The sequence below is a fragment of the Mesoplodon bidens genome (assembly GCF_964165515.1).
Source record: "Mesoplodon bidens genome assembly, chromosome: 17".
NCBI lineage: Eukaryota > Metazoa > Chordata > Mammalia > Artiodactyla > Ziphiidae > Mesoplodon > Mesoplodon bidens.
Genome location: NC_138174.1, coordinates 8,984,707 through 9,128,885, shown reverse-complemented (window position 1 = coordinate 9,128,885; position 144,179 = coordinate 8,984,707). Strand labels below are relative to the sequence as shown.

Sequence of the window (144,179 nt, the reverse complement as noted above, 5' to 3'; positions counted from 1 at the left end):
CTGCAGAGCAACTAAGCCCATATGCCACAACTACTGAGTCTGCACTCTAGAGCCTTCGAGCCACAGCTACTGAAGCCCATGTGCCTAGAGCCTGTGCTCCACAACAAGAGAAGCCACTGCAATGAGAAGTCTGTGCACTGCAACGAAAAGTAGCCCCCGCTCGCCGCAACTAGAGAAAGCCTGCGCACAGCAACGAAGACCCAAAGCAGCCAAAAATAAATAAGTTTATACAAGGAAAAAAAAAGTCAAATACCACATATTCGGGTTATAATATACCTCATTTACCTTCCATCAGCAAAAATATTTAAGGATTTACCCGAAGTATGTTAGGTTTGAACACACTTACATTCTAAATTAATTATTTTTATTTATTTGTTTTTAGCTGCATTGGGTCTTCGTTGCTGTGCCCAGGCTTTCTCTGATTGCTGTGAGTGGGGGCTACGTTGCAGTGTGCAAGCTTCTCATTGCGGTGGCTTCTCTTGTTGCAGAGCAGGGGCTCTAGGTGCACAGGTTTCAGTACTTGTGGCATGTGGGCTAAGTAGTTGTGGCTCGCGGGTTCTAGAGCACAGGCTCAGTAGTGTGGCACACGGGCTTAGCTGCTCCGCGGCATGTGGGATCTTCCCGGACCAGGGCTCGAACCCGTGTCCCCTGCATTGGCAGGCGGATTCTTAACCACTGCATCACCAGGGAAGCCCTGCACTTACCTTCTACAGAAGCCAGCACAAATTTTAAAATCTGTCTCTTACTAAATTATATTTACATTAAGTCAACAAAATAACCTTGTTCAATTTCAAGAGAACAATTAAAAATCAACACACCTTAAAATATGTACTTAGGGCTTCCCTGGTGGCGCACTGGTTGGGAGTCCGCCTGCCAATGCAGGGGACACGGATTCGTGCCCCGGTCCGGGAAGATCCCACATGCCGCGGAGCGGCTGGGCCCGTGAGCCATGGCCGCTAAGCCTGTGCGTCCAGAGCCTATGCTCCGCAACGGGAGAGGCCACAACAGTGAGAGGCCCAAGTACCGCAAAAAAAAAAAAAAAGAGAGAGAGAAAAAAAGAGAAAAAAAAATATGTACTTAGACTATATTAATGTTAACCTTAGACTTACGCTAAACGCACAAAACAATCAATTTATTAGATGTATGTGCCATCTTTACAATCAACGCATCCAGTTCCCTCCTGGACACACTTTCTTTTTAAATATATTTTGCTTAAAAGTCAGAGCCATCGGGCTTCCCTGGTGGCGCAGTGGTTGAGAGTCTGCCTGCCGATGCAGGGGACACAGGTTCATGCCCCGGTCCGGGAGGATCCCACATGCCGCGGAGCGGCTGGGCCCGTGAGCCATGGCCGCTGAGCCTGCGTGTCCGGAGCCTGTGCTCCGCAATGGGAGAGGCCACAACAATGAGAGGCCCGCATACCGCAAAAAAAAAAAAAAAAGAGTAAAAAAGTCACAGCCATAAAGTCAAATTTTTCTAGAATGATTCTAAAAAGTTCTCCGGACCAGAGCTCATCCTACTAACCATTTAAACATAAACAGATGTCCAATAGTCCTATCATGAAAATGAATTTTGAGACAGAAGCAGCTGAGACAAACATTTACATTTTACTACTTTTTTCCATAGAGTAGAAATACCAAGAAAACTAAAAGTCAAAGACAGGTGAAAAACAACATTTTCTTCCAGTATTATCTGGTCGCATGTGTCTCACTACTATCTATCAGAGGCTGCCGCTAATAAAGGGGAAAAGAAACAGCAGTAGAAATATGGCTGTCCCTTTCACCAGTCTTTATAAGCTTTTTTTTTTTTTTTTTTGTGGTACGCGGGCCTCTCACTGTTGTGGCCTCTCCCGTTGCGGAGCACAGGCTCCGTACGTGCAGGCTCAGTGGCCATGGCTCATGGGCCCAGCTGCTCCGCGGCATGTGGGATCTTCCCGGACCAGGACACGAACCCGTGTCCCCTGCATCAGCAGGCAGACTCTCAACCACTGCGCCACTAGGGAAGCTCTATAAGCATTTTTTAACTCTAGGCTTTTCACTAAATAATTATCTACTTAAATAAAATACATGTAATTGAATTAACAGTGAGTTTCTGGGGCCCTGAACCAAGATGGCGGAGTAGAAGGATGTGCTCTCACTCCCTCTTGTGAGAACACCAGAATCACAACTAGCTGCTGGACAATCATCAACAGGAAGACACTGGAACTCATCAGAAAAGATACCCCACATCCAAAGACAAAGGAGAAGCCAGAATAAGATGGTAGGAGGGGTGCAATCACAGTAAAATAAAATCCCTTAACTGTTGGGTGGGTGACTCACAGACTGGAGAACACTTATACCACAGAAGTCCACCCACTGGACTAAAGGTTCTGAGCCCCACGTCAGGCTTCCCAACCTGGAGGTCCAGCAACGGGAGGATGAATTCCTAGAGAATCAGACTTTGAAGGCTAGAGGGATTTGACTGCAGGACTTCAACAGGACTGGGGTGAACACAGACTCCACTCCTGGAGGGCACACACAAAGTACTGTGCACATCAGGACCCAGGGGAAGGAACAGTGACCCCAGGGGAGACTGAACCAGACGTACCTGCTAGTGTTGGATGGTCTCCTGCAGAGACTGGGGTGGCTGTGGTTCACCGTGGGGACAAGGACACTGTCAGCAGAAGTTCTGGGAACTACCCCTTGGCGTGAGCCCTCCCACAGTCTACCATTAGCCCCACCAAAGAGCCCAGGTAGCCTCCAGTGTTGGGCTGCCTCAGGCAAAACAACCAATCTACAGGGAGGGAACCCAGCCCCACCCATCAGCAGTCAATCGGATTAAAGTTTACTGAGCTCTGCCCACCAGAGCAACACTCAGCCCTACCTACCATGAGTCCCTCCCATCAGGAAACTTGCACAAGCCTCTTAGATAGCCTCATCCACCAGAGGACACAGAGCAGAAGCAAGAAGAACTACAATCCTGCAGCCTGTGGAACAAAAACCACATTCACGAAAGACAGGATGAAAAGGCAGAAGACTATGTACCAGATGAAGGAACAAGATAAAAACCCAGGAAAACAACTAAATGAAGTGGAGATATGCAACCCTCCAGAAAAAGAATTCAGAATAATGATGGTGAAGATGATCCAGGACCTCGGAAAATGAAGAGAGACAAAGATCGAGAAGGTGCAAGAAATGTTTAACAAAAACCTAGAAGAATTAAAGAACAAACAAAGAGATGAACAATACAATAACTGAAAAGAAAATTACACTAGAAGGAATCAATAGCAGAACGACTGAGGCAGAAGAACAGATAAGTGACCTGGAAGACAGAATGGTGGAATTCACTGCTGCAGAACAGAATAAAGAAAAAAGAATGAAAAGAAAGGAAGACAGCTTAAGAGGCTTCTGGGACAACATCAAACACAACAACATTCGCATTATAGGGGTCCCGGAAGGAGAAGAGAGAGAGAAAGGACCAGAGAAACTATTTGAAGATTATAGTCGAAAACTATAAGGAAAGGAAATAGCCAGCCAAGTCCAGGAAGCACAGCGAGTCCCATACAGGATAAACCCAAGGAGAAACACGCCAAAACACATAGTAATCAAATTGGCAAAAATTAAAGACAAAGAAAATTTATTGAAAGCAGCAGGGGAAAAATGACAAATAACATACAAGGGAACTCCCATAAGTTTAACATCTGATTTCTCAGCAGAAACTCTGCAAGTCAGAAGGGAGTGGCATGATATAATTAAACTGATGAAAGGGAAGAACTTACAATCAAGATTACGCTACCCAGCAAGGATCTCATTCAGACTTGATGGAGAAATCAAAAGCTTTACAGGCAAGCAAAAGCTAAGAGAATTCACCACCACCAAACCAGGTCTACAACAAATGCTAAAGGAACTTCTCTAAGTGGGAAACACAAGAATAGAAAAGGACCTACAAAAACAAACGCAGAACATTTAAGAAAATGGTCATAGGAATATACATATCAGTAACAACCTTAAACGTGAATGGATTAAATGTTCCAACCAAAAGATACAGGCTTGTTGAATGGATACTAAAACAAGACGCATAGATACGCTGTCTACAAGAGACCCACTTCAGACCTAGGGACACATACAAACTGAAAGTGAGGGGATGGAAAAAGATATTCCATTCAAATGGAAATCAAAAGAAAGCTGGAGTAGCAATACTCACATCAGATAAAATAAACTTTAAAACAAAGAATGTTACAAGAGACAAGGAAGGACACTACAAAATAATCAAGGGATCAAACCAAGAAGTTATAACAATTATAAATATATATGCACCCAAAATAGGACCACCTCAATACATAAGGCACCTACTAACAGCTATAAGAGAGGAAATCAACAGTAACACAGTAATAGTAGGGGACTTTAACACCTCACTTACACCAATGGACAGATCATCCAAAATAAAAATAAATAAAGAAACAGAAGCTTTAAATGTCACAATACACCAAATAGATTTAACTGACATTCCACCCAAAAACAGCAGATTACACTTCCTTCTCAAGGACACACAGAACATTCTCCAGGACAGATCACATCTTAGGTCACAAATCAAGCCTCAGTAAATTTAAGAAAATTGAAATCATATCAAGCATATTTTCTGACCACAATGCTATGAGATTAGAAATGAATTACAGGGGAAAAAATGCAAAAAACACAACACATGGAGGCTAAACAATACGTTACTAAATAGCCAACAGATCACTAAAGAAATCAAAGAGGAAATCAAAAAATACCTAGAGACAAATGACAATGAAAATACGACAATCCAAAACCTATGGGATGCAGCAAAGCAGTTCTAAGAGGGAAATTTATAGCTATGCAAGCCTAACTCAAGAAACAAGAGGAGCTTCCCTGGTGGCACAGTGGTTGAGAGTCCGCCTGCCAATGCAGGGGACACGGGTTCATGCCCCGGTCCGGGAAGACCCCACATGCCGCGGAGCAGCTGGGCCCGTGAGCCATGGCTGCTGAGCCTGCGCGTCTGGAGCCTGTGCTCCACAACGGAAGTGGCCACATCAGTGAGAGGCCCGCGTACCGCAAAAAAAAAAAAAAAAAAGAAAAATCTCCAATAAATAATCTAACCTTACACCTAAAGGAACTAGAGAAAGAAGAACAAACAAAACCCAAAGTTAGCAGAAGAAAAGAAATCATAAAGACCAGGGCAGAAATAAATGAAATAGAAACAAAGAAAACAATAGCAAAGATCAATAAAACTAAAAGCTGGTTCTTTGAGAAGATAAACAAAATGGATAAATCATTAGACTCATCAAAAAAAAAACAGAGAGAGGACTCAAATCAATAAAATTTGAAATGAAAAAGGAGAAGTTACAACAGACACTGCAGAAATACAAAGCATCCTAAGAGACTACTACAAGCAACTCTATGCCAATAAAATGGACAACCTGGAAGAAATGGATTTCATAGAAAGGTATAACCTTCCAAGACTGAACCAGGAAGAAATAGAAAATATGAACAGACCAATCACAAGTAATGAAACTGGAACTGTGATTAAAAATCTTCCAACAAACAAAAGTCCAGGACGAGAAAGCATCAGAGGTGAATTCTATCAAACATTTAGAGAAGAGCTAACACCCATTCTTCTCAAACTCTTTCAAAAAACTGTGGAGGAAGGAACACTCCCATACGCATTCTATGAGGCCACTATCACCGTGATACCAAAACCAGACAAATATACTACAGAAAAAGAAAATTACAGACCAATATCACTGATAAATATAGATGCAAAAATCCTCAACAAAATACTAGCTAACAGAATCCAACAACACATTAAAAGGATCATACACCATGATCAAGTGGGATTTATCCCAGGGATGCAAGGATTCCTCAATATATGCAAATCAATGTGATATACCATATTAACAAACCAAAGAATAAAAACCATATGATCTCAACAGATGCAGAAAAAGCTTTTGACAAAATTCAACACGCATTTATGATAACAACTCTACAGAAAGTGGGCACAGAGGGAACCTACCTCAACATAATAAAGGCCATATACGACAAACTCACAGAAAACATCATTCTCAATGGTGAAAAACTGAAAGCATTTCCTCTAAGATCAGGAACAAAACAAGGATGTCCACTCTCACCATTATTCAACATAGTTTTGGAAGTCCTAGCCATGGTAATCAGAGAAGAAAAAGAAATAAAAGGAATACAAATTGGAAGAAGTGAAACTGTCACTGTTTGCAGATGACACGATACTACACATAGAGAATCCTAAAGAAGCCACCAGAAAACTACTAGAGTTAATCAATTTGGTAAAGTTGCAGGATACAAAACTAATGCACAGAAATCTCTTGCATTCCTATACACTAATGATGAAAACTCTGAAAGAGGAACTAAGGAAACACTCCCATTTACCACTGCAACAAAAAGAATAAAATACCTAGGAATAAACCTAACTAAGGAGACAAAAGACTTGTATGCAGAAAACTATAAGACATTGATGAAAGAAATTAAAGATGATACCAACAGATAGAGAGATATACCATGTTCTTGGATTGGAAAAATCAATACTGTGAAAATGACTATACTACCCAAAGCAATCTACAGATTCAATGCAATTCTCATCAAATTACCAATGGCATTTTTTACAGAACCAGAACAAAAAATCTCAAAATTTGTATGGAGGCACAGAAGACCCTGAATAGCCCAAGCAGTCTTGAGGGAAAAAAACGGAGCTGGAGGAATCAGACTCCCTGACTTCAGACTATACTACAAAGCTACAGTAATCAAGACAATATGGTACTGGCACAAAAACAGAAACATAGATCAATGGAACAAGATAGAAAGCCCAGATATAAACCCACGCACCTAAGGTCAACTAATCTATGACAAAGAAGGCAAGGATATACAATGAAGAAAAGACAGTCTCTTCAATAAGTGGTACTGGAAAAACTGGACAGCTACAGGTAAAAGAATGGAATTAGAACACTCCCTAACACCATACACAAAAAACAACTCAAAATGGATTTGAGACCTATATGTAAGACTGGACACTATAAAACTCTTACAGGAAAACATAGGAGGAACACTCTGACATACATCACAACAAGATCTTTTTTGATCCACTTCCTAGAGTAATGGAAATAAAAACAAAAATAAACAAATGGGACCTAATAAAACTTCAAAGCTTTTGCACAGCAAAGGAAACCATAATCAAGACGAAAAGACAACCCTCAGAATGGGGGAAAATATTTGCTAACAAATCAACCGACAAAGGATTAATCTCCAAAATATATAAAGACCTCATGCAGCTCAATATTAAAGAAACAAATAACGCAATCCAAAAATGGTTAGAAGACCTAAATAGACATTTCTCCAAAGAAGACATACAAATATCCAAGAAGCACATGAAAAGCTGCTCAACATCACTAATTATTAGAGAAATGCAAATCAAAACTACAATGAGGTATCACCGCACACCAGTTAGAATGGCCATCATCAGAAAATGTACAAACAACAAATGCTGGAGAGGGTGTGGAGAAAAGGGAACCCTCTTGCACTGTTGGTGGGAATGTAAACTGATACAGCCACTATGGAGAACAGTATGGTGATTCCTTAAAAAACTAAAAATAGAATTACCATATGATCCAGCAATCCTATTACTGGGCATATACCCAGAGAAAACCATAATTCAAAAAGACACATGCACCCCAATGTTCATTGCAGCACTATTTACAATAACCAGGTCATGGAAGCAACCTAAACGCCCATTGACAGATGAATGGATAAAAAAGTTGTGGTACATATATACAATGGAAAATTACTCAGCCATAAAGAGTAAAGAAATTGGGTCATTTGTTGAGACGTGGATGGATTTAGGGACTGTCATACAGAGTGAAGTCAGAAAGAGAAAAACAAATATCGTATGTTAACGCATATATGTGGAACCTAGAGAAATGGTACAGATGAACCAGTTTGCAGGGCAGAAATTGAGACACAGATGTAGAGAACAAACGTATGGACACCAAGGGGGGAAAGCCACGGGTGGTGGTGGTGGTGGTGGTGTGATGAATTGGGAGATTGGGATTGACCTGTATACACTGCTGTGTACAATATTGATGGCTAGGGCTTCCCTGGTGGCGCAGTGGTTGAGAGTCCGCCTGCTGATGCAGGGGACATGGGTTCGTGCCCCGGTCCGGGAAGATCCCACATGCCGCGGAGCGGCTGGGCCCGTGAGCCATGGCCACTGAGCCTGCGCATCCGGAGCCTGTGCTCCGCAATGGGAGAGGCCACAACAGTGAGAGGCCCGCATACCGCAAAACTGATGGCTAACAAGAAACTGCTGTAAAAGAAAATAAAATAAAATTCAAAAAATTTTAAAAAGAAAAAATAGTGAGTTCTGTCTTATTCTAAATATGCGTAAGCCTGACACAAGGTGTGCATTAAGTCAGCAACTGTACTTAAAGGGCCAGTTTGAAATGAATGAAAATCAGTCTGAAGAGTTCTAATAATGGTGGAGTAGTTTTTGTCAACTCATTAAATTAATGCTTCCACATATAGCAATTACAAAAAAACAAATAAAACCTGTGGATAAAACACTTTTAAGAATGACTTGAGGGCTTCCCTGGTGGCGCAGTGGTTGAGAGTCCGCCTGCCGATGCAGGGGACACGGGTTCGTGCCCCGGTCTGGGAGGATCCCACATGCCGCGGAGCGGCTGGGCCCGTGAGCCATGGCTGCTGAGCCTGCGCGTCCGGAGCCTGTGCTCTGCAAGGGGAGAGGCCACAGCAGTGAGAGGCCCGCCTACCGCAAAAAAAAAAAAAAAAAGAATGACTTGAAGGCAGAGCAAACCATCAAGAGCAGGAAGAAATTGGAAATTTGACCACTGAAAGAAGGGAAGTACAGTGGAAAAGGTTCAAATTTACACAGCTTTTCCCCTGAAGGCACTCCTAGTCTGCAATAGCACGGGGCTACTAGAACTCAAGCAGAAAGTTTCAGTTTTATTAAGTTCATGGCCACAAAGTGGCTAGAAATAGAGAACAAATTCAGGAAAGGAGTGAGTCAAAGCAGCAGAAGCCTCAAAAACTAATATAAACTCCTTCAAATTCTTCACTGAACCCTGAGGTGAGTATGCTCAGGGAAGATTTCAAGGAGCTCAATGGAAAACAAGAACTGGAAATCTACAAGAACTCATAAGCAATCTCAGCTGCTGCCCACTGCAGAGGAGACATGAGCCTGTCCAAGTTACAAGGGCTTAAAAAACACCTCGGGCTTTCTACAGACCCATCTTAAAGTATAAGACCAAGCCTCCACAAGTTCAAGGTGATCAACCAGTTATTTAACTATGCTCATCAAAAGAAGATAAAGAGAATTTAGAGATATATTGCCAACAATGTCCACTCTACAATTAAAATTTTCTAGACATGAAAAGCAGCAGGGAAGTGTGACCTACTGTCAAAGATGGAAAAAGACCAATAAATGGAAAAAAACAATGAAATAATTCAAAGGAAGAAATTAACAAGCAAAGACTTTAAAGAAGCTACTATAAATTTGTTCAAGGACTTAATGGGAAACATGGTCACAATGGGGAATCTCAGCAGATAAATGGAAATAGTTAAAAAATGAAATACTAGAACTGAAGAGTATGTTATTTCAAAGTGGGCTTAGAGATATCTGCAGCACCACCATGCTCACCGCAACATTACTCACAACAGCCAAGACATGGAAACAACCTAAATATCCATCAATGGATGAATGAATAAACAAGATATGATGTACATATTCAAGAGAATATTAGCCACGATATAGAAGGAGATACTGTCATTTGCAACATGGATGAACCTTGAGGACGTTATGCGAAGTGAAATAAATCAGAGAAAGATAAATGCTGTATGATCTCACTTATATGTGGAATCTAAAAAGTTGAACTCATATAAACAGAGAGTGGACAAGGGCTGAGGGGGGTGGGGGGGAATGGGGAGATTTTTGTTAAAGAGCATAAACTTTCAGTTATAAGATAAATTAAGTTCTGGGACTCTAGTGTACAGCATGGTAACTATAGTTAACAATACTGTATTGTGTACTTAAAAGCTGCTAAGAGAGTAAATCTTAAATATTCTCACCACACACACAAAGTAATGTTAACTGTGTGAGATGACAGATGTGTTAACGCACCTTATTGCAGTAATCATTTAACAGTACATACATGTATCAAATCATCACACTATACACCTTAAACTTATACAATGTTGCTTATCAATTATATCTCAATGAAACTGGAAACTAAGTAAATAAATAAATGGGGGGGTGGGGAATGGGCTTGACAGCATACTGGAAGCAAAATAAAAAAGAATCAGTGACCTTGAAGACAAATCAGTAGAAATTATTCAATCTGAAGAACTGAGGGCAAAAGATTGAGAAAAAAAATTAAAAATAACAAACTCACAGAGCTATATTACATTTTTAAGCAAAAGAACAAGAATCTCAGAAGGAGAAGAGAGAATGGAGCAGAAAAAGTATTTTTAAAAATGGCTAAAAATTGGTGAAAAAACCAATCTGCAAATCCAATGAGCTCAACTCTAAGCAGAATAACAAAAAAAAAGAAAAAAAGAACACATCAAATTGTTGAAAATTAAAGACACAAAGGAGACCAGAGACAATTAAGAAGAACCTTTAAGTCAACCAGAATCTGTCCAATAAAAATATTCTTGAAAAATAAGAGTAAGCATATATATATATATATATATATATATGTATACACTTACTCTTTATCTGGGTGTGTGTGTGTGTGTGTGTGTACACAGACACATGTAAGCTGAAGACTTTAATCACTAGACCTGGACATCACGCAATGTTAAAGGAAATTCAAGCTGAAGGGAAATGACATCAGGCGAAACTTAGATCTACACAAATAAAGAAAATCCAAAACAACTATGTAGTTATATACAAAACACTCTCTTGTTTCTCTCCTTAAATTCTTTAAAAGGCAACTGAATATTTAAAGCAAAAACAGCATTGTGTTGAAGCAAAAATTAACACACCAATAGCAAAAAGGTTAAATGTAATTATGCTTTTTAAGGTTCTTTCATTTTACATCAGGTGGCATAATGTTAATGCTAAATGAACTGTAAAAGTTAATCATGAATACTGTAATCCCTAGAGCAGCCACTTATACAAAGCAGTACAGTTTAAAAAGCCCATTAAAGATCTAAAATATTTTTCAAAATTTGACCGACATAAAAGAAGGCAATAAGAGAAGAGAGGAGACAAACTGACAAAACACAGAGCAAAATGGGAGAATTAAACTTATCCGTATAAATAACATTAAATGTAAAGTTAACAAATCCTCCACTCAGAGACAGAGTTTATTAGATATGTTTACTATTAAAAGAAGGGAGGGAGGAAGGAAGGGCAGGAGAGAAGGAAGCCCATTAAATACATGCTGTCTATAAGAGACACACTTTAAAAACAAAGACACAATCACATTAAACATATAATAAAAAATTATACACCATAAATATAAATAGTAAACATAAGGGAACTGGTATAAGTAAACTAAAGTCAGAAAAAATTTACTTCAGTAAGAGAATTATCAAAGGTAAAAAGGTCAACTCATCCAGAAGGCATAACAATCCTAAATGAGAATGCATCTAATATCAGAGCTTGAGGGGAAAACTACATGGAGGAAATACATGAAGCAAAAGCTGAAAAAGTTACAGGAAGAAACGAACAAATGCACAGGTGTATTTGGAAACTTTAATACCCCTCTCTCAGCAACTGAAATGGATAAAAAGCAATCCACAGGCATATAAAACAGGGGTCAGCAAACTGCAGGACCTCTGCCCATCTTTCTAAATGAAGTTTTATTATAATACTGCCATGCCCATTCATTTACATATTGCCACGGCTGCTTTTTGCACTACAAGGGCAAAGTAGTTAAAACAGAAACAGTATAATTCACAAAACCTGAACTACTGTCTATACAGCCCTTTGCAGGACATTTTCTGACCTCAGATATAGGTGATTTAAAGAACACTACTAACCAACTTAATTGTATGAGACTATATACTACACCATACAATATGTCTCACATTTCAAAAGACAGAAATCTTACAGAGTATATTCTGTGACTATAACAGAATTACATAAAAAATCAATTTCAATAAGCTATCCAGGAAAACCCAAAATATTTGAAAATTAAGCAACACACTTCTAAAAAAATCCATGAGTCAAAGAAGAAATCACAAAGGACATCAGAAAATACTTTGAACTGAAAATGAAAATACAACATATAAAAATGTGGGGGAAATTATAAATTTAAGTGCTTATATTTAAAAACAAAGTCTTAAATTTAAATATCTAAATTCCCTAATTAAATACCTAAATTTCCAGCTTAAGAAGCCAGGGAATAAAAAGAACAAATTAAACCAACTGAAAATAAGAGTGAAGGAAATTATCAAGATAAGCATAAAAGTCAATTAAATTACTGAAACCAAAAGCTGTGGAAAGAAAATTGCTAAACCTGTAGCAAGAATGACCAAGGAAAGAAGAGTGTAAAGAGGGGTCACTACAGATCCTACAGACATAAAAAGGATCACAAGGGAAAATTACAGTCTTTCTGCCAAAAGGCTTGATAACTTAAGTGAGACAGATATACTGCTTGGGGGGAAAAAGACAAAACAGAAAATCCATGTAACCATATATTTACCAAAGAAACAAAACCTGTTACCAAAAATCTTCCCACACGCACAAAAAAACCTCCATGCCTAGATGGTTACCAAACATTAAAGAAATTATATCAATCATATACAAACTATTTCTGAAAACAGAAGAGGAAACATTTCCTAGTTTCAGAAGGCTAGTCTAACCATGCTATTAGAAGGCATTACAAGAAATGGCAATCATAGACCAATATTCCCCTTGAACACAGACACTTAAATCCTCAACAAAATATTAGCTGACCAAATTCAGAAACAGATAAAAGGACAATACATCATGACCAAATGAGATTAACCCAAGAATGCAAAATTGGTTTAACTTTCAAAAATCAATAAATATAATACAGAATAAAGCATAAAAGCCATAGTCATCTCAATAAATACAAAAAGGGGGGGACACCTGACAAAATTCAACACCTATCCATAATTTAAAAATTAAAATCTCACTAAACTGGGAATAGAAGGGAACACACTCCATCTGATTTCTTTTAATCTACAAAACAATCACTGCTGACATTCTACTTAACGTTAAAAGACAATGTTTTCCCCTTAGGATGTGGAATAAAACAAGAATGTCCATTCCCACCATCTCTTCAACATTAAATTGAAAATGCTAGACAGTGCAATAAAGTAACACAAAGAAATAAAAAGCTTATAAAGATGGGAGAAAAAAGAATAAAACCATCATTCACAGATATGATTGTTTTTTGTAGAGAAAATCCTAAATCTACAAAAAAACTACTGGAACTAAATGAATTTCAGCAAGGTCAAAGAATACACACACAATTTTTAAGACAACTACTGTATCTGGATATATTATCAGAAAAAAATTAAAAAATAAAATTTAGTAAATAGCATCAAAAAGAAAAATCTTTAGGAATATATTTAACTGCAAGATCTCTACGAAGAACATTAAAATGTTACTTTACATTGTATGTACATATGTTAATATGTTAACAAAATCATATTACATAATTGACATAGTAACATAACATTAATATGGAAAAACCTATTTCATTGAGCTGACGTAAAGATCTTGCATAGATACGTAGATATGTAAATATAAATTTGTTTATAGTACATATCAAAAAAAAGATGACCTAAATAAAAGGAGAGGTAAACAACTGTACTAATAATCTACTGCTGTGTAATAAACTACTCCAAAACTTCAGCAGTTGAAAATAACATTTATTTTCTCACACAGTTTCTAAGGGTCAGGAATCCAGGAGCAGCTTAGCTGGTGGGTCTGGCTCAAGGGTCTCTCATGAGGTTGCAAATTGTAGTTAGGTCTACACTCAAGTGAAGGCCAGAGGATCTGCTTCCAAGTTCACTCAAGGCTACTAGCAGAAGGCCTCAATTCTTTGTCATGTGGATGTCAGGAGACAATATTCCATTGGTCTCTTGCATTTCTGCACATCTTGCAACTGAGGATCTCACTGCCCTTTGTTCCAGACTAACTTCCCAAAGGTGTTTATAAAGTGAACTGATGTGGATGTCTCCTCCAGAGCAAAGAACAGGTATGCTTACTGCCCATTAAAAAATATCCAGGTTCCCTATGTTCAGAATTCCTCTCTTGTAATGCAAGCACTGCATGTGCAGTTGTCATTTGACCCTCTTCACATCAAGTGTGATTTGGAGCTTGAGGAACTGGTGCAAAAATGCTGACAGTACCCCGGCTACTACTATAGCTGTGACAATAACCTGTCTTTTGACGCAGACCCAAGAGTCTCATGTCTTCTATCAACATCCATGAAACTGCAGTAGGCTAACTTGTTAGCTTGCAAGCAGGGTAAAATCTCAGCTCCTTCACAGGCTTGACAATGGGCCTCTCTACAACGTGGCAGCTGTTTTCTCCTAGAGTGACTGATGAGAGAGAGAAAGAGACTAATACACAAGCCACTGTGCCTTTTATAACCTAATTTCAGAAGTGACTTCAACCATATTATATTGGTTACACAGACCAACCCTAATATAATGTGCAAGGTGACTATAAAAGGATACAAATACAGCGAGGCAGAGATCAATGGGAACCATGTTAAAGGCTGACTACCAAATTCAATATTGTTATAGGTCAGTTCTCCCTAAATGTTTTATAGAGCAACACAATCCCAATCAAAATCCCAAAAGGTTCTTTTTTTTTAATAGAAATTGACAAACTGATTTTAAAACTTATATGGAAACACAAAGGAACTAGACTGGCCAAACAATATTAGAGGATTCACACTATTTGATTCCAACACTTAAGGTAATAGAGACAGTATGATACTAGCATAGGAGAAACAATTAGATCAAAGAAACAAGAGAGTCCAGAAACAGATCCATACATATGTGTTCAAACATTCCTGGACAGGGCTTCCCTGGTGGCGCAGTGGGTGAGAATCTGCCTGCCAATGCAGGGGACACGGGTTCGAGCCCTGTTCTGGGAAGAACCCACATGCCGCGGAGCAACTAAACCCGTGAGCCACAACTACTGAGCCTGCGCGTCTGGAGCTTGTGCTCCGCAACGAGAGGCCGCAACAGTGAGAGGCCCACGCACCGCGATGAAGAGTGGCCCCCACTCGCCGCAACTAGAGAAAGCCCACACATAGAAACGAAGACCCAACACAGCCATAAATAAATACATACATACATACATACATACATTAAAAAAAAAAAACCCATTCCTGGACAAAAACACAAAGGCAGTTCAGTGCAGGAAAGAAAACAAAATTTTTCAAACAATGGTGTTGGGATTGGATAAATGCATTTGTAAAAATGAACCTCAATACCTATGAAACTTGTAAAAGAAAACAAGAGAAATTATTTTCAAGACTTGGGAGTAGGCAAAAGCTTCTTAAAACTCAACTCTATTAAAGAAAACAATTGATTAATTAAACTTCGTCAAAATTAAAAACTTTAGCTTATCGAAATACACTGTTAAGGAAAACAAAAACTTACAAACTGGAAGAAAATACTCTCAATACACTGATGTGACAAAAAACATATCCAGACTATATTAAGAATTCTTACACATCACTAATAAAATGATAGCCAATTTTTTTATTGCGCAAAAAACAGGGATATTCCACAAAAGAAAATACACTAATTAGTGACAATTGTCAATAACCATATGAAACATCATTAGGTCGCAAGGAAATCCAAAATAACACAAGATACCATTTCACGTCCACTAAATAGCTAAAATTTAAAAAATGATTATCCAAATGCTGGCAAGGACATAGAGCAACTAGAACACAGAGTCACAGTGAGAGTATATAAGAGAAAACTGAAAAACTACACAGCCGTTTTTTATATAGTAAAACACACATCTGCCTGTGAAGCAGCAATTCCAATCCTAGGCATTTACTCAAGAGAAATGAAAACACATGTTTGCAAGAAGATCCCTTCAGGCCTTATTCTTAACAATAAGAAACTGGAAACAACTCAAGTATCCATCAACAGAAGAAAAGATAAACTCTGGTATATTCATCTAACAAAATACTACTCAGCAATAAAAAGAAGAGCTCTGACACATCCAACCTCATAGATGCATCTGGAAATATATGTTAAGCAAAAGAAGCTAGATGCAAAAAAGCACACACTGTATGAAGACCAAACAAAATAATCTACATTGTTAGAAATCACAGTGCTTAGGAGAGAGGAGAACGGAATGGAAAGGGCAACCACTAAACTTTCTGGGGTGATGAGACTGTTCTTTATCATCTTTTGGTTATCAGTTACACAGGTATAACTGTCACAACTAAAAGTGAACAGCTAAAATCTGTACATTTTATTGTATTTAATTTACATCTCAATATAAATAAATAAAAACAAATTTTAAAAATAAACGAGCTCATAGTATTAATTTTCCATTTTTTCTTTGTCCTGGGTTGTCCACATATATATTTAGTGTATATATATACACATTTATGGGTTATCGGTAATTGTTACTCGTCTACTATGTGCCAAACATGATGCTAGCTTCCAAAATAACTGTTAAGTCCATGCCTCAAGAGGATAACAATCTAAAGCAAGGAAATACACAATAACAATACACAATGTAAGGGTTTCCATTATAAAGATATACACAGGCGGGACTTCCCTGGTGGCGCAGTGGTTAAGAATCCGCCTGCAAATGCAGGGGACACAGGTTCGAGCCCTGGTCCGGGAAGATCCCACATGCTGTGGAGCAACTAAGCCCTCGAGCCACAACTACTGAACCTGTGCTCTAGAGCCCTCAAGCCACAATTACTGAGCCGGCGCGCCTAGAGCCCATGCTCCGCAACAAAGAGAAGCCACCACAGTGAGAAGCTCATGCACCCCAATGAAGACCCAACACAGCCAAAAATAAAAATTAATTAAAAAAAAAAAGATATACACAGGGACTTGTGAGAAGGAGAAAAGGGCACCATACACTGCCTGAAAGAAGAGTTAGGTAACAGAAAAGGCTTTTCGTTAGGTGAAGGATGAAAAGCAGGACTTCGGACATGCAGACAAGCAGGAATGGATCATTATAAGCAGAGAAATACCACGTGCAAAGACACAGAGGCAAAGGGTCTAACACAACAGGGAGCTAGGAGCAGTTCAGTGTTTTCGCAGTTTGGAGAACCTATGGATAAAAAGGAAATGCAAGGAAGGTAGGTAGGTACCATTCTGATGTTAAGGCATTTGCATTATAGAGGCAGTGAAAAGCCACTGAACAGCTTTAAGCAAGGGAACACACATACAAATCTGCAACTAGAAGTATCACTCTGCTAACACTGTGAGAGAAAGCCTAAAAGAAAGTGAAAAATGAAAGCAGAGCTACCTGTAAGAAGGTACCTGCAACAAGCAAGTCATGTTTCCTTTTAGTAAACCAACCACTGCACATGGACTGAAGAGAAATTCAAGAACCCTCAAAATGGACAGAAAAATGAGTAAAGATTAAGATCAGACTGTTTACAGAAAAAAAAAAAGAATGATCAAAATGGCCCAAACATATGAAAGGACACTCATCTTCACTCATAGAGAAACGTAATGACATAAATCACAGCAAGATCCTTTTTGACCCACCTCTTAGAGAAATGGAAATAAAAATAAACAAATGGGACCTAATGAAACTTAAAAGCTTTTGCACAGCCAAGGAAACAATAAACAAGACAAAAAGACAACCCTCAGAATGGGAGAAAATATTTGCAAATGAAGCAACTGACAAAGGACTAATCTCCAAAATTTACAAGCAGCTCATGCAGCTCAATGTCAAAAAACAAAAACACAATCCAAAAATGGGCAGAAGACCTAAAAAGACATTTCTCCAAAGAAGATTTACAAACAGGCAACAAACACATAAAAGAACGCTCAGCATCACTAATCATTAGAGAAATGCAAATCAAAACTACGAGGTATCACCTCACACCAGTCAGAATGACCATCATCAAAAAAATCTACAAACAATAAATGCTGGAGAGGGTGTGGAGAAATGGGAACCCTCTTGCACTGTTGGTGGGAATGTAAATTGATACAGCCACTATGGAGAGCAGTATGGAGGTTCCTTAAAAAACTAAAAATAGAACTACAATATGACCCAGCAATCCCACTTCTGGGCATGTACCCTAAGAAAACCATAATTCAAAAAGAGACATGTACCACAATGTTCATTGCAGCTCTATTTACAATACCCAGAACATGGAAGAAACCTAAGTGTCCATCAACAGATGAATGGATAAAGAAGATGTGGCACATATATACAATGGAATATTACTCAGCCATAAAAAGAAACGAAACTGAGTTATTTGTAGTGAAGTGGATGGACCTAGAGTCTGTCACACAGACTGAAGTAAGTCAGAAAGAGAAAAACAAATACCGTATGCTAAAATATATATATGGAATCTAAAAAAAAAAAAAGATTCTGAAGAACCTAGGGACAGGACAGGAATAATGACGCAGATGTAGAGAATGGACTTGAGGACACGGGGAGGGGGAAGGGTAAGCTGGGACGAAGTGAGAGAGTGGCACTGACATATATACACAACCAAATGTAAAACAGCTAGCTAGTGGGAAGCAGTCGCATAGCACAGGGAGATCAGCTCAGTGTTCTGTGACCACCTAGAGGGGTGGGATAGGGAGGGTGGGAGGGAGACGCAAGAGGGAGGGGATATGGGGATATATGTATACGTATAACTGATTCACTTTGCTAAACAGCAGAAACTAACACACCATTGTAAAGCAATTATACTCCAATAAAGATTTTTTTTAAAAAAAAAGAGAAATGTAAATTAAAACTACACTGAGGTACCATTTTTCACCTATCATATTGGGAAAAATCCAAAAAGTGTCATTGTATGCTGTGGTGGCAAGGCTATAGGAAAACAAGTACTCTCGTGTATACATTACTGTACCACCCTCATGAAGGACAACAGAACAATATCCATCAAAATTATATCCTACAACCCTCATGAAGGACAACTTAACAGTATCTATCAAAATTGTATCCACTTTAGTCTTTGACCCAACAATCCCACTTCTAGGAAGTTAATCTACAGACACACCTGCATGTGTACAAAATGATATATGTACAAGGTTGTTCATGCAGTATTTTTTAATAGATTTTTTTTTTTTTTTTTAGATGTTGGGGGTAGGAGTTTATTAATTTATTTATTTTTGCTGTGTTGGGTCTTCGTTTCTGTGCAAGGGCTTTCTCTAGCTGTGGCAAGCAGGGGCCACTCTTCATCGCAGTGCGCGGGCCTTTCACTATCGCGGCCTCTCGTTGCGGAGCACAGGCTCCGGACGCGCAGGCTCAGCAGTTGTGGCTCACGGGCCTAGTTGCTCCGCGGCATGTGGGATCCTCCCAGCCCAGGGCTCGAACCCGTGTCCCCTGCATTAGCAGGCAGATTCTCAACCACTGCGCCACCAGGGAAGCCCCATGCAGTATTTTTATAATAGCAAGAACTGGAAACAATTTAACTGTCCATCAGTGGGCTAGTTAAATTACGGTCCATAAATGAACACTCTGCAGCTGTTGAGAAAGAGAGCACACATACTAGCACTTTATATACTAATACAGAAAGATCTCCAGGGTATACTGTTAAGTGACATAAATACATAAATAAAAGGCAAAGCAGTTAAAGTTTCCAACATTAGTGTAAAACATGTGTTGGGGTGAGGGGAGGCATGGGGTGGGATACATATACTTGTACAGGGTTGTATTTTTTAAATCCCCAGAAGGATATATAAAAAACCCAGTAATACTAGTAAACTATTGTAGGAGTCTGGGAACTATACAGGTGAGGAAGGGTATGGAAAAGAGACTTTTTTTCTCTTTTTGTTTTTTTACTTTTGAAGTATTACTGTGCAGATAGTGTTAAAAAAAAAAAAAAAAAAAACTTTGAACTACTGTACCAGAATCAACAGGATTTGGTAACTCATTTGATTTGAGAAGTAAAGGAGACAGAGAGATCAAGATGACGCCCAAGTTGCTGACTTGATTCAACTTAAAAACATTCAACTTAAAAAAAAATGTGTATTAACCAATGCAGATGTTAAAGGATAAAGGAAGGCAGCTCAGTTCTGGACATGTACTGGAAGTGTCGTGTCTGACGGCATATGAGAAAAAGATGATAGGAAACTGAGAAGACACGTTAGGGACGTGGCTGTTAGCAGAAGCCCTGGAGAAAAATAAAGGAAAACATTTTATATGAGCCTAATTTACCTAGGAATTATTTATTCTGTAAACCCAATTAACCCAGAGAATAAAACTAAAAAGGCAACTAACTCAAAGTGACAGCATAAGGCCACATAATCACACCCTTTTCTCACAGACACCAGGCTCTCACTAAAAGCTTATTTATTTCTTACATTTAGATAACTTCCCAAGTTCTCAACAGATTAGAAACATCAAAAAAGGGTGCGGGTGAGAATTCCCCAGCTGTCCAGTGGTTAGGACTTGGTGCTTTCACTGCCAAGGTCCCGGGCTGGATCCCTGGTCCAGGAACTAAGGTCCCTCAAGCCTCGAGGTGTGCCAAAAAGTAAATAAATATTTTTTTTTTAAAAAAGGGTGCAGGTGTAGCTACCAGAGGCAACCATTTGGCAGCAGCATGAGGCAGCAAAAAAAAAAAAAAAAAAAAAGATGGGAATACCACCAATACCTCAAAAAAGCACAGCATTCTTCAAGTGCTCTTCACAGAGCCAGAGTACCATATTTTATCATCTAAGACTTGGCCAAAATGGTCCCTCCTTTAAAAAGTCTTTCATGGTTCCTGCACTCTTAACCTAAGTAATTAATCTCCCCTTAACAAATTTCCAATTTCAAATATATTGTTTACACCTTCCCGAAAGCACTTTATTCTGCCTCGTTTTATAATTATTTTACAATTATAACTGGTATAACTGGTATTTTGTGACACCAGTCTCCTTCTTCCCACTTGAATATAGATCTCTTAAATAAAGGTGTATCTTTCATCTTTGTATCTCTGAGCACAATTTCCTTACATAGTATAGCATGCAAATATCCATTCAACAAATATCCACCTTTGCCTTCTCTAAATGTTGTGAATGGACCTGCCACAAATAGAGTCTCCCTGCCCCAAGTTATAATAGTTTTCTATTAAGTACTTACATACTTGTCACCAAGGGAAGCATTTGGCCTGGCTTATATCAAAAACTAATTTAAGGGGTGACTGGAAGTGACCACTAATGGGTTTAGGGTTTCTTTTGTAAGACAAAAATATTCTAAGAGCAGATTGTGGTGATGGTTGCACACACCTGCGAATGTACTACAAGTTGATGAACTGCACAGTTTCAATAGGTGAACTGTATGGAATGTGAATTATATCTCAATAAAGCTGATTTTAAAAATGAGATCCCTGCTATTATTCCCCACTTCACAGATTTAAGAAACTGAGGCTTGGCAATCAGGTATTTATCCATGGTGACACAACTAGCTAGTGATGGAGGCAGGATAAAAACCCAAGCAGTCTTGACTCTATGTCTATATGCTTGGGCTTCCCTGGTGGCGCAGTGGTTGAGAGTCTGCCTGCCGATGCAGGGGACATGGGTTCGAGCCCTGGTCTGGGAAGATCCCACATGCTGCAGAGCAACTGGGCCCATGAGCCACAACTACTGAGCCTGCGCCTGGAGCTTGTGCTCTGCAACAAGAGAGGCCGCGACAGTGAGAGGCCCGCGCACCACGCTGAAGAGTGGCCCTCGCTTGCCACAACTGGAGAAAGCCCTCGCACAGAAACGAAGACCCAACACAGCAAAAATAAATCAATTAATGTCTATATGCTTAACTGCCACGCTCTTCTGCTTTCCTCAGCAAAGGACTTCACTTATCAAGCATCATATTAAATGCCTAAATATGTTGCTATTGCCATTCAAGTCTTTAATGCTAGTGACCTTCCAAACTCCAGGTAAGACTGCAAAGCCTTGACCTAATTATGTTACACCATGAAGGTAGAGGAGAAGGAAAGCAAAACGCTGAAAAGAAAGGGACCAAAGAGACAGAGGAAGGGGAAAAAAGTACTCAAGATCTATATTTCAAAGCTTTCCATTCTGAGCATAAGACTACATGAAACATTACTACTGCTTGACTGCTATCATCAAAGTTGGTGGGCAGGCCTAATTCACCTGAGCTGGGGGCTTCCTGGACTAGGTCTGCTGAATCCAGGGTTTCTTGGCAAAAGAGACATTTTAGGCCAGATAATTTGTTGTTGTGGAGGGCTGCCCTACACATTGTAGGATGTTTAGCAGCATCCCTGCCTCTACTCACTAGATACCAGTAGCACCACTCTTCCCGCCCCCTTCGCCCCGCCCCCAGTTGTGACAACCAAAATGTCTCCAGGCATTGCCAAAGGTCCTTGGGCGAGGAGCTGGGGAAGGAAGGGGTGTTCAAAATCACCCCCATTTGAGAGCCACTGGCCTAGACTAAAGGTAAAGTTGAAAAAGGGCCAGCCATTTGATATTAACTCGTGTATATAATAACTGGAGACAAACAAAAACTTTCTTTTAACCAGCTTTACTGAGACATCTTTGACACATAAAAATGTAGATATTTAAGGTATACAGCTTGTCTTTTGATATATGTATGCATTGTGAAAAGATCACCACAATCAAGCTAATTAACACGTCTCTACATACTTACCATTTGGGAGGGGTTGGGATAGGGAGTAACAGACAAGAGCCTTTTAAACCAATTGCCTCCCAAGCCTACTAAGAAAAAAAACTTATTTCATTAAAAAAAAAATGTGAAGCTGGGGTGGGGGCAGCATGTAGGGATTAAATAGGAACAAAGCTCATGTAGTCATGCCAACTTCTGCACAGGTCAGCATGTAAGGCCCTGACACTAGCAGAATATCAACTATAAAGAGGGACTACTAAAGATCAGAAAATAGATCTAAAGAATGTTAGAAATGAGAACTGCTCCCTTTGGTTTGAAGAAAAATCAGTTTCCCTTATAATAAAAACTAAGTGGCCCTCATCTCTGGAAGAACTGAAATATCAAAGTCAACGTTGCCACCCCACCAGGGAAGAGGAGCAAGTCAAATGACAGTAGAAATAAAAATGAAATGACAGCTGGGGCACAAGGGGGGAGTGGTGAGACAGGACAAGCAGACAGTAGGAGATAGAGCTTACCCTATATGAAACTACTTGCCCTCTCAAATCTCCCTTCCTGCCTTTACATAATCTTCCGTTAAGACCAAGTTAAGGGCTTTCAATACTTAACCTCTGGTTATTGTTCAAAGTCCAGCACTGCAGCCTCTCCATGCGGAGCACTGCTCCCCCTCAAGGTGCCACGGGCTCTGAAACCTTATTTCTCTCTAAAAGTTCCATCTCCCTCAAACCATTTTAGATGGGGGGAGGGGTGCACAGCTAACCTAACCTACTCAATCTAAAGTGTGTGCTGCAAGTAACCTCTGCCCAATAAGCATACAGAACTGTCTTCCCCTCCTCATAATCAACAAAATGCAAACCCAAAACAAGATACAAAACTTCACATATCAAATCAGCAAAAGGCATAAAGTTTTATAAAGCCCAATGCTGGCGAACATGTAACAGGCATATTCATATACTGTCGGTTTGTGTAAGTAGTTACAACCTACATACCACTCAAAAGGAGTCAGAATAAATTGTGGTGACACATGCATATAATACTCTAATCATTGTTTAAATGATGTTGATCTATATCTGCCATTATGAGAAGAGCTACATGACATCAACTACAGAAAAAAGTAAATTTCAGAAAAAAGTAAACAATATAGCTTTTAATAACAACAAAAAAAGCAGTAAGTATAATACTATTTGCATAAATTTTCTGAAAAGTAAATTTTCTGAAAACTGTTAACAGTGGATTACCTTTTAGGGGGAAGAGATAACGTAGCTTTTATTTTTATTTTCTGTACCACAAGAATTTCCTTATCATATACATGTATAACTTTTAACTTAAAATATACGATTCTTTAAAGTACTCTGTTCCCGCCAACCTTAACAACTACTCTCACTACCAACTCTCCATACACACCCCAACCCCCATCCCCAAATCTGAAGGCTAACTGAAATTGCCTGACGGAATTTCAACTATTTAGGGATGCATTTTGTAAATACACTTGGATATATATCTGGGACTTTTCTTTAAAAATCTCTTCCCTTACTTCTCTAAAACCACCTCTGAGATGAAAGGGAAAAAGAATCCCTACACTGCCCAGGGAACCACAAACTCTTGTTTCCTTTTGGGCCCCCTAACCATTCTCTCCAAGAGAAAGACAATGCTTGTGGTCATAATGTCCCCTCCTTCGCTCTCCCACATAAAGAGCAACCTCAACTGTCACTGAAGAGGGAGGAAGGCCTGGCCCTTGTAGAATCACTTAACAGCAGGGATCCTACTCTGGTTTTTCTCACCTCTCATCACCTTGGTGTAAGTGGCAAACCACCACTCGAAACTTCTATAGGGTAGAGTCTCAGTCCTGTTTATTACATCATCCATGGTACAGTATATATATGAAGCTTAGTATTTGTTCATTTTAACTGAATCAGGTCAGAGCAATCTCTGTCAAAGGGAAGCAAGTTAGTGGAGTACTTCTAGACCATGGTTCTTTAAAGATGCCTCAAATTAGCTTCCTGCTTATCAGTCTTTCCTCCACTCCCCTTAGCTGACTTGTAAGTTTTACACAGCTAAACCAAGTATTTCTAATTACTGCTTATTACTGATGTCTAATCATTAGAGCACAATAACTATCATGGATATTTTTAAACATCTCAGAGTAATGGCTTTAAGATTTACTTTAAACAACTAAATTTAACTAATGTGAGTTTAATCTTCACGATTTTCTCACTGAGCACGATCACCCCTATCAACTGAAACAATTACAGCAAACTTATCCTTAATTTTGAACTAATTAGTGAGAAAGAGTTATAAAACCTTTTTCAAGTATTGGGGAAAATGGTTATAATCAGGTGGTTCATGACAGTATAGTGTGAGGAAGAGCTGACCTCTACACTCCAGGGAAGCACAATTTTGAACCATTTGGCAACTTCTTAAATAAGCTTAAAAAGTAAATATGTTCTCAGAGAAATTACTGGGTTTATTGTTAGACTAAGTATTTTGGGAATTTTTAACATTTCCAAAAAGGAATACCCAAACCAAATACAATTTTCTCCAAACACCTACTGTAACTGGAAGCAAACGACTTGTGTAGCAAATTGAGTTTATAAGTAAAAAAAAAAAAAAAAAAAAAAAAAAGTAAAAAATAATAATAATAACACACTCATGCACACATGCATCTTATAACAAAATAAAGTTCAACACTAACTTCCAAATTACTCTGGCTTACAAGTTTAACAAAGAATAAATAAATGCCTTGTCAAGTATTATTACACAATGAAAGATCAAGCAACTCCAGGAGACAGAGACATGCAAGAGGGTTATCTTCTGAGACAATTTAAGTGGACCGAATCCTGGATAGAAATTATTAAAACCAGACTCTGAAACAGATGGTTAACCTCGAAACTTTATTTCTTGGTTGAATGAAAAAAAAAGGGGGGGGGAAGGAGAAAGAGAATAATGTGCTACCTGGCAATAATTTTAAATATTGCTTAAGTCCTGAATAAAACAGTACAGACCACGTGGATACTTCTAAGCCTCCAGGAGATCTAAGGGCTGCCTCAATTCCACCACAAGAATATGACTGTGACTTTGAATAAATCAATCAAGTTACAATCTGAACCTAATTTCTCATGCATATAATGAGTGAGTTGGAGATCATCTAAGTTTCCTTATAGCTCTCTAACACTAACAAAGGAAATACAAATTTATTCTTTTCTAACGTAGATTATATACAGTACTTGTCATCCGAGCGAAATCACAGTGAGCTCTCCTGTTAGTTCTAGGCACACATGATCAAAAAAAGTAGCACTGGAAGCCACAGGACAATCCTAATCTCCAAGAGGGAGAAGCAGAAAGAACACAATCTCCCAAAATATTCCCCTCTACACAAAGTTTTGGGTACCATTCAGTCTTCACCAGGGTAAGCCCTGTCTAATACAGCCTATCACTTTATTTTAGGCTTAACAAATTATTGACAGAGCCTGGTCCTCAAAACATGACTCTCTGTATCCGTTAAAGTTGCAAACCATTTTAAAATAAATTTAAAAATTAAAACTTTTATCCAACAGCCAACTCAGTGGAACTACTTGTCAAATATGCTTAGTACAAAACATTCCACGACAACAAGGATCACTATCTTCACCACATTATCTCCTCTAATTCTTGGGAAAAGTGAGGAAAAAGGCATAACCAGACAAGAATGAAAGTGACAGGAAGAGTGCAAAAGCTACTGTAAAAAAACAAAGTTAATACAAGGAGAATCAACCTCAACAAAAAAGGAGAAAATAAGAAAGGGCACAAAAGTTCTTTAAGTAAAAATAAAGGCCAATACAAACACTACCTTGTCATTTAAAATACTCACACATTCAAGTAAAACCCAGAGTATAATTTTTTAAACCATCAAAAAAGCACACACAAAAAATTACTATTTCAGTAATCAAAGAATATCTAACGTGCATCTTTTCTATATACATTCGTACATTTATTTTGAAAGAATAATGTTCTCATTTAAGGTTTTTTTTGAAAGAATAATGTTCTCACTTAATACTTTTTTTTACAGTTAAGGTTTTCAAAATAAATCTACCTTTCTATAAGAAGTTCCATGTTGAAACTGTCACCTATATATTCATCACTATAAATTTTAATTAGGTTTTCTGCTATCACCAGACGATAACAGATTAATCGTTCCACAAACTGACCTGCACACACCACAGGAATGCTCATCTTATTGTCTAAAACTGCTAACATCTCCGACATATGTATTGCATAAATAAGTGTCCTTTCTAGCCCATATTTTGCTTAATACCATTTTTGTGCTTTTAACTATTTTACTTGACTACTGCTTACGTAAGTATAAAAAATGCTCTATCTTGTAACTTCATCTACATGTGGTGAGAACAATGATTATACTGCCATTCAAGTTTTAAATAATTATGACTTACTTACAGCTTGCCTCATATATAAACACACTTGAATTTTTAGAAGTTATTAGGAAGACAGGAGAAGACCTCCAAAACTCACTCAAGACCGTAGACCAACCTTCGAAAGTAAAGGCTACATCCACAGTCTCCCAAACGGTTTAACAAACAGGGTTGGGTAGGGTCGTTCAGGACAGTACTGCCCATCCATCATTTCATAACAGAAGTGTGAGAAGAGCGTTCAAAGCACGTCCTTCAAAATCAAATAAAGGGTTCCCTTTCGGGGGTTGGTTAGGATGCCTAAACATGTGTCAAGTAGGCAGAGACCTGCTCTTTCAAACCCTACCCCGAGTTTACACGGGCCGCGAAGGAACGCAGGAACAGGCAACTCTGAAGCCGACGAGGTGCAGCGTTTCAGGGTTCCGACTCATTCCCTCGAATAACTGTACCGCGGCTTAGCGTAGCTTTAACGTATATACCAAAAGGCAACAGCAGCAAGAAACCACAAACAAGCGTTTCCTCTCGACCAGAAACTTTTCAGGTGTCACTAAGATAAGAGACTGCAAAAATGTCAACTGTACAGCTGCACACCGTTTGCATGGTCGCTCCGACTCCGAGGCTTCCGAAAGGAAAGCTAGAACTCAGTGGTGGCCCGGGAGAAGCCACTCCAGCCCGTGCTGGACTCTTCCTCAACTAGGTCCTCGGGTGCTTCCAAGCACCAGCTCCAAGAGGCGCGGTAGGCGCGCTTTATCTCCCGCGACTGGCAAGTAACAGGATAAAAATGTCACTCGGTCGGCCCGTTGTCGTCGCCCGGAGCGGAGGCTGCGCGGCGCGGGCGACCCAGCGGCGGGGGCGAGGGCGCCGAGGCCCGCACACCGCCCCGAGGTCAGCCCCGACCCGCGCTCCCCACCCCTCGCCCGGAAAGGGGAAAACCCGCCCGCGGGAGGATTCAACAGGAGCGCCGCGCCGCCCGCCTGCCGCCCGGGAAACAGCCGCCGGGCGGCCGGGCGCGGGGGGAGGGGCGGCGGGTCGCGGGCGGCGGGGCGGCGGGGCGGCGGGCAGCCGGCGCGGACCCCCGGCCGCGCGCAAGGTCACCGCCCGCCGCCCGCCGCCCTCGACGCCGCGGGCGCCCCAGCCCTGCCAGGGCGGCAAGTTTAATTTCCAGAGACTGCGGCTGAGCCCGCGGCGTGGAGGGAGCGCGCCGGCCGCGGGGCCCTCCCCACCCCCACCGCAGAACCCGACCCACGCCCCCGGCCCGCGCCCTACTCCTCCCGGCCCCGCCACCGCCAGGCAGCCAGCGGCTGCAGCCCCCGATGCCGGGAGGCGAGTCTCGGCTGGCAGGCGGGCGGCGCTTGAGCCCCGCCACAGACTCAGCCGCGGTGGCGGGCGCTGAAAAATGGAGCGCGGCGACCAGAGAGAAGAGACATTTTCTTCCCGTTAACTGAATTGCTTCCTACCTCCGGGTGGCCGACTCGCTACTCCTCTCACTCCGCTGCTCTCCGGGATCCGCCGCCGCCGCCGCATCCAATCGCCTCCTCCCCCCCTCCCCTTCCGCAGCCAGCCCGGCCGTTCCTCCTCCTCTCTGCTTCAAAATGGCGCCAAGCGCTATTCGGCGGCTGCTCCAATCGAACCGCCGCGGACAGCACCTGGGGGCAGGCAGAGCGCCGCGTGGGTGCGCAGCGCCCCCTGCCGACCGGACAGCTGCGCGCGCGCGCGCGCCCGCCGGCCCCTCCGCCCGACTCCCTTCCGCCCCGCCCCGTGCGCGCGCGCGTGCCCGCCTCCGCTCCGCCCCGCCCCGCCCGTCGCGCGCGCACGCAGCCACACGGGCACGCAGCCACACGGGCACGCCGCCGCGGTAGCCGCGGTGGCGGCGAGACCGGCAGCTGTCAATGCTTTTTCGCTTCCTTGACTTTTGCCGAAAACCACATAAATTGTTATATATCTCTAGCCTTACGGATAAAAGTTGGGAATTTTTTAAAACAGTGAAATTGAGTACTAATGTTGTGCGAAGTAAATAAAATTGGTGTTTACTTTGCTCCTTACTTGGGAACTCTGACCTAGTCACCTCAAAATGCCATAAAATAGCTTTTTTCTGCACTGTGCGTGTAATGTCTTTACTTAATCCCACAGCTTTCCCGTTTTCAGGTATTGTTTAGGTAGCGGGTTGGGGGACGTAGTAATTCCATCTGTAACAAAGCATTCCATTCATTCGTTTTATCACAGTTGTCCTTACCGGAGGAGAAACAATCTAAAGACCACAAGGACGCTTTCCAGAAGGTGGGTTTCTAACCCTCTTCACCTCCAGGAGGTGCCACTCCTCCCTGCTGCAGCTGTGAGGGAATATGTTAAAAGTTGATCTGGCGATTACTATTAGGATGGAGAGAGGCAAAAATCTTTAAGGCCTCAGTGAAGTATAGCTGCTAACAAAAGAAGCTATGCTTCATGCAACAGCAAATGGATTTACAGAAACTAGTAATCTAAACCTTCATTTAAAGCAACAGTTTAGGAAAACTGGAACCTGAAGTTGTTAATAAAAGAAAAATAAATTTCTGTGTTTAGGGCTTTAAAAAAACAACCAAATGTGGGGGCAGGGTGTACATGGGAAATCTCTGTACCTTCCTCTCAATTTTGCTGTAAATGTAAAGCTGATCTAATAAAAGTAAAGTGCAAAAAATAACCAAGTTGTAATTCATCAGGAGCAGTATGTGGCACCCATCAGCCCACACTTCTACTGGCTTTACACTAACAAAGGATTATTTTCCTTTCCGTAGAGAGAGGCAGATGAAAGAGACAGGAATGAGAAAGGCACTGGGATTTCCAAACAGGGAGAATAGCAAGAAGGGAAAGGATGCCACAAAGGGAAATTAGGGTAAGGGTTCTGAGATGACCTTTGCCTACAACACAGCTCAATGCCAGAGCCAGCAAATGTAAGCCAAGGCATTTTCCTGCTGACTTTCTTTCTTTTTAAACATTGTTTTAGAGGTCTCATCTTGTTAAGCATATTTAGTTCCTTAAAGAGTTCTTGGACCATCTTCTTACCTACCTAATAACTAATGGTACTCCCGATCTTCTATGCAGACACTAGATTGAAATTCTTAACTTTTTTTATTCTGAAGAACTCTCTGGGATCTTTGGGGATATGTGTGTATGTGTGTTATCGAAGATCATTTGGGTAAATATACAGACTTGTTAAAGTTTTCTTGGTTTCCTTGGAGTTATAACAAATAGCATAGGTCACCATTGTGATTGAGGTTCTGAACTGCTGGCTGAGAATTCCTGAATGCACTGGGCAGAACAGCCAAAGCAAAGACTGTTCACTCTTATCCATGGTCAGCACTCAGCAGTGTATGCAGTCCATGGGCCTGATCTTGGTTAACAGGAGGAAATTGCATTTAGTTACACTGTAAATCCACACTGTCCAAAAGAAATATGATGTGAAACAGGTATGCAACATAAAATCTTCCAAGTTTAAAAAGTGAAAAGAAACCAGTGAAATTAATTTTAATAACATGTTATTAAACAGTATATCCAAAATATTGTCATTTGCACATATCAATATAAAATTTTATTAATGGGATAATTTACATTCTTTTGTTCATCTTGTGAATTTTACACTTAAAGCACATTTCAATTCCCATTAGTTATGTTTCAAATGCTCAATAAGTACATGTGGCTAGGGGCTTCCTATGGTGAACAGCACAGCCAGTAGACTCTGGAATCAAAATGCTATTTTTTAACAACTTATAATAAATATCCAACATTGTTTCATAGTGTCTTCTTGGCAACTGTTGAAGTTTGTTAAGAATTATGCCAGTACCAGTTGAAGTGCATGTATTTAAATATATATGAAAAGAAATTAGGACAATTTGAGACCCCTGGGACAACATCAAGTGCACTAATACTCTCATTATATGGGTCCCAGAAGGAGAAGAGAAAGAGAAAGGGCCTGAGAATATATTTGAAGACATAATAGCTGAAAAATTCCCTAACCTGTGAAAGGAAACAGTCACCCAAGTCCAGGAAGCACAGAGTCCCATACAGAATTAACCCAAGGAGGAACACACCAAAACATATTATAATTAAAATGACAAAAATCAAATATATATGTATATACATATACTCATATAGTATTTTATATATATATAGTATAGTATATATATTGTTATTTTATGCTCATGTTTTTATTTTGATATAGAACAATGACTTATTCTAAATTTCATATTTATATCAAGTATATCATTGGCTCAGATATGTAAGAAAGCAAATGAGAACTGATTTAAAGAGCATTATGGGGACTTCCTTGGTGGTCCAGTGGTTGAGATCCCACACTCCCAATCTGTTCGATCCCTGGTCAGGGAACTAGATCCCACATGCGTGCCGCAACTAAGAGTTTGCACACCGCAACTTGAAGCCTGCATGTCGCAACTAAGGATCCCACATGCTGCAACTAAGGATCCTGCACGCCGCAGCTAGGACCTGGTGCAGCCAAATAAATAAATATTTTTAAATAAATAAATAAATAAAGAGCATTATGATTAGCCATTAGAATGAGCCATAATTCTCAGCAAGCAGTTTAACTTAATACCAGAAGCATACTTATAGTAATACATGAGCTCCTTTAAACACAGTTTCATCTAGAATAAAATTTCTTTATATGGTGTTAGAAGTCATGAGTAATAGAACAATCTGGCCAGATGACTGAATGGAATAAAAGTGAGGACTCTCTCCCTAACAGCCTATTTACATTTTGATTTTAATGAACTGTCTGGTATCCAGGGCAGATCCTGCTACTGTTGATTAGGTAGATCTGAGGCTATGCAGCGGCCTACCCCTACTTATTCAACAAGACTCGTTTATTTAACTTAACCACTTTAATTTACTTCTCATTACTCCATACTTCCCCACTTCCCACAACCATGCTGCTTTGGCCCATGACTTCCTATGCCTGTAGACTTAACCTTCATCCTAATTTTCTTTTCCTCTCCGTAGTCTTACTGCCTATTTACAACTGTAGAAAATGTTTGCCTCACTATTTTTAAAAAGGGCAAAAAAGGAAACACTCTATATTCTTTTTTTTTTTTTTTTTTTTGTACAGGCTCCGGACGCACAGGCTCAGCTGCCATGGCTCACAGGCCCAGCCGCTCTGCGGCATGTGGGATCTGCCCGGACCGGGGCATGAACCTGTGTCCCCTGCATCAGCAGGCGGACTCTCAACCACTGCGCCACCAGGGAAGCCCCACTCTACATTCTTTTCCAAAGATTTCAAACTTCTCCCCACGCAGGGTATGGATACTATATTAATTCCATATGTATATGCATATTTTAAAAGTCTGCTCTTTGTAAGTTCATATCACATCTATCCATTGAAGAGGGGAGATTTCCTTTATATAGGATCAAACTAGGTGTGATTTCTTATACAAAATATACCTAAGAGTCCTTTAATTACTTGATAGTTGCTTTTTAAATTTTATTATCTGTTTGCTTATATATATATTATTGCATTAGAGCTGGTTAGGAAAGGGTGTCAGAAAGCTGCCATGAAAAGATTTTGAGAATTTTAGGGTTCATAGAGCATAGAAATGATCACCTCTTTCAATTCATTTTACATTAAAAAACTGAGACAAATAGCTAAGTGATTTGTCCAGTGATCCATAGTCAGGGGAAATTTTTTAGTGAATCTCATCATCTTCCAATTAATTTAGAAAGTATGTAATTTTAAAATCGTATTTCATCTTACAATCATGTTTGAATCTCTTTTTAAATTAAGTCCCATGTAAATCACAAACAAATATGATAAATTTGTAGAAATACTAATTGACTTATGAGGAGACAAGAAAAATGGATCAGCTCGAGGCTATGTGATGACCTAGAGGAGTGGGATAGGGAGGGTGGGAGGGAAGCTCAAGAGGGAGGGGACATGGGGATATATGTATACATACAGCTGATTCACTTTGTTGTACAGCAGAAACTAACACAACATTGTAAAGCAATTATACTCCAATAAAGATATTTTTTAAAAAGTATAGTGCATGGTTGCTTCAATATGTTCTCTCAAACTTGTTATACATATAAATATATAAAATATATATATATAAATATCACAATATATATATATTTTTTAGACTTTACTTTTTTATGGTAAAAAAAATCATAAAATTTACCATTCTAACATTTTTAGGTGCCCAGTTCAGTAGTATTAAGCATATTTACATTGTTGTGAAACAGATCTCCAGAATTTCTTCATCTTGCAAAACTGAGACTCTATACCCATTAAGCAACAACTCCTTTTCTCCCCAACCCGTGGTAACTCCCATTCTACTTTCAGCTTCTATGAATCTGACTACTTTAGACACCTCATATAAGTGGGATCCTACAGTACTTGTCTTTTCATGAATGACTTATTTCACTCAGCATAATGACAGATTTTACTTTTTAAGAGTTCCAAAGCTAGATGACTGAGAGATTTTTAAACAAAATATAATACCTACTGTTACCATAAAAAGAGAAATTCATGTTTAGGAAAGCATTTATCATCAATTCAACTACAGGAAATAATAAAGCGATATGGAAACAAGAGCAGTTTCACTTCAAAATAATGAGAATGACATAGGAGAGTTTAGACTGCAGCTCTGAATATGAGTGCAAAAGTACATGAATTCCTACAATATGATATATTTCATACATATCAATATTCAACCACTAATCAATATTTTTATTTTACACAATCAACAAAATCAGCATGCCAATGTAAGATAGCCAAAAACACCAAACCGATTTTTCAATGTAATGTTTCTGTTCTAGGCAAACAGTCTATTTTTGTGTATGGGGTAATAGCCTACTCTGTATCCAACCAAATGTGTATCAGGTGAATTAATGTGACTGCAGATACTTCTCTTCATAGATATATAAGAAGCATCCTTTGTTTTAATAGAGGAATTCTATTTCTTGTCCTGGCTACAGTAAAAACAAATACAGTAATATTTGAAAATTAACTTTATTCAGCAGCCAGCAGATGGAGCTGTTGAAAAATATTGCCGTTACTAAAAAAAAAAAAATTAATTTACTGAAATAAAACCAGTTTAGGTATATTGTTTTTTTTAATGTGTAAATAATGTGTTTATTGTAGAGAAATCTGGAAATACAGTTAAGATTAAAAGGGAAAAGAAACCATTTATAATCATGCCACCAGAGAAAATTACCTTTAATGCTTTAGTATATATCAGTCCAGAATATATTCTATTCATATATTTACACTTCTATATTATAAAAATGTAATTTTATATGTATTTTAATATACATTAAATATATATTTATAATGTTTTATAATCTGCTTTCTCTCCTTGAAAACATCAGATGTATTTGCTTATATAGAAATCTCCACAAGCCTCTTAGATAGCCTCATCCACCAGAGGGCAGACAGCAGAAGCAAGAAGAACTACAATCCTGCAGCCTGTGGAACAAAAACCACATTCACAGAAAGACAGACAAGATGAACAGGCAGAGGGCTATGTACCAGATGAAGGAACAGGATAAAACCACAGAAAAACAACTAAATGAAGTGGAGATAGGCAACCTTCCAGAAAAAGAATTCAGAATAATGATAGTGAAGATGATCCAGGACCTTGGAAAAAGAATGGAGACAAAGATCGAGAAGATGCAAGAAATGTTTAACAAAGACCTAGAAGAATTAAAGAACAAACAAACAGAGATGACCAATACAATAACTGAAATGAAAACTACACAAAAGGAATCAATAGCAGAATAACTGAGGCAGAAGAACAGATAAGTGACCTGGAAGACAGAATGGTGGAATTCACTGCTGCAGAACAGAATAAAGAAAAAAGAATGAAAAGAAATGAAGACAGCCTAAGAGACCACTGGGACAACATTAAACACAACAACATTCGCATTATAGGGGTCCCAGAAGGAGAACAGAGAGAGAAAGGCCCAGAGAAAATATTTGAAGAGATTATAGTCAAAAACTTCCCTAACATGGGAAAGGAAATAGCCACCCAAGTCCAGGAAGCGCAGCGAGTCTCAAACAGGATAAACCCAATGAGAAACACGCCAAGACACATAGTAATCAAATTGGCAAAAATTAAAGACAAAGAAAAATTATTGAAAGCAGCAAGGGAAAAATGACAAATAACATAGAAGGGAACTCCCATATGGTTAACAGCTGATTTCTCAGCAGAAACTCTACAAGCCAGAAGGGAGTGGCATGATATACTTAAACTGATGAAAGGGAAGAACCAATAACCAAGATTACTCTACCCAGCAAGGATCTCATTCAGATTTGATGGAGAAATCAGAAGTTTACAGACAAGCAAAAGCTAAGAGAATTCAGCACCACCAAACCAGCTCTACAACAAATGCTAAAGGAACTTCTCTAAGTGGCAAACACAAGAAAAGAAAAGGACCTACAAAAACAAATGCAGAACATTTAAGAAAATGGTCATAGGAACACACATATTGATAATTACCTTAAACGTGAATGGATTAAATGTTCCAACCAAAAGACACAGGCTTGCTGAATGGATACAAAAACAAGACCCATAGATAAGCTGTCTACAAAAGACCCACTTCAGACCTAGGGACATATACAGACTGAAAGTGAGGGGATGGAAAAAGATATTCCATGCAAATGGAAATCAAAAGAAAGCTGGAGTAGCAATACTCATATCAGATAAAATAGATTTTAAAATAAAGAATGTTACAAGAGACAAGGAAGGACACTACATAATGATCAAGGGATCAATCCAAGAAGAAGATAAAACAATTATACATATATATGCACCCACCGTAGGAGCACCTCAATACATAAGGCAACTGCTAACAGCTATAAAAGAGGAAATCGACAGTAACACAGTAATAGTGGGGGACTTTAACACCTCACTTACACCAATGGACAGATCATCCAAAATGAAAATAAATAAGGAAACAGAAGCTTTAAATGACACAATACACCAAATAGATTTAACTGACATTCATAGGACATTCCACCCAAAAACAGCAGATTACACTTTCTTCTCAAGGGCACACGGAACATTCTCCAGGATAGATCACATCTTGGGTCACAAATCAAGTTTCAGTAAATTTAAGAAAATTGAAATCATATCAAGCATCTTTTCTGACCACAACACTATGAAATTAGAAATGAATTACAGGGAAAAAAACGTAAAAAACACAAACACATGGAGGCTAAACAATACGTTACCAAAAAACCAAGAGATCACTGAAGAAATCAAAGAGGAAATCAAAACATAGCTAGAGACAAATAACAATGAAAACACAATGATCCAAAACCTATGGGATGCAGCAAAAGCAGTTCTAAGAGGGAAGTTTATACCTATACAAGCCTACCTCAAGAAACAAGAAAATTCTCCAATAAACAATCTAAACTTACGCCTAAAGGAACTAGAGAAAGAAGAACAAACAAAACCCAAAGTTAGCAGAAGAAAATCATAAAGGTCAGAGCATAAATAATGAAATAGAAACAAAGAAAACAATAGCAAAGATCAATAAAACTAAAAGCTGGTTCTCTGAGAAGGTAAACAAAATTGATAAACCATTAGCCAGACTCATCAAGAAAAAGAGGGAGAGGACTCAAATCAATAAAATTTGAAATGAAAAAGGAGAAGTTACAACAGACATCGCAGAAATACAAAGCATCCTAAGAGACTACTACAAGCAACTCTATGCCAAAAAATTGGACAACCTGGAAGAAATGGACAAATTCCTAGAAAGGTACAACCTTCCAGGACTGAACCAGGAAGTAATAGAAAGCATGAACAGACCAATCACAAGTAATGAAATTGAAACTGTGATTAAAAATCTTCCAACAAACAAAGTCCAGGACCAGAGGGCTTCACAGATGAAGTCTATCAAACATTTAGAGAAGAGCTAACACCCATCCTTCTCAAACTCTTCCAAAAAACTGCAGAAGAAGAAACACTCCCAAACTCATTCTATGAGGCCACCATCACCCTGATACCAAAACCAGACAAAGATACTACAAAAAAAGAAAATTACAGACCAATATAACTGATGAATATAGATGCAAAAATCCTCAAGAAAAATACTAGCAAACAGAATCCAGCAACACATTAAAAGGATCATACACCATGATCAAGTGGGATTTATCCCAGGGATGCCAGGATTCTTCAATATATATGCAAGTCAATCAATGTGACACACCATATTAACAAATTGAAGAATAAAAAACATATGATCATCTCAGTAGATGCAGAAAAAGCTTTTGACAAAATTCAACACCCATTTATGATAAAAACTCTACAGAAAGTGGGCATAGAGGGAACCTACCTCAACATAATAAAGGCCATAATGACAAACCCACAGCAAGCATCAGTCTCAATGGTGAAAAACTGAAAGCATTTCCTCTAAGATCAGGAACAAGACAAGGATGTCCACTCTCACCACTATTATTCAACACAGTTTTGGAAGTCCTAGCCACGGCAATCAGAGAGAAAAAGAAAAGGAAGACAAATTGGAAAAGAAGAAGTAAAACTGTCACTGTTTGCAGATGACATGATACTATACATAGAGAATCCTAAAAATGCCACCAGAAAACTACTAGAGCTAATCAATGAATTTGGTAAAGTTGCAGGATACAAAATTAATGCACAGAAATCTCTTGCATTCCTATACACTAATGATGAAAAATCTGAAAGAGAAATTAAGGAAACACTCTCATTTACCATTGCAACAAAAAGAATAAAATACCTAGGAATAAACCTACCTACGGACACAAAAGACCTGTATGCAGAAAACTATAAGACACTGATGAAAGAAATTAAAGATGATACCAACTGATGGAGAGATATACCATGTTCTTGTATTAGAAGAATCAATATTGTGAAAATGACTATAGTACCCAAAGCAATCTACAGATTCAATGCAATCCCTATCAAATTACCAATGGCATTTTTTACGGAACTAGAACAAAAAATCTTAAAATTTGTGTGGAGACACAAAAGACCCCGAATAGCCAAAACAGTCTTGAGGGAAAAGAACGGAGCTGGAGGAATCAGCCTCCCTGACTTCACACTATACTACAAAGCCACAGTAATCAAGACAATATAGTACTGGCAGAAAAACTGAAACATAGATCAATGGAACAAGATAGAAAGCCCAGAGATAAACCCACACATCTATGGTCAACTAATCTATGACAAAGGAGGCTAGGATATACATTGGAGAAAAGACAGTCTCTTCAGTAAGTGGTGCTGGGAAAACTGGACAGCTACATGTAAAAGAATGAAATTAGAACACTCCCTAACACTATACACAAAAATAAACTCAAAATGGATTCGAGACCTAAATGTAAGACTGGACACTATAAAACTCTTAGAGGAAAACATAGGAAGAACACTCTTTGACATACATCACAGCAAGATCTTTTTTGATCCACCTCCTAGAGTAATGGAAATAAAAACAAAAATAAACAAATGAGACCAAATTAAACTTCAAAGCTTTTGCACAGCAAAGGAAACCATAAACAAGATGAAAAGACAACCCTCAGAATGGGGGAAAATATTTGCTAACAAATCAATGGACAAAGGATTGATCTCCAAAATATATAAACAGCTCATGCAGCTCAATATTAAAGAAACAAACAACGCAATCCAAAAATGGGCAGAAGACCTAAATAGACATTTCTCCAAAGAAGACATATAGATGGCCAAGAAGCACATGAAAAGCTGCTCAACATCACTAATTATTAGAGAAATGCAAATCAAAACTACAGTGACTTATCACCTCACACCAGTTAGAATGGGCATCATCAGAAAATGTACAAACAACAAATGCTGGAGAGGGTGTGGAGAAAAGGGAACCCTCTTGCACTGTTGGTGGGAACGTAAATTGATACAGCCACTATGGAGAACAGTATGGAGGTTCCTTAAAAAACTAAAATAGAATTACCATATGATCCAGCAATCCCACCCCTGGGCTATACCCAGAGAAAACCATAATTCAAAAAGACACATGCAAAAAAAAAAAAACACATGCACCCCAATGTTCACTGCAGCACTATTTTCAATAGCCAGGTCATGGAAGCAACCTAAATGCCCATCAACAGATGAATGGATAAAGAAATTGTGGTACATATATACAATGGAATATTACCCAGCCATAAAAGGGAACAAAATTGGGTCATTTGTTGAGATGTGGATGTATTTAGGGACTGTCATACAGAGTGAAGTAAGTCGGAAAGAGAAAAACAAATATCATATATTAACGCATGTATGTGGAACCTAGAAAAATGGTACAGATGAACCAGTTTGCAGGGCAGAAGTTGAGATACAGATGTAGAGAACAAACGTATGGACACCAAAGGGGGAAAGCCGCGGGGGTGTGGGGATGGTGGTGTGATGAATTGGGCGATTGGGATTGTCATGTATACACTGATTTGTATAAAATTGATGACTAATAAGAACCTGCTGTATAAAAAAATTAAATTAAATTAAAAATTAAAAAAATAGGGAGAGTGAGAATGAGAGAGAGATTACATTAATTATGCTTATTTGGTACATTAAAAAAAATAAAAAGGAAATCTCCGGGGTTAATATATAAAATATTTGCCACTGTACAGGACAGGCAAGGACCTATCAGAATGGCTACAGCCTGTAACTTAAGCAGGATGCTGTATTCTCCCTGCTGTGCCAGGCATTCACCCTTAAGTTGATGGATAGTGGGCAAGGTCTGCAGGGTGACAGGGAGGGGCCGGAGTGCCCAAGAAGGAAGAAGAGTCCTCAAGGGGTCAGGAAAGCAACCATGTAACAGCCTTATAGAAGTATTTTGTTATTTTAATAACTGATACAGCCACAGCAATGCACAGCAGCTGAACTATCAGCTCTAAAATATGTGGAAGAAAATACAGACACTCCCTGACTTAAGATGGTTCAACTTATGATTTTGAGTTTGCATCTTTTCCCAGGCTAGTGATATGAGGTACAACACTCTCTCTAGGGATGCTGAGCAGTGGAAGCAAGCCAGAGCCATACGATCATGTGGGTAAATAACGAGTATACTTACAGCCATTCTGGACCCATAGAACCATTCTGTTTTTCATTTTCAGTACAGTATTCAATAAATTACATGAGATAGTCAACATTTTGTTATCAAATAACCCTTGCGTTACATTATTTTGCTCAACTGTAGGCTAACATTAGGTGTTCTGAGCACATTTAAGGTAGACTAAGCTAAGCTGTGATGTTGGGTAGGTTAGGTGTATTAAATGCATTTTTGACTTACGATATTTTCAACTTATGATGGGTTTATCAGGATGTAACCCCACTGTAAGTCGAGGAAGATCTGTACAAGGATACACAAACTTAGTGGACCTCTAGGAGGGAATCTGAGTGGCTTGGGAACCATGGTGGAAGAGCAATATTTCACCGTGTTCCCTTTGGTACCATGATTATGTATTTAACACTAAAAATGACTTAAATAAAATATCATGAATAACTTTTAGGTGAATAAATACACATATATCATTATTTTTAGGACTATATACTACTATTTCCTGTGTAGCTATACCATAATTTTATTTATTTTATTTATTTATTTATTTATTTTTGACTGCATTGGGTCTTCATTGCTATGCACAGGCTTTCTCTAGTTGCGGTGAGCGGGGGCTACTCTTCCTTGCGGTGCGTGGGCTTCTCATTGCAGTGGCTTCTCTTGTTGCAGAGCACGGGCTGTAGAGCGCAGGCTCGGTAGTTGTGGTGCACGGGCTTAGTTGCTCTGCAGCATGTGGGATCTTCCCGGCCCAGGGCTCGAACCCGTGTCCCCTGCATTGGCAGGTGGATTCTTAACCACTGCACAACCAGGGAAGCCCCCATAATTTATTTAATGAACCTCTATTGTTGAACAGTTCAATAATGAATCCTAACATAAAATATGTTTAAATCCATGCGTTCATATATTTTTTTAAATTTATGTTTTAAATTAATTTTTATTGGAGTATAGTTGATTTACAGTGTTGTGTTAATTATATATATATATATATTTTTTTTTTTTTTTTTTTTTTTGCGGTACGCAGGCCTCTCACCACCGCAGCCTCTCCCATCGCGGAGCACAGGTCCAGACGCGCAGGCCCAGCGGCCTCGGCCCACGGGCCCAGCCACCCCGCGGCATGCGGGACCCCCCCAGACCGGGGCACGAACCCGCGTCCCCCGCATCGGCAGGCAGACTCTCAACCACTGCGCCACCAGGGAGGCCCAAAATAATATATTTTTAAAATAGAAACACTTAGTCACTGTTGGAGAGATCTATTTTGAGATCCGGCAAATAAAGAGAAAGAATCCATCCTTGTTCTACACAAACTGTAGCAGTAAATAATCAAATAGTTTTCTGTGAACAGAAGTAGCCCAGCTAATAAATGAAGAAGGAATGATGGAATTAGAATATCATCTTTTTTTTAAAACCTGAATGAAAATAATAGATCCAGACATTGAACATAAATACCTGCTAACATTACACAGAAAGACAACTGAACATTAGATGCTCCCTGATGGAAGAACAAAGCAGCACCAACGCAGTAATATTTCCGTAATAATCCAACCTGAATCTGATCAAGTCTCTAGATGCAAGTACCAATTTACAAGAAAAATGGAGGGACATGACATGGTTTCTTAAATAAATTCCAAGGGTCACACCAAAACCAAAGGAAACAAAAGCAAAAATAAACAAATGGGACTACAACAAACCAAAAAGTTTCTGCACAGCAAAGAAAACCATTGGGCTTCCCTGGTGGCGCAGTGGTTGAGAGTCCGCCTGCCGATGCAGGGGACATGGGTTCGTGCCCCGGTCCGGGAAGATCCCACATGCCGCAGAGCGGCTGGGCCTGTGAGCCATGGCCGCTGAGCCTGCGCGTCCAGAGCCTGTGCTCCACAACGGGAGAGGCCACAACAGTGAGAGGCCTGCGTACCGCAAAAAAAAAAAAAAGAAAACCATTAACAAAATGAAAAGGCAACCTACTGAATGGGAAAAAATATTTGCAAATCATATATCTGATAAGGGATTAATATCCAAAATATGTAAAGAACTCAGACATCTCAATAGTAAAAAATTTTTAAATCTGATTTTAAAATGGGCAGAAATTCTGAATAGACATTTTTCCAAAGAAGACATACAGATAGGCAACGGGTACATGAAAAGATGCCTAACATCCCAAATGATCAAGGAACTGCAAATCAAAAACACAATGAGAGGGCTTCCCTGGTGGTGCAGTGGTTGAGAATCTGCCTGCTAATGCAGGGGTCACGGGTTCGAGCCCTGGTCTGGGAAGATCCCACATGCCGCAGAGCAACTAGGCCTGTGAGCCACAACTACTGAGCCTGCGCATCTGAAGCTTGTGCTCCACAACAAGAGAGGCCGCGACAGTGAGAGGCCCACGCACCGCGATGAAGAGTGGCCCCCGCTCGCCACAACTAGAGAAAGCCCTCGCAAAGAAATGAAGACCCAACACAGCCAAAAATAAACAACAACAACAACAAAAAAAAACACAATGAGATATCACCTCACACTTGTTAGAATGGATATAAGAAATATTAAAAATAACATGTTGGCAGGGATGTGGAGAAAAGGGAATCCTTTTGCACTGTTGGTAGGAATGTAAATTGGTGCAGCTGCTATGGAAAAAAGTGTGGAGCTTCCTCAAAAAATTAAAAGCAGAACTACCATATGATCCACCAATTCCATTCCTGAGTATTTAGCCAAAGAAAACAAAACCACTAACTTGAAAGGATATCTGCACCCCAATGTTCACAGCAGCACTATTTACAACAGCCAAGATATGGAAGCAACCTCAGTGCCCATCGACAGAGGAATGGGTAAACAAAATGTGGTTCATATATATACAATGGAATATTATTCTGACATAAAAATAATGAAATCTTGCCACTTGCAACAACATAGATGGACCTTGAGAGCATTATGCTAAGTGAAATAAGTCAGAGAGAAAAAGACAAATACCACATGGTCTCACTTTTACATGGAATCTAAAAAAACAAAACAAAACAGACAAACAAAAAACCAAGCTCCTAAACACAAAGAACAGATTGGTGGCTGCCAGTGGTAGGGGTTGAGGGGGTGGGTGAAATGGTAAAGGGGGTAAGGGGTACAAACTCCCAGTTGTAAAATAAGTCACACATATGTAATGTATAGTTGGTAATACTGTATTGCATATTTGAAAGTTGCTGAGAGTAAATCTTAAAAGTTCTCATCACAAGAAAAAAAATTCTGTGACTATGCATGGTGACAGATGCTAACTAAATTTATCGTGGTGGTCATCTTGCAATATATACAAATATAGAATCATTATGTTGTTCACCTGAAACTAATATAATGATGTATGACAATTACACTTCAATAAAAATAAAAATAAAATAAATTCCGGACTTCCCTGGTGGTGCAGTGGTTAAGAATCCACCTGCCGTCTACTGTATTTCTGGCCCTATGTAGGGACTGAATAAACAGAAATGACTAAGACATGGTCCCTGTGCTCAAAGAAGATAACCTAATGGTGTACTTTCTTCTGAAATATGCTGATATTGTTACCATACCAGAATCATGATTATGGTTGGTTAAACACATTGGTTAAATGTAGTCATTCTTTTGGTTGAAGCAACAAAAGTTGAGCCTCTTTAGTCAGAGGATAATTTTTAAATGAGGTGGGACCTGAAGGAAGGATCTGAATACATCAAAGGGAGAAAGAGCATTTCACATGGATAGAAATATGGAAGTGAGAAAGAATCTAGTTTTTAGAAGACAGCATGGCATCTGCCTGACCTGACAAGGAGTCAACGTCATTCACTGAAATCAAGTGGGAGAAAAGAGGATATCTGCAATGCTTAAAGTGTAAATAAAGTCTTTGGAAAGAGATTTGGCCAGGAAGTCAGGAGACCTGGATTTAGTTTTGTAGTGTTGAGCCAATCAGCCTTAATCTAGCAAGTATTAACTCTCCTATTCATAGAATGAGGGCAAAAATACATATTTGTCTATCATGTAATGCATATCTTCGTCACAGAAGGGTTTCTAGACTGAATAAGAACATAAAGCAAATTGCTTTAAGCTCCTGGAAGAAAGATGCTCTTCAAATCTAGGGAATTATATTAAGATTTTATATTCATTCACTTTTATATGTGGTTTTGCTAAAAGAGAAAGATTAGTTTGAAGTTTAACCTGCTGTTTGGGTAAAATGGTAAAAATGTCTTCCTGATTATTTTCTGAGCATAAAGTAAAACTTATTGTCCTCGGCTAAGTAGATTACCAGCCATTTTCTTTGAACATCCAGAGCTCAAAAGTAGCATCTGTCTTATTCATATATAACCTAAAAAATAACATGTAAACTTTTTAAATTAAAGTTAAATGCATGAAACAGTTTTTAGTTCCAAATTTGTTTTTTCCTTTCTGTGTAATATAAACTAAATCTTTCTTAATGTTAATTTTAGCAGTTTCCAAAAAGGTTAATACAAACAAGTTTCTTTCAAGTATAAAAAAAAAAAAAAGAATCCATCTGCCAATGCAGGGGACACGGGTTTGAGCCCTGGTCCGGAAAGATCCCACATGGCGCGGAGCAACTAAGCCCGTACACCACAACTACTGAGCCTGTGCTGTAGAGCCCATGAGCCACAACTACTGAAGCCTGTGTGCCACAACTTCTGAAGCCTGCACGCCTAGAGCCCATGCTCCACAACAAGAAAGGCCACCGCAATGAGAAGCCCGCGCACTGCAACGAAGAGTAGCCCCTGCTCACTGCAACTAGAGAAAGCCCGCGCACAGCAACAAAGACCCAACACAGCCATAAATAAATAAATAAATAAATAAATAAATAAATAACTCCCTCCAAGGGGGAATAAATGAGAGATGGAAAGGGAACCTAAACACTAGAAGAGGTTAACCAATCAAACAATTGCAATATGTGGACCAACTTGCATTCTGATTCAAGAAAATAAACTATAAAAAAAATTATGACATTTATGAGACATTTGGAAATTAGAACACTGGATATTTAACATTATTGCTTAATTTTTCGGTATAATGGTTATGTTAAAATTTTTAACTGATATGAAGTATTCTGTTTCTTGATCTACGTATTAATTACCCAGTATGTTTAATTTGTGAAAATTTGGTGAGCAGCACCTGACTAAAAAATGGGCCAAAGAATTTAACAGACACCCCACCAGATAAGGTATACAGATGGCAAATAAGCATATGAAAAGATACTCCACATCATATGTCATTAAGGAAGTGCAAATTAAAACAATGAGATACCACTACACACTTATTACAAAAGCCAAAATCCAAAATGCTGACAATACCAAATGCTGACAAGGTTGCAGAGCAATGGGAACTCTCACTTATTGCTGGTAGGAATGCAAAAATGGTATGGCTACTTCGGAAGACAGTTTGGTAGTCCCTTACAAGACTAAACATATTCTTGCCATATGATCTAGCAATCACACTCCTTGGATTTACCCAAGGGAGCTGAAAACTTAGGACCACGTGAAAACCTGAACACAAACATTTATAGCAGTTTTATTCATAATTGCCAAAACTAGGAGGCAATCAAGATGTCTATCAGTAGCTAAATGGATAAATGAACTGTGGTACATCCAGATGATGGATTATTATCCAATGCTAAAAAGAAACCATCTATCAACTCATGAAAAGATATTGTGGAACCTTAAGTGCTTATTACTAAGTGAAAGAAGCCATTCTGAAAATGCTACATACTATATGATTCCAACTACATGACATTCTGGAAAAGGCAGAACTATGGTGACAGTGAAAAGATCAGTGGTTACCAGTGGTTGGGGTGAGTAGGGAGGAGGAACAGGTGGAGCATAGAGGATTTTTAGGGCAGTGAAAATACTCTTACAATACTGTAAGAATGGATATATGTCAACATTCATTTGTCCAAATCCAGAGTGTACAACACCATGAGTGAACCCTAATGTAAACTACAGACTTTGGGTGATTATCATGTGTCAATGTAAGCTCATCAATTGTAATCAATGCACCACTCTGGTGGGGGATGCTGATAACTGGGGAAGCTATGCATGTGTAAGGGCAAAGATCATATGGGAAATCTCTATAACTTCTCTCAATTTTGCTGTGAAGCTAAAACTTCTCTAAAAATGATCTTTATTAAAAAATTTGATGAGCAGCCATGTGTATGTATATTACACTTCAATATAAAAAATATAACTACAAATAAATAACAATGACATCAAATGATTTTCTTTAGAAAAAAGAAATAATATGATATCTAGGATTTGCTTCAACATAATACAGACACGGGGAAAGTGGATGGAGTATATATGTAACCAGATTGACCCCAAGTTGATAATTGTTGAAGTTGGATGATGAACACGATACTTCATTATGCTCTTCTGTCCACTTTTGTATATATTTAAAATAGTCTAGAAAAGTATGTTTTTAAATGTATAGATTTAAATTTTTTGATACATATTGCCAAACTGCCCTCCAGAAAGATTGTTCCAATTTTTACTTTACTAGTCATGTATATCAACACGCACACATAGCAGTATTAATGCAATTTTATAAAAACAAAATTAGAGATAATGACATCACTGGGTATCTTAATTCATACACCAGTTAGCTTGGGTTTTTGCTTAGTACAATGTTATAAAGTACCATAAGTATTTTAAATGATCATATTATTTCTTTTCATTAAAGAGTGGCTAGTGAATTAAGTCTAATGTCTAGAGATAGCCTGAAATAAATTAGAAAGAGGCCTAATTAAAAAGATGAGTTAGCACCTCAAAGTGAAAAGACCTACTTAAAGTACATGAGGACATACACATCTACATACAAAGGCATGATAGGGTTGTGTAGAGAGAGTGGATTTTGATATCCCATGAACCTAAGTTAGATCCCAACCCCACACTGTGAACTTTGGGCAAGTTACTTAACCTTTCAAATACTCAATTTAATCATCTGTAAAATCTAAATAATATTATCAGCCATCTTTCAGAGATGTTGTGATAATACAAAATATTACATGTGAAGCCCCAGATACTATTTTTGGGGTGTTGTAGTCACCTAATACATTGAAGATATTATTAAATTCTATCGGTAAGTAATTTTATGTGCTATAAGAAACCTCTTAAAATAAGCTAAGATTCACACATTGTTATCATTATTTACAATATTTTGTAAACATGGTAAAGAACAGGAGTTGGTAACCTTTCAAAGATGGTATGGAAAGTCTTCATTCATTCAACTCCTTGGCAAAGACGCTGCAGTTCTTTTTTATGACTTGACCAGGCTGCTGAAGGCACTGCTAGCATTTCAAAGGCATTTCCTTTGAAAATGCAGAGCTTGAAGTAGAGGGGATGCTGGGGATGCGGAGGCTAAGTTTAAGTTAGCAAACAGCTTATCAGTTGCTGAAAAAAGAGAGATAAACTGACTGCCAGTGGAAAGGAGACAAGAGTGAGTCAGAGGCTAGGCACCAGGGGGAGAGTCAAATACATAAATTATTTTACCCAAGATCCGCATTTCTATGTCTTTACCTCCTACCATCATCAATGCAACAGCCTCCCCTTTCCAGCCCCATCTCCTTTATAACCAAATCCTCACAAAGTTAAAAAAAGCAGTTCTAATCTTGCCCATTTCCCTGCTTCCTTCCCCTACCGGTCAAAGCCCAAACTCCTCTGTATGTTTTTTGTTCGTTTGTTTGTTTGTTTGTTTTTGAGGTATGCAGGCCTCTCACTGCTGTGGCCTCTCCCGTTGTGGAGCACAGGCTCCGGATGCACAGGCTCAGCGGCCATGGCTCACGGGCCTAGCCGTTCCGTGGCATGCGGGATCTTCCCGGACCGGGGCACGAACCCATGTCCCCTGCATCAGCAGGCGGACTCTCAACCACTGCGCCACCAGGGAAGCCTCCCCTCTGTATGTTTTATCGAGTTTTCTGTGATTCTTACCCTGGCTTACTGTTCTAATACAATACACGGTCTATGCTATGCGGCTCTGGCCATATAGAATTACATGCAAGGTCCTTTCTCTTGCCTTCACTACTTTGAATGTTTTGTGCTTTTCTCCTCTAGAAAAACTCCCAGACATCCTTTAAGACTCAACTCAACTGCCCCCTTCTCTGAGAAGCCCATCATAATGCCCAGGGAGAGTTAGGTGGTCCTTTAACTATGCTCTCCACAATCCCTGCCTAGTACAACTTTATTCTCACTCTAATTACCCTGCATTTTGTTATTTATTAATTATATATTTATATCCATTACTAGAACATGAGTTCCTTGAAGATAACCATAATTTATATTCGCATTCTCAACTGTTAACCCAAAGAGCACTTCATATATATTACACAAATGAATGAATGTGAATGACTATGGGATATTAAAGATGACTGTGGTAATATTTGTGTACTATATTTGTGAACAACAGACTAGACAAAGCTGGGTTAGAAACTGGACTCCAGGCTTAGTAGCTATATGATCTTGGGAAATATATTCAACCTTTTTGACTTTCATGTTTCCTCATTTGTGAAACGTTTTATAACTTTCACAACAGAACTTTATCATTTTTCTCTACATTGAGTAAATTCCAAAATGAAAATCTGACTGAATGACTTCCTGGCAATAGTAATATCTGACTGCCTTCAGGATAAAGTCCCACTTAGAATCATTACAAGATCCTTAATGATCCAGTGCCTGCTAACCAGATCAGCCTCATATTTTCCCCTAAGCCTTGATGTGGCTTGGAGTCCTTTGAAAGACCAGCGCACTAAACAGCCACTACCGACTAATTCCAGTAGTCCCTTGAGATGAAGTCTATTCAACAACCTCGATTGAGATATTGCCTTCTCCAACCACTCATATCTCAGTTAAGTGTCCCTTGTACAGGCTTCCATAACACCCTAAACTCCCTGCATCATAGTACATATGTATTTGTCAGGGTTCTCCAAAGAAACAAACTCAGTAGGGAATATATATATATATGTACATATAGTGTCATTAAATTTGAGTAGCAAAACTAGCAAGAGGAATGGGCCCTGTCATGGAGGATAGATCATGGTGAATTCAATTTTGTACATGGCGCATACGATTTGCCTGGAAGATCTCCAAATGGTAATGCTGAATAGATATATTTGGCTGCATTCACAAGAGGGGCAGAGATGAAGATACTGGAGGTTTTCAGTAAGGAAGAAAACTAGGGGAAGCATTAGACTTGGAGGAACTCGGTCAAAGAGAATATGTGGACTAACAGAAAAGTCAAAGGCTGAGGTCAAAATCTTCAAGATCACTGATAATGGACAAGCGGGAAGGAAGAGGAGTCTGCACAAAAGGAACAGAGAGAGGAGGGGAAAGTATCAAAAATAAGGTCGAGGTCAACGATGTCGAATGCCACAAGGAGAGAAAGACAAAACAGAATCCATGGAGCTGGGGATGAAGAGCTTACAGGAGGTATTAGAGAAGGTTTTCATGGCACAGTGGGAGGTGGAAGCCAGATCACAGCACTGTTCAATGTGAGTAAGAAGTGAGGATGTTTTCTTAAAGCACGGCTATGAGATTGTTATGATGCCTGTCATTTACTTTAAAATAGTTCACACAGACACTGTGATATAAATGTGTTCAAGTAACATTCTAGGTGCAGCTAGCAATCTGATCATTCATATGACAACGGGGAGGGAGTCAAATAGCCTTACACCAAAAAGGGTGGTTCCCACCACACTGCTGGCTCTTCATACCTCCATCAATACTACTTTGCTAACTAATGTGAGAAATGAGTTTTCATAGTTAGTGGCTTGTAAATATCATGAAGGATGTTAGAAATGGATTCTTACTGGTGGGATTAAAAATATTCAAACAAGTATCTTGGAAACACTCCCCACATTTATATGCACTAGCAATGAGAGTAAAGTGAGACCTGGAGTGTGCACCCTCTGGGATGGTATTCAGTCATAGGTCACGAGGATTTCTTGTTGTCTAGTGCCAACTACAAAGAGCAACAGAATTTTGCCTCTGAAACACTATTGTATCTGCTTCAAAGGAATCTTTCATGCAAGGTGGTGGTCAGAGTACTAAAAGAACAAAGAACAAAATTACAGAAAAAGCTCTATGAATTCTTCTGTGACCACTGTCTAAACAAAAATATTTGTTAGCAAATGTCTGTAAGTGAGACAGAAACGTGCTTTCAAAGTTATGGGGGAGCAGGTAACCCTTTATTGACTGACCATTGAAGACAACTGTTACCTATGAAAAAAGAAGCTAAGAGTTAGGTATTACTAAATTTGCTTAGGTCAGCTCGCAATAAAAATAAAAAGAGGGCTTCCCTGGTGGCGCAGTGGTTGAGAGTTCGCCTGCCAATGCAGGGGACACAGGTTCGTACCCCGGTCCGGGAAGATCCCACATGCCGCGGAGCAGCTGGGCCCATGAGCCATGGCCGCTGAGCCTGTGCTTCCGGAGCCTGTGCTCCACAACAGGAGAGGCCACAACAGTGAGAGGCCCGCGTACTGCAAAAAAAAAAAATAATAATTAATTAAAAACAAATAAATAAATAAATAAATGAAAAGAAAGATGGGGGGCCCAGTAGTAGGGATTTTAGGGCTTTGAGAAGGCTCCATCTCTATGGTACCAGCTGCTTTGCCTCACCTGACTGTCATGGCCTTACCATTCTCAAAGGCATAACCTGTTCCACATGAGACAGACGATTGATTTTATCATTGCCTGGATGGCAGACTTAATCAAAATTCTGTGACTTATTCCCTCAGGAAGAGATCCCAAGACTTAAAAAGTGATGGTTTAGCTAACTTGTACTTATACATGACAAAATGATCAGTATTACCATTTTATTTTACCACAATAAAAAAGTGATAGTGACCGGGAGATCTAGTAACAGAAGAAATAGACATTTTCAGGTTCTTGGATAGAAATAAAATTCCTTGAAAGAAATTAAATGAAAAAAATGGGATTAAACTTGAAGATAATTTCATGTAAAAGTGCCAGCAGAGATGATAGACAACATTTTTCTGCTTCTAATTGTTCTGGTCCTCCATTAACTTTTCTGAATAAGGGAACCAAGAAGGTTGCCCAATCTTGAAAATCTTGGGATTTCACTGTACTCAAATCAATGGCACGATCTCTCTTCTGATGTTTCACCGTACTTGATGTTCACAGAGTGTAGTCCCCTCCAACCTCTGGCGATAAGACATAATGCTTCAGAGGGGGCTTTACCTTCTTGCATGTGTTATAAATTACACTTAAGAGTAAAAATTTCACATCTTCCCTTCACTGTCATTAGAATGAGAATTTTAAAAGAAAAAAATAATCTTTAGTGAAAATGAAAAATAAAGTATTATTATTTGACTGAAAGGTAAGCTAATGAAAGTTTCCTTCCTCCCACTGTTGGACCCCATAAACAGGGCTGGCTTCATGGACACGGGGCCTGCACAGGAGCACAGGGACCTGTGCTCAGAAGGGCCAGCACTTGATTTAATGCTCTGTTGTCACCACCTTGAAATGCTTAATAATTCTTTAACAAGGGGCCCTGCATTTTCATTTTGTGCTGGGCCCCACAAACTATGTAACCAGTCCTGCCCATGAGCTTTCTGCTTCTGCAGTTAAATCTCTGACCGCTTGGCTGCCACTGGTCTGTCCCAGGCTCCCTTTGAGCCCTGCCAAGGACAGTAGTGTCAGCCAGTGCCAACCGTCCCACTCTATCCCTCGGCATCAGAAAGGGAGACACCCCAGTTCCCCCTTCCTCCCAGACAAATACAAAAGTGCCTTTGGTTTTATGGATTTTCCTATTAATAATTATAAGGGAAACAGAATTACCAAAGGGACCACTCCGGAGGTTTCAGTTACACAGCACCACAGTGACGTCACTTGATGTGTGCCGTTACAGTGTCCCTTCTGCAATGGCCACAGGATTATCTCAGCCCTGTCCTATTTCCACTTGCAGACCCAGACTGTTAGGTGGGCAGGATTCATTTCTCTCCACAGGTCCTTCTGCCCAACAGGTATCAGAAGAGGGAATTTCCAGAGAGCAACTGGTTCACTACCAAAGTGAAATGTTTCCCACCAAAGGACTGGAAAAAAGCAAGCTGCAAGAGCATGTGTACGGGACGATCCCATTTTGTGAAAAGGAGCAGAAAGAAAAGAAGAATCAAGGAGGAAACCCCATATATGTGTGTATATATTTGTACAAACACAATGAATGATGTGGAAGGAGACATTGCACGACGTTAACATTGGTTACCTCAGAGGATTCGGGTGGAATGAGGGCTGGTGGGGAATGATTAGCTTTTCCTTTATATACCTCTGTATTTTTGTCCTGTTACAGTGAATGTATATTATGTACATTTTTTGCAAGCTCAAGTACATTTTATAGCATCGTTTTATAGTGATCAAACAAAAATTTTATAATAATTTTTACATGAACCCAGTGAAATCCTCCTAAAGTTAAATTTACATATTCTCTACAAGACATACTTCTGCTTTTTTTTTTTTTTTTAAAGAAGATGTTGGGGGTAGGAGTTTTTATTTATTTATTTTTGCTGTGTTGCATCTTCGTTTCTGTGCGAGGGCTTTCTCTAGTTGTGGCAAGCGGGGGCCACTCTTCATCCCGGTGCGCGGGCCTCTCACTGTCGCGGCCTCTTGTTGCGGAGCATAGGCTCCAGACGCGCACGTGGCTCACGGGCCTAGTTGCTCCGCGGCATGTGGGATCCTCCCAGACCAGGGCTCGAACCCATGTCCCCTGCATTAGCAGGCAGATTCTCAACCACTGCGCCACCAGGGAAGCCCCATACTTCTGCTTTTAGAGCCAACATAGTTATGTGGGCCCTGAAGGCAGGTTGCATAGTTTCAAATTCTGGCTCTACCTCTTACTAGCGCTATGACCTTGAGCAAGTTATAGCTACAAAACCCTTCAGGGCTTCCCTGGTGGCGCAGTGGTTGAGAGTCTGCCTGCCGATGCAGGGGACATGGGTTTGTGCCCCGGTCCAGGAAGATCCCACATGCCGCGGAGCGGCTGGGCCCGTAAGCCATGGTCGCTGAGCCTGTGCTCCGCAACAGGAGAGGCCACAACAGTGAGAGGCCCGCATATCACAAAAACAAACAAACAAACAAACAAAAACAAAAAAAACACAAAACCCTTCAGAAGCTCAGTTCCTTGGCTTGTAAAAATAATAGCATCTACTTCATAGGACTGCTCAAAAGATTCAATGAATCAATTAAGTAATGTATTTAGAATAGTATCTGGTACAGAGTAAGCACTAGTACTATATTGGTTATTTTTAAGCTCTCTGGGTTGAGAACCTATCATTTATGAATGAAAATCACTGCACAAAAGCTGAGGGTTTTGAAATAAAGTATTATTTATTGCCACAGCACTAAAAATCTCCATAGTAATACATCTGGGCAAATGCACATAAGACTGCTAGGCACTATGAATTTTAGGTAATATGCTATCCGTAACAATTTTACTAAAAGCTTGACTATTTACTAGGATGTTTAAATTATTATAAAAGGAAGGTTCTCGGGTTATAGTGTATGAATAATGAACATGGAGTAAAGGAGGCAGCAAGAACACTTTCACATGAAAATCAAATCTGTCACAAGAAAACGTCACTTGGTGTTAAAGGATTATAAAATGGTCCAGCACTGTGGGATGGGCTGGGGGAAGACCCTGGTGGATGCAGAGATGTGGATGTGCTGAGGAGGTAACAGTATGTAGGCTTGGTGCTGCTTTCTAGAACACTTCACCAGATTCTTCACAAGCAGAAGGGTGGAAACAGGTCCTGACACAACCAGGCAAAAGACATTGCCCGTAGACTGTCATCTGATATCTGCTATCGTTCCCATAAATTCCCTTCTGCTTAATCTAGTCAGAGTTGGTGTCTATGGGTAGCTCCAAGCAATGTAACTTCTCTATCCTTTCTATATTTCCATATTTTTGTGATAAAAATCACTTTAATAAGATGGAAAAAATTTAAATAGGAAAAACACTACTGAAACATCCATCAATCACTCTCCTCTCAGCAATCTTAGACAATGATTGAGCTAAAAATAAATTCAGCTTCTGCATTTCTAGGTTCTAAAAAAATCATCTTTATGCAATGAAATGTCATCGTTTTTTAAAATAAGTTTTTCTGCACGATAACTACAAATATTTATAATGGAAAAATCAATAGATCGTATCACTGACGGGAAATTAGTGAAACCATAAAAGTCACATACGAGGTTTTATTGAAGCTGCATATTTTTTAAAAAGCAAATATATTGACTAGTTCTTCTGAAAGATTGCCTACAAGGTATAATTTCCAATGACTTTGGCACTAAACAGTCAAGAAAGATGTTATTTCTGCAGCTCAATTACTAGCATAAAAGGCTTCATGTAGAGAATCAATAAAAATTGTGCAAATTAATTATATTCCATGAAATAAAACTATAAAGTATTTTACTGCACAAGTTAATTCTTTCACCCAAAACCCTGAAATGTCTTGTTCTAGATATAAAAATTACCAAATGCAGATTTTCTTTATGAATAGGATAAAAACTCATGTGGCTTTGTAGCAAGATAGTTTTAAGAGAAGCTTCCTTAGGGTTCATTGAAAATAACTGCTTATTTCTTCTTCCAATTTTTAGTATCATTTTATTTGTGTGAAGTCTGGAATGCCATATCCATTGTAAGTTTTGGTTTTTCTGTGAAGACTGACAGAAGGTGGGGATAATAACAACCACTGCTGGAGACCGTACGGGTTAGAAGATGTAATGGTGGGTGGATCAAGGCCTGGCCCAACTGGAGAAACTAGCTGGCCCCTGCCTTGGCCTCATTACCTGTGTCCTTACCAGCTTCCTTGCTATCACCCCTGCTAGGGAAAAACTTTCTCCCTTGCTTCTCTGTTTAGGATTTACTCACACTGTTACCTTCAGGGACAAGTGCATTAAGCACCATAAGAAACAAATATATTATTTTCTTATTTACAAAATGCCTCCTAGGGTCATCATTTTGGGAGCAGGGCAGTACAAATCAGACAGGCAGGACAAATGAACATGGGGCTTGGCTTGTGACCTGCTGTAAATGATCTATAGTTTATTTTCAAATACTTCAGCATAAATAATGTGATATCATTGTGTGTGTGCTAGTTTAAATCTACACCATAAGGGTTCCCTGTACCCTATTCAGGAATATATATCTTAGAGATGGTTAGCTAACATTTAATAAAACGGTTACATTCTAGAGATGACTCCTATATCCACTTTAGCTCTATTCACCTCTGATCAATGCCAGAGTTTTGCGAATTAGCATACTTGATGCTAGAAATGGATTTTTGTTGATGAAATTAGTGGTGTTTAAGATGTATATGTAAATATATAGAGAGATAGGTGTGTTGAAATATAGAAACAATCCTCACCCTTGCATTAGCAGGGTATCCTTTGAACTGGTATAAAGTTTTATTCTGAAAAAGTTTGTGTTCAGTCACTAATTCGGAGGATTCCTATTATCTTTCATCTATAAAGTAACAACTTACCTCTATCGTTGTTTTCAATGAACTCTTCATGCAAGTTGTGTTGGCACATTTAAAGGACAAAGTTGGGACTTCACTGAATTTACAAAATAGGTTTATAATTGTTGTTACTTTGTTTTGTGGCAGTTTGCTAATAAATATCTGTATATGTGTCAGAAGTTAGTCTGGGATTTTCTTTCTTTACAACTTGGTAGAAAAGTTGTGGCAAAGAGATACATTATAACCCTTTTCTATCTCTAGAAATTGGTGGCTACTTTTGGCAAAAAAGAGCTTAGTAATTGTGAATGGCTAAACTGGCATGGGTCCATTCCTAAGATCTATCTATCAGGATGGAACAGAGGCTGGAAAAAACGATATGCACCGAAGGCATGGGCCTAACTATAAAGGTACAGCCAAGTTAACCAGTGTAAATATCACCAGAAAGTGTTGAGAAACCAGGAGAAAATGATCCTATCAATTTTCAGCTTGTAACAGCCAGGGATGGAAAGGTTAAACATAGTAACATGAACAAAAAACGTGAGAAGAGAAAAATATGACTTGTTAAGGATGTTTAGAGAAAGAAGATTGGAGACTGGCAAAGCGGGACTCAACTATTTTGTTTCTAATTTCTCCATCAGTGACTGATCTTCGACACATAAACCTGATTAAGATATGACCAAAAAATTACAAACCAACATCACTAACAAAAACCAATGAAAGGGCCTTCCCTGGTGGCGTAGTGGTTGAGAGTCTGCCTGCCGATGCAGGGGACACGGGTTCGTGCCCTGGTCTAGGAAGATCCCACATGCCGCGGAGCGGCTGGGCCCGTGAGCCATGGCCACTGGGCCTGCGCATCCGGAGCCTGTGCTCTGCAATGGGAGAGGCCACAACAGTGAGAGGCCTGCGTACTGCAAAAAAAAAAAAAACAATGAAAAAATCCTAAATAAAATATAGTGAACAATCTCCAGTACTACATTAAGAAAAAAATGTATTATAACCAAGTGGGATTTATACCAAGTTTGAAAGTATGGTTCAACATTAGGAAATATTAATATAATTCCCCATATTAATACGTCTAGTTGCGGAAAAACACTTTAACAGAATTCAACGCTCATTCCTAATAAAAATTCCTGAGAAAATGGGAAAGGATGGATACTTTCTAACTTGAATATATATGATGCAGGCATACCTTATTTTATTGCACTTCACACAGATACTGTGTTTTTTACAAATTGATGGTTTATAGCAACCCTGCATCTAGCAAGTCTATTGGTGCCATTTTTCCAACAGTGTTTGCTCACTTTGTGTCTCTGTGTCACATTTTGGTAATTCTCACAATAATTAAAACTTTTTTGTAATTATTATATTTGTTATGGTGATCTGTAATCAGTGATCTTTGATGTTACCATTGTAACTGTTTCGGGGTGCCCACGAACTGCACCCATATAAGATGGCTAACTTAATCGATAAATGTTGTGCCTGTCCTGACTGCTCCACCAGCAGGCTGCTCCTCCATCTGCCCCACTCCTGGGGCAGCCCTATTTTCTGAGACACAACAATATTGAAATTAGGCCAATTAACAACCCTGCATTGGCCTCGAAGTGTTCAAATGAAAGGAACAGTCGCACGTCTCTCACTTTAAATCTAAAGCTAGAAATCATTAAGCTTAGTGAGGAAGGCATGTTGAAAGCTGGGAAGGCCAAAAAGAATGTCTCTATGTGTATAACTGAGACACTCTGCTGTACAGCAGAGATTGGCACAGCATGGTAAATCAACTATACTTCAATTTTAAAAACATTTTTTGGGGGGCTTCCCTGGTGGCGCTGTGGTTAAGAATCCGCCTACCAATGCAGGGGACACAGGTTCAAGCCCTGGTCCAGGAAGATCCCACATGCCGCGGAGCAGCTAAGCCCGTGCGCCACAACTACTGAGCCTGCGCTCTGGAGCCCGTGAGCCACAACTATCGAAGACTGTGCACCTAGAGCCCGTGCTCTGCAATGAGAAGACACCAATGAGAAGCCCGGGCGCAGCAACGAAGACCAAATGCAGCCAGAAATAAAGAAATAAATTTATTTAAAAAAACATTTTTTTAATTTTTAAAAAATTTAAAAGGAAAGCCTAGGGACTTCCCTGGCAGTCCAGTGGTAAAGAATCCTCCTTGCAATGCAGGGTACGCGGGTTCCATCCCTGGTGAGGGAACTAAGATCCCACATGCCGTGGGGCAACTAAGCCTGCATGCCACAACCCTGAGCTCACGTGCCTCAACTAGAGAGCCTGCGTGCCACCGACTACAGAGCCCACGTACCCTGGAGCCTGCGCACCACAACTAGAGAAGAGAAAACCTGCATACCACAACTAGAGAAAAGCCTGTGCACCACAACGAAAGATCCCGCATGCCTCAACAAAGATATCACCTGCTGCAACTAAGACCCGATGCAGCCGAAATTAAAAAAATGAATAAATAAATAAATCTTTAAAAAAGAAAGAAAGAGGGCTTCCCTGGTGGCGCAGTGGTTGAGAGTTCGCCTGCCGATGCAGGGGGCACGGGTTCATGCCCCGGTCCAGGAAGATCCCACATGCCGCGGAGCGGCTGGGCTCGTGAGCCATGGCCGCTGAGCCTGCGCATCCGGAGCCTGTGCTCCACAACGGAAGAGGCCACAGCAGTGAGAGGCCCGCGTACCGCGAAAAAAAAAAAAAAGAAAGAAAGAAAGCCAGGATAGGCCAAAAGCTAGGCCTCTTGAGACAGTTAGCCAAGTTGTGAACGCACAGGCAAAGTATGGAAGGAAATTAAAAGTGCTACTTCAGTAAACACACGAATGATAAGAAAGTGAAACATCCCTATTGCTGATACGGAGAAAGTTTTAGTGGTCTGGATAGAAGATCAAACCAGCCACAGCATTCCCTTAAGCCAAAGCCTACTCCAGAGCAAGGCCCTAACTCTTCAACTCTCTGAGGGCTGAGAGAGGTGAGGAAGCTGCAGAAGAAAAGTTTGAAGCGAGCAGAGGTTGGTTCAGGAGGTTTAAGGAAAGAAGCTGTCTCCGTAACATAAGAGAGCAAGGTGAAGCAGTAAATGCTGATGTGTAAGTTACAGAAAGTTATCTAGACCATCTAGCTAAGATCATTCATGAAGGTGACTACACTAAACAACAGATTTTCAATGTAGATGAAACAGCCTTATACTAGAAGATGCCATCCAGGACTTTCACAGCTAGAGAGAAGTTAATGCCTGGCTTCAAAGCTTCAAAGGACAGGCTAACTTTGTTAGGGACTAATGCAGCTGGTGACTTTAAATTGAAGCCAATGTTCATTTGCCATTCCAAAAATCCTACCCCTTAAGAATTATGCTAAATCAACTCTACCTATGCTCTATAAATGGAACAAAAAAAAAAGCCTGAATGACAACACATCTGCTGACAACATGGTTTAATCAATATTTTAAGCCTACTGCTGAGACTTACTGCTCAGAAAAAAAGGTTACTTTGAAAATATTACTGCTCATTGACAATGCACCTGGTCACCCAAGTGCTCTGATGGAGATGTACACGAGATTGTTTCTGCCTGCTAACACAACATCCAATCTGCATCCCATGAATGAAGGAGTAATTTTGACTTTCAAGTCTTATTATTTAAGAAATTCATTTTGTAAGGCTACAGGTGCTGTAGACAGTGATTACTCTGATGGATCCGAGTAAAGTAAATGGAAAACCTTCTGGAAAAGATTCATCATTCTATGTATCATTAGAACATTTACGATTCACTGGAAGAGGTCAAAATAACATTAACAGGCGTTTGGAAGAAGATGATTCCATCCCCTCATGGATGATTTCAAGACTTCAGTGGAGGAAGTAACTGCAGATGTGGTGGAAATAGTAAGGGAACTAAAACTAGAAATGGAACCTGAAGATGTGACTGAATTGCTACAATCTCTTGATAAAACTTGAAATGATGAGGACTTGCTTCTTATGGATGAGCAAAGAAAGTGATTTCTTGGGATGGAATCTACTCCTGGTGAAGATGCTGTGAAGATTGTTGAAATGACAACAAGAGATTTAGAATATTACATAAATTTAGTTGATAAAGCTGTGGTAGGGTTTGCGAAGATTAACTCCAGTTTTGTAAAAAGTTCTACTATGGGTAAAATGCTATCAAATGATTACAGAAAAATCGTTTGTGAGAGGAAGGGCCAATCCCTGTGGCAAACTTCATTGCTGTCTTACTTTAAGAAATTGCCACAGAGGCTCCAACCTTCAGCAACTATAAACCTGATTAGTCAGCAGCCATCAACAGTGAGACAAGAATCCACTCCACTAGTAAAAAGATTACTACTCACTAAAGGCTCACATGATGGTTAGCATTTTTTAGCAATAAAGCATTTTTAAAAATAAGGTATGTACATTAGTTTTTAAACATATGTTATTGTGCACAATAGATGGCATTATAGTATAAACATAACTTTAAAAAATAAATTTATTTATTTTTGGCTGTATTGGGTCTTCGTTGCTGCGCACAGTTTTTCTCTAGTTGTGGTGAGTGGGGGCTACTCTTCGTTGCAGTGTGCAGGCTTCTCACTGCGGTGGCTTCTCTTGTTGCGGAGCACGGATTCTACGCATGCAGGCTTCAGTAGTTGTGGCACGCGGGCTTAGTAGTTGTGGCTTGCGGGCTCTAGAGCACAGACTCACTAGTTGTGGTGCACAGGCTTAGTTGCTCCATGGCACGTGGGATCTTCCCGGACCAGGGCTCGAACCCGTGTCCCCTGCATTGGCAGGCAGATTCTTTTTTTTCCTTTCTTTTAATTAATTAATTAATTAATTTTTGTCTGTGTTGGGTCTTCGTTGCATGTGCAGGCATTCTGTAGTTGTCGCGAGCATGGGCTACTCTTCGCTGCGGTGCAGGGGCTTCTCATTGCAGGGGCTTCTCTTTGTTGCGGAGCGTGGGCTCTAGGCACGTGGGCTTCAGTAGTTGTGGTGCATGGGCTTAGCTGCTCCACAGCATGTGGGATCTTCCTGGACCAGGGCTTAAACCCATGTCTCCTGCATTGACAGGTGGATTCTTAACCACTGCGTCACCAGAGAAGCCCTAAACAGAACTTTTATATGCAGTGGGAAACCAAAAAATTTGTGTGACTTGCCTTATTGTGATATTCACTTTACTGCAGTGGTCTAGAACCATATCCATAATATCTCCAATGTATGCTTATGTGTGTATATATCCTAACATCTAATATGAATATATATATTTATCTAATATGAATATATGGATATATATTAGACTGTATATATATTAGAAAATACATATGAGAATATATATTAATATATATATATTAATCTAAGATATATATATATTAGGACATATATGTGTGTATAAATGTGTGTGTGTGTGTGTGTGTATATATATATATATATATATATATATATATATATATATATATATATATATCCTAAAGCCAGGCTATTATTTAATGGAGAAACACTAAGATATTTCCACCAAAGTCAGGAACAAGGCAAGGATTATCACTATCTGCATAACTATATTGTGCTGGAAGTATTAGTCAGTGCAGTTAGGCAAGAGAAATCAATTAGAGGTATAAGAGTTGAAAAAGAAAAAGAAAAAAATGACCTCTCTTTTCAGATGACATGATGGTACACTTGTTGAATTCTAGACAAGCAATGCTAAAACTAAAACAACAAAATAATTCAGTAAGACAGCAGGATACTAAGTTAATATGAAAAACAACAGCCTGAACTTATACAAATAATAACCAGTTAGAAGAGCTCATGAAAGAGAAAAATCTCATTGATAATTGTAATAAAAAAGATAAAAATACTTAGAAATAAATTTAACAAGAAATGTTCAAAACCTATGTGAAGGAAACTATAAAATATTCCTGACTCAAAACTTGATTTGAACAAATTGAAAGATATCCTTTCTCAGTTATGATGTGTCAACATTACCTATATGTCAGTTCTCCTTTAAGTTAATTTATGAATATAGTGCAATCCCAGTTTTAAAAACACCCAAAAGTTTTTTTTAGAGCTAGGTAAGTTGATACTAAAGTTTACATGAAAAAACAGAGACAAGAATATCTAGGATATTACTAAAAAGAGCTATTTGAGAGGGGGGTGGATGAGCATAGAAAGATACAATTTAAATAGAGTAGTTCTGGTATGTGAATAGACAGAAAGACCAATTGAATAAAACAGAAAACCTAGGCTCATGTGTACATTTAATATACTATAAAAGTGATACCGCAAACCACTGGAGCAAAGATGGACTGTTTAATAAATCATGTTGGAGAAAAAAATGGAAATTAATTTCTTATACCATATATACGAATAAACTCCAAATTGATCAGAGATGTTTGAATGAATTCCTCTTAACCCTGTGTTATGCTTTGTGGCTATGACTTAAAGTCCAGGTGCAATAAAGGAATGATGAGTTTTACCCCCCAAAAAATAAAAATAAAAAACTTTTACACGGGAAAAAAAACCCAAGCACAGTAAAAAAAAAAAAAAAAAGACATAAATTAGGAGAGAATATTGCAAGCAATATGCCAGATATAGGGCTAATATCCCTAATATATAAAGACGGTTTTTAATTGAGTAAAAAAAAAGATTTAAAAATTCCAATAGAACATGAGCCAAAGACAGACAATCCACAAAAAAGATACAAAAATTGTCCCCACTCAAGTTAAGAGAAGTATACATTAAAACTACACTGACATACCATTTCTCATTCATTACATTGGCAACAGTTCAGGTAAACTGACACTATCATATATTGCTGGTGGGAATGCAAAATGATACAACCTCTGTGGAAGACAATTTGACAATATGTAGTACATATGGATTTACCCTTTGACCTAGCAATTCTATCTTTACTCTAAAGATAGACCTCCTAAAATATCAAAACAGAAGGTTATTTATTGTAGCATTATTTATGATTGCACAATATTGGTTGCTACCTAAATATCTAAGCATCAGATTTTAAGTGAATAAACTATGGTACATCCACACCATGGAGTACTATTCAGCTATAAAAAAAGAATGAAGAAGATCTCAATAAGTTGATGCAAAGTGATCTCCAGAAGATACTGTTAACTGAAAAAACCAAAATGCAAAACAGCATATATGGTATGTTCACTTTGGAGGAAGAAAAGAGAAGTAAGAAAACATACATATATCTACTTATTTTTGCAAAAAGAAACATAGGAAGGATACATCAGAAACAATAAAATTGTAACATAAAAAAAGGTGGCAGGAAAAAGTGTTCAAGAAGTAGGCAAGAGGGACTTCCCTGGTGGCGCAGTGTTTGGGAATCCGCCTTCTAATGCAGGGGACACGGGTTTGATCCCTGGTCTGCGGTAGCCCCCGCTTGCCGCAACTAGAGAAAGCCTGCGCTGCAACTAGAGAAAGCCTGTGCTGCAACGAAGACCCACTGCAGCCAAACATAAATAAATAAAAAATCAATCAATTTAAAAATAAGAGAGATAGGGAGGAGAGTGATATTCTTCTGAATATATCTTTTTGTATGGTTTATACGTTGGCAAGCATATTATTCTACATATTCCAAAAGTAAAATGAAATTATCAATAATGGAAGGAAAAATAAACTAAAACTGGAAATAGAAACAAATGAACTCAAGTGTATTTCAAATGACTAACTTAAAACCACTGAAGAGGGATAGGGTAGGGCGAGAGAAGTAATCCAAGTCATTCTTGCACCTAGTACTTCGATTTTCAACCCTCAGTCTGGGGAAGAAAAACTACCTTTTTAGTAGACTTGCTTATGTAATTATGTGAATGTATAAATTCTGAAACTGTTTTATGGGTAATTACGTGAATGTAGCAATTCTGAAACTGTTTTATGCAGGATCAGGCAAATACGTAAATGTGCAACAAGAGGAAACAAGATTCTCACTGTTGAAGAAGGCAGACACAAATATGAAATGGGGAAGGCAACAAAGAACACTGTGGAATTCGACTGGAATTGTAAGTATCAACATCCATGATTTCTTAAATGAAAAAAAAATCTATTCCCCTCTCCCTCACCTCTGTCTACTGAGATGGCCTGAAAGCAATAATACCCCAGTATCACTAAGCACTCTTAGTGCCAAGGTCTTAGCTTCTAAATATCATTCTCCAAGAAAAAGACAAAAGGTACCAAGACCTTTGGAGAAATTGTTGATTCTAGGGTCGGAGTAATGAATGTACAGGACAAGTCTGGAAAATCTTGTTGTGCCACAAGATAAGGAAGTGCTCAATGTGTAGGTCAAAAGGAGCCAACCTGAAGCTGGCCAAATCTCGGATAATTTGAGCATCAAAGTAAATGAGGGTGGGAGAGAAGAGACAAATCCCCCATGCAGAAGAATTCCAAACAAATTATGTAAACACCCTAATGAAGGGAGAGCACTACAGAAATGTGTGCTGGGCACAGTGACTTCCTTCCAAGGAGTACAGAATGGAAGGGGGGCAGGCGGGGGGGCAGAGTAACTTTACAGTGGAGAAACCTGATAAACACGACTTTAATGATCAAGTGCAACATAGACAGTCATACATTATGTTGGTAGTATGGACACTTGTTACAATGTGATGAAAATGACACTTTACCTCTGTGGCCTTCCCCTCAAAAACCCATAACCCCAGTCTAATCATGAGAAAAGTATACATAAATTCCAACAGAAGAGCATCCCACATGGTACCTGACCAGTTTTCCTCAAAATTGCCAAAGTCATCAAAACCAAGTAGAGTCTGAGGAACTATCACAGTCAAGAGGAGTCTAAGGAGAAATGACAACTCCATATAATATTGTATCCTGGATGGAATCCTGGAACAGAAAGGACATTAGGTAAGAAGTAAGGAAATCTGAAAAACATGGACTGTACATAATATTACTGTATCAATATCGGTTCATTAATTGTAACAATGTACCATAATACTGTAAGAGGTTAATAATAGGGGCAACTGTATGTGGGGTGAGGGGGATACATGGGAACTCTGTACTATCTACTCAATTTTTCTCTGAACCTAAAACTGTCCTAAAAATAGTCTATTAATAAACAAACAAATAAATAAATAAGAACAGCAATGGATTATAACGCCTTGAACAAAAAAAATTCATAAATTCATACTGATAGTAAATAAGTAAGGAGGGCTTTACTTTATAGTAGCATCAGGACTAATAAAATGGGGAGGGCTTGAAGGAGTTAGGGGGAAAAAATCAACATTTTGTAACTATCATTGCAAAGATCAATTGCAGTAAGGATCATCAATGGAGGCAAAACCTTAGAGTTTGATTGGGAACAAGACATTTGCTTGGTCTCAAAGTATCTTTTCACAGATTGCTTATGAGTTGCAAGGGGGAAAACAAACAGCAGAGAAACTGGGCAACACCTTGATCCGGTGATAAAAATTAATATCACCTTATAATGGACAGACAGACATCCTGTGCCTCCGGATGTAATATCCCGAGGAAGGACACAATTTCACTTATGTGGTTGTTTCCACCGATGATGCATAATTTGAATCTAATCACGAGGAAAGATCAAATAAAGGTCAATGAGAGAAATTGTATTTGAGGACGAGTCTTTCACTGTAAGGGGATGGATTGCTTTTGGTGAGCCCTCTTGGTCGTAAGGCTGTTAAGTAATCAAATGTAAATATTCCAGACTGTGGTTTTAACTATTATATTTATAAATTAAAACGCTATTGCAACGGGTTTACTTAAATACATATGAAGAGATTAGCAGTTTCCCTTTCAGGGATAGGAAAGAATGCATGTGAAGGCGCGGGTCTAGAGAGAGTGGGAAGGTGGTGGGAGGAGGGAAGGGGCCCTGAACTGAGGATTGCCAGTTGTTCAGTTTGTAGTTACTTCTCATTTAACACTTACAAAGCACTTATTTTTACCAAGCGCTGTTCTATAGAAGCGCTTTTCACAAATCGACTTTAAAGGGAAAGCTCAGTAAACGGTCTTTACTTCCCTAAACAAAAGACAGCTGTGACAAGAAGTGATTTTTCTCATAAGTACTTTTCTCTGTTATCAAGGCTCTGCTGCAGCGATTCTCTTCTTCGATAGAAAAACCTGAGCCTGCAATACTCACTGGCATTTCATAGAAACGTCGGCAACCCTAGTTGATGAGACCAAATGTTAACTCCCCTTTAAAAAGACTTTGTCTCCCAAAAGGCCTTAAAAACATGCACTGAGAGCACCTTATGCCTCTATTTGCGGAGCCAGGCACTCACAGTCTCTCTTCCTTCAGGGGTAGCCCTAAACGGCAGGTCGCCACCTTTCCTAGCCGAAGCTGCTATTCCTAAACAACCTCCCGGCTCCAACCTAAGAACTAGTTCCGGTCTACGTTCGTGGCCCTTAGCGCGTGTGTCAAGCAATGGATTCTGGGAGAGGCTGAAGTTTCCAGGCTGGGTGTGAACTCCGGACTTCAGTTCCCACAATGCCTGGCGAGAATCTGTATTTCCTGCCGGGGCAAGCGTGAGGTGGCCGCCATCTTGCGTACGGAGAGCAGGCTTGTTGCTCCGCTCCTGAGGGCCGGGCTTTTAGTCCCTCTCGGTCTCTGCTTTGGGCCGTGTCTCCGTGCTTCTTTCACCTTCTTTATTGAGTGGTAAAGGTCAATGCAGAACTGTGTTGTAAGGTGAGTAGACATCCCATTTTCGGCGAGGTGGGGTTGTGGTGTTGACGTTTTCCGGTTTCTTCCTTCTTCCATTAGCGACTCGGGTTCTCCCCTGCGCTTGCCTGAACCTTTTCGTTTAGCCGTAAACGTAGAAGCCGGGAGTAAACCTTTCGGCCTCGGAGCTCTTTGGAATTCCTAGACAGAACATGAACGTGTCTCCGTTGGGATAGAGAAATTGGGTGACGAGCTTTTGCCCGGGCTGCCCTCTTTGGAGGTCAGGAGGCCTTAGGGTTCAGGTCGTGTATAGGCCTCTCTCTTAACGCAACCTCCTTTCTCTTCCTTGGGACTTTTCTGCCGTTTCTAATGAGGAAATGAGAAGGTGAGAGGCGGCCTGGGACGGGGCTGTTTCCGGGAGGACGGCGTTCTCTACAGGTGTATCTTCCTTCGGCCTCTCTAGGGCCTACCTGTGTCGTTCTGGTTCGTCGCTTTGCCCTTTCCTTTTGCTCTCGTGTTCGAGAAGGGGAGACCAGAGAGCGGGCGGAATGAAGTATTGACTAACACAGGCTTTTGAATTGTACTCTTGAGGGTCCCCCCCAAAATTTCAAGGGAAGCAGAATTTATCTTCGAGATAGACAAACCATCTGGAAAAGATGAGGGCTTTGGTTTGGGGAGTTGCCGGATTTATTTTTTAAACATAATATGACATATTTCCGTCATTCGCAGTACAACTGAAGTTATTATTTTTTTCTTTAAAATTAACGTAATACACCCACTTGGAAACCACTTTTACACTACTCGTAAGAGTAGGGCCCATAAAGACTGACATTGCAGTTAATTTGACGTTTGATTGCTAATGAGATGTGGTTGTCTGAGGTTTGCTAAGGACCTAGTAATTTTAAACAGGAAGACGTTTATGATGCAATTTATCATAACCAGTTTGGATATGTGTCACTTTGGTTGGCAGACTTACTCTCCCTTTTATTTTTTTTAATTTATTTTTTATTATAAATTTATTTATTTATTTATGTTTGGCTGCGTTGGGTGTTTGTTGCTGCGCTAGAGCTTTCTCTAGTTGTGGCGAGCGGGGGCTACTCTTCGTTGTGGTGCGCGGGCTTCTCATTGCGGTGGCTTCTCTTGTTGCGGAGCACAGGCTCTAGGCGCGCGGGCTTCAGTAGTTGTGGCGCAGGGGCTTATGGCTCAGGGGCTTCGTTGCTCCGCGGCATGTGGGATCTTCCTGGACCAGGGCTCGAACCCGTGTCCCCTGCATTGGCAGGTGAATTCTTTTTTTTTTTTTGCGGTACGCGGGCCTCTCACTGCTGTGGCCTCTCCCGTTGTGGAGCACAGGCTCTGGACGCGCAGGCTCAGCGGCCATGGCTCACGGGCCCAGCCGCTCCGTGGCATGTGGGGTCCTCCCAGAGCGGGACACGAACCCGTGTCCCCTGTTTCGGCAGGCGGACTCTCAACCACTGCACCACCAGGGAAGCCCTGTCAGGTGAATTCTTAACCACTGCGCCACCAGGGAAGTCCTTACTCTCCCTTTTAATACACAATTGTATGTCTGTATCATCAAAGTATATATTACTGATTCAGCTTTCCGAGCTTGCTTACATTCTTGCTTACATCCTCTAAATTCAGAAATACATCGTTTAGATTAAAGATGAGATATATCTTTTTTAAAAAAGGATGTTTGTTTACCTTCAGTGAGACCCCTCCTTTAAATCATAATGTCATACCAATAATAAGTGGCTATAAAGTTACAATTTTACAATTTTTGCATTTTGGGAAAATGTTATTAAATGCTTATATCAAATTAAGTTTATTTCCTGTTGTTTCTGAGGAAACTTTTGTTTAGATTTTTTTAAATGTTAGCTGTTAATTCTGTGATTTATTTGCTCCTCAGATGCCTTATGGTGAAATTGAAGCTAAGTCCATGGGACGTGGGGAAGAACGAATAAGTGAACCATGCTATAAGAAATTGAAGTCTACTGAAGAGGCATATGTTTTCTCCCATCATGGTAATGCTCATTTTCACAGAAAGCAAGAGAAAACTGGAAATGATTGGGTCCCTGTGACCATCACTGATGTCAGAGGACATAGTTATCCTCAGGAGGACAAAACCAAAACTACAAATTTGCTGAAACCTGTGCATGATGAGATGCTTGGTAATAGACCGGGTGTTATTAATTCTGTTGATTCACAAGTTTTACAGTATACACGTCGTCCATTGGTATCCACAGATGATGCGATATATAGCACAAGTAAAGCATTTATAGGACCCATTTACAAACCCCCTGAGAAAAAGAAATGTAATAGAAGGAGGAATCAAGCAGACACTATCAGTGGTATAGATGGGAAAGGAGAACGAGAAAAGAAACAGAAATTTAATTCTAAAAAATCAGAGATTGACAATGAATTATTCCAGTTTTACAAAGAAATTGAAGAGCTTGAAAATGAAAAAGGTGATTCAGAAAGCAGTTGTAAGGAACCTGAACCCTCTGAGGAACAACTCATTCCATATTATCAGGGCCATAGTAATCTGTTAAAATCCGAAGAAGAAAAGAAAAGAGATCTTACCAGTGCCCTTCAGTCACATTGGGGTTATCAGCAGTGCGTGGGGAATGAGCCAGGTAAATATCCTTATAATCGACAAGTAATACCTACCTTTTGTGACAATTCATTTGCTTCCTTCAGGCCTGAGTGGCAATCAGTGCATTCTTTTATAGTACCACAAGACCCTCATCTTTCCAGTTTTAACCATCACTTAAATATTCAAAGATTCAACGTTCCACCAAATCCATCATCAAATATTTTCCATGCCCAAGATGGCTTTCAAATGCAAAATGGATATTATGTAAATAGTTGTCATGTTAACTGGAATTGTTTGACTTTTGATCAGAACAATGGATATACTGACTGTCGTGACATTACCAGTAGTGACCATCCCTCTAGAAATGGCTACACTGTGCAAGATGTATATGCGAATAATGGTTTCTGTGAAACCAGTGAAGGATGCTGGAAAGATCCTTCTGTGGACAAGCATAATGGAACTGACAGGTTTATGAACCAGCATTTTCAAGAGGAAAAGTTAAAAAAATTGCAGAAGTTACTTATTCTTTTAAGAGGTTTGCCTGGTTCTGGGAAAACAACATTGTCTCGGTAAGTAAAGGATACCAAGTGAATACTTGGTAATTTATTGCTTAAAAATCATAAATGCTAGTTGTAATCAGTGGCAAATGCTTTTATGTTTCTAGTAAAAATTCTTTAATTTGTTATACTTGAGAATGGCATCTGATGGTAAATATTTTAAAAGATGTTTTCTGATAGAGGAAAAGAGAATTGGCATATATATTTATGTTAAGATTCTGCTAAGGGCTTTAAATATAGATTCACCATGTAAAATTAGGACGGTGACGAAAGCAAATGCTATTTGAGAACTGTGCTGGCCTTCCCTTTTAAGTCAGCTATTCAGGAGGAGTTGAATTCTTGGGTAGAAGACTTGGGCTTTGACTCAGTTACTTCACTTTGTGACCTTGGACAGACTTCGCTGTTAATAAAATGAGTAATACTTATTTTTCTGGAATTATTGTGAGAAGCAAATGAGATAACCCAAGGAAGGGAATTTTGAGTGTGTCTTAAGAACTGTGCTGTGTTCATACCATTATTGACAGAGAGAACCTTTTTTGGTTTCTTTAAGGAGTTTGAAATGAGCAGTATCTGAATTAATGGAATTAGAACTGATGATGTTTTATCGTGTGCCGAAATGTTTAAAATTCCTGTTTTTGTTTACATTTTAAAAACAGAATATTGATGCATTCCAGTACATTTGTGCAGTTGTGAAAAATAGCATAAAGAAAAACAATACAAATTCTTTGTAGTTTATGTAGGATGATTCAAGATTTATGCTAGATAAGGAGAAAAAGAAAATTTATTTGATGTCTTTGGGTGAGGATAAAAAAATCGAAGGAGGAAAAAAAACAAAGTCCAAGGAACCATTTTGTAAATGTTTTATGTTTATTTGTAAGACACTCTGAACCACCTAAACAAAATTTCTTCAGAAGCAGGAAATTGGAGAAAGATTAAATTATGATGCAGACATTTCAAGCTAGATTGTAAGCTGTGATTTTGTAAATGAATTTGAATTTAAGTCTATGTATTTTGATTCTTTTGCAGTGGAGATTTTGTAGAGAAAATGAAATTTCAGTGCTTCTTTAGAAAGAATAGAAATTAAGAGTGAAGTTGTCTTACAAGCATGGGCATTCTTCTAGATTTAGAATATAATATCAGAGAAAAGAAAAGTTGAAATTTGGTAATTGGATGAAGAGATCTCCTAGCGAGGGCTTCTGGTACAGAATAAATGTAAGAAAGAATGATTAGGTTTGGAACAACATATTGGAGTATGTTGAAACTGAAAGTGAATAAAGTGTGGTGATAATTCAGTAAAATTTCAAGGAGACATAATTGTACTGCGAGATGACAGAGGTGATTATATATAATATGTATATTTCTTTATTTGAGGAATTAGGTATAATAAGAATGGAAGTTATAGTCGCAACTACCATTTATGTTATCATTTACAACTTAGAGAGAGTACTTCCATATGTAACAGTGTTGTGAGATGAATTATAGTCTTTTCATTTTTTAGAAGGAGTACAGGCTAATAAAAAGAATGAGTTTAGGTTAAAGGACTTGGGAGAAGTTACAAAAACTGCTAAGAGATCAAACTGGGGATGAAGATGGTAGTGTGTTTCTTATCTAATCCTTCACTTTAATATCTATCACATGTGTAGCCCTGTACCTGACTCCTGACTTTGAGTAGCTTGGTTAAAGAAGCAGGAGTCTCTCTTTAGGTCAGTACTTTTTTTGAATGAAGTAGAAATGGTTGTTTGGGATTGGTTATAAAGCCACATATTCTCTAGTGAGGAATGGTTTCGTGTAGGATTTTGCTTTCCAAATGAGCTTTGAAAAAAGGAATAAAGATTTGGAGGGTCAGAGTTGAACTGATTTGGGGCGTTATCTGCTATTTGGTAATGAGTTATAGGGGGTTAGATAAATTTCAAATTCTTTTGGGATAATATTTAAGTCCCTTTCTTCCTTAATAGTCCTTACCTATCTTCATATCCTTCTGCACTTGGACTAGTACCCTGTCGTCTATTGCAGGAGACATAATACTTGTCCGTTCATTGTTCTCAGGATTCTGCTTGTTCAGAGGTTCTCTTAAATGCCTCCACTTCTGAGGTTTTGGTTTCTCATCTCACCCCTCAGTAATCCTCCTCCTGAACTCATGTAGGATTTGCTTTTACCACTCTTTGCATGTAGCATAAGCTACACAAGACAGCATTATTTTTTTATTTATTGATAGCTGGACCAGGGGGGTATGCAAGGCCACTCAGTACGTCAGGAGGTAAACGGTTCATGAAGTGTCAGTTTTACTCAGAATTATTTGGGAAAATCACTTCTATTTTTTTTAAAATTTATTTATTTTTGGCTGCTTTGGGGCTTTGTTGCTGCACGTGGGCTTTTCTCTAGCTGGCGGCGAGTGGGGGCTACTCTTCGTTGCGGTGTGCGGGCTTCTCATTGTTGTGGCTTCTCTGGTTGCAGAGCATGGGCTTCAGGCACGCGGGCTTCAGTAGTTGTGGCACACGGGCTCAGTAGTTCTGCCTCGCGGGCTCTAGAGCACAGGCTCAGTAGTTGTGGTGCACGGGCTTAGCTGCTCCGTGGCATGTGGGATATTCCCGGACCAGGGCTTGAACCCGTGTCTCCTGCACTGGCAGGCAGATTCTTAACCACTGCACCACCAGGGAAGCCAATCACTTCTATTTTTAAATGTACATGATATATTACAAAAATATATATGGTTCTTAGAAATTTAATAAAATAAAATATGAAAATTAACTCTGTAGTAGACCATTTGGGGGAATAAGGTTCTCAAAATGAGGTTTAAAGAATACGATTCACTTGTTCTTACTTAGTGAAAGTTATAAGCACAGAGTGCATTAGTTTTCTATGGCTGTGTAACAAATTACCCTAAAGCTGAGTTGTTAAAGTAACAGACATTTATTTTCTCACAGTTTCTGAAGGACAGGAATCTGGGTGCTTCTGGTTCAAGGTCTCTAACAATGCTATGATCAAGATGTTGGCTAGGGCTGTGTTTTGGATGGAAAGCTTGTCTTGGGGAGGATCTGCATGGAATATCTCTCACAAGTCTTGTTGACAAGACTCAGTTCCTTGTGAGCTGTTGGATTGAAAGCCTCAGTTCCTTGCTGTCTGTAGGCTGGAGAGTCCCTTCAGTTCTTTGCCACTTGGACCTCTCCCCTGTTCACAATGTGAAGAGAGAAAGCGAGCCACTTCCTGCCCGCCCATAATCTAATCTTGGAAATGAAATTTCATATCCGGTTAGTTGGAAGCTAGTTGCTGACTCAAACCCACACTCAAGGAGAGGGGATTATATAAGGGCGTGAATTCCAGGAGGCAGGGATCTTGTAAGCCCTTGGTTTGGGCTCTCCCACCACTATTTATGTAATTCTGGTGGCCTGATTTCTGAAATTATTTTCTTTTCTGGATTTATTTAATACCATATTGGCAAGGTTGTTGTGAGAATTCGATGCGGTCATAGATGTATATATATAAGATGCTTGGCACATACTAGGTCCTCAAAAAAGATAGCGATTTTGAAAAAATACAAATCAAGTGGCCAGTGGGACCACATCTGAATTTTTTATTAGATACTTGGTTTTTCAGAGTTGTAAAATTTGATGTTCTGAGAATCCATTTTAGTACCTGTCTTAACTTGTGAGGGTTCTGATAGAATCTGACTATAAGAATTTTGAAAATACTAATATTCTTAAATAATTTATTTTTGGTTCAAGCGGTTGGTATGACATCAGATGTATCTAGATTGATACAGGTATTTTGGAGATAATTCAGGGGATTTTGAAAAGATGTGTGAGCAGTCTGGGAGGAAAAAAACCTCTCCAAGCTAAAATTACTTGCTTTAATTATGATTTCTGTATTTAAGATATTCTTCATTGAGATTTACTCGTGTTTGATGTTGACTTGGTTTAATGATGTAAATTGATTTACTGTCCCTTCCCTCCCCACTTTTTTTTTTATTTGGAAGAGGTTAAACATTCCTTGGATACAAAAGCTCCTGTGCTCTTGTAGTATGTTGTTATTAACATCTGACAGATCACCTAATAAAGTAATAGAACAGGAGAAAAAAGAAAAGAAGCATAAGGTATTTAGGAAAGATGGTATCAGGTTTCTGGTATTGATGAGTGTAACTAGGTATCGTATAGTTGATGATGATCAAGATCTTTTTAGGTGATTGAGCTTTGGTTTGGAATACTAATATTATGGCATTTTTATATTCTGGGTTATCTCTTATAAGCAGGTAAGATGCCAAATGTGTTAGATGGTATATTTTGGGAAATTTATGGCTGCTTAAAAAAGAAATCCAACTCCAGCCTCTCAAACAAGCAAACAAATAATTTAAACCATTTACTTTAATTTGGTTTGTTTGAAGTAATTTGAACCATAATTCTATGAGTGAAAATGTATATTAAATTTTTAAACTTTTATATATGTGATTTTATTTTTATTGTAAAATATATACAATTTTATTATAACCTGAGGAAAGGAGAGATGTTTGTTATCTTAATAGTTGAAATCCTTACTATTACTTTTTTTTTTTTTTTTTTTTTTTTGGCGGTACGCGGGCCTCTCACTGTTGTGGCCTCTCCCGTTGCGGAGCACAGGCTCCAGACGCGCAGGCCCAGCGGCCATGGCTCACGGGCCCAGCCGCTCCGCGGCATGCGGGATCCTCCCGGACCAGGGCACGAACCCGCGTCCCCTGCATCGGCAGGCGGACTCTCAACCACTGCGCCACCAGGGAAGCCCCTTCCTATTACTTTTTATTAGGAAGTATTCTTGAATCATCCCAGGACAGTATCATCCCTTCTACCACCTTCTACTCCCTTCCCCCTCTCAAAAAGAAATTATATTGGGCTGGCCAAAAAGTTCATCTGGATTTTTTCCGTAACATCTTACAATATCTTATGGAAAAACCCCAAACGAACTTTTTGGCCATCCCCAATAGAATGATAGCCAATTGCCTAATGGTTGAGGGAGGGGAGATAAATAACAAAATATTTTTGTTATTGTTGGATCCAATTATTCTTACTGTCTTTTCCCTTTTCTCAGCACACCTCCAATCTCTTTCATGAGTCACTGGTTATGGGAACTCTCTGACACTCTGAACACTTGTCAATCTCTCTGTGCTTAGAAATTAAAGATGGTATCATATTGTGAGAACAAAGCTTGATTACCACTGACTTGTTCTGAGAGCGTATTCTTTAGCGTTTAGGAATTAATTTCATTTAGTAATTTTTTGTTTTGTTTTGTTTTGTTTTTTGCGGTATGTGGGCCTCTCACTGTTGTGACCTCTCCTGTTGCGGAGCACAGGCTCCGGACGCGCAGGCTCAACGGCCATGGCTCACGGGCCCAGCCACTCCACGGCATGTGGGATCTTCCCGGACCGGGGCACGAACCCGTGTCCCCTGCATCGGCAGGCGGACTCTTAACCACTGCGCCACCAGGGAAGCCCCCATAGTAATTTAATCTCTTAAAAATGTTAAATTTGATTTTACTCTGGAGGACCATAGGTGGTTTCACAGCATTAAACCTTAAGTTCCACTTTCAGCTCATAGATGTTTGTGCTTCATAGGAATGAGTTTATCGAAGCTGTCTTCAGTCAAATATAGTTTTCCTCAGGTAAATTGCTTGCTTAGGCTTACTTGTCTTTTAGGTTACCTGTTGCACTAAATTTAGGCAATTTTAGACACCAAATACAAATTCATAAAGTTAAATCATGGATAATAGTTGACATCATTTTGGGATTGAAGAGTGTTTTTAAAAGTTGCAATACAAAAGCCACTTTAAAAAGCTTTTATTACTGGCTATTACTATATAGATTTAAGTGTGAAGTGATGTTTGAAGTCTGAAAGCTTTTTTAAGGTTCAGCTCCTGTGCTAGTCTATCTGCAATATACTTATAAGTATGTACCAGAAATTCATTTAATAACCTTTCCTTTGTGGCTTATTTCTGACGGTTATAGATTTTATATTGTAAATGGCACCTTTATGATTTCTTTCATTAACAGAATTCTGCTTGGTCAGAGTCGTGATGGCATTGTGTTCAGCACTGATGACTATTTTCACCATCAAGATGGGTACAGGTATAATGTTAATCAACTTGGTGATGCCCATGACTGGAACCAGAACAGAGGTTTGTTTTGGGCCAAGTCTCCCGGGATAGAATATTTGACTAGGAGTCAGAATACCTGAATTTTTATTCTCAACTTTTTACTTTTACCAGCTGGATGACTTTGACAAGCCATTGAAAGAGCTTTGAGACCCAGTTTTTCATCTATTAGAAGCAGTGATAACTATACTTGCCCTACTTGATTGAGGTTGTGAAAATCAGAGAATGTGGTTAGAATATTTTTTAAACTGTAAATAGTGTACATAAGCTGGTACAATAGAGGTATAGGATATTTTGATAGACTTTATTTTATACCTCATGAAAAAATTCAGTAAACTCTTGATACATTTGTTATGTATTCCCAAAAGTTATTTCCTTGAGTAATGCTGATGTTTCCTAAGGCTTGATATTAATGCCCGTGAATATTAAAAGTTTTTTTCATTGATGTCACTCTACAAAAAATTTACTTAATACATTTTTTAGAGGTACATGGGTCACTTTCTTTTCATTTTGGAATAGTAGTTCTTCCTTAACCTTGGCTGCACATTTGAATCACTTGGGGACCTTTTTAAAAAAAGTTATGCCTGAGTCTTAGCCTCAGAGATTCTGGTTTAGTTGATTTGGGGTGGATCTAAACATCATTATTTTTTTGAAAGTTATCCATATATTCTAATGTTGCAGTCAGTATTGAAAACTATTGATCTAGAACTATTTAAGTACATGCTTATACTATAATCTAATTTCTTTTTTAAAAGAAATTAAAAATGCATTGATGATGAAACATTATTTAAACCTAGAGTAGAGAGATTATATTGAAGCCCACACACCCATCACTCAGAATTATTATCACTTATCAAGATATTGCTATATTTGCTTCAACCCTTTTGCTTTCACTCCACCCTCCTTTTTTAATTTGCTGAAGTATTTTTTAAAGCAAATTCTAGACATCATACTTCATACATTTCAAGTAAATCTTCTTACTTAATTGCAGTGCCATTATCACACCTAAAAAACAAAATAAAACCCAATTTCTTGACATCATGTAATATAGTCTATAATCAGATTTCCCCTATTGTCTTAAGTATTTCTTTACAGTTGTTTTTTTTTTTTTTTTTGCGGTACGCGGGCCTCTCAGTGTTGTGGCCTCTCCAGTTGCGGAGCGCAGGCTCCGGACGTGCAGGCTCAGCGGCCATGGCTCATGGGCCCAGCCGCTCCGCGGCATGTGGGATCTTCCCAGACCGGGGCACGAACCCGTGTCCCCTGCATCGGCAGGCGGACTCTCAACCACTGCGCCACCAGGGAAGCCCTTTACAGTTGTTTTAATCAGGATCTAAACAAGGTCTTTGTAGTACATTTGGCTTTATGATTCTTTTAATTAAGTTAATCTATAGCAGTTTTCCCTCTTTTTGCCCTAGTACCATTAACTTATTGCAGAAACTTGGTTGGTGGTTCTGTAGAGTGTCCCATAGCCTATAGTTGTCGGTTTGCTTCCTTGTGGTAATCATTTGACTTGTAGGATTTATTAGATTCAACCTTTTTTTTTTTTTTTGGTAAGTAAATGGTTGTCCCATTTTTAGTGATGGTAAGATCAGTAGCTTCAAAGGGCCAGTCTAATCCCTGTTTTATTCAACAATGAATTGTTATTTCATTAAAGGTTGCAAAATGGTGATTTTCTAGGACTTTCATTCCTTCTGTGTTTAGTAGCTAGAATTCTTCTGTAATGAAGAACTTCCTCTTGCCTAGAACTAGCAACTAAGGTTACCCTAAAGTACAGTATATACAGGAAAAACAGGATAAATGCTTTTCTTTTTTAATTGTCAATTTTCAGAGTAAGGAATTTCATTGAGAATGTTTTTGAGTAAAAAGTTTAAATGTCAGATAAGTTTGATTATTTCCTAGTATTGGTTCTAGGATTTCTCCAAATATATTAGAGAGTAGCATAAATTTAAAGAGAGTAGCATAATATTTTAAGCTATTAATTCCTTTTGATTTTTTAAAATGCTGCAGCATTACTGCCCAAATCAAATAATGATGATGTTACAGTTCCAAAAAATGCTTGGAGTTTTTGGCCCAGAGTTAAGGGGAGTAGAAGTAGGTGATTAAGTGGAATGAGCCAGTATACCTTTGGTGAACTGGGAAGTTTGTTTCTGTGAAACATTGTTTTCTTTTTGCAATACTAGTTTAGAATATTTCATTAAAATGTTCGTGCCATGTGACTTCTACTTGCTGAACATATTGGTGTGTAGATAAACTACTGGTTTTATTAGTATAATAAATAGGGGCTTTTTCAAGGTAATTTTTAACCTTTTTCAAAGCAATGATAACTAGCAGTCATTAGACATTTTGAAAATTATGAGCATTACATTTAATTTAGGGCAAAATTTCTCTTTTTTACAAACATTTATTGAATACTTTTAAGTGCCGGGCATTATTCTGGTAATATGTATCTGCCTCATGTTTATTAGAGGAATCTAAATTGATCTTTAACTGCTTATAAGTTAAAAATATCTCCAAGGTGTCATTATTCTCTTTCTTAGCGTATGATGGTTAATTTGTTTAAGAAAATGACTCTTTATTTGAGTAGTCAAACATTGTTTACTTAGGTGTTCTATTCTGGAGTGCACTGGAATGTGGTATTGGGTGATGATTATTCATGGAAAGAGAATAATCTCCCCATTCCTGCAAATCAGAGATTTATTTGGTTAATAAGCTCCTCTTGTAGAACATAACTCCTTGGAGGTGTAAGCCTGTCAGAGATTAGGAAAATTAATACTTTTTTTAAAAATGAAAGTTTTGATCATTGTTTGGGGATGGAGCAGTGGGAGTTGATAGTATCTTGGTACCCTATTTATGACTTAGATTCTAAATTTAGTATTTAGAGACATCTTCTCCGAAATAGATACTCCACCATAGTCAGTACTACTTAACTAACCTTTAGAATGCTGCCTGCCCTTCGACATCTATGTGTTTTCATTGTGTAGGACTTAGTGGTTTGAAGTCTAAATCCCAGCAAAACTTACATATCATTGGATTTTGCCTCAGCCTTTTAAATTTTATAGTGGGTTCTTAATTACCTTGCCTGTTTACACTTAAGAGGTACACACATTCCTGCCATTATGAGTGGCTCACAGTGGCAGTAATTCTCACCTTATGTGGGAAGAGATGGCATAGGGAGAGGGAGATACAGTTTGGAATAGTTCCATTCTAGCTCAACTCCCAATTTCAGAATCATAGCCCTAAGAAATATCCAGTCAGTTGAACTGTGGTATTTAGCTACTTGGTATATAAGTAATGATAAATCCATAGCACTTTTTTTTTTTTAACTTAAGTCTGTCTTACTTCAAAAGCATTATTTGTAATTATAGAACATTGGAAAATAAAGATAAGCATAAAATGCATATATTCCCACCACCTATAGAAGACAACTTTTGGTGTCTTAGTAACTCTTCCCACATCTTTATATTTTGACCAAAATAAGATCAGACTTACATGTTATCTTATAAATTGCCATTTTCTTTTAACAGTCTCCATCTTCCCATGTCAATAAATGTTTTCCTCTTTTCATACTCAGACCATATTCAAATGTAACTTGTTCCTACATTTTCTGTAAATGAAAGCTCTAGACTGAAGTCTTTATTAGCTGTTAAGTTCAACAAAATATTTACCCCAAAATGTCCTTTACAGCTAGTTTGTCAAAACCAGCATCTGGTCTGGAGAATATACATTGCATGTGTTTATGTCTCTTAATTCCATTTAATATAGCAGAATGCTTTTATTTTCATGGCTCTAATTCAAAAGATTACACGGTTTTGGTTTTAAGTACAGGGATGTAGGAAATTTCTTAATGAATGTTTAAATTTTATTTTGTGTATTTTTATCTAATAGTTCTGTTTTTTGCTTTTGTTTTTTAAATTTATTTTTTATTTCAGCAAAACAAGCTATCAATCAGGGGAGATCTCCAGTTATAATAGACAACACTAATACACAAGCTTGGGAAATGAAACCATATGTGGAAATGGTAAATATGAGATATGAGAGTTTTTATATTATCAATTTTTTCATATTACGAAATTTTGGTTACATTGATCTTTATTATTAAAACACTTGTCCTTGTTCTCTGAAGAGGTGTGTTCATTTGCTTAGTTTTTTAAAAATTGGGAATGGTGCTTATTAAGCAATATGTTTATCTTGTTAGTTTTGCCTGGACTTGAGGATAGTAATTGGAATTTGTCCATTAAGTGGTCTTAAAATTTTTATAAACTGTATTATTTTAAAAGTAAAACTTTTCTTGGTTGAGCAAATTTAGAAGTATTGTCTAAGTGAAATTTATATCTGTCTGCCATCTTTTTACTTTAAGACGTATTCCCTGGGTTTTTGTTTTCTTCCTTTCTTTTGTGTAGGCCATAGGAAAAGGATACAGAGTAGAGTTTCATGAACCTGAAACTTGGTGGAAATTTGATCCTGAAGAATTAGAAAAGTAAGGCACTCAAAAAATTTGTAATCCCTTATCTTTTTTTTCTTTTTTTTTCTCCTTTACATGGTCAATTTCTTTACTAGCTTTTGCTTGTTATATCTTTGGTACCTGTGAATAGGGACTACTACTACTCACTTTCTGTTAAGAGGAACATTGACTTAAATGCAAGGTGTTTGAGGATCTTTGCACTGTTAAGTTTCATTAAGTATTCGTTGTTAAGTGTGTTTGTTATTTTTTCTTATGTGAATTTCTGCATTGTTTCCCAATTTGTTGAACGCTAATGGAGATCCGGAAAACTCTGAGAGAAAAGTTAGGACTTTTCCCTCTGCTTTTTAGCTAGGCCACTTCTCTGCATTGCCTTTCCAACTTCATCTCCTTCCCATTTTAGATCCCATCACCCTTTCACCTGGTGCTTTTATCTCCCCCCTTTTCCCATCTTTACTGCTACAGATCCATTATCCCATACCCAAGATTCTGGGAATCAATGTGTTTTGGAATTCAGATTTTTTTTTTTTTTAATTTTAGAAAGGAAGTATATAGTGCATATACCTAATTGTAACACTCCTAGCAGAGTTTGGGGCAGCATCTTAATATATCTGCAGCAGATCATGAATGGTCAGTCTAAGTAGAAAGGAAAGATTCTACATTGTTTAATGTTAATTCTGAGTAGATCATGCTGTCAAATGAGTACAAGCATGGTTAGACTTTGCTGCTACATGAGTCAACAGAAAACTGAATTTTCAGAGCATTTTAGATTTCAGGATTTGTGGTGAGAGATTGTGGACTTGTATTACATTCAGCCCTGCTCTTCCATTTGTCTTTATCTTCATCCCTTTCCTCTACTTTTCCTGACTGACTGGTTTCTCTTTCTTCATTTTCACTTGGACACAACCCCCTTTTGGTAACAACTTTAAGATGTAATTCACATACCTTACAATTTACCCATTAAGAGTGTACAATTCATTGGTTTTCAGTATATTCACAGAGTTGTATGACCATCACCTCTCTTTTTAGAACCATTTTTTCCTTCCACCTCAGTTTGCCCTCTTCTAGCTTAAAACTGTTATTCTGTGTATGGTGTTCAACTAATTTAACTCTTCCCCCTTGCCTTTCATTCCTTTTGTACCTTTGAATTTTTATTCCTTTGGTTACCTTTCTTTCCCTTTCTGACTTGCATGCCAAATCAAAGTTATGAAGAGTTAAACTGATAAATATTATTAATATCTGGTATTGTTTACCTGCCTCTGTGTATATTGCACCTCAGGTAGAAGAGAGAGTTTAAAAACCAAAGATATTTGGGTTATGCTGAATAAATGAATTAATGAAATTGTTATACAGTTAGGCTTTATTTACATTTGAGACTGTTGAAATGTATTACAATTCTTAATATAAATTAACTTTACAAAATAAAGTAAGTTTAACTGATATCTAGTATAGTTTGACAGCTTTTTTTGGTAAAGAATTGATTGAATCATCAATTTTGACTTCTTGTGGATTTCTATAGCTTGGCCAATTTCAACCTTGACCTCAGATCTCTCTTTTTCTCTCTCTTTTTTATTTTTCGATCTTCTATTTTTTCTCTCTCTTGCTTTCTCTTCTCATCTTTAACCTAAACATCAGTAGTTTTGAAAACTAAACATTTCTTTTATGTCTTTTTTTCTGGAAAAATGAGTTAGTTTTAGTAAATCTAGAACTATAACATTAAATATAAAATATGTTCTGTGTGTTTTGCCATGTCCAAATCAAGTTACGGAAAACTACAAGTGTAAAATACATTGTAAAAATTTCTTTGAGGATCAAGAATAATTTTTAAACCACTTTTTGTTATAATTAAACTCACAGAAAAGTACATACAATATAAATATGTAGTTTAACAAATTTCTTATAAAACAGATACTCATTTAACCATTACCCCGTGTCATGAGAGCATTACCAACACTTTAGAAGTTTTGTGAGTTCCTTTTCCCAGTAACAATTCCATAATTCCCTGGTAATTACTTACTTTCTTTTCCTTAAAGCTTTTTTTTTTTTAATATCCTTTGCTTTAGCATCATGGTTTAATTTTTTCTCAAACTTTATATAAATAGAATTATACAGTATATATTCATTATATCTAGTTTCTTTCACTCAACATTACATTTGTGAGATACGTACAAATTGTATCTCTAATAATATAGTTTGGTATCAATAATAAATTTTTTTTAGTAATGCAAGTATGCTAAAATAACTTTTAAAAGTGATATGTATTTTATATTGATTTTTGTCAGTCCTGGAAGCCCACTCAATTCTTCTATAATTTTCAAAACAGTATCTTATAATTTTTTACTTTGTTTTTTAAAAAGAAGGGAAGATTAACCCAGTGGTTCAGTGAATCAGTAGTTCTGTGTGAAGGTGTATTCAGTTAACACTTTGCTGTGATCTATGGTATCTTTAAGCCTTTTTAAGATATTGTTTAAACCTGAGAGAGCCTTTTTTTTTTTAATGTGAGGTGTATCTTCTGGTATTTATTTGCAAAATGTAATTTAAAATCTGTACTCTGTTACTCTAAAACAGTTTAATCTCTAAGCCTATATATTCTAAAAGAAAAAAGAATTAAAATCCTTTTCTTTTTTGGTAGGAGGAATAAACATGGTGTTTCTCGAAAGAAGATTGCTCAGATGTTGGATCGTTATGAATATCAAGTGTCCATCTCTATTGTAATGAATTCAGTGGAACCACCACACAAAAGCACACAAAGACCTCCTTCACAGGGGAGACAGAGGTGGGGAGGCTCTCTAGGCTCACATAATGAAGTCTGTGTTACAAATAATCATTAAGTTGGTTATTTTCAGCTAACACATTTGTTGCGTGCCCTTGAAAAAAAAATTAATGAGCCTGTCTTGAAGTTTAAGTAGTTTCAAATTTAAAAAAAGACTACTTTGCCTCACAAAAGATGTTCCCAGCAAGTTGTTTAAAGTGTAAATAAAAATTATATAAAATTGTATTTTAAATGTTTTTATAATCTTTTGTTGTAATACCTTTGTTTATTACGAAGATACCTGAGTAGAGTGGTTAGGAACCAGAATGTTTTTCTATAATTGAATTTTAAACTAATTTTATCTTTTGTAGATAATGTCAGACAGTTTTATAGTTCATACCAAAATTAAACTTTTCATAAACTTTAGTATTTTTCCTTGACTATCTTAAATATATAAGAAATACTAACTTGTTATAGGCACCTTAGTTGATTCCTCTATTCATTATACAGGTAAAATGTTTCTGCAAACTCATCTGTGTGAAAAAGTATTTCTAAGCTATAACTAGCATATCCCTTATTTAAAACAAAATTCTCTATCAAATACCACACAGTAAGTGTATCAGTCACCTGGGGTGTTTTCTCCGTAATATACGTTTTCATCACCCTTCTTCTTAAGCCATCTCCTATCTCCCCATGCCCCTGATTCTGGAATGCATAAACAGGGCAGTCACTATATAGTTTGCAAAAGCTCTTCAGGCTGTTTTGATAGTATATCACTTTTCTCTATTTAAATTAACACAGTGTAATTCTAATATAAAAAATATTTTAGACAGTTCCTTAGCATTAGTTGTAGGGAGATTTGTCCCATAGGATATTTTACTTCTCCAGGTTTTAGTTTTTCTGTAGAGACAACTGTGTATCTCACTGGATAGTTTTTGTTAGATTGTGTTCTATCACTTAAAATTTTAAAATTGAGATGGGATTCATTTCAGAGATCTTGCAATTCATCCTAACTTTGCTATGATTTACCCATTTTTAGGAAAAAACTGAGCTAATTACAACTACTTTCAAAAATTTTTTTTGTTTTACATGATAATAGTTTATGTCCTTTAAGTTTTCTTTCTCCTAAACCAGCCCATTCCAAATCCCATAATCTTTCTTTTTTTTTCTTTAATTTTTATTTTATGTCAGAGTATAGTTAATTAACAATGATGTGGTAGTTACAGGTGTAGAGCAAAGTAGTGAATCCCATAATCTTTCTTCCGATGTTGTTTTAAAATCTTTGGTGTTTTTTCAGCTGTAAATGTTCTCTCACATCTTTATATTACTTTTTAACTAATATTAAATTATTAAGTGATACTAAGTTGCAAGACTCAAAGCTAAATATTAGTACTCAGCAAGGTCTTTATTGCATACCTTTAGTGAGATAAGAATATGATTTCTATTTATTTGTACTAACAGTGCTGTTTACATTTAAGTGGGTATTACCATGCTTTATTTTGTGTAACCCATATGTATGTTTGTATATATTTGTTCATCCTAACTAAATATGATGTAGTAGCAATATGCTAACTCATGTTTGTGTGTCAGTGTATATATATTTATTTATATCAATACATACACACATTTCCATTATTCACTATTTTCATATATTTTTTTGTTTCAGAGTAGTACTTCTTAGTATTTGGGCTTGCTTTTCCCAGCATTTTATTATGTAAATTGACATTTTGAAATAGTAAAGGATTTAATTTTGGGACAGGTGAAACAACTGGTAGGTATATACTGTGTGTCCCTTTCCCTTTGTCCTTATAAAACTTTACTCAGAAATAATAGTACTGTAAATCTATAGTATTTGAACAGTAGCCAGTTTATTTCGAGGATGTAGAGAATTGCCTTTAGAAGATACAGATTATGAGGAAACATGTTCATGATAGTAAGTCTAAAATAAATGTCCAGATTTTATTACAGATTCAACTTATCCCCTAGTACTTCTGCATAGTAAATAATCATGCAGAGATTGTTAATCATTGCTGATTATTTTTAAAAATTATAAATGCTTATTGAGGCAGGGAAATGAACATTCTGGAAGACTTTTTTTTTTCTTTTTTTGCCACACTGTGCAGCATGTGGGATCTCAGTTCCCTGATCAGGGGTTGAACCTGTGCCCCCTGCCTTGGAAGCATGGAGTCTTAACCAGTGGATCACCAGGGAAGTCCCTAATTTTTTTTTTTTTTTAAGACAAAGTAAATTAAAAGTTCCCCCAAGCATTGTGGCTAATTTTATTTGTATTTTTTGAACAATAACAGAATAGAGAAATGAATATGCAATAAAAGATACCAGAATCACTATTATAAGTCATTGCTTGATGTTAAAAATCTGTAAAAATATGAAATTTACCAAGTAAGGATTTTTCATCAAAATTTTTTCTTCTATTCAGATATATTCTTTTTTTAAATTTAGGTATATTCTTAATGGAATAGTTCCCCCAGCTGCTACCTGCCATTCTGAGTTGGTCTCCATCACAAAGAATAAAATGGGCATTACTCATCATGTTCAACTAAGGTGAACATTTTAGTTAAACAGAATATATTGATAGCTTCTAGTTTGGTTCAGAAAGATTAACTTGTTTTTTCATAGGTTTTCATAACTTGTTTTTTCATAGCCTTGTTTTTTCATAGGAGAAATGAAAAATCACTTCTCCTTTTTGATAAGTAAATTTATAGTTTTCTATGTCATAATACTGCTAATAAAAATATTTGTGTGGTAATTAAGTTGAACTTTTGATACTGCTTTTTAAATTGATAATCTTTCAGTATTCACCTTTCTGAAAAAAAATGTTAGCTTCTTAATATTTTAATGTCCGTTTTAAAATAAGATTGTTTACAAAAGATTGGGTTGTATTTTGTTGGTGGTATTGTAGGGTGGATTTAACTATTTGAAGTTTGCTTATCTCTTGCCTAATTAATATAGGTTACGAAATTTTCCAGTTTTATATATTGGTAAGTTTTGAAAGAGTTCATGATTTCAAAGGATATAAAATATTTATTTTGACCATAATTGAGTTTTTGTTATTGTAGAAATGTCTGATTTTCTGAGCCTGGTTTTCTAAGTATTTATAAAGAAAATTGGTGGTGTTCTCTGAAGAAATGCATTTGTTCATGTATTATATTAATATTGGGTTGGCCAAAAAGTTTGTTCAGGTTTTTGTGGGATAGCTTTCGGAAACCCGAGCGAACTTTTTGGCCAACCCAATACCTTGACCAGGTAGGTTTACTAGCCTTTATTGAAGTTTTATGTAGTATTGTAACATGAATGCAATAACTGAGAATTCAGTTATTAGGGCTGGAGTGTTTTTGTGTGTGTTTGTCTGCAACCCATATAAATAGAGTAATGCCTCTTAGTCTGGAATCATAACAAAGTATTACTTAGTTTTGTTACAGTGAGCATTCAGAATAAACATTTGGTGGCAGCAGAACAGCAGATCCAGTTAGCTGTTTATAGAGTTAAATTTTGTAGATTACAATTTATACATAATTTTTTCTCATTATAATTGTTTGCTGTAATTTTTGTGAAAGGAGAGGGATTAATGGGTATCTTCTTTGGTGATAGTTGTCTTTCTTTACAATTTAAATAAGATTGGCATACCAATTTTTATTTTTTGAATTAAGGTATTATTAAAACAATTGGTTTCCCTGTATGTATGCCAGATTTTCTCCTTAAAATATCCTTAGGATTGCAGGAAGTAGTATTAAGTTTGTTGAAATAGATTCTGAAAGAGGAGTAATTTGGTGATTGTCTTGTGTGTCTTTTTTATTCCTTTTTTTTTACTTTGCTAAGCAGCATTTAAATAATTCAGTTGATTCAAATTGCCAAGGTCTCAAGTCTAAAAAATTTTCAATTTTGCATGGTTTGTAAATTTCAGAGCAAACCTTGATAAGTTTATAATTATGATTTTTGCATCTAAAATCAGAAAACTTGTAATAGAATGGTTATACTTTACATTCAGTATCTTTATGTAGACTGCACTGAATGGCATAATTTTTGTCATAGAATATACATGTGTATAAACTCAATTTTGAATGTATCTCTTATGGAAATTCTTAATACGTTGTTGCTGTCAAATTATGCACAGGAACAAGGGGAAAGAGTAGCAAAAAGAACTCTGAAAAGAGAGCCTTGGGCTTCCCTGGTGGCGCAGTGGTTGAGAGTCCGCCTGCCGATGCTGGGGACACGGGTTCGTGCCCCGGTCCGGGAAGATCCCACATGCCGCGGAGCGGCTGGATCCGTAAGCCATGGCCGCTGAGCCTGCGCGTCCGGAGCCTGTGCTCCGCAACGGGAGAGACCACAACAGTGAGAGGCCCGCGTACCGAAAAACAAAAACAAAAACAAAAAAAAGAGAGAACCTCAAGAGTAAATAGTTATTTTTGAAGCTAGGACTGTGTTTGGAGAGTTTTGACTTTTTGGTATCTTTAATAGAAGTTTATTTTAGTCACTTAAATTAGAAATAATCTTTTTCTTTCCTTTCCTCCTAACAAATTTTGTTCTCTGAATGATAACCCTGTCATATTCCAGGTGTGAAAATTGCAGTTATTACATATTATAATACATTTCCCAGTACAGAGTCCATTAACTTCAATAAGCTGTCTTAAGTATATAGAAAATAGACTATTTTATCTAGCATGAACACAGCCATACTGTGACCCCTAATCTTAGAACTAGACACAATCACATTAACAAGTAGGTGAATGACTGAAGACTTCATCAGGGAGTGTTGTCTAGTTGTTAATATTTCCATATTGTTTTTTTGGGTTTTTTTGCGGTACGCGGGCCTTTCACTGTTGTGGCCTCTCCCGTTGCGGAGCACAGGCTCCGGACGCGCAGGCACAGCAGCTGTGGCTCACGGGCCTAGCTGTTCCATGGCATATGGGATCTTCCCGGACCAGGGCATGAACCCGTGTCCCCTGCACCGGCAGGCGGACTCTTAACCACTGCGCCACCAGGAAAGCCCCTCCATATTATTTTTTAAATCGAACTGTTTGTAAATTAATGGGAAGATTGAGAGATTATGAGATGACCTATTGGGCTTTTTGCCTCTCAACTTTATTGGTAACTAAGGGGAAAAAAATAAGAATAATCTGTTCATTCATAGTTAGAATTGTGTTCAAGTTCAGTACAGTCCATTAAAATACACTTTATTTAGATTTTTTTTTTTTTGCAGTTTCAACTGTATTCTCAGATACGACATGTAAAATTAAAGTTTTACCCTACAACTAGTAATTACAATAATCGCACAGCTTTGCTAGTGTCTCTTCAGTTGTAATTCTGGACTCTTCAGTTTTTTTAGTATATCAAAATGAAAAAGTTTGATTTGGGGGAGGTTTGTGGGTTCTTTCTCTTCTTTTATTCTTCTTTCTTTTTTATTCTTTCTTAATAGTATTAGAAATCATGTTGCATTCTTGTTTCTTTCAGTCTTTTCCTGTACATGTTTTCTTTTTCCTATGTGCATTTTCTGTTCAGCTATCCTCGTGTTAACTTCATAATATTTTTAATGAAGATGATGGGATGGTAAGTTACTGTCAAAAATGGTTATAACTTTTTTCCCTCCTGTGTTCCACTGAGCTCATATTTCCTTATGAACCTTATTTAATCATGTTAAACTTACAGGTCACAGATTTGCAGTTTCCTGACCCTGTGGTATAGGTAGAACTTTGATATGAAAATACTTGGAAAGATTTATATAGATTTTTAGTCTGTCAGTGTTACTCATTGGTTAGGAATCCCATAAACATGGCGTAGTACTTGGATGTATGTATTTGAGAAAAAATTACAATACTCAAGCCTCATGCTGATAGACTGGTTGATAAATAGTAGTTGGAAATTCACTGTTATGGAATTCACTGTTATGTCATGATTCTCTAATCTGCCATTCTTAAAGAACTGAATGCTTTTGAAGGAAAGCTGATAGCTAATTTGAGTTCAGCTTTTACAAGTGATTCTTCATTTCTCCAGTGCTGCTACAATGAGGAATAGGAATTTAACAGCAACAGGCCTTAATTTAATAATACATATTTAAGTAGCTGCCATTTAGTTAATGCCTGTCAATGCCAGGCCCTATTCTAAATGTGATTATTACAGTTTCTGATTTTTTATAACAACTGTACAGTCTCAAATTTTTTATAAAGAGGAAACAAAAACTTACACAGTTTAAGCAATTTATCCTAAGAACATAATATCTCTAGGGAACAATGTTAACTGGGATTTGAATATAGTTCAGACATGTTCCTCACCATATCCCATTTTATCTTTTAAACCACATTTTATCTTTGGTTAAGTTATTATTATTAATTTCGGGTGGTTTTTTCTTCAAGGTAGGAAAGAAATTCCAGTGGAGAGTTGAGTGCATCTTTATGGTACCTTTGAATTTATAGGGTTAGAGAGAGGTATGTTGACTTACCAGTGAAGCTGAGTGAAGAAATCTGTAAGTGGCCATTTATTTAGAATGTTTAAGTCAAGATTGAAAGCTAGGATGTCATTTACTGTATAAATGTTTTCTACAAAATATACATTGATAATTGATAATCATATTTCAGCAATATCTTTTCAATTGAAGTTTTACATTTGCTGTTGTGCTTTAATGTTTACCTTTTATTTTAATATCTCCTGATTTTGATTAGCACTTGAAATGTGTAGTATTCAATAAATGGATTGTTAAATTATGTAAGCTGTTTGTTTTGATGATTAATTTTGAGGCAGTATTTCCTAAACATATCAACACTATTTGTAAGTGGTCTTAGTGTATTTTTCTTTTAATGTCCACTTATTACTTGTGCTAGCAGTAGCTGTTATGGAAATTACGTCAGTTTTCTGATTTTCTGAAGAATTAAGGATTTTTTCCTTTTGTAATAGCATCCTTTTTCTTTTATGTTGTTTAAATTAATTTTCTAAAATTAAAGAACAGTAAAGGAGCCAGTTAAGTTTGCTGTATAAATAAAATATTGAATTAATTAGATTCTGCAAGGAAAACCTTTAAGTACAGAATGAAGAATTCTTACTGTTGACTATTTGCCTTATTTTGTTTTAGTTAACTTAAAAAATAGAAGGGCTGGATCTTGTTTGGTTTTTCTTAATTCCTTGAGAAATTAAAATTCCTAGTTTGTGGCTTTTTTCATTATTGTTTCTAAATGTGAAATCAGGGGTGGAATTTTTGTTAGAATGGGGAAGAAATAACATTGGTTTCATGAATAGATTAAGATAGATTTTGGTTCACGAAACTGGAAAGCAGTACATTATGGGATTGAGATTATTGGAATAGTGTATAATGTAACACTGGCAAAGATGTGGTTAAAATATTTCATTTTGAATATAAGTAAATTGAAGTATTTATAGGAAATGTGTTAGGAGGCCTGGGCTAGACATTTTGAATTAAAAAGTAGTGAGAAAAAAAATTTTAATTCTGGGGAATGTTAGGAAAGAAATTGTTAAAGCTAGAAGACTAGTGATCTCAAAAGTGATGTTTCTCCCTCCCCATCTTCCCTTTGCTGTGTAAAGCCTAGTAGAGCCCAGGTATTACATTAAGAAAGATTATCTTGTACCCTTAAGGGCCATGAGAGCATGGTCTTCCTTGTCTTGTCTTTGGAGCTTTGTCCTTTAATGAGCCCATAAATATTTGTTGAATATTAGTCCTAGTCTTCTCCTGAGAATAGTCAACAACCTCTTGAAATTAAGGACCCATTCATCTAAATAGAGCAACTTTATAGGGCAGTTCGTAATTTAGGAAACATGGAAATATAGAGTGTGAATTAGTTGTGTTTGATACTTGCTAGGAGAGAGAGTGTCCAGGCAGAGAGGAAGGCTCATCCATTTAACTTGTTGTAGCTAACACCATCAGAGACTTGTTTGAGGTTTGTGAACCTCACTAGTAGTCCTTATTAGAATTGTTGTTTATGATCAGAAAATTAAATACTAGAAGCAACCTTGAGACTTTTGATTTTCTATTTCTTTTAGGGTCATTTAGAGCTTATTTCCTTATTTTTTGCTTTAACACTTCTATTCTTACTCTTAATTTTCCCCATGAGATTTCATCATTTCTCACTTGGACGTAGTAGTCTCCCCACTTTTATCTTTGCCACCCTATAATTTTATCCACAGAATAACTAGAGAAAGCTATAATTAAAATATATATATTTTTTTTACCATAAATTACATCCCTCCCAGGGACTTCCCTGGTGGCACAGTGGTTAAGAATCCGCCTGCCAATGCAGGGGTTACGGGTTTGAGCCCTGGTCCGGGAAGATCCCACATGATGCGGAGCAGCTAAGCCCGTGCGCCACAACTACTGAGCCTGCGCTTTAGAGCCCGCGAGCCACAACTGCTGAGCCTATGTGCCACAACTACTGAAGCCCGCGTGCCTAGAGCCCGTGCTCTGCAACAAGAGAAGCCACCGCAATTAGAAGCCCATGCACTGCAACTAAGAGCAGACCCCGCTCGCCACAACTAGAGAAAGCCTGCGCACAGCAACAAAGACCCCACGCAGCCAAAAAATAATTAAATAAATTTATTTTTTAAAAATTACATCCCTCCCTGCTTAACTAAACTATACGTGATCTGGCCCTTGGCTTCTTCCCTGTCTTGTACCACTCTCTTCATTTACTACATTTCATCTATACTGGTCTTTTTGTCTGTTCTTCAGATATGCTAAGCTTATTCTTGCTTTAAGTGCTAGCTGTTTTTTTTGCTCTGTATTTTTTCTGTTCTTCTATGCCTAGCATAGTTCTCAACATACAGGTTTCACCTCACATTGTCACCTCCACAGAGAATCTTCCCTGACTATTCCAATCTAAAAGTAACCCCACCCCTGTCACTCTGTTACATTGTCCTGTTTTGCTTTCATCATAGTAGCTATTAGTAGTTATCTTTTTTAATACTGATTTGTTAGGAGTCTCTTAACTAGAATATAAGTTCCATGAGAACCTGTTTATTTTGTTCTTAGCTCTATCCACAGAACCTAAAGTAGTGCCTGTAATACTGTAGGAGCTAAAAAATATGGACTGAATGATTTTATACCCATTGCTTCTATTAATAGTATTACTCCCCAAATGTGTTTTCTTCTTAAACCTGTCCTCTGCTCTCCAGCCTATTTACTTAACTGCCTACCTGACTTTTCTACTTTTAAGCCTGAAAAGTTGAACCTGTGGTCTTCTCTCCTGTCTATGGAACTCCAGGATTTTTTTTGCATAGCAAATGGATCTACCATCTATCTATTTTTGCACACCAGATACTTGAGAGTCTTCTTTGATGCCTCCTTTCCCCCTTCATATTGTCCATCAACTGGGGTCTTTGAATTTTGCCACTTAATTATCTCTTGACTCTCTCCATTTTTGACTGCCATCTTTCTAGTTTGAATTATCATTTCTTCCTGAGACTGGGGTCCCCATATCAGTACTTGCTCTGTTCTAGCCCTTTTTCTCCACAATCTAACAAGATTAAAGAGTACTTAAATTATAAGTGTATATAGCTCAACAAACATTCATGAAGTGAACATATCCATGTAACCAGAATCCTGCTCAAGAAGTAAAACATTACCAGCAAATTAGAAGCCCTCAGTGCACCCTCCTTTCCAGAGTGACCTTTGTAAAAGGAAAATATGATCATGCATAAAACCTTTCAGGTGCTTCCCATTGCTGTTAGAATAAAGACCAAAAGCTGTAATGTGGTTGATGTGGCCCCTTCTTTCGTATTCAACCTCATGTTTTGTTACTCTTCCTACTTTCTGTTTTCCAGCCTTACTGGCCACCTCTCAGTTCCTTGAATGTGCTACTTGTTCTTTCTTCCTGGAAAGTTCTGTGTGCACACACCCCTTCCATACTGATCCTTCAGATTTGAGCTCTTCAAGGAAACCCAAATTTTTGGACATAGCAGGCTTGGTGAGGTCCAAAATATATATTATATGCTCTCGAACTTTTTCTTTATTAATTTGTATGAGTGTATGATTATTTCCCCTCCCTTCATTTTTAAACACCATGTGTCAGAGGTTGTTACCATTGTATGGTCATCAGCACAATGAAAAAGAGCAGTATTCAGTATTCATACAACAAGTGAATATGGGTAGTCTCAGCTTGTTCTGGGCTGAATTGTGTTACCTCAAAATTTCATGTGTTGAAATCCTAACCCCCAGTGTTTATGATGTGACTATTGTTGGCATATAGGACCTTTAAAGAGGTAATTAAGGTAAAATGAGGTCATGTGATTGAACCCTAACCCAATATGATGGTGTCCTTACAAGAAGAGGTGATTAGGACACACACAAAAAGGGAAGACCTTGTGACAACACTGGATGAAGACAGCCATCTACAAGCCAAGGAGAGAGGCTTTTGAAGAAACCTACCCTGCTGACATCTTGATATTGGACTTCTAACCTCCAGAATTGTGAGAAAGTTAATTTCTGTTGTTTAAGCCACCCAGAATGTGATACTTTGTAGCTTTGGCAAACTAACACAGATTTTGGTACTGGGAAGTGGGATGCTACTCTAACAAATACCTAAAAATGAAGAAGTGGCTTTAGAACTGGGTATGGTAGAGGCTGGAAGAGATTTGAGCTTCATGTTAGAAAAAGCCAAGGTTGCCTTCAGCGATTGTAGGTAGAAATATGGACGTTAAAGGTGATTCTGGTGAGGGTTCTGGGGCGGTCAATAAGGCTTCTGTTACTTTAGAGATAGACCTATATGATCATGAACAGAGTTTGGTAGAAATGTGAAAAGGGTGCTTCTGGTAAGGTCTCAGATGGAAATGAGGATATTGGAAACTGGAGGGAAGGCAGTCATGTTATAAAGTGGCAAAATACTTGGCTCAATTGTGTTTCAGAGGTTTGTGGAAAATAGAACTGGTAAGTGATAAATTTGGATATTTGAGATTCCTAGGCAAAATGTTAAAGGCATGACCTGGTTTCTCCTTGCTGCTTATAGTAAAATGCAAGAGGGCAGAGATAATTGAAGAAAGAGTCGTTAAGCAAAATGGAACCAGAAACTTGAAGATTTGGCGATTCTCGGCCTATGCATGTTGCAAAAAATTAGAAAGTGTGTTCTGGAGACAACATCAAGGCAGTTGCTAGACAACCATTTGCTAAAGGGCGTGCGGGCATGTGACTTATGGATTCGTTAAAAGCTAACACTCAGCAAGACCAGAGATGGGGATATGACAGCAGCAACACTGCCAGCTTGGACTGAAAGAGACGGACAGGACGAAGTGAAGGAATGCTGTCAGACTTCTGAGATTCCACACGACAAGGCACTAGAGCCACCTGTGGTGAGACCTGGCTGTGAGCACATGTTGTCCTCCAAGAGAAGAATAGAAGGACCCTGAAGGCAGTTCAGAGGTTGGCAGGGTTGCCATTGCCACCATGGGATCAGAGCCCCAAGCCTGAGGGAGTGGGGCTACCACCTTGGTCAGCCTGGAAGGCAGGGCCTCTGGCCCAGTGGGCCCAGAGAACACAGCATGGAGCCAAAGATTATTCTTTATTATTAAAGATTATTCTTCAGCCTTAAAATGTAATGGAATTTGCCTTATTGTAGACTTGCTTGGGACCCGTCATCCCTTCTTTCTGATTTTTCCCTTTTGGAATGGGAATGCCTGTCCCACCATTATATTTTGAAAGCAGGTAAGTTGTCTAGAGTCACAGGTTCACAGCTGGAGAGGAATTTTGCCTCAGGATGAATCATATCTCAAGTTCACCCATACCTGGTTTAAATGGTATTTAGATAAGATTTTTGGACTTGATGCTAGAATGGGTTAAGACTTTGCGGGCTGTTGGAATGGGGTGAATGTATTTTGCATGTAAGAAGGACATTAATTGGGGGCGCAGGAGAGTGGAGCGTTAATGGGCTGAATTATGTCCCCTCAAAATTCGTATGTTGAGGTCCTAACCCTCAGTACCTCAGAATGTAACTGTATTTGAAGGTAGCACCTTTAAAGAGGTAATTAAGATCATATGGATGGGCTCTAATCCAATATGACTGGTGTCCTTATAAGAAGAGAAGATTAGGACACAGACATACACAAAGGGAAGACCTATGAAGACACTGGCGGAAGAAGACCATCTACCAGCCAAGGAGAGAGGCCTTAGAAGAAACCAACCCTGCAGACACCTTGACCTCAGACTTCTAGAATTGTGAGAAAATAAACTTGTTTTAGCCACCCAGTCTGTACTTTGTCACAGCCCTAGCAAACTAATACACAGCTATTATACTAGCTAGTTAAGAGGGACTTGTGAGCCATTTCCTTCTCTCTTCTGCAGTTCATTTATGTGTAAAATGAGGGCATTTGATTGGATCAGTGGTTCTTAATTTTTAATTCAAAACTTTCTGAAAATGGAATGTGTTTCATAAAGAAATGTATAGTGGGTCGCCTGACACTGTGAGTTGTTCACAGCGCAACCGAGTTCCGTGTTTCAGACTATACCTTTGAGGTACCTCAGATTGTCATGAAGAGCAGAAACCACTTTTAGTAGAGCACAGAGTGTTATTTTATTTTTTTTATTGTTATTTTTTGGTTGCGCCGGGTCTTGGTTCCAGAAGGTGGGCTCCTTAGTTGTGGCACACGAACTCTTAGTTACGGCATGCATGTGGGATCTGGTTCCCTGACCAGGGATCGAACCCGGTCCCCCTGCATTGGAGTGCAGAGTCTTATCCACTGCGCCACCAGGGAAGTCCCTAGAGCACAGAATTTTAAATTCCAGAATTTGAAGAAAAGTTGTAGTTCTGACTGCAACTTGGGCAAGTCACTTAATTTTCTGAAACTTTTCCCTGTAATTAAATGAGAATACCTTCTCAGCCTATAACAGGGTTATTGGATGGATTAAATGAGCTGAGTAGGTTAGAATTTCAGCTGAAGTAACTCATGTGTTAGCCTTGAAATTCTGTTATTTTGTCTGCCTTTTGATGATTTCACCTCTTTATACACTAGGGATGGGCAGAGAAGGAAACACCAACTGGTTGATTTTTATACTAGTTAGAAATGCTAGGAGAGATCTAGAAGGATAAAGTTTGATTTTTTGGTTATTAAATTTATCAAAGATACTCATATTCCTAATTAGCATAAGCAGTCAGGAATTAAGCTGTGTAATATCTCAAAACAATTTGTGATAATGCATGTGCTTTTTTGTCATGAATACTGGCACTGTTTTTTCACCTGTGTGGTATGGGCTGTTGGTACGATCAAGCCAATTTGATACTCTCATTTTTACTGACAAATTTGGTATGATTAGTTTCACAGAGCAGACCACAGGAACCTATTTCTTTAAAAGAAAAAACATTTTTTTTTGTTTTAACGTCAGGTGTAATAAAAGTAAGGAGCCTTTCCACACCACTCGTGGTTTTCACGAAAACAGTTTTCCTCTTGTTTTTCATCATGACCTTCTATGTAATGTTCATGTGACAGTATGATATCAGCTTACCTGTGACACTGTTAGTTAATTGCACCCTAGGCTTCTATGAAATGAGTCATTCAAGATGGGAACATCAGTTTGAGTAGATGTCAGCCTTCTATTTTTGTAGTAGTTAGGGAAGTGACAGAGTTGTCAAAAGATTCAGTAGTGGGCTTCCCTGGTGGCGCAGTGGTTGAGCGTCCGCCTGCCGATGCAGGGGACGCAGGTTCGTGCCCCGCTCCGGGAGGATCCCACATGCCGCGGAGCAGCTGGGTCCGTGAGCCGTGGCCGCTGAGCCTGCGCGTCCGGAGCCTGTGCTCCGCAACGGGAGAGGCCACAACAGTGAGAGGCCCGCGTATCACACACACACACAAAAAAAAGATTCAGTAGAAAAAGGGGAAGAAGGCGTATGGTGGAGGGTCAGAGAAGTAGTCTGTAATATTTTAAAGTATAATTACTAGTGTCTCATCTGTTTATTATTTTATTTATTTATTTATTTATTTATTTATTTTTTTGCGGTACGCGGGCCTCTCACTGTTGTGGCCTCTCCCGTTGCGGAGCACAGGCTCCAGACGCGCAGGCTCAGCGGCCATGGCCCACGGGCCCAGCCGCTCCACGGCATGTGGGACCCTCCCGGACCGGGGCACGAACCCGCGTCCCCTGCGTCGGCAGGCAGACTCTCAACCACTGCGCCACCAGGGAAGCCCTATTGTTTTATTTTAATAAATTTATTTTTATTTAATTTTGGCTGTGTTGGGTCTTCGTTGCTGCGCGCAGGCTTTCTCTAGTTGTGGCGAGCGGGGGCTACTGTTCGTTGTGGTTCGCGGGCTTCTCATTGCGGTGGCTTCTCTTGTTGCGGAGCATGGGCTCTAGGTGTGCGGGCTTCAGTAGTTGTGGCTCGTGGGCTCTAGAACGCAGGCTCAGTAGTTGTGGCACACGGGCTTATTTGCTCCGGAGCATGTGGGGTCTTTCCGGACCAGCGCCCGAACCCGTGTCCCCTGCATTGACAGGCGGATTCATAACCACTGCGCCACCAGGGAAGCCCTGTTTATTATTTTAAGTGATAGTGTTCTAAATTTTTAATAACAGCATTCTTCTTGAATCACTTCTTAGATTATTTTTGACTCTTACAGTGACATAGAAGAAATTACTATATTTAGAAACAACTTAACTATAGAAGAGTGAGGTTCTCTGGAGGCAGTATAGATAGCAGTCAATGGAGAAAGGAAATAAGGAGAAAAAGCAGCAATCAGGTTTTAATTGGTTAAATAATTGGCTGTTGAGACTTCCTAAGTAAGGTGTTGATAAATTGCTGTGGTGTGGAAGTAATGTGGAAGGTTCAAGAAATGGTGTTTGGTCATATGAATTCTCCCCTTACAGGAGCTGCATTAGACCTGCTGAAGGCACAGAGCCCATAGTAGGTCTCCAGGACAAATTCAGGTGAGCATCTTGCCCAGGGTGGTTAAAAAGAGCCATAGTAGGTCTTAACTAAAAGTCTCAGAAAACACCAGAGACTCTGCTGAGGAAACAATATATTCGGTCCACAGATATAAAAGAAAAACATAGTAAACTGGGAGACAGGGGCCAGGATCTGAAATGGAACTGAGTAAATAAGGTTGGGTACATACAGGGATGATACTAGGCCATTGCCATGAGTGGTATGGAAATACTAGAGGCTTGCTTTACTGGTTGTTACACTGTATCATTTCTTGGTGGGGGATGGACTGATTTTAAGGTACAATATTGTACTAAAAGCTTCCTGTTTGCCTTTCCTACCTTGAACAAAAGTTTTATCTTGATTGTTCTTGAAAGGTGTAGAAGTGGAGGCGTGGGAGGTCGGGATTGGGAGGGGAGAGAGTAGGCTTGGGAAAATTCCCACAATTTACTGTGGCTCTTTATCTTAGGTTGTCAGGGCTTGGCCAAAGTATAAAGTAGAGGACTGGAGTTCTTGGAGGCCAAGAATAGTGTGAAATACCTGATGGGTATAAATTGGAATTGAGACTTGATAGTATTGATTTGAATAGGCCCATGAAGAAGTCTTCTAGCCTTTGGCAATCATGAGAACATGGAAAGCATGGAAAATAAATAGGGCTTTCTTTCTGAATTGTCTTGCCTAGTGTATATCAGAATGATTTATGTTCTTCCTAAGGACATCAGATGAATCTTGACTCTTGGGACAATCTACACAGATACATAGTAGAAGTACTCAGTGCAGTGAGAAAACAGCAGGTGTAAGCTGTCGTTACTAGGAATGGAATGGTGTTTTCTGATTGGAGGAATGTGGTTGAGAAATACGAACCAGTAGTGAGAAGAGGCAGTAAACTGTTTTCTGCATGAATGTGTAGCAGTGGCGTTACTTTTCCACCGTTCATTTACTAGATTGGTAGTCAGTAAGTGAAATGTGGAGGACGAGGTTCAGGGAAAAGTGGGATTTAGTAGGGGAGAAATAGTATGGGGAAAAGGCCTGTAGGCAGTAGTAACTGAATGGTCAAAGTCCCAGAGGCAGGAAACAGTAATGGATTTATTCATGCATGTATATATTCACTCAGCAGTGTTTCATGAGTGCTTACTATGTGCCAGGCATTGTTTTAGGTGATAGATCAGTGTGTAAGACAAAAAACCTCTGCCCTCCTGGCGTCAGGGTAGGGAAGCAGACTAAATCAATAAACAGGTATCTAGTAGGTCAGATGATAAGTGCTATGGACAAATTTAAGCAGCATAAATGGGACAGGGAGGGTGGGGCTTAGTGGAACGGGTACCACTTTACCTGAAGTGATCAATAAAGGCCTAACTGGTAAGATAGCATTTGAGCAGAGACTTGAAGAAAGTGAGAGAGTGGATTAGCAGAGAAGTGAGGATGGAGCATTCCAGACCAAGGATCCTGGGCTTGGTGTGGTTAAGGAATAGTAGGATGTCCGTTTGCCTGGAGCTAAGTGAGCAAAGGGCAGAGAGCAGGGAGAGTCAAAGAGAAAGAAGGAACCAGATAATATGGGCCTTGTAAATTATTGAAGGAATATAGGCCTTTACTCTGCTTGAGATGGGAAGCTGTTGGAGAGTTTAGAGTAAGGGATGACATGATCTGACTTGGGTTTTAAGATGCACAAGTCAGTTCTGACTGCTGTCTTGAGAATCACTTTAGAGAGACAAGAATGGAAGCAGGGACTAATTAGATGGCTCTTGGAATAATACAAGTGAGAGGTGACTGTGACCTCAACCAGGGGATAAAGGTAGAGGTAGTGAGAATTGGTTGAAGCTAGAGCTGGCAGGATTTGCTGAATAGATCCGATAATGAGTATGAGAGAGAAAGATGGAGTTACAGTTTACTAAGATACAATGTATTGTAGGAGGAGCACATTTAGAAAGGAAAACAGGTGTTTAGTTTTGGACATGTTAAGTTAAAGGTGCATTCTGGATATCTGAATGGAGATGCAGAATATGTAGTGTGTTCAGAGTTCATGGGAGAGGTCTGGGATGGAAATACAAATTTGGATGTGGGTGGGAAAGCAGGCTTTTCATTGTTGGAGGAGCATAAAATTTGGTGTATAGTGTAATGGGAGATAACTCCAGACACCAGCATTTCTCAGTCTTGTCCACATTATGACACACACAGAAAACAGAATCTGTAGAATTTGCTGGAGTAAATGGACCAGGCTGCTCTTCCCAAGGCTTCTGGTCCTGGAGCTCAGGAATTCCACCTGCCACAGGCTCCATTTCGTAGTCTTAATCTGTCACCTGTTTGAGGCTTTGCCAAGCACACTAGTTAGGAAGCCCTACTGTAGAGAAGGGCCCAGGAGACTCTGAAAACACAATGTTAATGAACTAAGACTTTATCTTGCAGAGAATGGGGATCCCAAAAGAGATTTTAGCAGAAGTATGACGTAGTTATATTTGTTTTAATAGGTGTTTTTCAAACTGTTTGTGGTGAAAGATGAGTTTTTAAAAATTTTCCAGTGTGCTGCAGTCTGATACTTTAGTAACATATAATAAGTGAATTACTAGAAAACATTTAATGTAAGTCAAATATTTTATAATTAAATTCAACAGATATAAAAATTATTCTCAGATTCCTATAAAAGTTACTTAGTTTCTGTACTCTGTTGCAGACTGGTTGCAAACCACTCATGGACTGGAATCAGTATGGATAACACTTTTGAGTAGCATTGTTTGGAATGGAACAGTCTTGACAATGAGAGTAGTAATAGAAAGAAGGAAACATCTTTGGACATCTTTTATCAGTTAGTTGGAAGGCCATCAAACATTTTGTGGTGTTTGTTGAATAGTGACCTAAGGTTGCCTAACTGGACAACAGCTAGGCAGAGGCATAAAGCTTACTGGTGGGGCTTACTCTACTGGTAAGCGCCCCTGTCCACCCTAGTGTAGTCTCCTCCGTGTCTCCCCACAGCGTTCTGCTCTTTGGGAGTCACTCTGGAGTGACCCTGGTGTTGGTCAAGTGTAGTTTATGTTTAACCATCTCTTGATTTATAGTATTTGATTATTTGTTTTAGTTTCAGTGGTGACCAGAAGGTTACAAAGATTGGGTGGAACATCTCTCAGGGTAGAGTGAGCTTTGTTATTGCCTGGTTTTCCAGATCATGTGACAGAATCGGCTGGGTCATTTTAGCCGTCCGTTATATAGGTTGTAAGAAACTAAAAACTTTGGAGCAAGGGAGCCTCTCTGAATTGACTAAAATGAAAGATGAGTGGAATGGTTAGCCCTTCTGCACTGTTAGTGCATGAAGCTACCCTTGTTCTGATAGAGCCAGTTTTCCTTGTTTTTCTGTTTTTCTTTTTGTTCCCCTACTAAAAGCACCAGCATTTATCAGGGACAAATACGGGTTCTCCTAAACTCATGTTGCATTTTTCTTTCTGTATTATGGAAGACCTGAACTGCATTCTGGAAGTGAATACATCCATCCGACAGGGATGTAAGGTCACCAAGTATGTTATTTAGTCAAGCTTTTTTTTTTTCTTGATTAAAAAAGGGCCTGTCTGTCTGTAATAAACACGAGTCCACTTCAATTTGTATGGACTCCTCACCACACCCTTACTTAACCCTGCCTACTTTAAGTTGGGCTGGCCTGTCCAAGTCTTGGGCAAGAAGAGTGAGAAGGCACTATCAGGTTAGAACCCATATTCTTAAGGTAGCTAATAAATTCAAGAGTTGTTGTCCTTAGAAATACACTCTGAGGCGAGAGGTCATTGCAGAACGGCTCTTGAATGTGCAGTCAGAATTTGAGGAATTTAGTGGCATGTCAGACCCACCCCTTGGCACAGTCAACAAGTGTCGTTGTCTTCCTCACCAGGGCTGAGTCTCAGATATGTCAGAAAGGTGGTCAAAAAGCAGAGGTAGCCTGGTTGCATACGCCTTTTTGCAGGGGTAATGTGCAAATTATGTAATGGTGTGGTGGACCAGTCAGCTAGCTGGCACATTTGCTGTCTTCCTAGCTGTCTCAGTCAAAACCCTGCGGAAGCTACAGTTCCCACAAGTAACCAGATGAGGGCAACTCTGGGGAATCGATGTGTGAGTGGTTGCAGCCTTTTGGTCAAGGGCTCAGAAGAGCCCCACCAGATGTTTGCTTGCTGGGGTGTCATTGCCACCCACACCACTGATAGCTCATCTGCCACTGTGTTCCAGGCCAGCTCTGGCAGAGGGGACATGAAGGAACAGGAGCTGGCTGGCTGATTGCTGAGGTGGCTAATGGCAGGTCTGTTCCTTGTCAAGACCCATTTGAGTTTCCCAGGGGTAGGAAAGGCAGGAAAAGCACAGGCTAGCCCTTGGGAGTCCCTGAAGAGAGCCAATGGCAGTGTTCAAAAGGCACGATTTTGGGGGAGTTAACTGCATATGCACCAACCAGTCATAATTGAGACTGGTTACTGAGCTAGAGAGGAAACCTATGGGTCCTTTTGGGTGCCATTCCTTAACCTGTTACTGGATGGTCAGTGGGAGGTGGCGGGGAGGGTCTGGAGAAGGGGTTGGACTGTGAATTAGGAGGGAGCTCAGGGTACTATATGCTAAATGACGCAGAAGAGTTTAAGTATTTTAACAAACTGTGTGTGGCCACAGAAGCACACTGACTGATTAGCCCTTTGAGGTCTGAGACTCATGGCAGTTTTTACAAGTATAAGGAAATTGTACGATTTCTCCAGTTGTCCTTTAATTCTTCTCGGGGATAGGTAAAGTCTCAGACTGTGAAACAAAGAGTACGAAGTATTAGGTCAGCAGCACTTTTCTCACCTCTGCTATTTGCTGGCATTGGTTGGAGACTAGAATTTGCACCTCCACTTACCTGGATACAAGGAGTAGAGTGTGGCCTCTCACTTGTACACGTTGAATTAGTGGTAGATGTGTCTCTGTGGCTGCCCGTTTTAGGGACAAGTCTGAAAATTTGTGCGGGGAGGTGAGAGCAAATAGATTTGGTTGAGGTTCTGGTCAGACAGGTTAGTGACAGACCACAGCTAAGGCAGGATATTCTCAAGGAAGCCAGGAGTGGAAAAATGCAGAAGGAGTGTTCAAGCCAACGTCTTTGGAGAACTTGGAAGACCAATTTCATTCATTGTTTCCAAGGCTGAAGAGCTTGGGAGTCCTAGAAGGGAATGTGAGAAAAGCCACAAAGAGAGGAAAATTCCAAAACCATCATAGCACACAGTACATAGAATCTCTGGCATCCTTTTCAACTACTTGATACTTTGAAGTGTTGGGTATGTATACATATAAAGGTACAAGCTCCAAGCCTTTTATATTGATGAATGTAGAGATGGTGTGACACATCTTTCTGTATGTAGTTGACATTTATATAGAAAATTAATAGAAATTATGCAGAAAATGAGACAAATACTGTACCTGGAAATCTAAGATATGTATGTAGGAAACAGATGAGAAGGTATCACTGATAATTATTCTGGTAGGATTAAAGGAGAAGGAGAATGCTGTGGAGACTTCAAGCAGTAAGAAATTGAGCAGGGTAGGTTTGAGTACATTAGAGATGGCTGATTGGTGTGGGAAGGGTTAAAACACATTGCTTCTAAGTATAACAAAACAGCTATAAAGATAGTGTAGTGAATACAATTCTACAGTCACTATCAAGAAATTAGAATAATTGTTTTCATACTACAGTTTTGTTTTGGCTGAACCCCAAGGCATATGGGATCTCAGTTCCCCGACCAAGGATCGAACCCTCGCACCCTCCAGTGGAAGCAGAGTCTTAACCACTAGACTGCCAGGGAAGTCCCTCATACTACAGTTTTGTGACCCTTTACAAGTTGCTGTCCCAGTTCATGACTCAAATATTACATATAAAGATAAATGTCTTTTTGTTTTCTCATGAATACTGTGAATATTAATGAGATGCTATTTATGGCATACTGTGGATTCTGCAAAAAATAACATATTATTGGCAGAATATTTAACATGTTTTAAAAAGTGGGTTGTTAGGGCTAAAAGGGATTTATAGGACATCTAGCTCAAATCTCACATTTTATGAAAGAGGAAATTAAGGTCCTAGGAGGTGAAATAACTTACCACCTAAATTCAGTGAAAAACTAGAACTAGCATCCAGCACTCCTGGCTTTCAGTCATTTCTTTCCTTTACCAAAAATCATCCCAGTAAGTATTTATGGTGACTAATATTAGCTTGTGATGTTTCAGTAGTTGATCAGTAAGTGAATCCTGGGCAGATGCACATTGGCTACCCAGAAAACTTCACGGAGATTCTAAGGCAGTTATACGAAAGTTGGTTTCCTATTTAATTCATATATCAAAAACAGCATAAAGCATCATTGAAGGTAGGCTCAGTTTTAGGACTTGCTTGACTACATTTAACATTTTAATAAGAAACCTTGACAAGAGACTTTGCTGTAATTTGGGGGTAGGGATGGGGCACTTACCCAACTCAGCAATGCTTGGCATCTGAGTTCTTTGTAAACTACTTTGTTGAATGATTGTAGGGATATTGGCTGATAATAAAAGCCTAAGTAAGACCCAGGTCATGTACCAATTTAAAACATGTACTGTACATAGGTAAGATTTTCATCACTTTTACACACCCTAAAGTTAACCCAGTTCTACATGCGCAACACAGTGATGCACGGGATAGAGAAGTGAAAACTGAATCAAAGAAGTCAAGCTGTATGCTGCCTGGAAGTCAATCATCTCTTTAAAAAAATCCAGAAGTCTACAGAAGAGTGGCATTGTCTGACCTTAATGGCCATAGACTTGAACCCACTACAGATTCAACTTTTTAGACAGTTTCTCCTTTGGAACTTAATACTAAATGGAAAAAATAAAGTCACTGGTGAGGTACAGGAATGCAGCCAGCCAATCACAAAGGTTGTACAGTCTGCAACTCCACTGGCGCCATATGTGCCAGGGTCTTCTTAAGAGAGAGTATGTCATGAAACAAAAGGGACAACTGCAAGCAGGAAAGTAAAAGATTTATTGGTGTACTCTGAAGCATGATTTGAAACCATGCTACTGAGCTATGGACATGAAGGAGGAAGAAGCAGTGGTTAGTATGCTGTACAGCTTTCACAGGTAGGAGCTGCTTCTGAGCTGTTCAGTAAGATAGAACTCAGCCACATGTGACTGACAGGTATGCAATGAGGACAGTCATCCAAAGTACACAGTGTGGAAATGATCTGTTGTGCTTGCACTGTTTTTTTGGATATACAAACTTGGATATAAATTATACATTACATAATTCAAGCCTGACCTAAAAAAATTCATACAGGAGGTGAAACAACAGGCACAGTCCTTTTTATTCCTAATGCCCTTTGTAATCTACTTAGCTTTATACGCATCCTTCAGGCCCCTTTTGTGTCTGTGAAACACACACATGCACACGTACGTATACATGATACATACTTACAGTAATTGAGGCTCTACTGTGTTCCAGATTTTGTGCCAGATGCTTTTCCACTCCAAACACAGATACAGGAACAGTTCACTCATTCAGTAGTCATTTCTTCATGAACGTTGGAACATGGCTAAAATCTCAAAAGATTTAAGAAAGGGTTTCCTGGTTTGCTAACGTAGATGTCACATGCTCTCTACACACACCAAGTCCTTATGCAGTACCTTTCAAAAGTTCTCTTTCTGAGGCAATTTACATTTTTTTTTTTTTTGGTACAAAACCCAAATGAGACTGTTTTAATTGTTTCCCTACCACAGATATTTTAGCAGTAGCAGGTGGTAGTAAAGTTGGGACATTCCTAGAGAGTAATATAGATCTGATAGCCTGAAGACATTTGAGGATACAAAAGCACTGTAAAGTGAGGTAAAAGAACTTGAAAAGTTTTACTACGTGGGGTACTTCAAAAGAGTAACTCCCACACATTTTTTTTTTTTTTTTTTTTTGCGGTATGCGGGCCTCTCACTGTTGTGGCCCCTCCCGTTGCGGAGCACAGGCTCCGGACGCGCAGGCTCAGTGGCCATGGCTCACGGGCCCAGCCGCTCCGCGGCATGTGGGATCTTCCCGGACCGGGGTACGAACACCGTGTCCCCTGCATTGGCAGGCGGACTCTCAACCACTGCGCCACGAGGGAAGCCTGCTCCTACACATTTGAAGTCGTTTAAGGTGTAACTATAGATCAGTATAGTAATGGTAACTTATTTACAGTGACAACATGTGGAAGGCAGAAGTTTGTTAAAAACGTCTAGGGGCATCAACCATTTTCCAGTGAATGGAATTATTGATGTCTGTCAAATGACTAAGTTGTGTATGGTTTTTGCTAGAAAATTAGGGCTACGAAAATGCACACATTTTGTTGCTTTCTGTTAGTGCTTTCTATTTGCATAAATGATGGACTTAAAAATAAATCCACAATTTTAAATGTATGAAACTTTAAATTTGTGCTTATGAGACCAACCAGTTTTGGAAAGGTTTTAATTCTTAGAGGGCATGATACCTTTTTCTTAATTTCATGTTTGAAAAGATTTTTAAAAGTAGTTACTGTATTCGTTTTCAAACAACAGCTGTGACTTTTTTATTTTTTAAAGTATTTTATTGTGGTAAGAACATTTAACAGGAGATCTACCCTCTTAACAGATTTTCAAGTGTACTATACAGTATTATCTATAGGCATAATGTTGTACAGCAGATCTCTAGAGCCTATTCAGCTTTTTTTTTCCTTTAAAATATTTTTTATTTAGTTTTTAATTACCTAAGTGGTGCATATTCCAAATGATAAAGAAATGTACCCAGTTAGGATGGAAACTTTCCCATCAGCTGTGACTTTTAAATGTGTTAAGCATGTTAACTTGGAAAGTTGTAGCAGATCAGGGCTCTCTTAATAGTGCCTGCTACCAATGGGATTTACTAAGTAGGTGTAAGTTCGTGATTCTTTAAAAATTTTTATTTATTTATTTTTGCCTGCATTGGGTCTTTGGTGCTGCGCTAGGGCTTTCTCTAGTTTCGGCAAGCAGGGGCTACAGTTCGTTCCGGTGCCTGTGGGCTTCTCATTGCAGTGGCTTCTCTTGTTGCAGAGCACGGGCTCTAGGCGCATGGGCTTCAGTAGTTGTGGCTCGTGGGCTCTAGAGCACAGGGTCAGTAGTTGTGGCACGTGGGCTTAGTTGCTCCGCAGCATGTGGGATCTTCCCAGACCAGGGCTCGAACCCGTGTCCCCTGCATTGGCAGGCAGATTCTTAACCACTGCACCACCAGGGAAGCCCCCTAAGTTTGTGATTTGAAAGGGTGTTAGCTTCCTTTTTGAGCATAGTATACTAATGAATTCTTACTTTAATCATATTAATTTCTGATAAGAAAACAGACGTGTTGAGCTTAAACAATTATAGAATACATGTAGGAAAAATAATTTTTGAAAGTTTATCTTTGTGTTTTGGGAGTTTAAAGTAACATCTTTTGAAAGTGCTAAATCCTAAGGCAGTAGGCGTAATGTACATATGAGATTGTGCCTTGATATCACAAATCTCATTTCAGGCTTAGGACAAGAAGTAAAATTAAACTCGCTTCATAATACATTTCTCTTTTCCTGTAGTTTTCAGAAAGTCATTTTGTTTTAGTATTTAATTCATTGCTTTTCAAATCTGTCAGAGGTAGGCCTTTTGGGGGGATATGTGAAAAGACTTCTTTTACAAAATAATATTTCTTTTTTCCATATATGCAAATTCCATAATGAATGACCATTTCAATTAGGAAGAACTTCTAGTAGGTTAATGACACTTTATGCAGTTTTTTTTGTTGTCATTGTTGTTAACTTCTGGGGGTTTTGTTTGTTAGTTTTACTTTTTCCCTGTTGATTATTGGCTTAGCTGCTTTGTAGCCTGAAATTACTTTGACATGACAAGTCAATCAAGAGAAATTGTTAATAATTTCAAATTACTAGAACTTATTCCATATCCACAGAAATTGTCTCCCCTTTTTGTATTTGGTCTGTGCTTAGGATAACATGATCAGGATTAGTCAGGTAATAATAGTGATGTTGGGATCTGTGAATTCTTGTAATTCATGACTATGTAATTTGTCATGATGAGTGGGGGGAGCAGTATTGCATAGTGTTTAAGAATGCAAACTTTAAATGCCAGAGACCTCTGCCACCCACCAGATGTTTGGGGAAAATACTTAAATCTCAGTGTCTCTATCTGTAAGTTGGGGTGGTTAATATTATCTATCTCATAGGGTTGTTATGAAGATTAAATAAAGTAATACATGTAAAGCAGGTATAGTAAGCACAATGAGGAAGAATGTTGATATGATTTATGATTAATAACTGAGTAAGAAGAGTCATTTGAGACTCAAAGAATATCAAAAAGAAAAAGCAGCACCCTGACCCTTTTCCCTGTAAAATTCCAGACCTATGAATTCTCTCTTCCTGGGCTTGTTTTGTATTTTCAGGTTCTGAGCTACTGTCTTAGGGACATAGGCTTCTCTTCAACCATGGAAGCATTAATATGTCTCAGTTGAGGCTACTGGAGAAAGTGTTTTCCTGCTCTAAGCAGGGTGAAAAATGAGGATTTACTCTAGTTACAAAATTAAACATTGCATTTCCCACAACTTGTGTAAGTCACCAATATGTGACTCAGAGAAAAGCAACAGCTTCCACCGTTAACCTAGTGGTAAAATTATTCACTCAACAGCACCTCTAAGTCACAGGCACTGTTCTAGGTACTGGGGGAGCAGCTGGGAGCAAAATGGACAAAACTTCACAAGAAGTCAAAGACAAGTCAGTCATATGGTATGTTAGCTGGTGATAAGTGCTAAGGAGAGAAAGAGAATAAATAGTGCCTGGCCCAGGGTAAGGGTGCATGTGTTGGGGGTGCAGTGGGAGGCATGGTTGCAATTTTTGTTTGTTTGTTGTTTTTTGCGGTACGCGGGCCCCTCACTGCTGTGGCCTCTCCCGTTGCGGAGCACAGGCTCCGGACGCGCAGGCCCAGCAGCCATGGCCCACGGGCCCAGCCGCTCCGCGGCATGTGGGATCCTCCCAGACGGGGGCACGAACCTGCGTTTCCCGCATCGGCAGGCGGACCACTGCGCCACCAGGGAAGCCCCATGGTTGCAATTTTAAATACATGGGGCAGGATAGGCCTTACCTGAGAAGTGCCATCTGAGCGAGTGCCTTAGTTTTCCTAATTTTGGTTTAAACAGCTATTAAGAAAATTTTGTAACAACATAAAATCCAAGCCAAAGTATTTTAGTGTTTATTATATGACCACATAACAAAATAAATTATATTTAGCCAAATATTTTTCTTAGTGAATAGTGGGTATTTGTGAAGTAATGATGTTAGTGTAAATTATTGTTTCTTAGCAGTGAAAATGAACTGCAAGTGTTTTTTAAAAAGAATTAGAATTTTCCAAATCTTGGCAATTAAATTAGACTTGTAATAGAGAGAAGAAATGTAATTGGTAGAATTGGAGTTAATGTGTTAGAATATTGAACTCATTTGCCTTTTTAATCATGGATTTTATGCACGCAGCAGTGTGATCTTGTCAAGGGAAAATAAAAAGGCTTTTCTGTATTTGAAGCAATCTCTTTGCAGTAATGAGAATTTACTTGAAAAGGTGTTAGAAGATTTGGAAATGAACTACTTCCCTTGGGGAAGTTAACTTTCAGGAAAAGGGTGATTTTTATCTAATATATCTTAAAATATATGCTGCTTTATCTCTTTATACATTTTTTAAAAATTTTACTAAGGGTGGGCATAATGAAATCAATATGCTTAAGAATAAACTAGATTTTAATTTTGAAAACTTGCAGTTATTATTGGCAGTAATAAATTTAAAGCATTATCATCTCAAAGTACAATCTTGAGAGCTCACATGATAGAAATAGGAAAATTAATGCAATACGCTATACTGTAGTTTGAATTGGAATTATTCTTGTTCATGACTGTTGAAAATGTAGAGAAGTCACCAAATAATACAAAAGCTTTTTTTAGTAAGTGGGTGTTAACAATAATTGCTGAGTCTTACTAGCTAGGACTGAATTTGCACACAGGCTTTTTTGTGTGTGTGGGAGGGTTAAGTTTATGTTCATTAATCAAAGCTAATGTTCAATAAATCCATAAGTGGATTTATTATTCTAGAGTGAAGCTTAAATGTTGAGAAAACACATTTATATGTATTTTTTCTTTGTTTTGCCTAATTTGTTTACTGAAGAAAGCCTTTATTTATTTATTTTTCTATTACAAAAATAGTACACCTTCAGTGTAGGAAATTCTGGACCCACAGAAAATCACAAAGGAATCAACCCCCATAGTTCACCACCATTAAGATTTTGCATATTCCTGTGTGTTTAAGTCTATATATGTGCATATTTTAAAACATGTAAATATACAAACACATCATACCTCTATTATTCTGAGATTTATAATTTTGATAGCTGTATAGCATAATGGTTGAAAACATAAGCTTTGGAATCCGAGAGACTTGAGTTTAAGTCTAACTTCACATATTTTTAATTATGAGAACTGGGCAAGTTTCTAAGCCTCAGTTTCTTTATCTGTTAAATGGGGACGATTTAACAGATCATAAGTTGTTTTTAGGAAGGATTAAATGAGATTTTATATATATATGACTTAACAAATATCTGCCCCCATAGCAAGTGTATAGGAAATATGAGCCATTATTGCTGTTTTCTGTTTCAGGTTTGTTTGTTTTTTCACTTCAATATGTTGTGAGCATTTTTAAAACCTCAATCTTATTTTCCTGAATGACATTTCCTACTGTATTAACTCAAATTTGTTATCTGAATATTTTATCTTTTACTTTAAAATTTTTAATTAAAATAATGACTTACATTAACTTTAGTTGTAACTATAATTACTGATTGGATATAAAAAAGGTTTATGTTCAAATTTTTTTTAGTAAATTTATTTATTTTTGGCTGCGTTGGGTCTTCGTTGCTGTGCACAGGCTTTCTCTAGTTGCGGCGAGCGGAGGCTACTCTTTGTTGTGGTGCGTGGGCTTCTCACTGCGGTAGCTTCTCTTTGTTGCAGAGCATGGGCTCTAGGCGCACAGGCTTCAGTAGTTGTGGCACATGGGGTTAGTTGCTCCGTGGTTATGTGGGATCTTCCCAGACCAGGGCTCGAACCTGTGTCCCCTGCATTGGCAGGTGGATGCTTAACTACTGCGCCACCAGGGAAGTCCTTAAAACATATTTTTGTCACTGCAGATGGGGTACATAATTTAGACATTTTCTTGAGTTCCAATTTCTCCACGTTATTACCCATACCTGTTATTGTCCCTTTTTTGTATTATAAGCCTCCTACTGGTAAAATGGTATTTCACTGTGGTTTTGATTTTGCATTTCCTTGATGTCCAATGAGATTGAGCATCTTTTCATGTGCTTATTGGTCATTTTCATATCTTCTTTGGAGAAAGGTCTATTCTGATCCTGTGCCCGTTTTAAAATTTAGATTTGTCTTTATATTATTGAGTTGTAAGAGTTATTTATGTATTCTGGGTACAAATTTCTTATCAGATATATAATTTGCAAATATTTTCTCCCATTCTGTGGATTGTCTTTTTTCACTTTCTTGATATCATTTGAAGCACAAAACTTTTTAATTAAGTTCAGTTTATCTATTTTTCTATTTGGTTACTTGTGATTTTGGTGTTCTCTAAAAATTCACTGCTTAGTTCAAGATAATGAAGATTTACACCTATATTTTCTAATAGAATTTTTATGGTTTTAGCTCTTATATTTAGGTCTTTGATTTATTTTGAGTTAAATTTTGTTTATGGTGTGTGGTAAGGTGCAACTTGATTCTTTTGCGTATGGATATCCAATTGTCCACCATTTGTTGAAAAGACTCCTCTTTCCCCATTGAATTACTTATCAAAAATAAATTGGCCATAGATATAAGGGTTTATTTCTGAACCCTCAATTCTGTTCCATTGACCTCTGTGTTTATCTTTATGCCAACACTACACAGCCTTGATTGCTATAGCTTTATAGCAGGTTTTGAAATCAGGGCGTATGAGTCCTCCGGTTTTGTTCTTTTTCAAGATTGTTAAGGCTATCCTGGGTCCCTGGAATTTCTATATTAATTTTAGGATCAATTTTCCAATTTCTGCAAAAAAGGCCAGTGAGACTTTGACAGGGACTGCACTGAATCTGTAGATCAGTTTGGGGAGTATTGCCATCTTAACAATACTGTATTTTCTGATCCATGAACATAGGATGTATTTCCATTTATTTAGTCTTCTTTAATTTATTTCAATAGTGTTTTGTAGTCTTCAGAGTACAAGTCTTGTGCTGCTTTTGTTAAATTTATTCCTAAATATTTAATTCTTTTTGATGATATTGTAAGTGGAATTTTGTTAATTTTCAGAGTGTACACTGCTAATGTATAGAAATACAACCGATTTTTGTATATTGACCTCGTACCTTGAAACATTGCTGAGGTAGTTTATTAGTTTTTTAGGATTTTCCTTAAATTCCTTAGGATTTTCTATATATACAATCATATCTGCAAATAGAGATAGTTTTACTTCTTTCTTTCTGATCTGTATCCTCTTTATTTCATTTTCTTGCCAGATTGTGCTGGCTCGTGCTTCTAGTACTATGTTTTTTGTTTGTTTGTTTGTTTTTGTTTGTTTGTTTGTTTTGTGGTACACGGGCCTCTCACTGTTGTGGCCTCTCCTGTTGTGGAGCACAGGCTCCGGACGCACAAGCTAGCGGCCATGGCTCACAGGCCCAGCTGCTTCGCAGCATGTGGGCTCTTCCCGGACCGGGGTACAAACCCGTGTCCCCTGCATCGGCAGGCGGACTCTCAACCACTGCGCCACCAGGGAAGCCCTCTAGTACTATGTTAAATAGGTATGGTGAGAACAGACATCCTGTCTTTTTTCTGATTTTAGGGTGAAACATTCAGTCTTTCACCAATAAGTATGGTGTTAGCTGTGGTTTTTCATAAATATCCAATATCAAGTTCAGGATGTTTCCTTCTGTTCCTGTTTGTTAAGTGTTTCTGTTATAAAAGAATGTTGAATTTTGTCTAATGCTTTATCTGTATCAATTGAGATGATCCTGTGGTCTTTGTACTTTATTCTATTGATATGGTGTATTACACTAGTTGATTTTTGGATGTTAAACAAACCTTACATTCCTGGGATACATCCCACTTGGTCATGATGTATAATCCTTTTTATATGTTGCTGGATTCAGTTTGTTTATGTTTTGTTTTGTTTTTAGTTTTTTGCATCTATATCCATAAGTGGTATTGGTCGGTAGTTTTCTTATCTTGTGAAGTCTTCATTTACTTTCGGCATCAGAGTGGTGCCAGCCTTATAGAATGAGTTGGGTTGTGTTCTTTCTTCTTCTGTTTTTTTGAAGAGTTTGTGAAGAACTGGTGTTTTTCCTTCCTTATGTAGTTGATAGAATATTTAAAGAAGCCCATTGAAGCCATTTGAGCCTGGTCTTTTCTTTGTGAGAAGTTCTGAACATCTTTTAAAATCTAGTTTGCTTTCCTTTCCAGCAGTTGTTCCTTTACTTTGAGAACTTTTCTTCATCTTTTCTTTTGTGGATGAAAAAAAATGACCTTAATCTTACTTGACAAGAATAATAATTGTGTTTACCACTTTCAAAAGCAAACAAGCAAAATAAAAACAGTATAAAAGTAGGAACAAAGAAGGTAAAGAAAGCAAGCCATATATTTTCTTTTTAAAATATAATTTAATTTTTTTTTTGGCTGCACTGTGGCATGCTGGATGTGGGATCTTAGTTCCCCAACCGGGGATCGAACCTGCGCCCCCTGCAGTAGAAGCATGGAGTCTTAACCATTGGACCCACCAGGGAAGTCCCAAGCCATATATTTTCAATTAAATGTTTTAGTGGTTAACCTGTGAATAAAATAATGTCATTTTATTGCATTGAATCAATAGGTCATTTTGCTTTAAAGTCAAAAATCTTACAGCCATTTAGAAGACAGTCAGTCATTTTGTAACTTGAAAATTCCCTGCATTTTAAGTATTTTTTATAATTGTTATATATTCTGTTTCTTATGCTTTTAATTTTATAGTTAAAGGCTGTCCTTATATTATGGCAATAATTTAGTTATGAGGTTATCTAAGTAGAAATGATCCAACATACTCTAATAGTATTTCATGTACTTAAGAATAAGGTAATATTAGGTTTTCTAGCTATTTTTTAATAATTACTATCCTAGATCATAATCATCAAAAAAAACATTTTTAAGGAGAAAATGGCTTTACTAAGGATGAAAAGCCTTTATCTAGATGTTTTTAAGTAATATATATGAAATCAAATGCAATTTATAGTACTTCAGACTGATTTTACTTAGACTAGAATTTACACAACGCCTGGTAGTAACAATCCTATCTTGTAAATGTATTATATAAATGATGAGAAATGTTAATAAGAAAAACTGTGGCATAAAATTACTAGATTATTATTTTAGAAACTAAGTTTTAAAAAGTATTCAGGCAATACCATTACCTACTCCTGCTCCAGCCCCATATAGGTAAGTATAAATAAAGGCCACCTGGCATGTTCCTGTCTTTCACCAAGTTGTCAGCCTGGATGCCAAGATGTGTCTGAAATTTAGTGATGGGCAGCCTACAAGAATCAATTGTATTTTTATGCACTAAGTAGTCTTGCTAAGTAGTGCTCAGCAAGAAACAAAGCTTTAGTAAAATTTTAATAAGAATATAGATTATCTGGTTAAAGTAAGCTGAAGAGAAACAGTCTAGTCATCAAATGCCATCTGACTTTGTTCTTTCAAAAACAAGTTGATAGTGTATATATGTCCATGCCGCTCTTTCACTTTGTCACAGCTTACCCTTCCCCCTCCCCATAGATAGCTAGTGAGAAGCAGCCGCATAGCACAGGGAGATCAGCTCGGTGCTTTGTGACCCCCTGGAGGGGTGGGATAGGGAGGGTGGGAGGGAGACGCAAAAGGGAGGGGATATGGGAACATATGTATATGTATAACTGATTAAATTTGTTATAAAGCAAAAAAAAAAAAAAAAAACAAGTTGACACTTCTTTCTCCCTATCAGTAGCATGTGAACTTGACTTGATGGATTTGCTCTGCCTGGTAGCCTTGATGGATTTGCTTTGCCCATTATATTCTCTTACAGGACTTATCTTCAGGTGTACACATTTGTGAAAATGCTGGGTTCTGAAATACAGTCTCTGGCCATGCGTAAGGAGGCTGTTTCACAACTTGAAACTTGGTCTTGCTACTAAACATTAGCGCTGGGCTATATGTGAGCTAATTAACCTCAGATAATGGCTAGTGCTTCAGACATCTATGTTTAAGTTTATCACATTAGTAAAATAATGAGAAGAAAATTTATGGAAGTTGAAAAAGTAATTGAATATAGAGTACACTGATACAAACATGAAAGTCTGAAGAAATGTTTGAAAAATGAACTAGTAGTATATAGGACCAAATACCAAAATTTGACACAAAAGATAATATTGTAACATGAAATTAGTGTAAGAAATTTAAATTTTGTATCCACAACAAAATGAAACATTAACCACTCTTATAATGACAGACTAAATAAATGAAAACTTATATAAACTATATTTAGTTTTATCATTTCTACTTTTGTTTTTAGGATTCAGGGTAGAAGCAATCTTTTTCTTTCCTACCTACTGATAGGAAAACTATATGAAATATGACTAAAGTAAGGAGTCTAACAATAGGCAATATATTTAATTACTTTTAATCACAATAGGTATGTAAAGCCCCACTATAACACAACTGATTGTATACATTCAGCTATACTGAAGATCAATGCATTTTTTGTCGTCTAACTATAACAACAACCTGATATAACAGCTAAACCCACTATGAGTAAGGTTCTACTTACTCAATAAATAACTACTGATCACCCATCATGAATTAGGCATTGGCTATATTCTAGGACATTGAAAGGTACTGTTTGGTTAAGTTTTGTGTGACTTTTATTGATATTTTAAAGGAATATTTAAGATATACAAAAAGGTAAGAGTAAGCCAACAGTGTTCATTCACAGGCCAGCCACAAATATAGTTGAAGGCCCCCATATGCCCTTTTCCCTGAAAGATACAGGCAACAGAGCCATGAAGATGTAAAATATATACACATACACACATTTAAGTTTTGAACTGTGGTATACTTTAAAGCTTATTACACAAAACAAAGACAGCATGGGCCACACTTGGGTCTAGCTTCCAAGGCTGTAACAGGACACCATCCGCATTGAGATACAAAGTTCCAGAGACTGTGCTAGACTGAGTGTGGTATTTACAGAAGAATTTGAATAATGGTCAAGGAGGAAAGCAAAAGAAAAAAACAGTAAAATTGGCCCTGAGTATAAGATTTTTTGTATGAATTAAAGCCAGGGTATGATGAGCCAGAAATGGGCTCAACCCTTTTTGGGTAATTGTTCACTTTCAGAATCCAATGAAAGCCAGTAGTCCCTCTTCCTATAAGAATTACATGTACATATTCACACTTTATTTCAGTTTGAGGGAGTTTACAGATCCTCTGAAGTCTTGAATACCTGTAAATGCATATTGGCATAAGTTTGGGGTGTAGAGAGAGTGCAAAATGGGTCAGTGAAAGTGATTTGGGTCAGAATGTGAATAAATCTGAGACCTCTTTATAAAGTGAGAGATGACATCATCAAGCAGTGGGCTTCAAATTATTCCACATAAGGCTTTCGGGTTTGTCAATCATACCTCAATAAGGCTGGAGGAAAAATGTATTCGCTGCTTCAGGCAGGTAGTAGGAGTCTGGCTAAGTGGAACTTTGGCCACACTCTTCAATCAGAATGGCTTCCTCTACTTTTACATGTATTTGGATTCTATTTAAAATATTGATTAGCAGTTGGGTTCTACTCCTTGTAAAGATATTTATATACAAATATTTCTTCAAGTCCCTGCTTTCGATCCTTTTGGGTCGTGCCCAAAAGTGGAATAGCTGGATCATATGGTAACTCAATTTTTATTTTTTTGAGTAACTGTCTTCCATAGAGATTGTACCATTTTACATTCCCACCAGCAGTATACAAGGGGCCAATTTTTCCACAGCCTCACCAGATCACCAGCACTTGTTGTTTTCTGTGTTTGTTTTGATAACCATCCCAATGTGTTGTGAGGTGGTATCTTGTAATTTTGATTTGTATTTCCCTAATGATTAGTGATATTGGGCATCTTTTCATGTAGTTATTGGCCATTTGTATATCTTCTTCAGAGAAATGTCTATTCAGGTCCTTTGCTCATTGTTTTAAAAATTGAAGTATAGTTGATTTACAAAATTGTGTTAGTTTCAGGTGTATAGCAAAGTGATTCAGCTATACATACATACATATATAAGTATGCTTTTTCAGATTCTTTTCCATTATAGGGTATTAAAAGATATTTAATATAGTTCCCTGTGTTATACAGTAGGTTGTTGTTGTTTATCTATTTTGTATACTGTGGTTGTATCTGTTAATCCCAAATTCCTAATTTATCCCCCCCCCTTTCTGTTTGGTAACCATAAGTTTGTTTTCTATGTCTGTGAGTCAATTTCTGTCTTGTAAATAAGTTCATTTGTATGATATTTTTAGATTCCACTTATAAGTGATATCATATGATGTCTTTCTCTGACTGACTTCACTCAATAATGATAATCTCTAGGTCCATCCATATTGCTCCAAATGGCATTATTTCACTGTCTTTTATGACTAATATTCCATTGTGTGTATACACACACACACACACACACACACCCCACATCTTCTTTATTCATTCATCTGTTGATGGACATTTTGGTTGCTTCCATGTCTTGGATATTTTAAATAGTGCCTTTGCTCTTTTTTAAAATCAAGTTGTTTTTTTGTTTCTTTGTTGTTGAGCTTTAGGAATTCTCTATATATTCTGAATATTAATCTTTTATCAGTTATATGATTTGCAAATATTTTCTGTTCTGTTAGTTGCCTTTTTACTAAGTTAATATTGTCTTTTGATGCAAAAAATGTTTTCATTTTCATGAAGTCCAATTTGTCTATTTTTGTTGCTGCCTGTGCCTTTGGTGTCATATCCAAGAAATCATTGCCAATCCCAATGTTGTGAAGCTTTTGCCCTATGTTTTCTTCTGAGAGTTTTATAATTTTAGATCTTACACTTAGGTTAATTGAGTTACATTAGGTCAATTAGTTGAGTTAATTTTTGTATATGGTTTTCGGTAAGGGTCCAGCTTCATTCTTTTGCACGTGGATATCTAGTGTTCTCAGCACTATTTGTTGAAAAGACTTTCCTTCCTCCATGAATCGTCTCGACACCATTGTCAAAAATCATTTGACCATATATGTGAAGGTTTATTTCTGGGCTCTTTATTTTATTCTGTTGGTCTATATATCTCTCTTTATGCCAGTGCGACACTGTTTTGAGTACTGTGGTTTTGTAATAAGTTTTGAAATCAGGAAATGTGAGTCCTCCATCTTCGTTCTTTTTTCAAAATTATTTGGCTATTAAGGGTCCCTAGAAATTCCATATGAATTTTTGGATGGATTTTTCTATTTCTTCAAAGAAGTCATTGAGATTTAGAGAGGGATTATAGTGAAACAAGATCGCTTTGGGTAGTATTGACATCTGAACAATATTAATTCTTCCAATCCAGAAACATTGGATGAATTTCCATTTATTTATGTCTTCTTTATTTTTTTCAGCAATGTCTTATAGTTTTGTGTTTCTTAAAATTCTTTTTTTGATGTGGACCATTTTTAAAGTCTTTATTGAATTTGTTACAATATTGTTTCTGTTTTATGCTTTGTTTTTTTGGCCACGAGGCATGTGGGATCTTAGCTCTCTGAAAGGGGATCAAACCCGCAGCCCCTGCATTGGAAGGCACAGTCTTAACCACTGGACCTCCAGGGAAGTCCCCCAGCAATGTCTTGTAGTTTTCATTGTATAAGTCTTTCACTTCCTTGGTTAATTGCTACGTACTTTATTATTTTTAATGCTATTATATCAATAAATTGAATTGTTTTTCTAATTTCCTTTTCAGATTTCATTGTTAGTGTATAGAAATGTAACTGATTTTTCTGTATTGACTTTTATCCTGCTACTTTGAATTCATTTATTAGTTCTAGCAATTCTTTGTGGAATCTTTAGGATATCTACATATAAGATTATATCATCTGCAAACAAATAATTTTACTTCTTCCTTTCCAGTTTAGATGCTTTTATTTTTTTTTTCTTGCCTAATTGCTCCAGCCAGAACTTCCAGTACTATATTAAATAGAAGTGGTGAAAGTGATTATACTTATCTTGTTCCTGATCTTAGAGAAAACACTTTCAGTCTTTCAACATTGTCTGACATTCGTAGTGAGTTTTTCATATATGTTGTTTATTATGTTGAGGTAGTTTCCTTCTAGTCCTAGTTTGTTGAGTGTTTTTATCATGAAGGAATGTTAAGTTTTGTTAAGTGCTTTTTCTGCATCAATTGAGATGATCATGTGGATTTTTCCCCTTCATTTTGTTATTATGATGTATTACATTGATCAATTTTTGTATGTTGAGCCATCTTTGCATTCCAGGAATAGATACCACTTACTCATGTTGTATAATTCTCTTAATATGTTACTGAGTTTGGTTGAGGATTTTTGCTTCAACGCTCATAAGAGAACAATTTTCTTTTATTGTGTCTTTGTCTGACTTTGTTGTCAGCATAATGCTGGCTTCATAGATGAGTTACAAAGTGTTCCCTCCTCTTCAGTTTTTTGGGAAACTTTGAGAAGCATTGGTATTAGTTCTTGTTTAAATTTTTGATAAAATTCACCAGTGAAGCCATTAGGTGTAGGGCTTTTCTTGGTCAAGAGATTTTTCATTACTGATTCAATCTCCGTTTTAGTTATAGGTCTATTCAGATTTTCTATTTATTTGTGATCCAGTCTTGGTAGGATTTGTGTTTCTAGGAATTTTTCCATTGCATCTAGGTTATCCAATCTATTGGCATACATTTTTTTTCTAGTACTCCCTTATAATCATTTTTATTTCTATAGAATTGGTGGTAATGTCCCCATTTTCATTTCTGATTTTAGTAATTTGAGTCTTCTCTCTTTTTAATCTTAGTCCACATTTATCAATCTTGTTTAAAGAACTTTTGATTTCATTAATTTTCTCTATTTTTCTATTCTCTAGTTTATCTCTGCTCTAATCTTTATTATTTCCTTCTTCCTACTAGCTTTGAGTTTAGTTTGTCCTTTTTCTAATAACTCCTAAAGTTGTAAAGTTAAGTTGTTGATTTGAAATCTTTCTGTTTTTTTAGCGTAAGCTTTTATAGCTTTAAATTTTCCCCTTCGTACTACTTTCACTGTGTCCCATACGTTTTGGTATGTTGTGTTTTTGGTTTTGTTCATCTTAAGTATTTTCTAATTTCCCTTGTGATTTCTTTTTTGATCCATCAGTTGTTGAAGGGTGTGTTATTTAATTTTCACAAATATGTGAATTTACCATTTTTACTTCTTTTATTGATTTCTAATTTCTTCCTGTGTGGTGGAAGAAGACACTTTGTATGATATCTATCATTTTTTTGTTAATTTTTATTTATTTATTTTATAAATGTATTTATTTGCTTATTTATTTGGGGCTGTGTTGGGTCTCCATTGCTGTGCATGGGCTTTCTATAGTTGCAGTGAGTGGGAGGCTACTCTTTGTTGTGGTGCGCAGGCTTCTCATTGTGGTGGCTTCTCTTGTTTGGGAGCACAGGCTCTAGGCACATGGGCTTCAGTAGTTCTGGCATGTGGGCTCAGTAGTTGTGGCTCATGGGCTCTAGAGCACAGGTTCAGTAGTTGTGGTGCACGGGCTTAGTTGCTCCACGGCATGTGGGATCTTCCTGGACCAGGGCTCGAACCCAAGTCCCCTGCATTGGCAGGTGGATTCTTAACCACTGCATCACCAGGGAAGTCCTGACATCTATCATTTTAAATCTTTTGATACTTAGCTTGTAGCCTAACACAAATTTGTATTAATTTGTGTCTTAATTTGTAGTCTGTTGTGGAAAGTGTCCCATATGTGTTGAGAAGAAGGTGTGTGCTCTTACTGTTGGGTACAATATTCTGTATATGTCTGTTAGATCTGGTTGTCTTACTGTGTTGTTTAAGCCCCCTGTTTCCTTACTTATCCTCTGTGAGGTTATTCTATCAATTACTGAGAGTGGGGTAATGAAGTCTCCAAGAATTATAGAACTATTTCTCTGTTCATTTCTTCAATTCAGGTTTTGTTTCATATACTTTGATGGTCTGATATTAGGTGCATGTTTATATAATTGTTATGTCTTACTGCTACATTGAACCTTTTATTAATATATAAATGTCCTTTTTTTCTCTTGTAACTTTTTTTGATTTAACATCTATTTTGTCTGATATTAGTACAGGTAACCCTACTTTATTTTGGTTACTATGTGCATGGAATATCTTGTTCTGTCTTTTCATTTTCAATCTATTTCTGTCTTTGAAGCTAAAGTGAAGCTAAAGTCACTTGTAGACAGTATAGTTAGGTCATATGTCTTTCCCATTCTGACAATATCAGTCTTTTGATTGAAGAGTTTAATCCATTTACTTTTTCTTTTTTTAAGATTTTTTTTGATGTGGGTCATTTTTTAAAAAAATATTTATTTATTTTGGCTGCACTGGGTCTTAGTTGCGGCACGTGGGATCTTCGTTGTGGCATGCAGACTTCTTAGTTGCACGTGCAGGCTTAAGTTGTGGCATGCGGGCTTCTTAGTTGCAGCGTGTGAACTCTTAGTTGAGGCATGAGGACTCTTTGTTGCGGCATGCATGCAGGATACAGTTCCCTGACCAGGGATCAAACCCAGGCCTCCTGCATTGGGAGTGCAGATCCTTACCCACTGGACCACTAGGGAATTCCCTGCATTTAAAGTAATTATTGATAAGGACTTACTTCTGTAGTTTGCTATTTGTTTTCTATATGCCTTATTGCTTTTGTCTCTCATTTTCTGTATTACTGTCTCCTTTTGTGTTTAGTTGATTATTTGTAGGGAAATGTTTAAGTTCCTTTCTCATTTCCTTTTGTGTATATTCTATAGCTATTTTCTTTGAGGTTATCGTGTAGATTACATTTCACCTCAAAAGTTTTAACACTTCAGTTTGAAATTACACCAGTTTAACTTCAGTAACATACAAGAACTCTGTTCCTTTATATCTCTGTTCCCACGCCTTCTGGATGTTGGTGTCACAGAATTATATCTTTACACATTGTGTTCCTGAAAGCAAACAGATAATTCTTTTAAATGCATTAGTTTCTTATGTAGAAAACAAAATTTAGAGTTACAAACAACATTTACAGTAACACTAGCTTGCAAACAAATATTGGTTTTTTGGTGTTTTTTTTTTGCGATATGCGGGTCTCTCACTGTTGTGGCCTCTCCCGTTGCGGAGCACAGGCTCCAGACGCGCAGGCTCAGCGGCTGCTGAGCCCGGATGCGCAGGCTCAGCGGCTGCGTGGTTCACAGGCCCAGCCGCTCTGCGGCATGTGGGATCTTCCCGGACCGGGGCACGAACCCATGTCCCCTGCGTCGGCAGGTGGACTCTCAACCACTGTGCCACCAGGGAAGCCCCGAATATTGTTTTTTTAATGTATTTCTCTCTTAAATTATGTAGAAAACAAAAAGTTACAGACTATTATTACAGTTGTACTAGCTTTTATAATCACGTATTTATTTAGATTTTTAAAAATTAATTAATTAATTAAATTTTGGCTGCATTGGGTCTTCGTTGCTGCGCGCAGGCTTTCTCTAGTTGCAGCGAGTGTGGGCTACTCTTTGTTGTGGTGCATGGACTTCTCCTTGCGGTGGCTTCTCTTGTTGGGGAGCACAGGCTCTAGGCGCACGGGCTTCAGTAGTTGTGGTGCGTGGGCTCAGTAGTTGTGGCTCACGGGCTCTAGAGCGCAGGCTCAGTAGTTGTGGCACATGGGCTTAGTTGCTCCACAGCATGTGGGATCTTCCCGAACCAGGGTTCGAACCTGTGTCCCCTGCACTGGCAGGCGGATTCTTTTTTTTTTTTTTTTTTGCGGTATGCAGGCCTCTCACTGTTGTGGCCTCTCCTGTTGTGGAGCACAGGCTCCGGATGCACAGGCTCAGCGGCCGTGGCTCATGGGCCCAGCCGCTCTGCGGCATGTGGGATCTTCCCAGACCGGGGCACAAACCCACGTCCCCTGCATCAGCAGGCAGACTCTCAACCACTGCGCCACCAGGGAAGCCCTGGCAGGTGGATTCTTAACCACTGTGCCACCAGGGAAGTCCCTCCCACATATTTATTGGTACCTTTATTGAGATCCTTATTTCTTCTATAGCCTCAAGTTATTGTCCAGTATCCTTTCATTTCACCTCACTGTACTCCCTTGAGTATTTCTCACAGGGAAGGTATAGTGGTAACATACCCTGCTTTTGTTTATCTGGTAATGTCTTAATTTCTCCCTAATGTCTGAAGGATAGTTTTACCTAATATAGGATTCTTGGTTGATAGTTTTTTTTTTTCTTTTAGCACTTTGAATATATCAGCCCACTGCCTTCTGGCCTGCTAAATTTCTGATGAGAAATTTGCTTATCTTATTGAGGATTCCTTGTACATGACAAGTTGCTTCACGTACAATAGATTCCTTCCAGATTCTTTCTTTGTTTTTTTTGGCTTTTGAAAGTTTGACTGTAATGTGTCTTTGTGTGGGTCTCTTTGAGTTCATCTTGCTTGGAGTTCATTGAACTTCTCAGATGTTTATATTTATGTCTTTCATCAAATTTGGGAAGTTTTCTGCCATTATTCAAATATTCTCTCTGCCCCTTTCTTTCTCTTCTTACGGGACCCCACAATATGCATGTTGATCTGGTTGATGGTTCCCCACAAATCCCTTAGGTTCTGCTTACTTTTCTTCAGTCTTTTTTCTTTCTGTTTTCAGACTTGATAATTTATACTGCCCTATCTTCATGTTTGCTGGCTCTTTTATCTGCCTATTGAAATCTACCTTTGAATCCCTATAGTGAATTTTTCCTTCCAGTTAACTTACTTTTCAGCTTTGTAATTTTTTTGTTTCTTTTAGGTTTTCTATCTCTTTATTGATATTTCCACTTTGTTCATACATTATTTTCTTGGCATTTTCCACATCTTACTTTAATTCTTTGAGCATCTCTAAAACAGTTGTTTTCAGACTGTCTAGTAGATCTGCCATTAGTTCTTTTTTTTTTTTTTTTTTCGCGGTACGCGGGCCTCTCACTGCTGTGGCCTCTCCCGTTGCAGAGCACAGGCTCCGGACGCGCAGGCTCAGCGGCCATGGCTCATGGGCCCAGCCGCTCTGCGGCATGTGGGATCTTCCCAGACCGGGGCATGAACCCGTGTCCCCTGCATTGGCAGGCGGACTCTCAACCACTGCACCACCAGGGAAGCCCCATCAGTTCTTTTTTAGGGACGATTTCTGTTCATTTTTTTTTTCCTTTGAATTGACCATACCTTCCTGTTTCTTTGTATGCCTTCTGAGTTTTTTTTGAAAACTGTACATTTGAATCTAATAATGTGGTAACTCTGGAAACCAGATTTTTTTCCCCTTTCACTAGGGTTTGCTGGTTTTTGTTATTGTTTTGTCTTTCTTTTTGTGTTTACTTTTTATTGTTTTAGTCTCAGATCAGTCTAAGGTGTAAATTTAAGGTCTTCTGAGGTCTTTTCTGAGCCTTCACTTTTCCCTGGACATGTGTGGTCACTTTCTAATTTCCCTGTATGCAGTTGCTTTTGAATGTGCTAGTCTTTAATGTCTGGCTCCCAAAAAAGAAAAAAAAAAAAAAAAAAAAAAAGGAGAGAAAGAAAATGAGGGAGGGGGAAAAGAGGGTGGCAGCCCTTTAACTCTCCTGGAAGTCACTTCAGCCAGCGGGAAAGTGGCTTGCAGCAATTGGGACACATGGAGCAACAATGGCCACCCTCTTCTTTGTCTGCACTTCTGTGCTTAGAATCAACAATTAGTGATCAGGGCACAAATCCCCTGTATTTGGAGGACAAGATCCTTTTTGTTCACCTTGGCTTCAGCAAATAGTATGCAAGCTGCTTCTGGAACATATACACAGCTGCTTGCCATGGGGCTGGGGAAGGTGCGTGTGGGCAGCTGGTACTGAACTAAGAGCCGATATTGACTGAAATTAATCACAGTTTACTCTCCAAGGTTTCACCCTGGAAATTTCAAGCTTTCAGTAGACTCTAAAGTTCCAAAATATTCATTTATATCAGACTGATACTGCCAGTGCAGTAGTTATCTAGTGGGGAGGCAGATTCCTGTTGCTTCCTACTCTGCCAGCTTCTCAGAATCCACTCCTATTTTGGTGTCTTTTGATATACTAAAGTTCTTAATTTTAATGTAAAAAAATGTACTGGTCTTTTCCATTAATGTCTTTAAAAAACCTTATTTGAGAAATCCTTTCCTAAGGATGGGAATAAAACATATTTTTAATGTTTTCTTCTAAAATTTTTATCAATAGGTTTTTTTTAAATGTGTAATACTCTAATCCTTTTTGAGTTTTATTTTCATATACTGTGATATATTAACTCAATTTCAATATTTTTTATGGGTAACTTATTGTAATAGCACCATTTATTAGTCTTTTCTCCACTTATCTGCATTTTCTTCTCTTCATCAATCAAATTTCTATATATACATGGGTCTATTTCTGGAAACTATTTCATTCCATTTTTTAAATTTATTTATCCATCTTCTAATACCACATTGTTGTAATGACTTTTGCTGTGAAAGTCTTATATCTGGGAACATGAGTTACCTCAATCTTAATCTCTTTTCTGTTCTCTTTGTCCATTTCTCTGTTCCTGATTCACTTTCACACTGTTTTAATAATTAAAACTTTATAATAAGGCTTGATATCTTTCAGGGAAAGCTTAGTGGTCAGATGATGATTTAACAAGGTTGAAAAACCCTCCATCTTTGTTGATAGACTCTGTGTATGTTGGGCACACCTTCCAGACTAAGACCATTAACAACTCTGCCTTAGTCTTCACTTCCTGCTTTCACAGAATCTGAGGTCAGCCAGAGGTGAGAGATTAGGGCCTTTTCAGGTCTTTTCTGAGCATATACCCAGCCCTGGTCATGAACATAACCTTCCAATTTCCAAGGAATTTCTGAGAACTTTTTAAAACCCTTATTCCCTAAAGTGTCTCACTTCCCAGACTTTCCTCTCAAGCTTTTTGGCTTATCTCTTGTTTATACCAACTGTTATTCCTTGCCCCTGGTGGCAGCAACTAGTGCATTTGTCTTCAGCAGTGTTCAGTAGTTGCTTCCTGGGAAGCCACCTCATTCCTAAGAGAGTTCCGAGTTAGCCAAATTAAAGGCAAGTCCTTTGAGCTGAGGGTGCCACCAAACAAGTCAATACAAACAACCACAATTCTTTGAGAATAAGGTCAGCTCTACTTTTTCTGGTACTAGAGACCTGTGTTGCGAATGCCGACTGTTGTCTTCAGAATCTCTGCTGATCTGGAGGGCAGTAGATGGGACCAGAATAAATAAAAAAACATACACAAAGCTCTCTTACTGAGACTCAGCTATTTTTTTTCTTTGATTCAGCTTTTTCCTGATTGCTATAAATCCTTGATTAGTTTCCAGATTTCCAATAAATTTGATTCTGACAGTCCTTGCCAGTTTATTCAGTGCTTTTGTGGAAGGATAGGATCTTGGAATTTGTTACTCCATCATTTTTGCTGGCATCGCTCATGCATTTGACTTTTTAATATTAATTTTGTATCCTGCAACCTTGAAAAATTTCTTATTAATGGTATAAATTTAGCTATGGATTTTTATTTATTTATTTATTTTTAAACAGTTGGCTAGATTTATTTATTTGTTTGTTTTCGGCTGCATTGGATCTTCGTTGCTGCACTCAGGCCCTCTCTACCTGCAGCAAGCGGGGGCCACTCTCTGCTGTGGTGCGCAGACCTCTCACTGCGGTGGCCTCTCCCATTGCGGGGCACGGGCCCCAGGCGCGCTGGCTTCAGCAGTTGTGGCTTGCGGGCCTCAGCAGCCGTGGCTCGCAGGCTCCAGAGCACAGGCTCAGCAGTTGTGGCGCACGGGCCCAGCTGCTCCACGGCATGTGGGATCCTCCTGGCGCAGGGCTTGAACCCATGTCCCCTGGACCGGCAGGCAGATTCTCAACCACTGCACCACCAGGAAAGCCCTAGCTATGGATTTTTAAAGTTGTTTATGCAATTATGTGTAGACGATTATGTCATCTCCATGGATAAAAGTTTTGTTTCTTTAAATCCGTAAATCTCTTCATTATTTTACTTGTTTAACTATTTTGCCTAGGATCTCTCATATAATGTTGAATGGAAATGGTAATAATAGGCATCCTTGTATTTCTCCATCAGAAATGATGTTTGCAATAGGATCATAATGACTAGTATTTTTAATTTTTATTTTATATTGGAGCATAGTTGATTAACAGTATTGTGTTAGTTTCAGGTGTACAGCAAAGTGATTCAATTATACATATACATGTATCTATTCTTTTCCAAATTCTTTTCCCATTTAGATTATTACAGAACAGTGAGCAGAGTTCCATGTGCTATACAGTAGGTCCTTGTTAGTTATCTTTTTCTGTTTTTCTTTTTAAAATTTTTAAATTTTTGGCTGCGTTGGGTCTTTGTTGCTGCACACGGGCTTTTTTCTCTAGTTGTGGAGAGCGGGAGCTACTCTTTGCTGAGGTATGCAGGCTTCTCATTGCGGCAGCTTCTCTCATTGTGGAGCACGGGCTCTAGGTGTGTGGGCTTCAGTAGTTGTGGCACTTGGGCTCAGTAGTTGTGGCTTGCGGATTCTAGAGCACAGGCTCAGTAGTTGTGGCACACGGGCTTAGTTACTCCGCGGCATGTGGGATCTTCCTGGACTAGGGCTCGAACCCGTGTCCTCTGCATTGGCAGGTGGATTCTTAACCACTGTGCCACCAGGGAAGCCCCTAGTTATCTATTTTATTTTATGTTTAATTTTTATTGGAGTATAGTTGATTTACAATGTTGTGTTAGTTTCAGTAAAGTGATTTAGGTATACATATATATATATTCATTCCTTTTTAGAGTCTTTTCTCATATAGGTTATCATAGAATATTGAGTAGAGTTCCCTGTGCTATATAGTAGGTCCTTGTTGGCTCTCTGTCTTCATAGTGACTAGTATTAATTAAAGAAGTTCCCATCTGTTCCTAGTTAACTAAAAGTTGTGTGTGTTATTTTAAGATATGGTCAGAGAATATGGTGTGTACATTAGTAATTCTTGGAAATATGTGGAGGCTAGCCTCATAACCTAGTTAATTTCTGTAAATATTCCATATGGGCTTCAAAAGAATGTATTTTCTCCAGTTTTTGGATGTAGTATTCCATATTTGTTCATTATATCTATTAATTGTGCTCTTTATAACATCGCTATCCTTGTTCTTTTTTTCTTTTTCTTTTTTTGGATCAGCTCATTTTATCAATTACTGAGAAAAGTGTTTTAATCTCTGATAAAGATGGTGTCTTTGTCAGTTTGTCTCTATATGACCGATTTTAAAAGAAAGTATTTCTCCACTTCTAATCATTTGCAATTATATTAAGTAAATCATGTTTTGAGAATTTTCCAGCTCTTTAATTCAACTGCTCTTTTTGTATAAGTCATACTAGCCATAGCCACATTCTAATCTTGAATTGCATCCTGGGAGTCTCAGTGATATACATATGAGGTTATTTTTGTTGTTGTTAACATGTAGGAAAAATAACAGTTACATTTATGAAACATCCACCATGTACCAGGCATTGTGCTAGGTGCTTTAGTTACAATAAACTTTTATCACATGATTGGGACAGGCGGCAGGTTAGTTCATTGGAAAAAGTTGATGAAAGTGAGGAATCATTAAGAAATGACAAATACTTTAAACATTTTATACATACTTAAAATGCACACTTATATATACATTCATTCACCAATCTTTATGTATGATTCTGTTTCATAGAGTTTATCCTTTTTCATGTATAAATCACACCTGTAATGCATTTTCAAGAATTTCTAGTTTCTTTTTCTTTTTTTACAATATATGCTTGTAGCTTATCTTGTACACAATAGTTTGTACCTCTTAATCCCCTACTCCTATATTGCCACTCCCCCTTCCCTCTCCCTACTGGTAACCTTTAGTTGGCTCTGTATCTTGAGTCTGCTTCTTTTTGTTATATTCACTAGTTTGTTTTATTTTTTAGATTCCACATATAAGTGATATCATACAGTGTTTGTCTTCCTCTGTCTGACTTATTTCACTTAGCATAATACCCTCCAAATCCATCCATGTTGCTATAAATGGCAAAATTTCATTTTTTTATGGCTGAGTGGTATTCCATTGTGTGTGTGTGTGTATCTGGCACATTTTTTTTATCCATTCATCTGTTGATGGACATTTAGATTGCTTCCGTATCTTGGCAATTGTAAATAATGCTGCCACAAACATTGGGGTGCATATATCTTTTCAAATTAGAGTTTTTATTTTTTTTGGATATATACCCAGGAGTGGAATTGCTGGATAATGTGGTAGTTCTAGTTTTAGTTTTTTGAGAAGCCTCCATGCTGTTTTCCATGGTGGCTGCACCGATTTGCATTCCCACCAACAGTGTACCGGAGTTCCCTTTTTTCCACATCCTTTCCAACGTTGGTTATTTGTGTTCTTTTTGATGGTAGCCATTCTGACAGGTGTGAGGTGATACATCATTGTGGTTTTGATTTGTATTTCCCTGATGATTAGCAATGTTGAGCATCTTTTCAGGTGCCTGCTGGCCATCTGCATGTTCTCTTTGAAAAAATGTCTATTCAGTTCTTCTGCCCAATTTTTTTTTTTTTTTTTTTTTTTTGTGGTACGCGGGCCTCGCACTGTTGTGGCCTCTCCCGTTGCGGAGCACAGGCTCCAGACGCACAGGCTCAGCGGCCATGGCTCACAGGCCCAGCCGCTCCACGGCATGTGGGATCCTCCCAGACCGGGGCACGAACCCACGTCCCCTGCATCGGCAGGCGGACTCTCAACCACTGCGCCACCAAGGAAGCCCTCTTCTGCCCATTTTTATTTTTATTTTTTATTTTTTATTTTTTAGATGTTGGGGGTAGGAGTTTATTAATTAATTAATTTATTTTTGCTGTGTTGGGTCTTCGTTTGTGTGCGAGGGCTTTCTCTAGTTGCGGCAAGCGGGGGCCACCCCTCATCGCGGTGCGCGGGCCCCCCACCATCGCGGCCCCTCTTGTTGCGGAGCACAGGCTCCAGATGCGCAGGCTCATTAGTTGTGGCTTACGGGCCCAGTCGCTCCGTGGCATATGGGGTCCCCCCAGACCAGGGCTCAAACCCGTGTCCCCTGCCTTCGCAGGCAGACTGTCAACAACTGTGCCATCAGGGAAGCCCTTCTGCCCATTTTTAAATCGAGTTGTTTGGGTTTTTTTTTTTTTTTCTTGATATTGAGTTGTACGAGCTGCTTATATAAGTTGGATATTAACTCCTTATCAGTCATATCATTTGCAAATATTTTCTCCTATTCAGTAAGTTATCTTTTGGCTTTGTCGACAGTTTCCTTTGCTGAGCAAAAGCTTTTAAGTTTAATTAGGTGCCATTTGTTTTTTTTTGCTTTAGGAGACAGATCCAAAAACATATTGCTACAATTTATGTCAAAGAGTGTTCTGCCTATGTTTTCCTTTAGGAATTTTATGGTTTCCAGTCTTACATTTCGGTCTTTAATCCATTTGCAATTTATTTTTGTATGTGGTGTTAGAGAGTGTTCTAATTTCATTCTTCTACATGTGGCTGTCTAGTTTTCCCAGCACCACTTATAGAAGAGACTGTTGTTTTTCTCCATTGTATATCCTTGCCTCTTTTGTCGTAGATTAATTGACCATACTGTGTAGATTTAAGGAATTTCTAGTTTCTGTTGATGAAAATTGGAGGGAGAACCCAAAGAATTCTTATAGGTTTTTATGACTTTTAAGTAAACCTTATGGTTATCCTGACTAAACCTAATTTGATAACAATCTTTTAGTACTTTATCTTTATTGAGTCACTTACTTCAATTTAATTTTTATAGAAACTTTCTTTCTTGTACTCATATTCTACTGATTGACATAATGTTTAATGAAACTATATAATTATAGTACCATTATGATAAGTATAAACAGACTTGGGAGTAAAGTCACCTGACTGCTTGTAAATATGCAGCCCTAAATAATGGGAGCAGAAAGGTGTGGTTGTACTAGAGAACAGCCATCTAGCTGCAAGTATTTGTCATTGGCATTAGTTATTCTGTTCTACAGAGGCGATGGAAAGAACTTGTCATCGGTTAGGTAGAGGTCATTTAAGGGCATCTATATTAATCTTTACAACTCTGCACGAAGGTAACGTTATCTCCATTTCAGAAGGGAGACCTGATTTGCCCAAGATCCCACTACTAGCTTATTACTGAACCAAGAGGACCTAGGCCTGGATTATTTCAACCACAGTCATTCCGTAAAGCTGTGAGACCTCTCTTTTATAATCTGTGTATTTTAATTGAGTTTTACTTCATGTATTGCCCATGCTTCATGAATTAGTGTGTAGGCCTCTGCAGTAAGAAATGTTTCTGGCTCCCTTAATTATTTTCCTGATGAAGAACATTAAGCAATAACTATATATATATATATATATATATTTTTTTTTTTTTTTTTTTTTTTTTTTTTCTCCTCCATAGCAGTCAATTTTGGCTTTATCTGGATGTTCTCTCACCTTTGTCTTCAGGTCACAATTCACTTGGTCAGGTTAGCTTGTCTCTTAGCAAACACTATCTTTCTAATTCTTAAAAAGTACACTCCATCTGAACCCAGGAGCTTGGATTCTAAATCATTATCTAAAAAGCAAAATCTTATTAATCAGAGATATGTTACCATTCGTTCTTTCCTTATTTCTTCCTTTCTTTTCTAAAGCTACAGCCCATGCGTCCATCTCTTCTGATTTCTTCTCCATGACTAACATATTTAGTGATGCTTCTTCTCTTTCAGTGGTGCCATTCATCCCTAAGTGAATCAGCATGAGTGAGACATAGGTTTGATGAGCCTTTCACCCTTTATAAATACATAAATACATCTACTGATTAGGCACATCCAATGTATACATTCTCACAGAAGTTATCACCACCATCACTTCTCTTATCTCCCAGGTGCTTCACAAGTCCCTGTTATTGCTTTGTTTTTTCTTTCCAGAAGTCCTGTTCCAAGTACTAGAACAAGTGTGGTCACTATATAGAGCTTCCATGGTGCAGAACTAGAAAAAGTCTCTGACACACTTCCTTATAAAGTTAGTCTTTGGATTTTCATACTTCTTGGCATTGTATTGTATTTTTAATTGAAATTCCAAGCCTTAAGACTTCTTTGATTAACTCTTTTAGCAAACTGCCTTAATAAATTGCGTGATCTCCTAGATTCTAATAGTTTATTTTTTAAGCCACCTCATTCTTTCATGATCCATGTGAAATTCTCTGCAGGCATCATGAGTTTTCATCATTGTCAGGTCCTTTCTCAAAGTAGCTATCAGACTGTAATCCATTTAAAAAACATAGGAACCCTTGAGGAGTATTAGAGAAGCCGTCATCTTTTCTACTTTCTAAATTCTGCTATAGGGACAGATTAATTTACTGGTTAAGACTCTGAGCTGAACTTTGAGGCAATTGATTTAGCAGCGCTCTCTCCAAACCCCTACCTTGTACAGGCTTCTGTGTATCAGCAAATGGCTACTTCATCCCTCCGATTGTTCAGGCCAAAATCTTTGCACTCATGCTTGATTATTATCTTTTTCTCATACTCTAACCCATTTGTTTTCAATTCCTGCTTGTCTTTCCTTCAAAATATATCCAGAATGTGATCACTCTTCACTACCTCTACCCCTTGACAAATGAGTTAACTCCAGGAGGAGCCAGCCCCTTGTGTCCATCGGCCTAAGTTAATAGGCTATCTACCCTGGTCTTCCCATTGCTCTTATAAAACCTGGATGTAAAGTTCAATTAGGGAGATGAGTCCTGCTCCACACTACCTTCTCGCACTTTCTGGTGGTGTTCCTTGTTTGCTTTCATACAGAGAGAGAGAGAGAGAAAAAGAAAAAAGTCTCAAGACACTATTAGGGTAGTGATAGTAGGAGTCAGGGCCCAAGAGCTGCTTCCCTCAAAAGGACTCAACTCTTGCCAGCATAAACATCTCTGTGTTTGTGCACATGTGAGAATTTGAAGATGAGAGGAGGAAAAGAAGGGAAGTGTAAAATTCTCCTTTTTAGTTGAGAGTCTATTTTGTATAATGGTTAAAGAGTATAGAATCTAAAGCCAGTCAGCCTTGGTCTGAATCCTGCCAGTAGCCATGTGACCCTGGGCAAATTCTTCTTTTTTTTTTTTTTTCCAGTTTTATTGAGAAATAATCGACATATATCACTGTGTAAATTTAAGCTATACACTATGGTGGTTTCATTTACATACATTGTGAAATGATTACCACAATAGGTTTAGTTAACATCCATCAATTCATATAGATACAATAAAAATAAAAGAAAAAAAATTTTCTCCAGTGGTAAGAACTCCTAGGATCTACTCTCTTAACAACTTTCCTAAATATCATACAGCAGTGTTAACTATAGTCATTGTGTTATTCATTAAATCCCTAATACTTATTTATCTAATAACTGTAAGTTTGTACTTTTTGACCACATTCTTCCAATTCCCCCTTACCCTGACCCCTGCCTCTGGTAACCACAAATATAATCTCTTTTTCTATGAGTTTTTTTGTTCATTTTGTTTTAGATGCCAAATATAAGTGAGATCATACAGTATTTGGCTTTCTCTGTCTGACTGATTTCACTTACCATAATGCCTTAAAGTTTCATCCATGTTTTCACAAATGGTAGAATTTCCTCATTTTATATGGCTGAATAATAGTCCATTGTATATATATACCACAACTTCTTTATCCATTCATCCATTGATGGGCACTTATTTCCACGTTTTGGCTATTGCAAATAATGCTTCTGTGAACATGGGGTACAGATACCTTTTTGAGTTAGTGTTTTTATTTCCTTTGCATATATCCCCAGAAGTGCAATTGCGAGGTCATATGGTGGTTCTATTTTTAATTTTTTGAAGAACCTCCATGCTGCTTTATATTGTGGCTGTAGTTGGGAAGATTCTTCAGCTTCTCTTTGTTTCAGTTGCCTTTTTGAGTTGGGGGTAAAACTAGCATTTGCCTTACCACATATGGTTATTGTGAAGATTAGGTAAGTTAGTACATGTAAAGCAATTAAATAATCTTAACATATAGTGAGTGTGCACTAAATAGTTTTTTTTTAAAGCCAATATTCAAAGTAGCATTGTGAACCTTATAATTCCTGGTGGCATAAGGAGCTATAAACACTTCTTCTTTTTTAAAAATTTTTTAAATTTTATTTTTAATTGAAGTGTAGTTGATTTACAACCTTAATGTTCTTTCTAAACCAACATCCAGGAATATATAAACAAGGGCAGCAGCAATTAGTTGACAAAGAACAAGGTATTCAGGGGTCCTGACTATTGAAAATTGCCCAGCAGCATGGGATGGAATAAACCAGGCCAGAGGCTGGGGCAGTTTTTAATAAGTTCTTTTGTCCAACACCCAGCCAATTGACCAACTTCTCTTTTCCTCGTTATCTCTTTCTGCTTCGGTGTTTGTTTGTTTGTTTAAGTGTTTATTTTTCTATTCCTCTACCCTGGATTTTTTTCCTCAGCTGTATCTATTGTCCTTCCTCTACTACATTTTACTATGTTTCCATCTGTACATTGTGGAAGAGAAGATAAGTAAACCTTTATATCCTAAATTAGAAAATTTCCCAAATCCTCCTTTTTCTCTCAGGATCAAAGATTGCCTTCAATTAAGGGGGCACCGTGAACTTTTAGTGTGCTTGATGAGAGCATTATTGCTCGTTTGGGTGGGATAACTTTTCACTGTGGAATTGTCCCTGGCATTGCAGGATGGTTAACACCCCTGGCCTCAGTACCAAGTGCCAGTAACACATTTCCAGTCATTGAGACCACCAGAAATGCCTTCACACATTTCCACACACCCCACAAAGTAGTGGTGGAGCCTCTGGTTTAGAACCACTGCTCACTAGGCAGTTGGAAGCATATCATCCCAATACTGAACTTGGCTGCTCATTATCAACTGTTCTTTACAGTGTGATGGAGCAACTTAATTGCCAAAGTTTTTACGTCTAGAGAAAATCTAGACGTAATTATTTTTCTAGAGAAAATCTAGCTATTTTATTGGGTTGGCCAAAAAGTTTGTTTGGGTTTTTCTATGTTATGGAAAACCTGGAAACAAACTTTTTGGTCAACCCAATCATTTAGAGGATTAAAGTATATCTCTTTCAAAGGTGATTTTTAAAATATAGTACAAAGTGGGCACACACTTTAGAATCTCTTGTACTAATGATTTGTATATCTGCACGTTGAGTATAATGTTTTAGTTTATAATGTTATATAAGTAATTAAGTTATGAATTTCTTAATTCTTTTATATTTCAGAGAAGGAGATTTGAAGAAAACTGGGCACAGGTTCAGCAAAGCCAAGAAGAGAAACAGAAAAAGAAAAAAAAAGCAGAACAGTCATAATAAAATTATGGAGGAAAACTCATTTGAAACCTTAAGTTATCTTACACCAGAAGATCAGGACCCATCTCAGAGTGAAGAGGAAGACTTAGAAGAGACCAAAAGAGAATCAGAGTGTTCCTTAACTGGTGGTCTGAGAAATGAAGTAGGAGATTTTGTGAATGTCCATAAAGATGAGAGACAGGAAAACATAAATTCTGAAAACAGTTTGCCACATGTTATGTCGGTAGTTGACTTGGACGATACACCAAAGAATTTCCTCCCCAAGGAAGATGATGACTTGTTTCTAAATTTGTCATTGATGCCAAATGAAAGCTCTGTTTCTTATTCAACAGTGACTCAAAATCTCCCCTATGTAGCAAGTGATGACTGCCCTGGCACAAAGGTAGAAAAGCATATTGAAAGTAGGGACGTCATGGCATTTCACATCCAAGACCAATTTGTTGAAACCCTGTGCTCATTTATGCAGAAGAAAGAGATGCTAGATAAGAGTCTCCTGAATGAAACAAGTCTGTACCATCAATATGGATCCAGAACTTCAGATAAAGTTTTAAGAAAGGAACAAGGAGTAAATACATCTAAAAACAGTTATTGGGCTTTTTTCTCAAATGATTTCTCTGATGAAGAATTACAGTTGGGCTCTGATAGACAACCCTATTTTGGTAGCTGGCCTGAGGGACCTAATAAGTTTATATGTGAACAGAGACCAAAGAGAGATAGATGGCAAAAACTGGCTCATCCTGACAACAGGGGACAATTGATTAAATTGATCTCTCCTTCTGAAGGAGCATCAGGACCAGGAAACAGTCCTGAAACATTGATAGAAGAGAAGCTATCGATAGAAAATGATGATTTGTCACCTCCAACTGAGAATATAGATTCTATCATAGAAACAGAGACAAATATCTTTGGAAGCCACTTCCTTAAGCTGGATAGCCTAAAGAATGCCTTACACTCAACAAAGAATAAAAAAAGGAGGCAGAAAAGGATTTTCAGTTTGGCACCAAACTTTAACTTACTGGGACAGAGTCTTATCAATGTAAAAGAAATTGGGAAATGTGAATTGTTAACAGAAAGCCATGGAATAAAAATTATTTTGGAAGAAAAAAAAGATGTAATTTCAGAAATAAATAATGAAGAAGAGGATAAGCAAAACATGACCTTCAATCATCATCCATCATGGTTTTACTTTGACATTGTCAAAGATTCTCTTCTAAATGTTGGTGGACAATTTTATTCTCATTACCTACTATTTAATAGACTAAGGCACTCTGTGTATTTTTACAAAAGCCCCATTCCTTCTCTTATGCTACAATATACATCTAGCTTTTGGAAGATATCTTTTGCAAGCAAGAAACCATTTTTGACTTTCAACTCTCAGAGGAGAGTAGATGATAAACTAAATGATGTAAGGTTCACTTCTTCAGAAATTTTAAGCAGCCCACCTGATACTTTGTACTCTTTTAGGGTCAATTCTGATCTTCACTTTTTAAATGAAAGTTTTGATGAAAAGCTAGAGACATGGGAAGAACCTAAACCATTACAGTTCTCACAAACAGAGGATAACCAAGATTTAACAAGCACTGACTACTTTGATTCCCTTGAGCTACCATTATCACAAGAGTTTGCCTTTCAACTAGTAAAGCTTTTTGGATCTCCTGGAGTTCCAGTGGGTAAATTGAGTTTATTTGCTACAAATAAAAAGTCCAATTTAACATATGTGAGTAATTTTTGCGGTGTTTCTACTTCATGTTATTGATTTCATGCAGTTAATTGATGTTGCGATACTTTTCGGCGGTGGAAGTGGAGGACACGTAGCAAATGGTGCTCAGTGGAGTCATGCCCCACCCCCACCCCACCTCCACAGCCAGTTGTCTGAAATGTCTTTGAGCATGTTGAATACTTGGACTCTTAGTTTCAACAGACAGTGGGAAGAATGAAGAATGAGACAGGCAAACAGTGATTATGTAACAAATAGAGATGGACTTCTTTCTTTAAGAAAAATCTTTCTGCTTTCTACATTTCCCTTGTTTGGCGCATGGCCCTTTCCTTTCTCATTCACATTATAGCTCATAGATATGAGAATAGTAAAAGGGGGACAATGAAGATTAAGTGATGAAAAAAATATCTGAAATCAGTTGAATTTAATTTTTAAGAACTGTCTGAGAAGGGTACTGAAAAGAAGGTTAGGAAGGAGTCTGACTGGTTGACTTGAAAAGTTCCTTTGGGCTCTTAAGGTTGTTGTTTTTGGAAGTGAAAAATCTACCTGTGAATTAAAAAAAGTGAAAATATGATTTTTTAATATTGCAAGTAAAATTCTAAGTAAATTTCTGCTAAATAGTATGCCTATGCAAGATGCTAAATATCTTAAAGAGGAAATGAGGCACATATCCCAACTTTTCCTTATCTGTAAGTCAATTGCACATGTTAATGATTTCATACAATTGCATGTGTCCCCTTCCTTGGGGACAGAAGCTGTAAGAGCCAAGAAGTAAAGCTCCAATCCCTGCATCCTGTATCTTCCTGTTATTCTTTTTCTTCTGTACTTACCAGGGAGCCTAGGGTTCTCTTAACAGCTTGATTTCCAATGTTTTTTACTTTGCTCCTAAACTTCTGCTGTTCTGGACAAATTTGGTCCACTCAGCTCACAGCCAAGATTAGCTAAGTCTCAGAGTCAGAGGAGTCACAACTATCAACCTGTTCTGGCATCATGTTTATCATTTTTCCCAACTTTGTGAATAATCACATCGTAACTGTTTGCTGCAATTTTCTATCCTCCTAGATGCACCAAAGAAACATGCCAATTTTAAAAATTAAACTGCACTTGCTTTGGAGAATTTAAAAAGATAATGGAAGTCATTTTAAGTCGGGAATATTAGTCCAAAGTCCATATTCTGAAGTCATATGCAAAATTCTTTGTGGCATTTTGTGCCATTTTTCTGGGAGAAAGTCCATAGATTTTAGCAGCTTCTCAGGGACGTCCATGACCCCAAAATATTAACAATCACTGCCTTAGATTGGCACCAGAAAGCATGAAGGCACTAGTGGGAAAAGATTCTAAACCTCCTCCCTTGAATGTACAATACTATCGTAATCAACAATAATGATCCAGCATCCATTAATTAAGCTTTGGAAAGCTTTTTAGAGGAAATAGACCTCATTCATCAAGTAGCTTACCTTCTAAATGGGGAGACAAGACTAACACAAAACAAAATTATTGCACATAGAAAATATAAATGAGAAGCTTATGAATATTTTATGAGTGAGGTTAGCTGTGCTAAAGGGATTGTTGAAGAGAATATGGGGTTATGGTTTTGTCTGGGATGGCTCCAAATGGAAGTGAATTATAAGCAGTGCTTATACAAATATGACTTAAAAACAGAGGGAAAGAATTTTACATTTGGAAATGGTGTATGCTTAAAGAAAGGAAAGGAGAAAACTGGAAGTGGAGGCTGTAAACTAATTCGTTTACCTAGGTTGGACATGCAAAGCTCTGGTGTATCTATGACCTTGTAAATAAAACAGGGAACTCAAATGAATTCTAGTATTAGGAGCTCTGCAGACACAGTGGGATTATATAGTAGAGTCATACATAGGCCTGAAGAAACCAAACTACCCACGTTACTAGGGATATGCGAGTATAGGAAAAATATTTTCTATGGTTTGGTATGGCTGATAGGTATAAATCAATGTTTGGACTTTCTTACGAGCATCATAATTGTAAGGATTTTTTCCCTCAGACACTCTTATGTGGAAGGAGCAATTTGCAAGAAAACTAAACTTGCTGTACTTGCAGTGTTTTATACATGTCACAGGAAAGGATGTCTACCTAAATTTTATGCCCTGTGACAGTACCACTTGAAGCTACTGATGTGTATATATTTGTACTTACATGAGAATATGAACTATGATACATATCACTTTACATATATACATAAGCATTTTTATTGAGTCTGGATAGTGTTTACTAATAGAGATCTGAGACAGACTAAGTTCTGCTTTAGCTATCACTGAAATATCTTCAAAACCAGGCTTTTTTCATAATGGTGGTTTAGATATCATGTTTGCATATCTTCATATTTAGGGTAAAAATATGTGTGACATTAGAGATGAAATTTGTTCTTTTTTTTTTTTTTTCCACAGAATCTTTGTTGCCCGACGACTGTGTGGTTCCTCTTGACAGGAAGACACTGAAGATGATCTGTTTGCAGTGGAAGACGTCAGTAGAGGTATATTTTTATGGCTTTCAAAGCACCTTCTCTAACTGGTTTCTTTTTTTTACTGATTTTTAAATTTTTAATACAATTTTTAAAGGTTACTTTCCATTTACAGTTATTACAAAATATTGGCTATATTCCCTGTGTTGTACAATACATTCTTAAGCCTGGCTTATACCCAATAGTTTGTACCTTCCACTTACCCACCCCTATATTGCCCCCACCTCCCATAATCACTAGTTTGTTCCCTATATCTGAGTCTGCTTCTTTTTTGTTTTATTCACTAGTTTGTTACATTTTTTAGATTTCACATATGCAATATCATATAATGTTTGTCTTTCTCTGTCTGACTTATTTCACTTAGCATAATGCCCTCTAACTAGTTTCTTAAAAAAAACAAAAGAAAACCTGTTCCATCAAATGTAACATGAAGAGCTACATCCATTGTATTAAATTAGAGAAAGAATGTATGTGGATGGGTGGATAATCTATGCATGTTTCTTTCAGTTAGTCCCAAAGAGAAAGTTGCATTTAATTCCCTTTGTTGTAGTGTAGGCTGGTATAAGGGCCAACTGTGGGTGACTGAGGTCCCCGTTTTAGGAGAGTCATTTATTCTTCTTTACATCTTATTCTCCTGTCCAGCCCTCAATCTTATCTTGTTATAATAAAGTAACAGCTACAAATTAGATTCATATTTACTTGACTTGGAAGCACCTCATTATTGGTATGTTCTGGTGGTCCATGATGGTTCTGACAGGCTGTTAATTTTCCAGGTAGCTGGAGGAGGACTGGTTGGGAAGGTTAGAAAGGTAACAGAAACTTTGGAAAAGCCAGTACTCTGTGTAATGAAATGAGGAGAGGGTGGCTGGTATTCTGTTTACATTAGTTGACAGTGACTTAAATGTGCCTAAAGGCAATGCCAGAGGTACATTTTGAAATAAATAGTAAAATCAAGGTTTAGTGAAACATAGAATTATATAGTTCAGGATAGTAGGTATTTCTTAACTGTTCATATAAACACAGCTGTGGGAAAAGTAGATTTGTTTGTGTGCTCAGGTAGTAAAACCAAATACATTTTTCTACATATTTCTCCTCATTCCCATGGAGACCTTTTCCCTACCTAAACACACACACACACACACACACACACACACACACACACACAGAGCAACACTTTAAATGTTTAAACTGACATTTATGTTTATTATGTTTTTTCTCATTTGGGGAGTGTCCCTGTGTGAGTTAAATGATGGTGCAAACCTAATCCCAATGGCAAATATTAATCATTATTATATGTATTTTAATTATGATTTCTAGAAAAGACAGAAGAAGATTGGTTAAAAAAATGAGGATTCCTTGAACTGTAAGTACAACTTATTCCAGAGACCTCTATATGATCAGGAGGAAATGGATGTTGACATTATTTGGTTGTAATAGCTCATATGTACTACAGTTGAAGAGTAAATATAAAAAATGTAGTCTGTTACCATAGCAACTCTGTGTGCTACTGCACATGTGATGTTTTTATTTCCTTTAAATGTAGATCTTTTTATGAAATACAACAAAGCTTAGATTGTTGCTGCCAAATTTATTTTCCAACTTTATTAGTTAGAATATATTTTAGAGCATTCTGTCAACACACAGTTTATGAGGGATTTCCACCCCCTCACCCCTCACCTCCACCCAGATTGATATGTGATGATGGCTGGGGATTAGGGATATAGGTTATATTTAAATATTAAAAGATTCTCTAGGAAAAGAGGTAAAACATGTAGACAAACTCATGTTTTAAACTTGACATCAAGTGACATTAAAATAAACACATGGCACTTTTTTTCAAATGCCTAAATTATGAAATAAACACAGCTGCTACAATTTCAGTATGTATCTGTCTGCATTTGATAAGAATTGAAGGTACTCTGCATTTACCATATGTTTTCTCTTTTCATTGTTTCCATTTCTCAGCTAACTAGAAATACACATATACCCAGTAAAAATGTTTTTGTTTGTTTTAAACATGGTTCTGCTGAAAGAAGAAGGGGAAGGACTAAAGATCTGGGAGAAGAGTTTAGAGATTTGGAAAATGTGGGATAAATATAGGAGGGGAAGAGATAAGAGGCTATGAGGAATTCCAGAGAAAGGAGGTGAAGAAATCCATTCATTTGTTCAACAAATGTTTATCGAGTTGCCTCAGTTCAGACACTGTTCTACACACTGAGGATATAGCAGTGAAAACATTCCTGGCCTCATGGAGTTTATGTGAGGCTTCCCCTCAGTGTGACACCAGTATAAGCAGCATGCAACAAGCATGGGTATATTTGGCAGTAGCTAAGTCCAGAGTGTTTTCTATCTGCTAATTTTGTGTCAAGGACACTTTATGGACCATACTTTTTTGATTTTTATGTTCATCTTCTACATTCATGCTAAACGAACTGCCCTCTGTGAACCTCACAGAGCAGTCATCCCTAATTAGTTGTCCTCTCGTTGGGGAATTTTATGAGTGCTGTAGCCATGTACAGGTTTTTTATAATTGTCATGAGAATGGGCCTCTTAGATTTGTGTCTGGCATAATGATCAGTGGGCATCAAGGGGTAACCAGAAATTTAGAAAGAAGGAAATAGCAGGAGAATGTGGTTGGCTCTGGGGGCCTCAAGTCCCTGCCTATTTCAAAATCCTCTTCCTGCTGGTGGCCAGGGTGTTTATATTGCCTCACTTCTTTAAGGACATAGGGCAGAGTGCTGGAAAGAGGATGGGTTCGCATCTTGAAGCTACTGCTGACTGGCTATGTGACCTTAAACAAATTACCCTCTCAGAGCCTCAATTTCTTCACCTGTAAAAAAATTACATTTATAATACCAACCTGTCATGGGGATAATAAATGAGGATTAAATGAAATAACTTGTGCAAAGTTCTTAGCATAGTGCCTGAAAAATAATAGGCTCTTAGTTAGGGTTAATTCCCTTCCCCTAAGTACCTTAGTTGGTTACACCTTTGTCTTTGAAATGCCCCTGGCAGAACAGAAATTGTGTTATCTAGGACAGGGGTCCCCAACCCCTGGGCCTTGGACCGGTTCAGGCCTGTTAGAAACTGGGCCACACAGCAGGAGGTGAGTGGCGGACGAGTGAGTGAAGCTTCTTCTGCACTCCCCATCACTCACATTACCACCTGAACCATCATATATCGCCCCCCACCCCACCACCATCCGTGTAAAAATTGTCTTCCACGAAACTGGTCCCTGGTGCCAAAAAGTTTGGGGACCACTGATCTAGGAGAGCAACATATCAACTCAATAAACTTGTTAACACATTTGCATGAATTAAGTGTATTTATTATTAACTTTATAATGTAAATAGCTGTGTCATCAGGGAATGGGACATAGACTAGGTTTTGATTTAGAGACAGGAAGTTGGGCATAATCAGGAGGACAGGCTCTTGAATGAGGCAGGACTAGGCAGGGTGCGGGGCTGTGGGGACAATGTGAAGTTCTCGATGTGAGGGGGTGGCATAAATAGGTCAAGAGTTTGGGAAACTGACAGCAAACTCCATTCATGTCACCATTTTGTCTGGACTTGTCTGGGCTTGTGTTTGTTTGTAGTTGAAGTCTCCATCTTCCTGGTACTGTTGAAGATCCTCATCATCAAGAAAGAGTGCTAAGTGGCAAACTGAAGGATAATTTAGAGTGATACACTCAGTGGCTACCGAAATTGGTTTGAATAATCTGTTCAACTATTCTTAATCAGTTTCCTGATTACTAATAAAAAACTCAACGAAAGAGGTAACAACTTGAACTTTTTATTATCTAATTTTGAAGATATTTGCCCTACTTCATTTCATGAAGAAAATAAGGCACAGAAAACTTGAGTAGCTTATTTTTAAAATTGCATCAGAATAGAAGGATAGGCCCTATAGCCAAGTATGGGTCCATGATTCCAGTTCTAGAATTCTGAAATCCAAAAACCTCTGAAAACCAAAAGTTGTTTTTATTTTGTTTTGTTTCTTAAATGTTTGGCATGAAAACTAAGTTGGCAGCAAGACTTGACCCAAACAGACAGGTTAATTTTACTCCTTATTTATCCCACTTAGTGTGACTCTTCAGACATTTTACTGCAGAAATATTAATGTGTTAAATTACCAGCGGTGCCCTAGACCCCACTTAGAACTTCCTAAATTCTGAAACATATCTGACCTCAAGGATTTTGGTTAGGGATTGTGGGACTTGCACTATACTACAATAATAATTATTTTTATTATTACTATTATTTTAGTTTAATTGTACTTAACAAACTTCAAATACAAAAATTCGTATTTGAAAAATATAAATTAAGGGGTGATTTCTCATTATTCAACATGTAGGCATTTATGTAATCTCTCTGTTTTCAGAAAGGGAGTGTTGCCTGCCGTATCTTGCCTCTTACTCCTCCTCATCCTGTTTTATCTTCTCCAAAGAATAAACCTCCAGGCTTCTGTAGGGGGTGGGCAGCTGCCTGACTGTGTGGACATTTGTTTCTTAAACAGACTTTCAACTGACCTTCCTGTTTAGAGCCCCATGTCCAGCCCTAAATCTTCCAATTCCTGAATTTTTAGGGGTTATGCAGAGTAAATGGTATTGTTTCTTGGCTTTCTGTAATTCAAATTTTATTTTTTAATTTTTTTCCAAATTAATTAACACTGGGCCTTTT

At 38.2% G+C, this 144,179-nt stretch overlaps 2 protein-coding genes across 12 annotated transcripts in view; one reads left to right on the top strand and one right to left on the bottom strand.

Annotated features, from left to right (window-relative positions):
- The window catches only part of PDS5B (PDS5 cohesin associated factor B), a 200,465-nt gene extending 171,758 nt beyond the window's left edge, over positions 1–28,707 (bottom strand). For 5 of the 6 annotated variants that reach the window (XM_081214717.1, XM_081214719.1, XM_081214722.1 and 2 more), the window contains exon 1: positions 28,628–28,707. The gene's annotated coding sequence lies outside the window, so the exon portion shown is untranslated. Of the gene's footprint in view, positions 1–27,761; positions 28,106–28,627 lie in introns of those variants that run through there. The other variant, XM_081214718.1, reaches the window with a different exon arrangement.
- Positions 28,708–66,186: 37,479 nt separating this feature from the next.
- On the top strand, positions 66,187–143,361 carry LOC308605102 (NEDD4-binding protein 2-like 2). 6 transcript variants are annotated; one of them, XM_081214777.1, is made up of 11 exons: positions 66,187–66,324; positions 68,204–69,459; positions 75,461–75,585; positions 79,491–79,579; positions 79,962–80,038; positions 82,653–82,796; positions 85,233–85,334; positions 135,200–136,956; positions 139,427–139,512; positions 140,818–140,863; positions 143,096–143,361. In XM_081214777.1, exons 2-10 carry the CDS (start codon positions 68,204–68,206, stop codon positions 140,839–140,841), a joined length of 3,660 nt encoding a protein of 1,219 aa, XP_081070903.1. In that variant the 5' UTR covers positions 66,187–66,324; the 3' UTR covers positions 140,842–140,863; positions 143,096–143,361. The 6 variants fall into 6 exon arrangements, with proteins under 6 accessions (XP_081070903.1, XP_081070902.1, XP_081070904.1 ...); XM_081214776.1 differs by lacking the exons at positions 140,818–140,863; positions 143,096–143,361 and having other exon boundaries at positions 139,427–139,763; XM_081214778.1 differs by lacking the exons at positions 85,233–85,334; positions 140,818–140,863; positions 143,096–143,361 and having other exon boundaries at positions 139,427–139,758.
- The last annotated feature ends 818 nt before the right edge of the window (positions 143,362–144,179 follow it).

What these genes read in the sequence shown, in the direction of transcription:
- LOC308605102 (XM_081214776.1), top strand. Translation starts at nt 68,204, where the DNA reads ATGCCTTATGGTGAAATTGAAGCTAAGTCCATGGGACGTGGGGAAGAA. An exon ending in CCTTCACAGGGGAGACAGAG is followed by an intron (nt 82,797 to 85,232) that starts GTGGGGAGGCTC and finishes TTTTAAATTTAG; the next exon opens with GTATATTCTTAATGGAATAG. An exon ending in ATCTCCTGGAGTTCCAGTGG is followed by an intron (nt 136,957 to 139,426) that starts GTAAATTGAGTT and finishes TTTTTTCCACAG; the next exon opens with AATCTTTGTTGCCCGACGAC.